The following is a 116,466-nucleotide window of genomic DNA, read 5'->3' as shown; positions in this document are numbered from 1 at the left end:
TTCAAGGATCATCATGCGTATTTTGCTCTGAAGAGATGACTTGAGGTTGCAACAAGCCGTGCTTGAACAGACCATGGTTCAGTCCCATTAAATCAACAGGGGTGATATGAGTGAACCCATTATGTAGATACTGTACGCGTTGGTGTGTGTGCTCGTGAATGATCAACTCTCATGTATATTTATCAGCAATAACATTCTACACGCACACGCAAGTAGTTCTTCTCAGTTATATGTTCAACTATTAAACTAGTCCGAAAAACAAATGGTAGTACAGATCTGCTATTGTCCTGAAAGACGTATTCTGTCCCTCCAGTAAGCACACGCACGGTTCTCCCGATTCCCGTACAATGGACGAGTCCGCTCCTTCCCATATTATGCTCGAGTGCACTCGGCTGTTGGCTCTCGGCGACTACGTGCACTCTGGTCTGTCAACCCTAAATGCGCGAAATCGTGCGAAAGTTTTCCATATGTACTCTTTCTGTTGAATGCAGAGGGACTGTCACTATGTTGATCGGTTCAGACTTTACGAGTGATGAAACCATAGCATTTTATAAGGACATACGTACCTACTTGCTGTAGTGCGAATTCGGATTGAAGTTTAAACGTCACTTAATTAGATTTCGGAGTACTGATAAAGTATATAAAGCGAATACCGAGGTTGGCGTCTTACACCAGCAGCCTCGCTGCAGCCTATTCGGGCAGGGTACTAGTATGTTACGCTGAGGAGTTACTGGTAGACTTCCTGTAGTAACTCCTTTAGTTACACCTGCGAGGTAGAAAACAACGTTCCCATATGCTCCTTGGCGGTATCCACTTGCCTTAATGCGTCTCGCATTTAGTAGATCAACGTGAATTCGGTACCATTTCCCGTGTATACAAGACAAAGATACCAACTGCCAATTCAACTCACCGACGGTTGTGTATCCTGATCAATGAATGGAATCAGTGACAATGATTAGACTTTGTGTTAGAGGAATTGGGCAAAAAACTCTGCTCGTCCTGCTTCGCTTCTCCGCGCTCTCATCTCGCAAATGTGCACTGTACTCTTTTTCTTTAATTGGGGGCACTGTATTGAAGAAAGAAAACACAAAGGGGGTTGGGGTTAGGGTTGTTCCAAATATTTTCCGGGTATGCTGGACACTGAGTGGATAAAGTATGTCAATTATTCTACGAACTTGTTGTGCCACTAGGCCTACATAACACTCTTCTCTGTGCCAAGTACATGTATGTATATGCCTTACATTCAAAACTAGGAGTCCGAGGCTGAATAATGGATAGTATTTTTTTTCTTCTAACGGGTAGGATTGCTCGTGTTTGCACCCGTCTTATCGACCGTGACATATTCCGTGTCTCTGTAGAATGGTACTGTATGGACTCATGGAGGCCTATATCTAACTGATGTACATACACGTATACTGTAGAAAAAAGCAGGGTGTGCATGTGGCCTAGATTTAAAGCCATTTTGGCAGTGAACTTCATAAAGGCTTTGGTCTGTGGTTCCCCCAAGGTAACCAGAGAGGTCGCGTGGCAATGGAAAAGTTCGTAGGCCTTCTTAGTCTATATGTTGTGAACCTTTGTTTTTTGTCATCATCGCAACAGCACGTATAGGGTTAGTCTGGGCTCCGTCCCCTTGGTGCTGGGACCAAGAGACGGCGCAAATTTTCTGATTGCGATAATCGAGAGACTGCGCGCCCAATCGCAATCCTCGGGTGTCACGCCCTCATACGGCTTGTCGCGTACAATCACGGCTACGAGTAAAAAGAGTCCAGAAGCTAGACTAGTATAGGGTAAACTTCTTGAATCAAAACTGTGCAATCGTGCGATCCCGACTTGTCCTTAAAGAATTTATTTTAATAATTGTCCCGCGCCAGCACACGGAGTCGTACATGGATTTTACCTTGCGCCATTATGACAACGAATAACGAAAACAGAAAGAAAGTGAAGACAGTCCCTGGAAATCTAGACTAAGAGACTCTCTGCGACCTGGAGCTAAATAGACATCATAGGTATAATTTTACAGATGACTACCAGCACCCTTGAGCGCAGAGCAGACTTTGTACCCCGACACTCACAGTTATTTGTTATATCTCAGTAGGACAACGATGTAAACAAGCGATTCTGTTTTCTCTGTGAAAAGGTCATTATACCTAAACTTGTTACCGACGTGTTGTATTGCGTGTAAAATTACTCCCCTGCCTTCTAAAAGTGGTAATTAGAAAAAGCCAATTATAGTGCTTCTTCATTGCCTATATGCCAGAAAGATATAAATATGTTGAATTCTCATTTCCTAATATCTTTGTCATATTATGAAAATAAGACTACATTTTTAAATCCTTTGAATGGAACAAAATATAAACCACGACAACTTAGTAAGCCTGCCATTCAGAGTCTTGTTTGACAGCGACAGGGTAAGAGCCTTGTGAATAGATTAGGCAACTAACAAGTGAGAGAATAGCTGTTCGCCAAGTTACCAGGATAAAACGTGCATACATCTGAATGTTATGATCGGAGCGAACACGTACTCACCGGTCCTTGCCAACGCCCTGTCTAGAAGAGTAGTGGGGCTCCGTTCCCGAAGAGCCGCCCTTCTACAGAAGCAGGATTTGCGTCATGCACAGTTAATTGCGACATCGGACTAATCAGTGGTGCTTGTCGTACTGTATTTGCAGCACGTACGGCTGAATGGATGTTGACACAGACGGATGAAGAAGAATGGATCGTTCAAAGTTCCAGACAAACTAAACAAGTTATCATGAGACACGTACTCAACGTCTCGCGATTCTTCATTATTACATTTCATTCTACAGATTTCATTTACATTACATTTCATCATACAGATTCGATTTTGTGCTTTAGGTGGTGGTAATGTGATAAACTTTCGAAAGCAAAAGTTTTCACTGCATGTATATAATAACTAATGTCTATATGTTAGTATATACATGTATATGAATCTTTATTTAATTTCTAATGATATACAGCAGTTAAAGCTCCATTTCCTCAAGTGGTGCTTCTTTTGATGGTTGCGTGGGTATTCATTTCTGCGTTATTTAAATTTTTGTATAGCCGGAATATGAATTTGTGTGTAGCCAATTAAAAGTACTGCAACTCTCTGCTGTTCTTCGTGATATCTCCGTTGTGTAACTTTATTTTGTTAGCAAATGACACGAGCATCTTCTTTTCTCATAAAAACCTACATACAGTGACTACAGCTGTCAATTTAGAATTATTAAACGTTTTAAAGTGCTTTAAGTGAACAAATTATCACTGAATATTGAAAAAAAAACCCGAATTACGTTTTCCTTAGAAATAGCTACACACAAATAGATGATATCATGTTACAATTCCTGAACACTGTCTCTCATCGCCTTTCTTCCCTTCTCCTCTCTTCTCTCTACTCTCCGTTACTCTCCCTTATTCTCGTTTTGCTTTTGTCTTTTTAGATTCCACCTTGTGTTGTCCTTTTTAGTCAAATGACATTTAAAATACTTTAAAGATTTACGTTATTTGTTTTACGTGTGTGTTTTTCCGTTCTTTTAGTTAAAAAAATTGTTACAAGGCATAATGTTCAGAGGCCGTTGTCCAAGTCAAGCGATTTGGTTGTTGATAACGGTCTCCCCCACCTGTGTACTTATAGATCTGTAATGAAATTCATGTATTTTTTTCACATGATTATGATTGCATACTTTTAATGTGAAGTCTTGTTTGTATTTTCATGGTTTGTGAATAATAAATTATGTTCGATATTGTTATACTTATTTTCTGTTATGCACAAGTGGAGAAATGAAAGCTACTGAAACTGAAACTGAAATGTTTTTTTTTATGTTTTTCTTTCTGTTAAGTAAGAGAAATAATTTTTCTTTATCGTTATCTTTGGTCACTTTAGTACGACCAAATTGATTAATAATCATACTACTAATGACAAATAATTGTTTTCATAAGTTGAAACACACACAAGCACACACACACACACACACACACACACACCAAAGAAATCAAACTTCTGTTTGAATTCAAACCACGCAGAGGACACTAACACATAATTATCTCATTACTCTTGCACGCTTGACACATAAATGACCGAACGCATAAAAGTTTATGGCAAGAATCCTGGCATTGAAGCTGATTGAAGCTGATTGACAGCTTATGTGGTTGTATCAATACTACTTGATTTACATCATTTCATTAAACACTTCCATTTTATTTTTATTCAATAATAATCATCTTTTCCAAGCACAATACATTTTATGCTTTGATATTGCAGGGTCAACATAGAATAGAGATATTTTTTCTTGTACCGTTTTTCTCAATACATACAAATTTATTGACTTTTCACACATATTTGATACGAATTTTTATCAAAACACAGAGAATCAATAAATGTTCAAAATGTTTATGAAAGAATTGTGATAATAAAATTCTTGTCTTATGTATAGATTGATCCTCACTCCAACAAAAAGAATATTATGAAATAGAACAGTAACGACATATTATAAATCAATAATAATTCATCATAATGCTGTAGGTCTACATGTTTCTCAAAATCGTAATGCGTAATGTTTGCCAAAGGCACTGAAAGTATGGTTTGATACTCTTGTATGGTGCAATTGCCACGGTATAGGAATCGATAGCGGAAAGTTTACCATCGGAGCGAACCACTTCTCTCATCGCTCTATCTCTCCTTCTCTCTTTCTCTTCGTGGTGTTTCCAAACCCATCTAATTTTATTATCTTCTTCTTCTTCTTTCTCTATCTGCATTTCTTTCTCACCTCTCTGTCTCCTTCTCAAGAAAGTCAGATTCCATGTACAGTTCGACCTCGATTATCTGGCCCCCTTTTATTCGGAAATCTCTATTATCCGGATGCGCTCACGCAGTAAAGGACTTTTTTTCATCCAAAAATTGAGAAAAAACAGTGATTTTGAAACATTTTTTCATGGATCTATTTCACTAATTTCATGAGATGTGCATGATAGGTTTCTCAATATCTAATGAGGTAAAACATGTATGATTTTCACATAAAGATATACTTTATTTTTGTAAAGAAGGGACTACAATTTTGCGCAGCCTAGCGTAGATTACACCACCGTTGCGGGGTACGCTAACTGCCTAGCTGCCAGTGCACTGGGACGGCAGCTTGGACGGCAGCTATATACATTAACATTGTGTCTCCCATATCCGTCCAATTCGCTTTAATATCCGGATGAGCGCCGGTCCCGACATGGCCGGATAATCGAGGTCGAACTGTATGTCAAGCGATGTAGTGTTTCATTGTATTCTTTTTCAGTTGCCAAGCAGTGAAGTATTTGTTATTAGTAACGAATGTGCCCTTTTGGATTCATCTTCAAAATGTTCAATATTTACTCTTAAAATTACACAAAAATACATGAACAAAAATCTACAACATAAAATCATAGTGGCAATGCACTGTAATTTGAGGTTAGGCACACTTCCATCTCTTGTTATTTCCTCTCGCTAATTACAATTTCGTATGGTTTCAGCAGACGCCCAGCGATTGTCTTAGGGATGAGGTTGATAAGGCTCTCGCTCTCTTTGCCTGGTACTTTGGAGAAGGTGTAGTTCTGGAGGAACCAGGAGAAGATGAGGAAGAGGTCGGCCTTAGCAACCGCCTCTCCGAGACAGCTACGGCGACCCGCTCCGAAGGGCATGAAGCTGGGAGGATGCTGGCGGACCGTTCCTCCATCATCTAGAAAGTGTTCTGGGAGCGAGTAGAAGAACACAATAAAATATTTGTTGGCCAGAAAATAATGATAGTTTGGTTTTTGAAGTACACGAATGCTTCAATACATCAAAGTCAGTAAGGAGGTTCCTACGAATCCTAAAGTAGACCCTACCAGTGACAAACGCCAAGTGACACAGTGCCATGACGTAACAAGACACATCAGTCAGCGTGACATGACATGACGTGCCAGGACACGGCCAGGCTTTCTCAACAATTCCTTTAGCTGGTGCCCGGGTTGGTGTTATTCTCTCTCCCGTATGCTACATTGAATACGAGCGTTTTCGTCACGTCCTATTTTAATCACGCTATTTAGTGTGCAATATAGCCTACTTTGCTACCGTTAATACTCTCACACTCGTAGTCACAATGTATATCGCGGCATAATCCCACGTATAGTATACTGTATTAGAGATAATTTGAAACATTACTCTCGAGCCAGCACATATTGGTCATTGTCAGATTCTATTTCATTTTTCTGATTAAGATGTTCCCCTAATATCAGTGCAGAATTAGTAGGCTCATAAATGTCCTGAATACCCTAAAGACCAGGAGGGTGATCTGATGTGGTATACTTATCACAATTTCCATAATTCAGCACAAGAATTGATCACCAGTCGCTCGTAAGTTGTTTGTAACTTTACGAACAGCTTTATGAAACAGGGCCCAGTCCTTAGGATTGCTTACCTGGCTTGAAGGAGTCTGGGTCATCCCATGCCTGGGGGTCAAAATGCATGGAATGAATGTTGATGCCCACCGCCGCTCCTTTTGGGATGATGTAGTCACCTATTTCAAGTAATCAATGAGAACACATCATTGTCCTTACGTCCATAAAGTGGTAACTTCGACAATTTCAAATATACAATTTAACATGATGATATCACTAACGACATGGTCTCAATAGATGGATTCAATTTTGAGAGACTGGATAGAAATGGTCATGGTGGAGGAGTTGGGTGTTATGTCAACAGCAAATTCTCATATGTACGAAGAAATGACCTAGAACGAAGCGAGAGTGAGATATTATGGTTGGAAATAAAGCGTGAAAACAGCAGTTCATTATATATCAGTATTCTTTACAGAAAGCCCGATGCACACAAGTCATTTTTTGCCACTCTCGAAGAGTCAGTTGACAAGGTATTATCCTTGTCAAATAACGTCATGATTTTGGGAGATTTCAATTGTGATATGACCACGAAAAATAATTTATCAAAGAATATTTTAGAGTTTTGTGCCACTACACAAATGAAACAAATCATCGAAGAACCAACCAGAGTAACACCTCGTAGTAAGTCTCTGATAGACTTAATACTTACTTCGCACTCAATGAAAATCGTCAAGTCAGGCGTACAGTGTATTGGCTTCAGTGATCACTCTTTGATTTTTTCAGTTATCCAAGGTAAAAGCCGCCCTTTTTCACCAAAGATCAGCAAAATTAGATCGTTTCGTTTCTTTGATGAAAAAAAAAGACTTAAATGGCCTAGACTGGAGTTCATTTTACTCAGGAGAAAAATCCGTTCAAGAATTATGGGATATGTTCAAATCTATGTTTAGCTCATTGAGCAATAAACACGCTCCGATTATTTCAGTTAGAAGAAAACAAAGAGGAGTCCCTTGGATAACAGAAGAATATATAAAGCTGGCCCGTGAACGTGATTTCTACAGAAAAAAGTTCAGAAAAACTGATTCTGAATCTGACTGGCAAAAATTTAAGTTTTATCGAAATAGAGCTAATAATTTGAATAAACGTTTAAAACAAGGTTATTATAAAGAAGCATTTTCATCGTGTGGCAATGATGTTCATAGAAATTGGAAGATTTTACGGAATCTCTTGCCAAATAAAAGAAGTGAAACAGAGCTCAAGCTCCTTGTAAATGATGAAGTAGTGAATGATGGCAGTACGGTAGTGAATATTCTTAATGAAGCTTTTAATAACGTGTGTGAAAGGTTTAAAAATAACACCAAGTCCTCAGATATAAGTGTCAACACTATGGAAACTTTGGCTCAAGTAAGCACAGAGTTCCAATTCAAAGAAATATCTGTTGAATTTGTAAAAAATGAACTGCTTAACATTAATTGCAAAAAAGCTATGGGTACTGATGGCCTACACCCAAAACTGTTAAAATTGTCAGCTGGTTATATTTGTGAACAGATAACTTTTATATTCAATCGCTCATTACAAACATCTCAAATTCCGGCAGAATTTAAAAAAGCTCGAATTACACCGGTACATAAAGGTGGAACATATGATATTAATAATTTTCGACCAATATCGATACTTCCCATTTTATCAAAAATGTTAGAAAAAGCAGTACATGAACAGTTGTATACTTATCTAAATGAAAATAAATTATTATCTTCACAACAGTCTGGATTTAGGCCATCACATTCGACCGCAACGTGTGTAACTGATATAGTTGATTTTTTGTTAGAAAATATGAACAGGGGACATCTTACAGGGGCAATATTTTTGGATTTGAAAAAAGCGTTTGATGTGATTCCCCATGGTAAGATTCTGGAAAAAATGACCTATTATGGTATTTCAAGTCGAGAGTATAATTGGTTCAAATGTTATTTTCATGAAAGATTGCAGTGTGTATCTGTGAATGAATATACAAGTGATTATGTAGTTATGAAATCGGGGGTACCCCAGGGGTCCATCCTTGGTCCTCTGATCTTTTGATTGTATATCAATGATATTTGCAATTTGAAATGTAATGCTTCTACTAAATTGTCCTTATATGCGGACGATACTGCAGTGTTTACTAATGGACTCAATTTTTTTACAAATTCAAAAAACTCTTCAAAATGATTTTGACTTAATTACACGATGGTTGGAATGTAATGAATTGATACTGCATTCTGAGAAAACTAAAGTAATGTTTTTTGGTCCGAAAAGAAAATTGAGAAATAAAGTACCTGTAATAATGTACAATGATATTGTATTAGAAACCATTGATACTGTTAAATATTTGGGAGTTATATTAGATTCCCAATTATTGTGGAATGATCATATACTGCATGTACGTGGAAAGATATCTCGAGCAATAGGATGCATCCGTCGTATAAAAAATCTTTTACCCCAAAAAATGTTGATCAATTTATATTTTGCTTTTATATTGCCACATATTGATTATTGTTGCACGGCATGGGGTAGTTGTTCTAAGACTAATGTGCAGAAATTACAAAGAATGCAGAATAAATATGCGCGCTTAGTACTTAATGTTGATTGTTATACTCCGCAGTGCTCTCTACTCACCACTTTAAATTGGCTCTCTGTTGAAGAAAGAATCAAGTTACAATATTGCATACTCACCTTCAAAATCCGTCATAATCTGGTACCTATTTATTTAAATCCTCTAATCACTTCTTATTCAGCTAATCATTACAAAACACGATACTCTAAGAATTGCACTCTATCAATACCTTACCCGAAAACCGAATATAAGAAACGTTCCTTTTCGTACACCGGTAGCTCTCTTTTCAACAAACTCCCCATTGAAGTACAACTGTCTTCGTCATTGACTATATTCAAAACAAATTGTTTAAGATTTATCCGCATGCTTTAACTTTTCTCTTCCAATGAATCCAATAAGACCTCTTTTTCTTTTTTTTTTACATTGTCACACCCACTAGACTTTTTTCTTTGTTTTGTTTGTGTTTATATACTATTCCCTTTTCTAAATCGTTAAGGTTTTAGATTTTATGTATACATGTAACAGATGTGTAGTTAAGTTGATTTCTTTTGTTTGTTTATGTCACTGATCGGTAATTGTGTGAATCATGTTACTACAAATGTATTTGTTGTTTTATTTTGTGTATATACAGGGCGCCATTGTAAAGCAGTTAGCAAACTGAATGTGCCTACCCTGTATTGTTTTTAAAAGAAAACATGAATAAATAAAAATAAAAATAAACAATCAGAAAGGTTTACTTTTATAGGACACAACCATTACATTTCCGTAATGAAATTCCGAAATTTAAATGTATCTATTTTAGAGATTTTCTGGAAATTCATTACTTTATTTCACAGTATACGTTTTACTCCATCCACAAAAGAATCATTGTCTTTTATTTTTGGTTTGCCGCTGAGCAAATTCATCTAGAAATTGCGTGACTGACGCAACAACTGACGTATATCTGACGTGCCTATCGATCGATACTCACGTATCTTGGTATCGCACATGGTCGAATGTGGCAGACCTAAAGGACTGATCGTGCTGTACCTCATCACCTCATACAAAGTGGCCTCGGTGTAGGGCAACGTCCCACGGTCCTCGATAGTTGGTACACGTTCACGACCGACCACGGAGTCGATCTCCGCCTGGGCCTTCTTCTGAACCGCAGGGTTCTCTGACATCAAGGCAAATGCCCAGTACAATGTGTCAATGGTAGTCTGTGTTCCAGCTGGTAGCATATAAGAGAGAGAGAGAGAGAAAAAAAAAAGGTGACTGAAATGTCTTGCTGGGTAGAGACGAGATGACAAGCAATTGATCCACTGGTTCTCCAGATTGGGGGTTAGGCACAGGGCTAATAACCCTGTCCTCAATAAAGAAAAATGTTACGGAAAAAGCAAGAACCAAAGATCCAAGAACCTCAGGCGTGATGGGCTTCCAGTTTCATCAATGACAAAGTCAAATCTAGATCAACTCCTGGTTAGAACCAACAAAGTGGATACTTACTGTGAGTTTCATATCTGTTCAGATGAACCAAAGAACACGTCAGATCATCTTTCAGTCAAAGTGTTGTATGACAACTGCCAAGACAGGCCAGGCCCACGCAAACAACAGCACAGCCCCTCCTCATTACCATATGGAAGGAAACTTCCTCGACTCAAGATAAGATGGGAAACTCTTGACCCTGCATCCATAGAAATGCTGTACACACGACCCCTAGAAAAGCTATACAGAGGGACCTTGTCGCACCTCCCTATGGAATCAAAAATTTTACACCCAGAAGTCGCCGAAGAGCTCCTCAATGAGATATCAAACATCATGCTTCAGATTTCAGCCTCCAACCTGCCTCACTCTTTTTCTAGCACCCTAAAGCCAGGAAGCTAGAATGGACTGAAGCAGTGGATCAGACATACAGCCACATGAAGTACGCCTGGAAAATCAGGAAGGAGCAAGGTCGTCCTCCGAACAATGAGTGTAATGTGCGGCAGAGCTACACACAGGCAAAGAAAAGGTACAGACGCCATCTACGTCAGGAAAGGCAGCGTGTGCAAAACAAGATCCTAGAGGAAGTTGAATCTTCAAGGGAAGACGATTCCCGACTGTTCTGCAAGCTAGTCAGGCAGCACAAAGTCTCCTAAAAAAAGGTGCAGAGACAGACTCCATAGTTGTACGTGAAAGAACATACGCAGGTCATCAAATTCTCGCAGGATGGGAGGAGTACTTTTAACACCGAAAGATCTCCCCCCGTGTCTAATAGACCAGGAAGAGAGTATTGCAGCGGAAACCCTTCAGAGAACCCAACTGAGTATCACCACCTCACACTTTAATAAACAATGCAATCTGTAAGTTGAAGGCAGGAAAAGCTGGCGGGCAAGACCAAATCTGCCCGGAACACATCAAATGTGCCGGTCCCATCGTACGTCTCATCCTTGTGCAGGTATTCAACTCGTTTGTATACCACTGCCACGTCCCAGCCAGCTTCAAGATCAGCCTCATCCTACCCGCACACAAAGGAAAGGGAAACCGATGAATGACCCCTCCAATTACAGGGCTATCTCTCTGACATCCGTGTTCTGTAAACTCCTAGAGCTGCTCATAAAACCACACATAGAGGAGACTCTTCGCAGACCGAATATGCCAGATGATCTGCAAAGTGGATTCCAGGAAGATCACTCACGTATGCTACTGGCAAGCACCCTTAACATCGTCATTGAGAGTCACTCACTTAACAAGATGCAAACCTTTGAGGCCTATCTAGATGCAGCAAAGGCCTGTGATACCCTGTGGCACAATGACCTGCTACTAAAGCTATTTAAAGCAGGTGTTCATGGAAACCTCTGGCTACTCATGAAGAATCTGTACAAAGGCCTGACAGCCAAAGTCTGGTGGAACGGCAGAACAAGCGAATCCTTTCATGTGAGGCAGGGTGTCAGACACGGCGGATTCCTCTCCTCCTGCTCTACCTGGTGTACATAAATGGTCTCATCACTAGACTCCGGGACTCAGGGCTCGGGTCTATAGTACACTCTATCTACACTGGTATACTGGTTCTGGCAGATGATGTTGCTCTTGTAGCAACGTCAGCAGATGAGGTGAACAGCATGCTCCAGATAGTGTATGAATACTCCAATAAGTGGAGATACACTATCAATGCTGCCAAGAGTGCCATCGTCGTCACTGGACCAGGACCTCAGACAGCTGAAAAACAGATTCCAGCCTTTGGCAGACCTTGATGACACTGCCTAGGCTACAACGAAAAGGCAAAGCAAGAATGGATATCGGCAGAGACGACATAACAAGATATCCAATGAAGAATTACTCTCTAAATGTAATCAAGAAGACATGTGTGCTATAATATTGTCCCGAGACGAAGATGGAAGTGGATTGGGCATATACTCAGGATGGATGCTCAAAATATCACTCATGTAGCACTTCACTGGACACCTGAAGCAAAGAGCAAGAGGGGACGTGCTAAGACCACCTGGAGAAGAACAGTGTAGAGGAAGAATTAAAGGCGTTAAATCATTCATGGGGATCTATCTAGAGACTCGCCCAGGACCTCGAGAAGTGGAGGATGTGTGTTGCTGCTCCTAATGCCAATGGAGGCATATCGGGCAGTAAGTGTGTATTTACAGGACAGAATTTTGAACAAAATGCTAGTATTTCAAAGGAAGATAGACATAAAACCAGAACAAAAGAGATAAAAAAATGAGTGAAAATGAGTGAACCAGAACAAATGAGATGAATATGAATCACATTGAACGACCAGAGGGAAAACTGTCACTTTCAATGATGATAGAAAAGTAAAACTAGAAATTTCTTTGGTACATGTAATGATTTGTATCATTATAAATATTCATCCATTTTGGTATGTGCATACATGTAGGTATTAAGAAAAAAACTGAAAAAAATGTAACATGCAGCAGGTCAAACTGATTATCAAATTCGAGGCTAGTTGGATTACTTGTGTTTGGCTCCACAAGACCACAACTACTACTAATAATAGTGGTTACTTGTGGAGCGCACATGTCCACCTTTCAGTGCTCATGGTGCTTCAAAAATGAAAAGGCAAATATGGACAATCTTAAACGAATTGTATTTGTATTCTCCGAAGACAAATATCAACACTGATTTTCATCTGATCTCATCAGATATTGATAAATCAACTGCACAGAGAAATTAAGTTATTCAATAGAATTATCATGATGAAATTACTGAAATAACACAAAGCACACTTACAGGAGTCAATAGTGCATAGAGGTCACTACATGTTTGTAATTTTTCGTAGGAATAAAACAAACTGGAAGCGTAAATACTTTGAAAGCGATGACAATATCAAACCACATCGTAAACTGGCTGATTTCTTTACCGTTGAAGATGTCCATTAAAGTCTGTAGAATGTGGTCATCAGTCAGTTTGTCCACGTTCTCCCCTTCTCGCTTTGCGTCTTCTTGGGCCTTCAGCAGCATGCTGTAGAAATCGCTGATGTTGTCTTTAAAACGGACACCGACGGAAAAATGTATTACTTTATTCATCACGTCAATTTGCAATTGATGTTCTCAGTCTAGAACACAGCCATAATGACGTTCTTGATTTCTCGGATTTGAAAGTAGATCAACCAAAACATCAGGTAGCACATGTCAAATGACCGAATACCTTCGACAGGTATTGAGTGACTGCGATTACATTTGAATTCCACACACAAAAAATACTATTTAATGTAATTTACACATTCCTTTCCTTTCGTTACTGACGTAATATGTTGAGGCCAACATTACTTCCCCTTATATCTGAAAGAAGTAAGCCAGATGCTTTTTTCTTATGCTGAAAACATGAAATAATAGTGTGATTCTCTTATAGAAGTGTGTTTTTCTTTTATTGCCAGGTAATCCTACAGTGATACAGTCAAACCTGCCTTAGCGGCCACCTGTCTATAGCGGCCACCTGTCTATAGCGGCCACTGAAAAATCCCCCCGAGAGAATAGCCCTGTTAAAGACCCTGTGTATAGCGGCCACCTGTCTAACGCGGCCAGCGGCCACACATTTTGTTTCCCGCGGAAGATTTTAACCTGTCTATAGCGGCCAAAGAGCTGGTAATTCAGCGTGTTTTCTGATTTGTGGCCGTACCAGCCATTCATGGGCAACGTTAAGTGATCACCACCGCTGCATTCATCACTTATTCAGTCATAATAATGCGCTATTGTTAAGCTTTCTTCACGACTGTACAACATGCTACTGTGCAACAATTTCATAAACACGGGCATTGTTCAATGCATGAAACACACGTGTGCATACGTACGCATGTACATGTATACTAAGTACTTATAGCTGTATACAACGATAATACATGTACGTGTACATGTATAGGCAATTCACACATATAGTTGGATAAACTGTCTATAGCGGCCACCTGTCTATAACGGCCATTTTTTTCGTTTCCCTTGGGTGGCCGCTATAGACAGGTTTGACTGTATCATGAATTGTAGTTCATTGCACTCTTCTTATCCAGCGATGAAAGTACACAGCAATCACAATTCAGACAGTCGTGGAGAAAGGGCTGGACGTGAGACAACACGAGAGGACGGGATTGGCAAAAGGGACAGGTAGTGATAATGCGTTAATGGTAGAACGAAGCTGAATTGACAGCACTTGAAACTTGGGGCTGTCCGTACTGGGACGCGAAATTTCCCGTTATCTCCAACTCCCTTAGTTCTCCTTATACGTACTTAGTTCGTATAACGAAGGAAAACGGAGGACCGTGTTAAATTTTTGCTCTGTGCTTTTGTGCAATAGTAACAGTCGCCTGTATGAAAATAGCTTACCAGGGTCGTAAGTTTTCTGTCTGTGTTGCGTCAATTCGGATTTAATGAACTTCTGCATCTTAGCGGTGATATCTTTGATCATACGGGGCCCGCTGCTAGGGACGTACTTGGCCCAGGAGAAGACGTCGGCTGCGAGACCGAGACCCAATTTGGAATTAGCTTCGTCATTCAACTGCATCCATTCCTTCACGTTGGGATCATGAAGAGCATAGCTGATGATGGAGAGTATGAGTATAGAACCATAAAACTATTTAGTACTGTCAAAAAAGTAAAAACATTGGCGACGATTAGATAGGGGTTAGTATAGAGGGCAATTACCCCCTGATAATATAGTGATAAGGTTAGAGTAAAGATTATAGGGTTAGGGTTAGGTTTTAGGCTTAGAGTTTGGGTTAGGGTTAGGATTAGGTTCAGGATTAGGATCAGGGTTAGGCTTAGGGGAAGGGTCCGGGGTAATTACCCGGGGGTAATTGCACCAGACCCGTACAGAGTATTGGGATTCATATCTTGTTCGAACAGGATGGACTAAGACAAAAAGGTTTTCTCTGTCTTTTTCCCGGAAATGTATCAAAAAATCTCTAGAAGAAAGAAAAGCTTTGCGCCTCGATAATAAAGGAGAAGAATCTCACTTTGTGTATCGTTTTTCTGTCAGCGTGTGCGTCTCTATTTATGGAGCATTATTTCAACTCTGCAATCACTGTGGATATGCTTGGCAAACCTCAAATCATACGACTCGTATACTTATCAAATTTCATTGATTTTCTGTCAACACACACATCATAGGTGTGTACTTGTGTATCATTGTGCTCATTGTATATGTTTTCCTGAAATCACCCGGTGCTTATGCCGTGTGCAATAGCTACCTCTTTCCAAAGCACATCTGTGAGAGGACATTGTACATGATCAGAGTAAGGAGGAGTCGAGGGTCGATCGGCTTCCCGTCATTCTCGGCTAGCTCCTTCTCCACCTTCGGGTACACGCTGGAGATTAGCTTTTGCAGAGGTTTTCCGGTTGCGAAATGCCTTGAAAATAGAAAAAAAAATGAGCAGAATACATATTGACAACTGGCGATACTGGGAAGAGTAATGTCGTAATTATGACGCTGTTACAGTACTATTACCAATAACAATAATATTAGCGATTACGGTAGTAGTGTAGACATTTGCAAATAGAATACAAATTCAAACACACTACACAGTAAACTATAGTAACTGTACTCGTATAACAGGAGTGTAATGATTTGATGTGAAATATACTCATGACCAGTGACCATGTTGTCTTTAATGGGTGCTCACTCGCGCATGACTCAACACAAAATCATAACCATTACCATTTTCACGCAGAAGTTATTCAGCAAGTGCAGTAGAAAAACCCCTGCCAAATCGCTTTGCTCAAAAAGATTTTATTGAAAAGTGACGCTACACGCTATATCATAATGGGTTATATGGGTTGTGTATTGCGAACTAGCTAGACAAAGATTTTTGGGTGTTAAAGGAGAAAGAAGGTTCACCTTAACAATGCCAAAGTACTTATCAGTCTAGATAAAGTACTACTAAACGGGAAGTTGTCTTACATACCTGAGTGCCGTGTGTCCTAGTTTCCGGTGAAGCTTCCACGTCTCAGAGTAAGTTCTGAAGGCGATGTCCTTAAATCCATCCGTGAATAGCTCGGCTGCAATAAAATCATAACAGAAAATAAAAGTTCATGATAGTGGTTAAAAAACAATGGCTAATCATAACCTTCGTTCACCTACCATGACATTTGCTATAATCCGAGCTGCGAGTGTACATCATGTCACAACTGTATTTACATTCCACTTCACATCGTATAATCCAATGTAGCTACAAATCAACTCAGAGACAAATCAACACTAATCCTTCCTGTATATTCATTAACTACTGGTGCCTTCTCTATAACATTATAAAAATGGAAGCAGTAACAAAATGTGATTATTAGAAAGGCGAGGATGACACAAGTTGCACGTAAAAAAGAAAAGTCATGATATGGGTAAAATGATCAGATTAACGATTTTCTTTTTCAAGTCTTTCAGGATAAACAAATATTCATTCCCGACTTCAGAAATTGATAGAACACGTATACTTCTTTCATGAGTATAGTACATAAAAAAAAAACCAAGAGACTAAAGCAGAGGGATGAAGATGTGTTTTGGTGTGCTTTTTTAACAATTTTCTCCCTTTGTACGACTTATTTGTAAGATAGCAAATGGTGATCTATTTTTAACAAACTTGTCGGGGAAATAAAGCCAGCAGCAGATCAGCTGTAGATACGAACTTAAAAATATATTTGTAGAGAGGGAGACATGTGATAAAAATCAAAGCACAAGTAAAACATTATAGGATATCAAAAGAGTTTCAGCCCGGGTTTCCGGTTTGGCAAAATACATTGTAGATTAGGTGGCAATCTAATCTAGCAGCATGGTACTGCACACTCAGCTAACCCATTGTCAACGTCTGGCATTTCTAAAATATATTTTTCAGCAAACAGCAACTGATTCTTACCCGAGTAGAAATCGGGCCGTCCGGCAAACTCCACACCCTGCTTTATCAAAGCCTCCTTTATCAGGTCTTTGCGATTTAAAATCACCATCCACCGCTGTCCAATCTTGAGACCAAAGATGTCACCGTACTTCTTGGCCCATTTACCGAACACTACCTCTGGGCTTTCAGTCATATCTTGAATGATATAAGAGATGAAGAAACTAAAATGTCTCGAACCCAGTAAATAAGACGCACTCACTGATGTCCGGGTAATCATTTATCAGTCATGCAAATCAGAACTGTCACTAAATGGCTTTCGTAAACTGTAATTATGTGGATTGTTGTTTCAAACACTTAACAACAAACAGTGCATAGATATACATCCAGTATTATGCAAGCAGAAAACCGAGTAAGGCAAGTGTAACGGATTAGAACGAAAACACGAGGAGAGAGAGAGAGAGAGAGAGGGACAGGCAGGAGAGAAAAGACAAAATGGGGCTGCTTGAAGAATCACATAGAATAAACAATCAATTACACCAATTGGCATAGCTTATAAGTGCCGCTAAAATTGGACAGTCTCTTATGTCCAATGAGTGAGGGGAGTCACAACCTCACAGTCTCACGGTATGCAAATTAGATGAGGTTACTTCACCATCAATCTCTATCAAACCTGCACAGAAAGGTTCACTACTTCTTTTCCTGATTTCGATGAAATGAAAATGTAACAATCTAAACCAAAACTATATAAAAAACCCTAAAACTTAATCGTAGTGTTGAAATAATTTGCCAAGATATTTTATGGTGGAGGAATTGTCTACGATATTGACCAAAAACGTAACTGTTGTAATATACTGCAGTCGCAACCGAACCAATAATTTATTGGTGCTGCGGGGAGAGGATTCATTCACTTTTCCGACAGTGTCACCCGTTGCTTGAAAAAAAAAGAATCTTTTAATCCGGAAACATTCCTACTCTATTATGGAAATCTGGGATGAAGCATTTGACAATACTATCCATTAGCGATGATTACCAATGATTAAAGTCAACAGAACGTGGATTGGATACATGCAAACTCACCGTAGATGCTACCCAAAATGGGAAGACCCCTTGGTCCGGGCGGAAACTTGCTTGGTCGGCTGACGCTCCATATTGCCATGGAGACGAGAAGGACTCCAAGAGTAGCTGTGATGGTCAACCCATTGACCTGTTCGAGACTGGACTCCGTTAGGGTTACAAGGAAGTCGATCATGGCGGTGACTGCAGCTGATGTATACTTCACTCTGATCTGATCTCTGCAGTATTTTTTTGTGTGCAAGATGTCATATCAATACATAAGGCACTCAAGCATCGTTGTGTAAACATCTGGACTGGTATGAATGAATGATTATCTCTGACGATCAGCCAAAGTCAGGGAGTGAAGGATAATGTGCAAGCTAACAAAATAATGATTGTAAGGTCAAGTGCATGTGTACAAGCCATTTTAGTGAAATAGAATACATGTATTATAATAGGACCATAATAGAACTGACCTTCTCAGAGAGTCCGATTCCCTTCGAGAGGCGCTTGGATGGGAATTATACAATTAACTTTTTTTCACGATGAAGAATCAGGTTTGTGGTGTGCGCGTAGAAGCAGAACTGTTGTTAAACCGCCATCCTTATGAGCAGTGCACGCCACATATCGCAACTGTGTAATGTGTATATTATGTCGGATCAGGAAAGCACAGGCACACAGTACGTCAGTACGATGGCGGCCAGTGTCGCTTCACGGCGTCGGTCGGGTCGGAGTAGTCCGAGCGATGCTGACACACAGGACAACGCGCTGCATACATCAAACCGGGAGGTGGAAGAGACCTCTTCCATCTCCCCCTGATCACACTGAATGAGATAGCTAGCACTCTACTGATATTGTAGATTGTCGCGTGATATGTCGCGTCATTATACATTTTTAGGATTACCCTAGAATTATGTACGTTTATTGCATGCATAGTGTGGTGCAACTGGATCTCTCAAGTTGTTGTTTTTAATCTTTTTTGGGGGGATAATAATTGTATAGCGGACATTTCAATCAGCCTCATGGCAATCACATAACACCATATCACCACGCCGAGTCGACATCATTAATTCACGCAATCACAATCGAAGTGCATGTGAAGGAGAAGATATACAAGACAAGATACAACTGCGATCGTCGCACGAAGGGCCGATACACACAACGTACAATATACCTTACAAATTTTCTCGTACTACCCGAGGGAAGCTGAGCTCGGGTTACCCACGTACGACTCGACGCATGCCCCCCCCCCCCCCCCGCAACCCTTACGGTCATGGTGGAGTCCCAAGGTCATGGGGTCACTGCACACCACCTACGTCCTACTAGACGTACACGGGACACTGGCTTGTTGTGATCTAAACTCATTTCATGACAATTATGCAGCGCATATCAAGAAAAAAATAATCCAATTTTAGAGGGCTACTGTTTCATAAATAAGGAGAGCGCAATGTTGGTAAGAGGAGGGGGGACTCTTTCTCTTTCCATTGATACCTAATTATGTTGGAAAACGACATGCATGACGGCATATTAACTATAAAGACAACAATGACAAGTTGCACTTTTTCCAAGTCATTGTGAAGGAACATTGAACATCCCACTGAAGTGGACGAGGCCTGTCAATGAAAGTAATCCCTCACGACTGCGGGTTTGTGTTTATAGAGTTTCTCTCACTTTTTTATGGTCCATAACCTTTAAACCTGGCGGATAACCTGGCCACTCCCACAAAGGCCAAACCACTCAATTAATTTTCTCTGTTCATTTTCAATTAGACATGGTATGTCGCTGCGAGCTATGTGTGAGACAAAAAGAGTTTGATAATATAGCAGTCAATGTCATCCGTTTCATCCAAGCATCATCACAACTTGATTGACAATATTGATAAGGACAATTAATGATATTTATTACTGAAAGAAACTTACATAAGAAGTCAAACCACATAGTTAACACTAAAACATTATTATGATTGAATTCTTACATTTGACGTGATTTCATACTTTCGCAATAATGACGTACGTAACGTGACGGAAATTTATATAAATTCTGCGTCTATTGTGAAATTGCATTATGTCTGCTCACTTATTGCAGTTTAGATCAACTGTCAATCTCTACATGTAACGCCGTCATTACTTAATAGGCTCGAAAAAAAAAAGAATATTTATTGACAACTGTCCATACCTATAGAGTGTCATTTGCCTGCACGGTATCTTATGATTCTTTGCCTTTTATTAATACATGATTTGATTGACACTGTTATGTCGCTGTGGTGGTGGCCGTGTTATTTGACCACAAAGTTGCATGTCTTACATTATGACAGTGTTATAGAGATTAAATTGATATGTGTAGGCCTATTGCTTTCTCGCTGTTGTTTTGAAGGGCGCTCTCGTGCGACGGATGACGCTTAGAGAGGCATCATCCTATTGCATGTACATACTAAATATCTTATTACATACTGAACATATTGAATCATTTTTTTTTCTTAATCACTATGCAGCTGTATTCAACACCAAGAACCATCGTCCCACCCAAGCATTTCTGTTTCTTTTCAGTCATCTTGCAGTCATTCGAATTTATTCGTTGTTACTCGAATACCTATTCCAGAACATAATTTTTTTTTCACATATCACATGACATTATGTTATATTATGTTATGTTATGTGTATAACCGCGATTTTCTGCATCTTAATGATTGATTCTTTTCTGACAGTAAACTGATTAATCACCACTCAATTGTTTTGCATCTAGAATAGTAAGGAAAAGACAAAGTAATCAACAATAATTCACCTTAACATAAGTGTACAACAAAACAAACATGAAAGCAATGCTATTCTCTTTGTCATGTACAATGTATACTCAAATATCGTCATGATGGTCATGTTTCCTACTTGCGGCAATGAAACTCGTGTTTGAGACTCTCTCTACGCCTTACTACCTTTCTACTTCTCTGTCTTTCCTTTCTTTTTCTTTTCCCGTTTCTCTCTTTTTTTTTTCAAGAAAAGACGGTTTGCAATTTTTTGATTTGATTTTTTAATGTTGTAAAGCCTGTTAATGATTTCATTCTCAAACATTGCAGCAATGAAGTGTTCAATATCGATGATCAGTTTAGCATTGAGGTTCATCTTACACGGAAAACCGGAAACATGAAATGTTGCAGTTTCTTTTGACATTCTTTATTTGTTCTCATTTCGTTAACAAATACGCATTCGCATATTTCTGAAGTGAAAGTACATCAAAATAACAACTTCAATACATTAAACTGAATTCATCAAGCATCATATGCACATGATTAACAATGGTGGTGTCTAGTAAAAGAAGAAATAAGACATGGACTCCTCTAACCCCTTACAAATGATACTTCCATTGCCATCAAATTATTTGAAAATGACAAGAAATAAAGCAAAACTGTAAGATACCATATCGGATTTGTCAATGTATCATTTGTCTTAAAAATGTTCTTCGCCTGTTTATTTCCTCTTGCTGATCACAATTTGGTATGGTGTCAGCAAACGTCCAGCGACTGTTTTAGGAATGGTTTTGCAGAGGTTCTCGCTCTCTTTGCCCGGTACCTTAGAGAAGGTATAGTTCTGGAGGAACCAGGAGAAGATGAGGAAGAGGTCGGCCTTAGCAACCGCCTCTCCGAGACAGCTACGGCGACCCGCTCCGAAGGGCATGAAGCTGGGAGGGTGCTGGCGAACGGTTCTTCCATCATCTAGGAAGTGTTCTGTAATCAAGTATTATTTGGATAGGAATGGAAAATAGCTCGTTCGTAAATTGGAATATAATTATTATGATGACATCATGACATTAGTGGAATTGATCCTGTCTGTTGCCCACTTGTCTTACTCAAGAAATGTCAGGGCATACACTTATCGCGATTTACTGAATGATCAACTCAAAGTACAATGTACAATTATTGTATTCGGGCTGTATTACCGCCCCCCCCCCCCCAAAAAAAAAAAAAAAATCAAAAAATCAACGCATTATACATTGCTTTTAATTGGCAAATCTTATTACTGAATGGATCGTGTCAAACATTGTTCCAGATAATAACTCTTTGTTACGAAACAAGAATAATTACTAAATTTACATAACATTCTCTAAGCAGTCATTGACAGGATAGTATTATGTTAAAATCAATACTTTTCCTTTTGCGAAAGAGAAAAAAACTTTGGAAAAAAGACATCAGACTCTGCAAATTTTCTTACAGTGAACATCGCGTTACTGAATAAGCCGTAGTACTATTTTTTGAACAATTCAAAAGTGTTGTTGTCGGGGGTATTCTTAACAGCAGATATACTTTAACTGAAAGAATCTTTCGTTCAAATTCATCAAAATCATATTTCTTTGTATAGGGTGTTCTTACTCATCACACGTGAGAAATCAAAAGAGTGTTTCATCAAATAAATGCACTTAGACTCATCATGAAAAAATAACAAAAATAATGTCTTTCAGACTAAACTTGTAATCCCAATTCTGTTGGTAATGTTCTCTCTTACGGTAGAGTGTAGGAAGCTAAATTGACATGTCGGATTTTTCTTTGATTATTTTTCACCTCGGGAAACATCAATGAGATCACTGCCTGCACTGACAAGACTTTAAAAAGTGTAACAACAACAAAAATCGAACAATGTCTGCTTATTTGCATTAATCGTCCTACTCAATGAAGTCAAACGATATACAATTCTCTCACGGATTTACCTAAATAATCTCTTTTTTTCCAGCGTAATGGATTTACATGCTGCTATGTCAACGATGCTTTATTGTTGTTGTGTTTGTGTCTTTCTGTGTGTGTGTGTGTGTGTGTGTGTGTGTGTGTGTGTGTGTGTTTGTGTTTTAGGAGGTTCTTTTCACCTGGCTTGAACGATTCCGGATCAATCCATTCGTCAGGGTCAAAGTGCATGGAGTGGATGTTGAGCATGACGGTGGTTCCTTTTGGTATGGAGTAGCCACCTGGAGGGGAAATGGGAAGTGTGTCATTTCAATCATAAATGTGATTCACTGTGAATCAAAGCTGTGCCACAAGAAATGATGACTAAATCACGTTTTTTTTTTTAGTAAGTTCTTCCATCAAGACATCTTCTTTAAACCTACGAATACACAGTGAGCAGCACACACTATTACATGATTGAATCCTTTACATCAATGGATTTGCCATCCTCAACAGTTGTATTTCCACTAAAAGGACAAAATGTGAAATAGAACATACCAGATCTATTTGCTTTTAACTGCCTCAGTAAACTAACACGACTTTCGTTATCGCTGATGTCCTAGCGACTTATATGAACCGGAGAAATACATTCACAAAATAGTTTATGGTCGCAAATACATTTGTATTATTCTGTAGGTAGTCAGCATAGAATGGTGAACGATAAACCTTGTCTTCATCCAAATTTGTAATAGCTTGTCTTTCGGTGTTAACTCTAAATCTTGAATGCGGTAAAGCAGCGAGTGAACTTACGAAGTGTAGTATCGCGAGTGGTAGAATGAGGCAGGGCCATTGGCACAATAGTGCTGTACCGCATCACTTCGTACAGTGTGGCCTCGGTGTACGGCAGCGTCCCGCGGTCCTCTATGGTTGGTACACGATCACGGCCGACCACGGAGTCGATCTCCGACTGGACTTTCTTCTGCACCTCAGGTGTCTCGGCAAGGCAGGCAAAAGCCCAATACAGTGTGTCGATAGTGGTCTGAGTACCAGCTGGATTTGGGGGAATAGATGCGGGAGTGGTGTATCAAAATGGCAGATGTGAAACTATTATTCATGGACGCTCGGTTCAGAAAATTGTGTCAAACGAAAGACATCTTTCAAATATAGTATTGCCACTTGCACTAAAATGACATGTCTCACACAAAACAGAGTTGAAACAACAGTACCTGAGAGTGAGGTGAAAACAAACACATATACACATTAATTATATGTATACACACAAAAACCCAAAGACAACCTGTCATCATCATCACTGTCATCTTCATCATCATCATCACCATCATCATCATCGTTATCTTCGCTGGTGTTGGACAGTTCACTTCCTTCATGGTTTTCTTCCTAACCATGCTAACCCTTTGGTCAATGTGGGTAACATCAACCACTCTTCTTTCTTCTTTGATTGTTTCTTCCTATGCCTTTCTGGGTCTTCCACGTAGGATTCTTCCCAGCAGCTAACGGGAAATTCAGTATCCTCTGCAGCGAGCGAGTATCTTCTCTCTTAGCCATAGCTGTAGTCTCACCTCCTCTGGCATCTAATCCGTCTCCAAGGTAACAGAACTTGTCCACATCTTCAAACTTTCTATTCAGGAGTCCGAGTTCCCCTTTTTTTGTGTGGATGTGTAATAGTTCTCCGTCGATTAATGATGATTATGGTGGGGTTTTTTATATTCTTGAATCAAGTATCTTCTTATATTTTACTTAATTCTCATACTTCACATCGATAATACAGTATAAGATTTGTTGACCAATACCTCCGAAAATCGTCAGTGTTTGACGATAGAATTGTGACGAAATAATTATGCGAAGATAGTTGAGGCGAGCAGGTTCACCCCCTTCCACCCTCACCCCATGGGGGAATCCCCCTCATACTTATCTCAGTAAACGCTTGTCATAAACATCATCATACAAAAATATGAATTGGGCGCAAATTAGGGAGAGGAGTTACAAAAAACAAGATTATGACACAATCGACAGCTACATGCATATTTATTTCATTTTTGTCTAATCAATTACCAGAAAATATATCGATGATTGTCATCAAGATGTGAGCATCGGAAAGCTTGTCCACATTTTCACCTTCCCTTTTGGCGTCCTCCTGGGTCTTTAGCATCATGCTGTAGAAATCATTGATATTTTCTGAAATGAAAATGAAAAAAAGAAGACAGAAAGAGAGAGAAAAAGACAAAAGAAAGAAAGAGCGAGAGAAGAAGACGAAGAAGAAGAAGAAGAAGGATTCATTTTAAGCAGCCTTGAAGATATTTCGCACACACGTGACTAGATGTAGACATCTTTTTTTTACAAAGAAATTTCATTCAATTATTAACGTTCAGGTACAAATAAATGTCACATCATACGACACATAAAGACAAATGATACAATTTGACAGACAGCTACAAACAGTCTAATCATATGAATACGATTCCAGTTAATATTGGATTTTCAGACATATATTCATCTACATTCTCCGCTTGTTTTAAAAATGGACAAAATTGGCGAGAATCTAATGAGATGGACTACATCTAGTTCTAATGCACCAGACGTTTAAATGACATGTGTAAGACACATTTTTCGAGACAAGCATCGACTAGCGGGAAATTGTATTCAATCATTATAACAGTGAATAATGACCATGAAATCAGCAGTAAATTGTACTCATTATTTACAGTATAATGTTTAAAGTTGATGTTTATCATTCTCGACAGTGCACCAGCACAGAAGTGTTAGAAGGGGTATAATCTGCTTCAGTCATATTTCTAGCTAGTTTACTTGCCGCTTGTTATTTTAAAAGCCTTCTGAATATAAACGCGCGATGTGAATCACCGTACCAAAGAGGCTTATGGTACATTGCATTACCGACAGAGCTCTTTGGATAGCACGCAGTGATCCGACAGATCTTTGTACATTATCATTATCATTTTCTTCTTCTTTTTTTACCATGAACCCGCCTGACCAGTGTGGCATCTATTCATAATCTGGGTTCACATTTACATCACCCGTATTTGCAATTAAGTACACAGTACAAAATACACAGGGAGAAAACGAGAAATTGCATGGTTCTCATCGGATATGCAGCAGTTAACTGTTTAATGATTACTAAATCACGTTTTTTTTTTAGTAAGTTCTTCCATCATGACATCTTCATTAAACCTACGAATACACAGTGAATGAAAGAGGAAGAATTAACGTATACCTGGATCGTATTTCTTTTCTCGGTGCTCGGCCAACTCGGCGTTGATCATATCTTTGAAGGCCTCTACTCCTTCCTTGATAAGGCGTGGACCCGAGGTTGGTATATACCTCGCCCACCTAAAGAAGTCAGCCGCCAGACCCAGCCCGACACTTTCGTTCCCCTCATCGTTTATTTCCATCCATGCTTTGACTTTCGGATCGTGCAGCTCATAGCTACAATGGAGTTCAACAGTTGAAATTGTGAGGAAATACTCTCAATTCTTTCAGGAAATAAATCAAATCTAAACTGCAGCGACGTTGATACGCCTTCAAAGAAAAAAAATGTAATTAAAGCGATAAACAGTTATAAGTAGAAAGAGTTTCGTTGCGTCAACACATTTTATTCAGAGCTCTTACTCTGAGTTTTAATTCAACAGACATGCTAACTTACCTAAATGTGTTTTGAGATTGTCTAAAATTTTAGTTCAGATCAATTACTATTGAGTATTCCATTTAGATATTTAGGAGAAGATGTAGTCATAAAAAGCATTTAATTGACAAATTTTAAAATTTTGAAGATCAAAATTGTATTAATCGATATCCAGCTTCCTATTGAAAACTGATGAATGGGAACAAGAGTTAGAATATTTCAATGAATTAAAAACTGAAGGATATATCACAAGATCAAGGGCCAATTGGTAAAATACGGAGAACAAAATGTAGAATAAATTCATGTCTTTGGGGGGAGATCAATGTTGACATCCCACACCAAATTTATCTACTAGGATGATATCATTTTGAATTGCAGAAAAGATATACGTAATGCTGAAAATTATTTCTCAAAAAACTATACAGCTGAAAACCCCCATTAATAATTTTGACTGAATTTTCATCATTAAATCACCCGAAAATTATCTACAGATTTGCAACAAAAATGTGCAGGTGAAATTTCACTTCAAACTACGCCCTATAGTAACACCACTGGTACTAATGGTTTTCACTCTGAATTCTATCAATTTTATTTGATACTTTGGACAAAGTCTGATTTAAAGTCTTCATTATTTTTTTTACACAATAGAGTAACATTTGATAAAAGGAGATGCGTTATGTATCGTATTCCACATTAGGATAAAGATCTATTATACCTATAGAATTGGCGACCGATACTGATTTTAGATACAGATTATAAAATAGTTGCGAATTATCTAGCTTAGCCAAGTTTCAGTTAGGGAGGAAAAAGCAAATTGAAAGAAAATCAGTGAATAACAGTAACGAAATAAAGACGCAACAAGAATATGCAATATCTAATTTGTTCCACATCATCAGAGTATATCGATATTTACACCGAAAACTATGCGACAAGATAAATTATTTCAGTCACTTATATCTGAATAGAAATGAGTAGATGCATGTAATCAAAATTTAGACTAGTTTAAAAAGTACGATGACAAAGTACAACCTAATCTGAATAAAAAACTTCGTTATTTGCCAATACAAAATGTTATATAGAATACAATGTACTAGTAATTAAGGTTGATAAACAATGGGCATATCTGACCATCATCTCTTAGTACATTATTTGTTCGAGCTCCATAGAAACAATTTCTTGGTTTTCTCTGTTTACAATTTAGAACTGTTGTATGTATTCATATATTCAATCTCTATTACCTCTCTGACATTTAGCGCAACATATGTAAGGAAGGAATTCCCATGAGTGAAATAATTGAATAAAAAGAGAGAATATGCTTGTCATTTTTATTTTAAACATAAAGAGGTAATTCGACGGGAGGTTAGGGCTTCTACCAGCCTTCAGTAATTTTTCAATAATTCAATGATCAGAAAACAAGCAGATGTTACGGTATGTCACGGTGTGACTACTTGGCCTGAAGAAGTCCATCACAAGAGTGGATGGAAGCTCGCCAACAAACTTACTGAGGGTTGACCTTTGATCATCCCGACCGATGAAAGTTTTTTTTTGTATCATTAAGAGACAACACGTACAATAAATCACAGTTCTTATATCAAAGTGACTTGACACAAAACGTTTGTGATGTACTAATGACCTAAAACAACAACAAACGAACCCGAACGTGGCTGAGAAGGAGTTCACATACAGCTAAAGGAAACATTTTCACATCAAGATACCTCATCCCAAAGCACATCTGTGTGAGGACATTGTACATCAGAAGGGTTAGGAGAAGTCTTGGATCGATCGGTTTTCCTTCATTCTCGGCCAACTCCTTTTCCAATTTTGGGTAGACATTGGTAATCAGTTTTTGCAAAGGCTTGCCCGTTGCAAAGTGCCTGGAAATGAAGTAAGATGTAACTAATAAGTTAATTTGTTGAAGTTCATGTAATATGAAGTGAATGATTAAACAAGAATAATTTTGAATAAATTCAACTGGACGAAAGACGTACATGTATACATTAGCAATCATCCAATAAAAAAAAACACACACACACACTTCAAACTGCTATCTGCTCTATCTAATTTCATAACAACATTTTCGACTTTTTAATCACTCTGCTGTAGTTCATTCTCTGCACAAAAAGCTCAGGTGTTCCAGTTTGATTAATAATTTGATTAATAATTTTCATTATGAGCTGTGGTTAATAATGGTGGATTTGTCTTCAAAACACAAATCATTTTCAAAGAATGGACACGCTTTCTTTGACATGTAGAGAGACTGCATTTGTTTCGGCATAGCTTCCCAGACGAGGTAATTGAAATAGTGGAATTGTAGTATTTCTTGAAGGAGCTTCGAGTGGAATGTGAGTATCTAGGATCACCCCTTTTTTGGCATACACTTCATAACCAACTGATAACTGTAGTGAAGCAGATTGGGTGGTTAACTTGAATACCAAGCTAATAGACTTGTTTTTAAGCTCTCAACTCGCTCCTATATGGATTGGGATTGTGTAATGCGACAGGATGACGCCACTCTGAAGTTCCGCGCATGTGTATACCTCCCTTCCCTACGAAACAACTGCTATACTGGAATGTCGAGTAAACTTGACTGCGGTCTTTTCCTTTTTTTCTTTCCAAGCCGAAAGCTTACGCTATGTGTGTGGTTGCAATATTATTAATCATAGATAAAACATCCTTCTAGCTTGAAATTCATGCCATGTAATCAAACAATATCGCGTCTCATACCTCCTGCAGTATATCATGAAGAATGTTTTCAGCTTTGAGAAAGATGAACAAGAAGACGGGCTGATAACTTGTGGCAATTTCTATTGTTTGCCTTCTGAATATTATTACTTCACGACTGGTGTTAGAATCATGCTTTACGCAATGATAAACTGATTTCAAGATATGCAGGGGCTATTTATAAATTAAAGCATTTTTTTTTTCAATTAGAATACTTTTGTCGCTATATTCAACTATAATTTAACCATATCTAAATTTCGGGATACTTGCGTGGGAAAGCTCAGCCAAGATCAGTATTGATAAGCTATTGATCACCCAAAAGGGAGCTTTAAGACGTAAATATGGACGTAAATTATGTACGCATACTGATTCACTTTTCTTAGAAAGTAAATTCTGAAAAATGCAGTACATGATTTGTAGTTAATGAATTTAGGAGTTTTGATGCATAATAGTTGTGAATTGCCTGAAGTTTTGGAGCCTTTATTTAAGAAAAATAAAGAAATACATGAATATCCAACAAGACAGAGTGATATGTACCATATACCAAAAATTAGATTACGAATTTTTGCAAGATACTTATATCTCTTATGTTCATTTAAACGTAAGCGTAAAGATTATGTTTTTGTTTTTGTTTTTTGTTTTTTGCAATCTGGTGACAGCATGAATCAACAGATGATTTGAAAAATCATTGACTAAGACTCTTCTCCATGGTTGCTGAACAGGTTCACATGGTCTCATTTCCAGCATTTTTTTCTTTCATATTTTCTTTTTCTTGTATAATATTCTTTTTTTTTTCACAGCTGCAGGCAATGTCATTGTTTTCTACTTGATGCCGTCCCAACGACATTCTTGTTGCTGTTTTCTCTTTCTCCTTCTTTTTCTCTCACTTTTTTTTTTGTGTGCGTGCACACATGCTTGTCCAGGTGCACCTGCGTACGTGCAGTGTGTGTTTGTGTGTGAGTGATTGTGTTTCTGATTTTTTTTTTTTCTGGGGATCTACTCCCACAAGCATTTGCTTCTATGTACGTTCCCCCACATAAAATCTTAATCATCCAATATGAATGTAACGTACTCTAGATTGGTTTTAAATTCATTCTGTGTCATGAAATATAATTTAAAGTCTCGATATACTGAATTTACAAAAATATTATGTTACTTCTCTTTGATATCTGGATGTATGTTACAAATATAACACTGTATGATTTGTGAGGAAACTTAATAAAAGAAATTAAACGAAAATGAGTCTGATCATTATTGTATGCAAAATTTATCCCTGGACATTTCCTGAGATCAATGGTAGTGTTAGCTCACCCAAATGAACTGTGAATGGGACCTGTGAATGCATGTATAGTGATGTCAAGAGCTGATAGGCGTAGACCTACATACCTGAGGGCTGTATGTCCAAGTTTCCGATGGAGTTTCCACGTGTCGGAGTAAGAACTCATTGCGATGTCCTTGAACCCATCACTGAACACCTCGACTGCACGTAAAACACAAAAAACATAACAAAAACATAACAAAACAAAAAAAAATCCATTAACAATAAGCCAAAACAAAAACTCACAACAGGATGTATACGCTTAAAAGTATGTTGACCTCATTACAATACATCTATACATCTTTGATAAGAGACGTGCTAGACTTCCGACAATAAGCCGATAAGCAATGATAAAACTGATTCAACTGCATAAGCTAAATGCGTTTAAACTTATGTTAACATCAAGGAAACAACTATTATACATCAACCCCCTGTACAGCAAACACGAGACCACCTTTCATTCTCGTGTTATTGTGACCAAGTGCTACTACATCCTCTACAACAACTACACCTACGACTGCTCCTGCTATCAGTCAGTATACCGGTATCATACATATGCACACACGTACACGCACACGCACACGCACACCCACACACATACACATATGTATAGTATTGGCATTACCACAGTGAAATCTAAACACAAAGGCAAGGGAAATCAAGTCATTTCCTCCTATTGATACCGCACTGCAAATAGATGATTATATTGAAGATATGCAGTCTTTAAATTCACTTCAACGTTCTTAACGACATAATCTATACATTTGGATGTAATTACTGTTGCACAGCGCCAAACAAAACAATCATCTTTTTCTCGACTTACAAGAGTAAAAGTCTGGGCGACCGGCGAAGTCCACACTTTGTTTCACGACAGCCTCTTTGATAACGTCTTTGCGATTTAAGACCACCATCCATCGCTCCCCAATTTTCAGCCCGAAGATGTCACCGTATTTCTTCGCCCAGTTGCCGAATACGACTTCAGGACTATCGTTCATATCTGAAATCACGAGTGATGGGGAAAAAAAGAGAGAATCAAAGAATATCATGAGGTCCTTTTTGATAGAAAGTATACACCACTAGTAAATGTAACATCCTGCATGCATATCATTGATTTGTACCATATGATTATTTAATGCTTCTGCAAATTGGCTTCATTATATTTTCCTTCTTTAGTTCTTGGTCACAGCATACGTGATGTTTGAAGCGTTTATCATGCCTGCCAACTTTCACATAATAATCATAGTTTAATGTATAATATTAACGTTTAATGATATTATTTTAGTTGTGTTTTTTTTTGTTGCTTTTCTGTCAGTGTCGGTCTCGTGAGCTTTTTTTTTTTTTAATTTGGGGTCATCCCACCAGACCGACACCCACGAGTCATACGGTCCACGAGACCGACATAAAAAATAGGTCCATGAGTCATACAGCCCATGAGTTATACGGCTCACGAGTCATACAGCCCATGAGTTCGACACTACGCACAAAAGGCTCACGAGACCGACACTAGGCAAAGAAAGCCCACGGGACCGACACTAGGCAAGGAAGGCTCACGAGACCGACACTACGCAACGAAAGCCCACGAGACCGACACTAGGAATAGAAGGCTCACGAGACCGACAAAATGAACAGCGCCATCTACATAGTACAATATGTACCTGTACAGGGTGTTCCATGAAGGGGAAAATACATACTGACGGGTGCAATTTCGTCACGCTATAGAGCGAGAGATTGTAACTAATTGAACAACACCATCTACATATCAACGACATCAAGTATGTACTTCTACACATGTGGCTTTGGGGGCACGTCACGAGACCGACACCCACGAGTCATACGGCCCACGAGTCATACAGCTCACAAGTCATACAGCCCATGAGTTATACAGCTCACGAGGCATACAGCCCATTAGTTCGACACTAAGCTTACAAGGTCCACGAGACCGACACATTAAGCCCCGTGTTGTATCTGTCGAAGTCGCGGGCTATTTTTACCTATAGCGTCGAACTCATGGGCTTTATTTGCCTAGTGTCGAACTCATGGGCTGCATTACTCGTGAGCTGTATGACTCATGGACCTGTTTTCAATGTCGAACTCGTGGGCTGTATGACTCGTGGGTGTCGGTCTCGTGACGTGCCCCCAAAGCCACATGTGTAGAAGTACATACTTGATGTCGTTGATATGTAGATGGTGTTGTTCAATTAGTTACAATCTCTCGCTCTATAGCGTGACGAAATTGCACCCGTCAGTATGTATTTTCCCCTTCATGGAACACGCTACGGGGAGCGACATTGTTATCATTGAAAAAAAAATAAATTGTCCTCTTCATGGGATCCCCTCCCCCCAAAAAAGTATGAACGAACAATAGAGGACAAGAACGATGTATATGGTTTAATTCTAGATGCTATCGTGCTATTTTTATTAGGCTTTCCCAATTTATAGCTTGACGGTTGACAGGATGTAAGTTTTCTTTCTCCCTTTTCTCTTTTGCTTCACTAGTTAAGTAGGCCTTATTTGATATCCTATCCGCCTGCTTATACCCGCCTGCTTAGAGCTCAATTTGTATTTTTCTCTGTAACTATAATGTATGACAATCAACGGATAAAACGTTTTATATCGCTACAGCGATTCACCTCGATTTGTGGCTTGTGTAATTATTCTCCTCAAAACGGTACATTTTTCATGAAATAGAATAGATGTAAAATTCATGGATGCATCTTCTTTTATATCATAGACGATTACATTATTTTCTGTGAATTATACTAAATCATTGCAGATGACTACTCCCCTCAATATCATGTAAAGCAGGTGTGCACTGCAACACTGACCATTTTATGAAATATTTTCTTGTAAACTTCATCTCATCAAGTAGGTGTGTACCGGTAGTCTTCAACGGAAAGAGAAAGGAGGGTGTTTTGGCATTTCGAAATTAATGTGGATAGATCTCATGCACACTTTTACTGAATTTTGATAATTTTGTACACAAACACTCACACACGCAAACACAATTAAAGATCTTGAACAGTTCAGGGGGTGAGGGAGGGCAAATAACGGGGTAATACCCTAGCAATTCTTCTTTTCCATCTCTCATTATCGTCCTTATGCTATTATCTGGACACCCTATACAATTAATTGGTCTATAGGTGGCGCTGCTCATCCTGTCGGTCTCGTGGGCCTTCTTTGCGTAGTGTCAGTTTCGTGAGCCTCTTTTGCCTAGTGTCGGTCTCGTGAGCCTTGTATGCGTAGCGTCGGTCTCGTGGACCTTTTAAGTGTAGTGTCGGTCTCGTGGGCTTTGTTTGCTTAGTGACGGTCTCATGAGCCTTCAAAGCGTATTGTCGAACTCATGGGCTGTATGACTCGTGAGGTGTATGACTCGTGGGCTGTATGACTCGTGGGCTGTATGACTTGTGGGCTGTATGACTCGTGGGTGTCGGTCTCATGACGTGCACCAGTATTTCTCCACTTGTGGCTTTTGGGGCAGTTCTGTCACGCTACGCTGAGCGACATTGTTACCGTTTTCTTTTTCAAAATATAATTGTACTCTTCATGGGACCCCTTCCCGAAAAATAAAGAAAAGAGGACAAGAACGATATATATATATATATATAATTTACATATATATAATATATGGTTTAATCGTAGATCTTTGGTAATGGCATCGTGCTATTTTTTTTTAATAGGCTTTCACAATTTCCAGCAAGAAGATGGAGAGGATGTAAGTTTCTTCTTTTCCTTTTCTTTCTCGCTTTTTCACAAACACACTCGCAAACATGAAATAATTTGAACATTGCAGGGGGTGAGGGAGGGCAACTGACAGAGGGCCGGATGCATAAACGCTAGCAATTGCTTGTGCTAGCCTTTTACTCGAATCCGTATGCATAAAAACAAGCAATTGCTTGCGAGCAGAAGCTCTTGCTAGCAAGTACAAGCAATTGCTTGCTGTCCGCAAGCAATTGCTTAGAGACCAAGCATTTGCTTAAAAACGTATGCATAAAACATACCTTTTGCTAGTTATTGCTAGCAATTGCTTACGATTTTCCAAGCTCTGTAAAATGAGCTTGAGCTTTTGCTTATCTGGGACGTTCCCTTTTAAGTATCATTTTCATATTCATGGAAGACAGACAATTGTGAAGGAGTGGTATATATCTACAAGAAATTACTCTTAAGTAGAGTAAGAAATTTTTCATTTCAACAACGGGAATGTCCAGTGGTTAGCACGCAAAATTTGATGAAAAACAGGTAGGATGTCTCACTTCGGTGGAGAGCAAGGAGACGTCTCTCCACGTGCGATCTGGCAGATGCGGGCTATTGTAAGCAGTGGTGGGAATCAGCCAGTAATACGAGTGTGTGTATAGTTGTGTGTGTGTGCGTCTGTGTGTGCATTTATGAGTGTCATTTCATAGCTCTTCTGCTATGTCAGGAAATGTTTCCGCACACACATGCCCTTTCAAATGCATGCTGCCACACTCGCCTTTGTTCTTGTGTTCGCACAGGCGTGACGCTATTGTTCGAACCCTAAGCAATTACTTGCTGAATGCAAGCAAAAGGTATGTGCACAAGCAAAAGATTATGCATATGTATTTAAGCAATTGCTTGAGCTACACCTTTTACTAGACGAGCTTGTGCTTTTGCTTGAAGCAATTGCTTACAAGCAATTGCTTGTTTTATGCATTCGGCCCAGAGTAACACCCAGCAACTCTCCTTTTCCATCTCTCATATCTTCCTTGTGCCATTATCTGGACATCCTGTACAAATAATTGGCCTACAGGTGCGCTGTTCATCCTGTCGGTCTCGTGGGCCTCTTTTGCCTAGTTCGATCTCGTGAGCCTTTTTTGCTTAGTGTGGATCTCGTGAGCCTTTTTTTTTTTTTGGCTTAGTGTCGGTCTCGCGAGCCTTTTTAGCTTAGTGTCGGTCTCATGGGCTTTGTTTGCTCAGTGTCGGTCTTATGAGCCTTTTCTGCGTAATGCCGAACTCATGGGCTGTATAACTCGTGGGCTTATTTACTTAATGTCGAACTCGTGGTGTTTATTTACTTAGTGTCGAACTCGTGGGGTGTATAACTAGCGGGCTGTATGACTTGTGAGGTGTATGACTCGTGGGCTGTATGACGTGTGGGCTGTACGACTCGTGGGCTGTATGAATCATGGGTGTCGGTCTCGTGACGTGTACCCTTTTATTTTGCGTAGTGTCGAACTCGTGGGCTTTAGTGTCTAACTCGTAGGCTGTGGATTTATGACTTGTAGACTGTATAACTCGTGGGCTGTATGGCTTGTGTGGAGTGTGGAGGCTTGGATAAACAACTTTGATTTTACGGACGAGAAAGTGATGGAATTATTTGTCCACTCGAGAAGTTCAAATATGATTTGGAAATGCAGCGAGTTTCAGTTTGTGTTATTACTCGGGGCTAGATACCAAAGAACATCTTAAGAAAGTTTGTTTCGCAGCAGATAACGTACTGCTCCTTTTGTCAACAGGAATCGGAGACGTCTTCAATATTGCATTGCAATAGAGTTTTAAAAATTGATATTTGTTAATGAACACATTGATATAGCTGAATTGATGAATATCGTGTATTGGCAAGAAATATTTCTGGAATCACGGGTAATTTTGATAGATCTAAGTGTGTTAATACCCTGATGTTTTTGTTCATATATGCTATTTTGAAATCTAGGTCAGAAAATTACTTACCAACGAGAGAAAACATAAGTAAAAATAATTTCGGACTTTAGAGAGGATGAACAAACTTAAGCATGAAAAGCAAGTAGGTCGCATTTACATTTTACAAACATGGGAGTACATAGACCATCACGAGTGATTGACTTGGTCCACTTCTATATACCACTATATTTTGCTTTATAAGTTAAGCCATTACGGCATTTGTGGGACAGCTCTAGATTGGTTTAAAGACTACCTTACGAATAGAAAGCAATATGTTTAATTTAAACGGTTATGAGTCTCTCTTGAAAACAACTTCTTGTGGTGTCCCCCAGGGTTCCCTACTTGGCCCGTTATTTATTTTGTACATAAACGACCTCCAAAATTCGTCTCAGATTCTTTCTTTCATATGCTTTGCTGACGACACAAATTTATTTCTTTCACATCGTACACAGTTATGCATATGTTAGATAATGAACTGAAACTTGTTCAGTCCTGGATCCACGTAAATAAGTTGTCACTAAATATTGATAAGACGCATTATATGCTGTTCAGCAAAAACGCGCCATCAGAATTATTAATAACGCCGGATATCTATCTCATACAAATGAATTTTTTTCACAACAATAAAATTTTGAAATTGATTGATTTGTTTGATTACAACCTAGGTATTTTTATGTATAAATACTCCACGAATGATCTTCCTGATGTTTTTCTTCACATGTTCAAAAGAAACTTCCTAGTTCACAATTATCCCACCAGCTAACGGGACGCTTATCACCTTCCACGTACTCGCACAATTTTCGCGATGAAAACAATTATGTATGCGGGACGGAAATAACTGGAACGATCTCCCCTCTGAACTCACGGGTTTTTTATCGCTATTATCCTTTAAATGCAAATTAAGACAGTTTTTATTGAATAATTACATTAATTCAGCTCTTTGAAATTCTGTTTTGTGCTGTCCAGGACTATACTGCTGTACTGTACTCCAGGGTTGTTGTCATGTTAAACCAGATTTTAAGAGCCGAGCTGTTTGCGCCCTCAAATTCTGTCACTGTGTTCATGACCTATTGTATATTCTTCCTTCTTTAAAGACAATTGGGGCGAGGTAACAGCTGGTATCTTAATTCTCACTGCATTCTAACTGGTTGTTGAATGTCTTCTTCTTCTTTTTCTTTTTTTTCTTTTTTTTTGGGGGGGGGGGGGATTTGCAGGTGCCTGTGTTCCCTTCTTAATACACGCAATGTATAAATTTCTAATACTGTCTAAACCGTATCATTGTTACTATATATTGAGTCATATTGTTATTATTGCCAGAACGACAATGGTTCAACCGCATACAGCATGTGGCTTATCCGACCCCAAAACCTGCATTAGAGAAGAATTTGCTATATAACTGTATAATTGTACTTTTTATTTTTTGTTTTTCTCTATGTTTCGGTCATTGTCGTACCCTTTAACTTCAAATTTAACTTTAAATTCATAGATTCCAAACTTCATAGATCGACCACTATATGTTGTATATATTTGCAATATTCTATGTATGTCTCCAGCTGGATATCATGTATTTCATTTAATTTTGTTGTATTTGATGTATTTTTTCATCGAGAAATATGAAAATAAATTGAAATTGAAAATTTACTCCGGCCTATTTCCTATTTCCAACACATTCTGAGTCTTGAATTCTGTATGTTCGTGGCGTTGCTTATATCTCATTCAAATATTCCAGTCAGGAATGTGGGCAGAAGTGGACACCGGATGAGATAGTGATGTGGGATGAATAGGTGGAACAGGATGTGTATTGGGCTCCTTGAATGTATACGTGCCGTGTGTGTGTGTGTGTGTGTGTGTGTGTGTGTGTGTGTGTGAGGGGGGTGTATTGTGTGTGCGTGTGTGTGTGAAGAATATGAGGAACATTGACATTCCATAACGTTCAATTCTTCTTTGATTGAAAGAAACAAACCCAGTACATACACTGTACTGCTTGAGGTTTTTTTTAATGAATCAATCATCATTCATCAACACATTTACTGCAGGGAATATATGGGTAACTATCAAACATGGCTTATGAATATGTACAAGGAAATGGCAAAACCAATGCCTGAAATCTACCAATAAGAGAATAAGTTTCTTATTTCAATGTTTTTGTCAATATCATGAATAATACAGAAAGAATGACTAATTCAAAAGAAAAAAAATACCTAAACGACACCGAAACAAAAGTACAAAGGTCACTAAAGTCAACGTGAAAATAGAAAGAAATTCCACGATTTTTGTACATCATGGAAGATGTATATGTGCTCTTTCCTTATGCTAGAAAAATAAAAATATGCCAAATTTTCGTACACACGTCATTTTTACATAATAACATCACAAAGATTTGTAACTTTTGAAAAGATTTTCGATTTTCATCCAACTTGACAGTTGTTTTCTGATATTTCTGCATTCAGTATATCCACACAAAAATTCTATGCATTTGGGATACATTTCCCTTTAATGCACTGAATATTTGGAGTCAATTTTGTATACACCAAGTAGCAGCTACGTCAGCCAAGTCTCAGGCAACCGCATAGTCATCATAAAGAGATCTATTTGAATACTATGCTGGTCGTGAACCGGGCTACTCTGAGATCCACGTAGGATTATAATAATTGGCAATCAAGAGAAAACTTCCTTTTGGCACAGGCTTGCGAAATGTGCGTGCATCCGTGCATCTGTGCGTACAATCAAAGTCAACAAGGGCAGGGTTATAGACAGTAGTTATACTGCAAAATTAGTGGGGGTGGCTGTCCCAATCTTTCCGCAAGCAGCTCTTCGCAGTGGTTTGCTGCATGAACAATTTTATATGCGTTAGTCCATGACCATGATCTAAATAACGTTCCTAAAATAACTTATAGTGAGCAATGACTCTAGACTCTAACCAACTCGTCGGGTAAACGATATGACAGATTTAAACCACTAGATGTCGTCATATTCAGTAACATCTCGCTATGTATATCTGAGATAGAATCAAACGTATATTTATAAACGTTGCACAGAATATTCCACCAAATGCTGCTTCGTTGATTCATGTATTAATGTAATATTGTTTTGCTTTCAAGCGTTTTACTCCGCCAAAGGTCAACAGCTTCATGGTAGCCTTTCCTCAAGTCTGCACGTAGCTGTATTTTACATTTAGTTCTAGCACACTTGGGTAGGAACTTTCCCATCTAAAAGCGTTTTTTTCCCTTCCAGGACAGCTCATGGATCGGTCTTTAAGAAGAACTCCAAGATCGGTTTACATTATAACTTTTTGTTTATATAGACCTAATGAACCCCCATTGATTCTTACATTATTTTCCCTCTCGAATATGTTTTTTTTTTTATTTTCCTGTTTCTTTTAACAACCTAATCTTCTTAACGCGACACTTTTTGAATCATGCAACTCTGCTGCTGAGATGGAAGCCAATATGGCAGGATTATCATATCAATAACTACCGGTAGGCCTATGTGGGGTATTGATTTGATAGGAACCAAGTGATAGGGGATTGGTTTAGGGATTAAGTCCGAAGAATTTGTGTATTAGCTATACACTCAGCGTGATGGAGAATACATGAAGGTACGTAAGGCTGCGTTCACATAGAAGTATACTATTCGAGTATTCGGGCTCGTTTTTCGAGGGCGCGCGAATAGCTTGAATCGAACGATAGGATTTCCTCACACCGGTTCACATAGGAGGGCACTATTCGAAAGTACCGAATAGCTGCGAAAAGTATAGCAAAGTGGGAATCCAGCTTGTTCGATTTTCTTGCAGCGTATACCGTCTCTCGTTTATGAAATAATGACACTTTTGGTCTGGATTTGCCCTTTAGCAAAAATAAGCATGTAGACTGACATTCTGATGCAGTTTAGAAATTGTTAATAAGATTTGCTGGGATGTAGGAGGAAGAAATCCTCACTGCATGGGATGGTGAGTTGACGGTGCGGGTGATGGTGTACTCGGTGCCCGAATACCGAATACCGAATACCAAATACCAAATACCGAATACCGAATACCGAATACCGAATACCGAATACTTCTATGTGAACGCAGCCTAATGCACTCTTCGTAAGCTTGTTCCCATAGGAAAACTAGTCTAACATGTCCAAGCGCAGTGGCTGTGCATGTAGAGAGAGCCGCTTACCAAAGATGCTTCCTACGAGCGGAAGACCCCGCGGCCCGGGAGGGAATCCACTCGGCCGCATGACGCTCCAGATCGCCATCGAAGTCAGGATGACTCCAAGAGCGGCAGTGATGGTCAAGGCATTGACCTGTCCGAAACTGGACTCCGAAATCACTCCGAACATATCGATCATGATGGCGTATATAGATACCTGCTGAAACATGTGAAATGTCAATGCAGTATTTGGCTTTACCACATTGTGAGCACAAGAGAGGGGCTGTTTATGTACCACTGCGATAAGCACAGTTCCATGCACTAATGCTCCCTCACTATTTCTAATGTGCATACGTCACATGTGGGATCTGCGCCCGGTAGAAATCCCTATTCCACACTTCGTGCATGACAATCAAAGCGCTCTTGCGTATACATGTAAATTGTCCTATTCAGAAGCAGATATTGGTACATGTATGAAATCAATTGAATCCAGTTCTGTCGGTTTTTACATTGTTCGTACTTCCATTGACGGTTGAAGCATTGTGATTGAAATATTGCATGGGTCGTGAAATCAGGGAAGGTGGGGTTGAGGCGGCTGCAGGCCCTCCCTTGGCCGCCGCTACAGAACATGGGAAATATGATTTGCTACACGAAATCAAGAAAATGTCTTTCATTTCTGAAAGTTTTTAAACGACTTGCTGCTGGCCAAGATTGTCAAAGTGTAAGATCTATGTTGGTTAGTAGGCCTACGCTATAAAAATATAAATTCATCAAATACTGCCTTCTTCAGTTCAGTTGTCTGTTGCGCGCATATCCAGACGTAATGTTTATGATTACTCTTGAACTTTCACTGTCGTTTGCATGTTTATTTGTGCATACGTGTGTGTGTGTGTTTGTACTTGCCCCTCCCTTTTCTAAGTCTCTGATGTTATCCTCGCTGTTTTAAAACTGTTAAACCTATTATATTCAACCTCCATTTTTTACTTGGCAAGGCCATGTAACATCCGTGTCCTTAGAGTTCCTACCGGAAAGAACGCAGGGCTCTGTGTGTACGTCACATGTGCGCTATTAGAAACGAGGTTCAAATGACGTCATCAAGCCATATACACACTGTACTGAGATAGGGGGCAAAAACTGATGTAAGAATTGAGTAAGCGTCACGTAAGCTGGTATGCGGCTCGCGTGTCGCGTGCCAGAGGTGTGCGCACACAGTCATGTGATTTGTTTCTGCCCCATAGCCAGCGCGTCATTAAACGTCACGGAATCTCGTCTCGCTTACCTCTACGGTCGTGGAGGTCAGTGCCACGTCTATAGGGAAGAGAAGAATCCTCACCAAGGGCAGATCTGGATCGGCTCTGGACCAGTTAAACGCTTTTTTTTTTTGTACCTTATTGGTCTTTCGGGCCTGATGTTACCATCATACTACATGTATGATGAAAAGTGGCCCTAAATTACCCCCCCCCCCCCGTTTGAAAAAAAAAAGAAATGAAAGGGGGCTTGAAGCGGAAGTGGCACGAGAAACGAAAAATATGCACGCGGGATTTTTGTTTTGTTTTTGTTTTGTTTTGTTTTTGCTTGTCAGCTGATTTAACCCGGAAGTGGTCCACTTTGTCGAATTCTGAACACCCATAAAAATCCTACTTACGGGCCTGTGATGTGGTGACCGAGTACTTAATAGGTTGACAACAAAGTTATAGTCTGACATTATAAATAGCTGTAAACATGAAACGTGTTTCGCTTTCATGTCAGGACAGCACTATGAGTACAAGGACATTACAAAAATAACGTTATTTTGAAAGGCGTCCTCATGCGACTGATAACGCTGAGGAATGCAGACAATTTCACGACATCATGCTGTACTAGTGTTGAATCATTGATTTTTTTTTTCTTCAATAACAATACAATTATATTTTTTTTTACTAAGCAGGAGTCATCATCCCACCCAGACATTTTTGTCACTTAAAATCTAAATGCATTATTCGACCCTATTCGTTCTTACACGAATATTAAGAACACAAAATGGCGCTTATGTCTTCACTATTATCAATGTGTATATTTGCTTCATTGCACTGATTGGTTTCTTTCATGCAGTATACGGCACCAGCCAATTCTTTTGCAAAAGAGAACAATAAGGAAATAGAAAAAACAATCAGCAATTATTAACTATGTATGTGTACAATAACAGAGATATTAACCCAATAAGGATTTTGTCATGTGTTGCATAAAATACATTAAAATCGTTATATTCGTCACGTTTGCTGCAATTTATGGCTTGCAGCAATGAAGATATTGCCCGAGATCCCCTCTTCATGGTGTAGGTCCTACTTTCCTTCTATCTATTGCGTTGAGGTTTTTAACCGTATTTTTCAGTTTTTATTTCATTTATCTAATCTACCGCAAAAAAATGCAATTGAAACAAGATATTTGACTACACAACATCAGTACAACACTATCATCAAGAAGATTACTGTGAACTGAAATACAATAGATATTGTCTTACATGTTACAGCATCACTGTCGAGCACAGTATTAAAACAATTCAGCGATCAATATCAGTGACCAGTCTTGAATTGAGACTCACGTAAAGATCCCGACACACAGCGTGTTATGATTTCATTTCGTTTCCTCCATTTACTTTTCACATTGACTACAAACATGTATTTGATATTACTTGTAATAAGTTGAAGGTACATCAAAATAACTTCCAAGACATTTGAACAAACTTTCCATGCGTTGATAGAAGTGGGTAATAATGGGGTATTGAAGGAAAGGAAAGTAGAGATGGTAACCCCTACTTTGAGCATTTACAAACATCACTTCAATTTTGAACAGTTTCGGACTGAATATGGTGTTTGTTGTATTTTTTTTTGGTATTTTTCGATTAGTCATGCAATCCCTTAGAGTGAAAAAAATATTGAAAAGAAATCAGTGAATAATAACAAAATAAAGGCGCAACAAGAAGACACAATATCTAATTTATCTAAAAGAACCAAAATAAGTCGAAATATACACCGAGAATTATGCGACAAAATATTTCAACCACCTAATTCTGACTGGATCAATATATACAAAGTTCCTTACAGATCTACCCTGAATCAAAGACTTCGTTATTTTCAATAAAGAATTCTGCACAGAAATATCGGTGTTATATATTACTTTTTGCAATGGGAATCTCCAACACAGACCTTTATATGTTTTGTTCGAGCTCCACAGAAACAATTGCACATATGTCTTGGGAATGTGATGTTACATAAAGATTTATTTCTCAATACTGGAAATTATGTTATAGAATCAAACTCAAATTACTATACTTTTATACTCAGTTCTACAGAAAATCTCTAGTGTTACAATGTGGTTTTTTGTATGCAAAGTACTTTACAATTTCTGCTAGAAATAAAATGTAAAAAGAAATTATTAGATTTTCTCCAATTTTGTCAATATCTAAAGCAAGCGAAGAAAGTAGATGAATAACAAGTTGTAAAACTAAAGGTATTCCATGCGATCGTATTCATATTATTTAGAATGATGTAGCAGCCTGCCAAATTGATTTGATATAATGTTACAATTATTTGTACCTGAATGTTGAGAAGTGAATAATATTTCGTTATGAAAAAATCGATTCAATTGTCAATAAGATATTTGAAAATATGACAATGAATCTAGTCATTGACATCATATGACATTAGTTGGTCGAAATGTTCTTTTTCTAACGTTTTTCGTCACGGAATATGATTATGCTCCTCGCTTGTTCATTTCCTCTTGCTGATCACAATCTCGTATGGTGTCAGCAGACGTCCAGCGACTGTTTTAGGGATGGTTTTGCAGAGGTTTTTGTTCTCTTTGCCCGGTACCTTGGAGAAGGTGTAGTTCTGGAGGAACCAGGAGAAGATGAGGAAGAGGTCGGCCTTAGCAACCGCCTCCCCGAGACAGCTACGGCGACCCGCTCCGAAGGGCATGAAGCTCGGAGGGTGCTGACGAACGGTTCCTCCATCATCTAGAAAGTGTTCTGTATTAGCAAGTATCATTCGGATAGGAATGGAAATAGCTCTTTCGTAAGTTGGAGTATATGCTAACATCATGGCATTAGCGGAATTGGTCCTATCTTTTGCCAACTTGTCTTCCTCAAGAAATGTCGCAGCGTACGGTTATCGTTATTTGCTGAATTATCAACTCAAAATACTATGTGCAATTATATTTGGGCTCCATTACCATCCCAAAAGAATCAACGCATTACACATTGATTTTTATTTGGCAAAGTCTTATTACCGAATAGATCGATCGTTTCAAATATTGTTCCAGATAATGACTCTTGTTACGAAACAAGAATAATGACTAGATTTACAAGCAGTCATTGACAGGATATGTTAAAATCAAAATGTCTATTCTTGCGAAAGAGAAGAAACTTTGGAAAAGAAAACATTAGATTCTGCAAATTTTCTCATGGTGAACATCGCGTTCCTGAATAAGCCGTAGTACTATCTCATTAACAAAAGTGTTGTTGTTTTTTGTTTTGTTTAATAACATAATACTTTAGATGAAAGAATCTTCATCAAATCATCAAATCATCAAATTCATATTTCTATGTATAGGGTACCCACGCGAGAAATCAAAAGAGTGTTTCATCAAATAAATGCACTTAGACTGATCATAAAAGAATAACAACAATAGTTTCTTTTACACCAAATTTGTAATTCCAATTCTGTTGGTAATGGTGTCTCCTACGATAAAATCTAGGAAACTAAATCAACATTTTGTATTTTTTAGGTGATACGCTTTTAGCGTATCACCTATTGTGTTTGTCAAAATCTTCCTTTCTTTCTTTTTATTCTTCTTTCTTTCTGGCACATTTTGTGTCGTGAATATCTCAACATTGACATGACGGAATAACATGACATTTTCAGTCAACATGTCTCATGACAATATCTAGCCACAATAAGGTTTTCATGACAGTAACATATCTATGACGTCATCTAGGCGCCATTTTGTGATTTTCGGACCGTGTTACATGATCGATCATAACTTCATAACTAAAGGTCATTTCTGTATCATTTTCGTTGGACATAAAGTTCAGGTCACGCTCTATCTTACTTTTTAATGCTAATTACCTAGGTCATCATTACGCGCGCATTAGCGCGCGTCAAAGTTTTTAAATGCTTAAAACAACTTCCCAATGGGAAATCTCGAAGTTTCAGACAATTTTAAGCGTTTCGCGCGTTCGCGTCCGTCCGCGCATTTCCGCGCGCAGTGCGCGTAAGCAACATGAAAATGCACATTTTTTGACAGATTTGGATTCCTGATACATTAAGTAACAATATCCATTGATTTCCGATCAATTTCGACCTATAACAAAGGAATGCGCTGGCGTCAAAGTTGAAATTTCGTGTGCGCGTCTATGTGGAAATACAGCGAAAAACATGTCTTTGTTTATTTCGCCATAGCTCTTTAAAACGTCAGGTGACCCAATGTTTTTATTGCATATTACAAAAGCATATGAATTGAAAATAACGTTTCAGGTATCAATATTTCCCTAAATACATTATGACGTCATCATATCATCATCTGAAATCAAAAAAGTGGAATTAATTTTTTTGAGGTATTGTTTCTGACATTCATTTGCTCGTATCTCTGTTGTTCAAGCTAACTATTATCCCAAATTCAGATATGTTGTACTTTGAACATTTGCCTTTTAAGTCCAAGTCATGGTTTTGAAATTTGATGACGTCATCATACCTTAAATTGTGATTAAAGGTAAAGATGCAAAATCGGACAAGTTTACGTGTTATGTCTATGGGAGGTGATTTTTTTTCTAACCATGCATTGACTTGACAACGTTTAAGCACCTTTATCTCAGCTGATTTTGCTTCATTTCCTCTGAAACTTAAGTATGTTGTAGCTGAGACAATAAGCTTCAGTAATCATGCATTTTATTTTTTGAAATCTCATCATCAGGTTGACAATTTTGCAGTTTAAAACTGAAAATGAGAATGGTATGTGGACAAAACGATTCTCGATTCATCTTTCACATACATAAGTTTACGTTCCTCATATTTTCTCGCCGAGACGTATGGCCGAGTGGATAAAGGCGACGTCTCAGAGACGTGAGGTTGCGGGTTCGAACCCCACAAGATCACGAAACAAAATACTTAGCTATTTTACTTTTTTTCTTCAATTTTGTATTACATATTCGTCCATGTAGAAATCACGTAAGTATATAAACGCACCTATACACACACACAGACACACAGACACACACCATATCCCTCTTTTTTGTGTTGGAGATCACATTGCTTCGACTGCTGCAAAATTTTGCAGGCTGACTTTGTCAAACCGATCATAGTATGTAATGACGACGACGGAGGTGTTGTACTTTGAACAATTGTCTTTCAAGACCATGTCATTGTTTTGTACTTTGATGACGTCATCACACTGAAAATTGTGATTAAAGGCAAGGTATCAAAACAAGCCGATTATAGGCTTTATGTCTACGGCACGTATTTTTTCCAAGTTGCCAGAAATGGCATAGCGACATCAGTCGTTACAAGGCCGCATTTCCGTCTAGCAATGCAATATATGTTCACGCGGCCACGATTGTTGAGTGGGCATTGCCTATTTCCCCCTGTAATATCTATACATTTCTTTTTTGCCTTACCATTTCCGGGGATGTCCCGTGGCCGAGTGGTTAGAAAAACGGTTTTGCATGCACGCTCAATATAACTTCAAGGTGCCTATATCACATTCTTTTCTTTGTCGATCACAGATGACCGACACCTGATGACCCCAAGCGTATCACCTAACTCGTCAGCGTGACGAGTTTCATATCTCGTTTTTTATTCTTCTTTCTTTCTGCCACATTTTGTGTCGTCAATATCTCAACAATGACATTACGGAATAACATAACATTTTCAGTCAACATGTCTCATAACAATATCTAGCCACAATAAGGTTTTCATGACAGTAACATATCTATGACGTCATCTAGGCGCCATTTTGTGATTTTCGGACCTTGTCACATGATCGATCATAACTTCATAACTAGATATCATTTCTGTATCATTTTTGGTGGACATAAAGTTCAGGTCAGGCTCTATCTTACGTTTTAACGCTAGTTACCAAGGTCATCATTACGCGCGCGTTTGCGCGCGTCAAAATTTTAAAAGGCTCAAAACGACTTCCCAATGGGAAATCTCGAAGTTTCAGACAATTCTAAGCGTTTCAAACATTTTCTCGCGTGCGCGTCCGTCCGCGCAATTTCGCGCGCAGAGGGCGTAACCAACATGAAAATGCAATTTTTTTGACTGATTTGGATTTCTGATACTTTGAGTAACAATATCCATTGATTTTCGATCGATTTTGACCTATAACAAAGGAATGCACTGGCGTCAAAGTTGAAATTCCGCGCGCGCGTCTTTCTGCAAATATAGTGAAAAAACATGTTTTTGTTTATGTCGCCATAGCTCTTTAAATCGTCCATTGACCCTATATTTCTATTGCATATTACAAAAGCATATGCATTAGAAATAACGTTTCAAGTACCAATATTGCCAGGAAAACTCATGACGTCATCATATCATCATCTGAAATCAAAAAAGTGGAATTAATTTTTTTGAGGTACTCTTTCTGACATTCATTTACTCGTATCTCTATTGTTTAAGCTTAATATCACCCCAAATTCAGATATGTTTTACTTTGAACATTTGCCTTTCAAGTCCATGTCATGGTTTTGAAATTTGATGACGTCATCATACTTTAAATTGTGATTAAAGGTAAAGACGCAAAATCGGACAAGTTTACGTGTTATGTCTATGGGAGGTGATTTTTTTAAAAACCATACATTGACTTGACAACGTTTAAGCACCTTTATCTCAGATGATTTTGCTTCATTTCCTCTGAAAATTAAGTATGTTGTAGCTGTGACAATAAGCTGCAGTAATCATGCATTTTATTCTTTGAAATCTCCTCATAAGGTTGACAATTTTGCAATTTAAAACTGAAAATGAGAATGGAATGCGGACGAAACGATTCCTGATTCATCTTTCACGTACATAAGTTTACGTTCCTCTAATTTTCTCGTCGAGACGTATGGCCGAGTGGTTAGAGGTGTCGTCACCGAAACGTGAGGTTGCACACGTACGGGTGCGAACCTCACAAGAGCACGAAAGAAAATAATAATTTTTTTTTTTACTTTTTTTCTTCAATGGAGTACTACACCTTCGTCCATGTAGAAGTCACGTTCGCATGTAAACACACCTATACGCACACACTCACACAGTATCCCTTTGTTTATCGTTGGAGACTGCATTGCTTCGACTGCTGCAAAATATTACAGGCTGGGCTTTTCAAGCTGATCATGATATATTGTTACAAAATGAAATTTGTTCATATCAATTCAGTAACACAATGTAGTCGTGGTTACTTTGTGCTGATTTTATACATGTAAGAAGCTATACATTGTAAAAAAGGTATTTGAATTGTTCCTTTAAGTCAGTCTTCTGTATTGATGATTATTTGTCAATTAGTGGTTTTTGTGGAGTTTCAGATAATGATAAAAAGTATGTATGATAAGTGCAGCGATACTTTCTACAGTTAGTTCAAAGTTGTGTTACAGAGGTTTGATACATACATTTAGCATTGTGTTTGTGTGTCCACGTGTGTATACAGGTTGGCCATATGGCACATTCTAGACAATAAATCTTAATTAATTAGCAAACGCGATCAGCTATGGAACTGAATATGGTACTAATGTATGATGTTCATGATTCTCATTAAACTGTGACGAGTTTAAAGAGATAGCTTAACTGTGTGTAAAAATAAAGCAATAATAAGGAAATTTTAAGGGAATTTGATAACCATGCCTATAATAATTTCATACAGGTACTAATAGCTGCCTCATATTCGTGTGATTGATCGTCATGTCAATAGCAAACTGACAACGTACGATTAATATATTATACATTAAACAACTGTCTTTCAAATCCATATCGATGTTTTCTAGTTTGATGACGTTATCATACTTTAAATTGTGATAAAAGTAAAGACACAAAATCGGACAAGTTTACGTGTTATGTCTATGGGAGGTGATTTTTTTTAAAACCATGCATTGACTTGACAACGTTTAAGCACCTCTATCTCAGCTGATTTTGCTTCATTTCCTCTGAAACTTTAGTATGTTGTAGCTGAGACAATAAGCTGCAGTAATCATGCATTTTATTCTTTGAAATCTCCTCATCAGATTGACAATTTTGCAGTTTAAAACTGAAAATGAAAATGGAATGTGGACAAAACGATTCCTCATGTATCTTTCACATACATAAGTTTACGTTCCCCATATTTTCTCGTCGAGACGTATGGCCGAGTGGCTAAAGGCGACGTCTCAGAGACGTAAGGTTGCGGGTTGGAACCCCACAAGATCACGAAACAAAATACTTAGCTATTTTACTTTTTTTTCTTCAATTTTGTATTACATATTCGTCCATGTAGAAATCACGTACGTATATAAACGCACCTATACACACACACAGACACACACACACACGCCATATCCCTCTTTTTTGTGTGTTGGAGACCACATTGCTTCGACTGCAGCACAATTTTGCAGGTTGACTTTGTCAAACCGATCATAGTATGTAATGACGACGACTGAGGTGTTGTACTTTGAACAATTGTCTTTCAAGACGATGTCATTGTTTTGTAATTTGATGACGTCATTACACTGAAAATTGTGATTAAAGGCAAGGTATCAAAACCAGCCGATTTATATAGGTTTTATGTCTGCGGGACGTATTTTTCCCAAGTTGCCAGAAATGGCATAGCGACCTCAGTCGTTACAAGGCCGCTTTTCCGTCTAGCAATGCAATAGATGTTCACACGGCCACGTTGGTTGAGTGGGCATTGATTTTCCCCCTGTTATATCTATACATTGTTTTGTTTTTGTCTTACCATTTCCGTGGATGACCCGTGGCCGAGTGGTTACAGAAACGGTTTCGCATGTACGCTCAATATAACTTCAAGGTGCCTATATCACATTCTTTTCTTTGTCGATCACAGATGACTGTCATCTGATGACCACAGGCGTATCACCTAACTCGTCCTCAATGTGACGAGTTTTCATGTCTCGTCTTTGATTATATTTTACCTCGAGAAGCATCAATGAGATCACTGCTTGCAATGACAGGACATTAATAAACGCAACAAAATACGACAAATCTAACAATGTTTGCTTGTTTGCATTAATCGTCTTACTCAATAAAGTCAAACGACGTACAAATCTCTCTTGGTTTAACCTAAATAATTTTTTTCTTTCAGCTTGGTAGATTTGCATGCTGTTGTGTCAACGATGGTTTGTTGTTGTTTTGTTTATGTCTTTGTGTGTGTGTGTGTGTGTGTGTGTGTGTTTGTTTGTTTGTTTGTTTTTAGGGGGCTCTTTTCACCTGGCTTGAACGATTCCGGATCACTCCATTCGTTGGGGTCAAAGTGCATGGAGTGGATGTTGAGCATGACGGTGGTTCCTTTTGGTATGGAGTAGCCACCTGCAGGGGAAATGGGGAGTGTGTCATTTCAATCATAAATGTGATTCACTGTTAAGCGAAGCTGGGCTTCAAGAAAGACCCGATGGGAGCAGCACACATAATTACATGATTGAACTCTTTACATCAATAGATTTGCCATCCTCAACAGCTGTATATCCAGTAAAACGGCAAAGAGTAAAATAGAACATGTCAGATTTTTCAGTAAACTCAGTAAAGACTTTCGTAATCGTTGATGTTTTAACAAGTCATATGAGCTATATAGAGAAATACATTCACAAATATCATGTTCATGGATATGAATTAAGGTCATTCGTAAATGCATTTGCACTATTCTATAAGCAATCAGCATAGCTTGCTGAATAATGAACTTTGTCTTCATCCAAGTCCTAATCGCTTGTCTTTCGTTGATAACTCGAAATCTTTCTTGAGGTTCTGCGTGATTGTGAGTGAACTTACGGAGTGTAGTATCGCGAGTGGTAGAATGAGGCAGGGCCGTTGGCACAATAGTGCTGTACCGCATCACTTCGTACAGTGTGGCCTCGGTGTACGGCAGCGTCCCGCGGTCCTCTATGGTTGGCACACGATCACGGCCGACCACGGAGTCGATCTCCGACTGGATTTTCTTCTGCACTTCCGGTGTCTCGGCAAGGCAGGCAAAAGCCCAATACAGTGTGTCGATAGTGGTCTGAGTACCAGCTGGATTTGAGGGAATAGATGCGGGAGTGGTGTATCGAAATGGCCAATGTGAAACTATTATTCATAACGCTCGGTTCAGAAAATCGTGTCAAATGAAAGACATCTTTCATCATAGTATTACCACTTACACTAAACTCTATATCTCACACAAAGTAGAGCTGAAACAACAGTAGCAGATGAGTGAGGGGAAAACAAACACTTGCATATTAATTATATGTATACACACAAAAACCCAAAGACAACCTGTCATCATCATCACCGTCATCGCCATCATTATCGTCGTCGTTATCCTCGGTGGTGTTGGGCAGTCAATTCCCTTCATGGTTTTCGTCCTAACCGTCAATGTGAGTGATATTAAACACTCTTGTCTTTTTGCATTGTTTCTTTCAATGCCTCGCGGGGTCTCACACGCGGATTCTTCCCAGCAGCTAATAGGAAATTCAGTATCCTCTACAGCGAGCGGGTCTCTTCTCTCTTAGCTACAGCTGTAGTCTCACCTCCTCTGGCAGCTAGCCCGTTTCCGAGGTAAGAACTTGTCCATCTTCAAACTTCCTTATTTGGAGTCTGAGTTGGTGGATGTCGAATAGTTCTTCGTCAATCGATGACGACTATGGTGTTGTTTTTTAATTCTTGAATCAAATATCTTGTTATACTTATACTTCTTATACTTCATATCAATCATACAGTTGTTTTGTATAAGTCTTGTTTACCAATGCCTCCTGAAATTTTCTCCATTTGATGATAGTGTAATAATTGCTAAAATGTTGCAATGGAACTTGGGTATGAAAAGAAAGACAGCTGAGTGAGCAGGTTCACACCCCCCCCCCCCCCCTCCACCCTCACCCCTTGGAGGATTCTCCGTCGTCCTTATCTATAAGAAAACCTGTCACAAACATGTCACACAGAAATATGGATTGGGTACAAAATAGTGTGAGAAGTCAGAAAACAAGTGTCCATATTGAAACATTCGACAACTTTATGCATGCTTATTTCATTCCAGGAAGAATTGAGTTTAATTAATTACCAGAAAATATATCGATGATTGTCATCAAGATGTGAGCATCGGAAAGCTTGTCCACATTTTCACCTTCCCTTTTAGCATCCTCCTGGGTCTTTAGCATCATGCTGTAGAAATCATTGATGTTTTCTGAAAGGAAATAAGAGGAGAGAGAGAGGGAGAGAAATTGACAAACAGAAAACCGGATGCAGTTTATCCAGTTTTTAAACGATTCAAAGGAAATTTCGCACACATTTGACTCGATGTAGAATTATGGCCCTGAAATCAGCAATAAATTGTACTCATTATTTTACAGTACAAGAATAAAGTTATTGTTTATCATTCTCGGCAATGTACAAGCACAGAAGAGTTAGGAGGGGGTACTAATCCCCCTCAGTGATATTTTCTGGTTCATTTTGTTCTTGCTGATGATTATCTTGAAGCCTTCTAAACATAGATGCGCGTTGTGAACCATAGAACCAAACAGGTTTAATGGTACTATTTTTCTCTTTGGACAGTAGGCCTACGCCATGGTTAGAAAGATCCTTTTGTCATTATCTATTTTTTTTTTTTTTAACCATGAACCCGCCTGAGCAGCGTAACATTTATTCATTATCTGAATTCACAGTTACACCACCCGTATTCACAAGTAAACACAGAGTGCTAAATACACAGGAAGAAGACGATCGATTGCATGGTTCTCATCCGATACGCAGTATCTGTTCAATGATTATTCAATCATGTTTGTCGTAAAGACTTTACATTCTTTTATATTAAGACGTCTTCTGTCAATCTACGAGTACACAGTGAATGAAAGAGGCAGGATTAGCACGTATACCTGGATCGTATTTCTTTTCCCGGTGCTCGGCCAACTCGGAGTTGATCATATCCTTGAAGGCTTCAGTGACTTTTTTGATAAGGCGTGGACCCGAGGTTGGTATATACCTCGCCCACCTGAAGAAGTCAGCAGCAAGACCCAGCCCGACACTCGCATTCGCCTCGTCGTTCATTTTCAGCCACGCCTTGACTTTCGGCTCGTGAAGCTCATAGCTACCATGAAGTTCAACAGTTGAAAGTGTAAGTAAATACGGTGTACGCTCATGTCTTTCAAGAGATGAATCAATTCTAAACTATAACGATGTTAATATGCCTTCAAAGAGAGAACGCGTAATTTTAGCAATGGATAGCTATACAAGTAGAAAGAGTTTCATTGCATCAACATATCGAATTCAGAGTTCTTATATACTTAATTTAATATTCATACTGAATTGAATGATATTATGATTTGCGATTATCTTAAATGCCAGTTGGGATCAATTACGAGTAATTATTCTATCTAAATATTTAGGGAAAGACGTAGTCATAAAAACATTTAGGTCCAATTCACAGACTTCAAAATTTCGAGGATTAAAATCTTCGTAATCAAGATCAAGCTATCCTGATACAAATTGATTAATGGGAACAAGAGTCGGAATATCCAAATAAATCCAAAACTGTGGAATATATCATGAGATCAACTGCCTGTATCGAGAACGGAATTGAAAATGTTTCTCTAATTTGGAAAAAATAAATAAATCAAAGTTTACAAACCATATATATATATATATATATATGCCAAGAACAGGTCTGAAGAAAATTGTTCCCGTATGGAGAAAAGCAGAAGATTGGTGAACTTTTATGTACAAACCAAGTTTAAAGCTTCTCAAGACCTACTTCACGTATATAAAACAATGCATTTTTATATGGAAATTTTTACAATTCAGAAATTTTTAATGTATTCATTTTCTTCAGATATCACTGTAGTTTTTAACTCAAAGCAACCCAGTAGTAGCAACGCAGTATCAATATTGAATTTAATTGAATTGAATTACTTTGTGTGAATTAATTGCCTAAAATACGTTTCTATGTGCTAAGAGATATATAACATACTTCAGATCTTTTACCTCTGCGGGAAAGAACGCAATGTCTTACAGTGTGTTCACAATGTGTTCACATAGTCAACTATGCAAAGAACTAGTCACACTGTGGTGGGTTTTTTTTTTTTTTTTTTTTTTTTTTTTTTACAGAGTTCACGTCGTAATGTCCTGTTTCACACTGTGAACTGATGATTCACAATGTGTTCACAATGTTAAAGCGCTCGAATCCGACAGTGTGAAGAAATTCCACAATGTGTTAAAATGTGTCACACTTTGTTTCACACTGTGTTCTTTCTAGCAGGGACGGCAAGAGATAATGGAAATCGGAGCTCTTATGTAATAAGGCAAATTTTCAACTGATATGATTTGACACTAAAGTTTGTGATTAGTAAATAAACGAACTTGAACGCGGCTGCGGAGCTCAGCCATGTAGGGAAACAAAAATACTTTCACTGTAAGTCAATACCTCTTCCCAAAGCACATCTGTGTGAGGACATTGTACATCAGAAGGGTTAAGAGAAGTCTTGGGTCGATCGGTTTTCCCTCATTCTCAGCTAACTCCTTCTCCAGTTTTGGGTAGACACTGGTTATTAGTTTTTGCAAAGGCTTGCCCGTTGCAAAGTGCCTGGAAATGAAGAAAGATGTATACGAATCAGTCCTTCTGTTTAAGGTTACAGTCAAAATGAGTGAATGATTACAAAAGAATTATAAATAAATTCAAACGGACGACAGAAACCAGCAATTATTTCAGGAATTTAACACAATTCATACTGTCGTCTTCTTTGGAGTTTCGCTACAACATTTTCGGTTGTTTAATCACTTTGCGGTAATTGATTCTCTGCACATCTCAGTAAAATTCCAGCTTTGTTAATATATCTGCTGTGTTTTATGTTGTTTAACTGTATACAAATCGCACCTTATTTCAAAAGAATGGGAAAGGTTTCTTTAACATTTAGAAGGACTGCATTTTGATTCATCATAGATTCAGAGAACGAGGGGAAAGAAATGAAGGATAGTTGAACTGTAGTCTTTCCTGAAGGAGTTTCGAGCAGAATATGGGCAGAATCCCCCCTCTCTTCTTGCACATATCACAACTGTAGTGAAAGAGATTGCGTGGTTTCCTTACATTCAAAACAGGATGATATCAATGTACCTACTTTAATAAACTCTCAACACGGGTCTCTATGAATAGAACTGAATTATTTCAAAGACAGATTACATAATTCTTGTGAAGTGTGACGGAATGACGCCAACATCTCCCTTCCCTATTACCTGCTAAAGTCCGTGAACATTACTCTTGTCTTGTTCTTCTCCTACCAAGTCGTAACTTTACGTTCTCTGTTTTTGTGGTTATAATAATCGTCTGATGTAAAGCAGTTCCGTTATAAAATTGAAGTCTAAGAATAGCTTAAACTTCTTGTGCCATATATTATGGTGGTTTTTATTTCCTGGAGAATATGAAAATTGTTTTCAGCTTCGAGAAAGATGAACAAGAAGACAGGCTGATAATCCGTGGCAATTTCCATTGGTTGCCGGCTGCAGATGATTACTTCAGATGTTAGGTTAATGCTATAACATGATGTGTGTGATCATGATTGTATACCAAACTTATTCCAAAATATTTCCCATGATCAATGGACCTTGGTAGTGGCGGCTCACCAAGATCAAGGTCTACAAAAGGGACATGGGAATGACTGTGATAGTGATGTAGAAAGCCAATAGGCGTACTTACCTGAGAGCTGAATGACCAAGCTTCCGATGGAGTTTCCACGTGTCGGAGTAAGGACTTATTGCGATATCCTTAAACCCATCGCTGAACACCTCGGCTGCCCATAGAAAGGATACGAAGTACGTTAAACTCATTATGATACATTCATGGTTTAAACAATTGATTAAGATGTAAAGACGCGTGATCTTCCAACCGTAGGCTATAAGTAGTGATGATTGTGATTCTTAACTACCTATAACATGTATAAGTTATAATATTATGCGTTCAAATTTAGGACACAACTACAACACAACAACCCTCTGTACAACAAACATTAAACCACCATAGAATTCTCTTGTTTTTATGTTAAAATGTTATTGTGATTCTGACATCAAAGGACTTAACCACAACATGGCGGGGCGGTGCAAGTATTAAGGTACACCGGACCATAACTTTCACACAGACAACACTACAAGACCACACTTAGCACCAACACAGTAAGTTCTGTTTTGAGATTGTATTTAGTAATAGCATGCTGATTTGTTTTTTGTTATAAAATGAATTGAGGTATGTCTTATGTTGAGTATATTTTGAAATGTATAGTATATGAGGCTAGTTAAGTTTAGTATGATTTTATACCTAGATTGATTGTATTTATACGTTGTTGTCATTGACTGTGTAGATCCTGAAGAAGGGCTTTTCGCCCGAAAGCTCGATGATTAAAGGGGTGCTACCCAACCATGCCAACACCAGCCACGTCTATATGTGCAAGATTTGCTGTCAATATATATATATATATATATATATATATATGGTAAACATATCCCCTCCACACACACACACACACACACACACACACACACATACACACATTACTCATGGGCGTCACCAGGGGGGGGTGCGTTGGGTGCGAACGCACCCCCCTTCAGACCCTTAAAAAAAAAAAAAAAAAAAAAAAAAAAAAACGTCAGTCTGCGAGCGACCTCAACGCCGGACACTAAATGATTATTATTTTTTATTTATTTATCTTTTTTTTTTGATATTTTGCATCGGGGACAAAAACAAAAACAAAAAAAGAAAAAATCGTGGGCAAAAGCAATTCGCACCCCTGGTTCTGGCAGCGCTGATTTTATACATAATTATCTAATAGTGCAAGTGTATTCTATACAGTGTTGACTATATACATAGATTTTGGACATCCTTCCCATACTTGGTCACTTCGACGCCACCTCGCTGGTCATACCTCCCCCAGTCATGAACATAAACCGACACCCTTGACTACCAGTGGCGGATCCAGGGGAGGGGCGCACCGGGCGTCCCCCCCCCCCCCCCGCCCCCTCTTAATTTCCAAAGCGAAAAAGTATAGCTACAAACGGCAGTTTTTGGACTGTAAAATGTCAAAAATTTTCAAGCTCGCTCGCTGGCATTTAGTCGTAATGCCATTCTCCTGAAGTTGCTGCCAGTAATTGCCGGCAGTTCCACCCGGTGCGCCCCCCCCCCCTTACTGCAAAAAATATAGCTACAAACGGCAGTTTTGGGACTGTAAAATGTCACATTATTTTCAAGGTCACTCGCTCCGCTCGCTCGCATTTAAATTCTCCTAATATTGCTGCCAGTAATTGCCAGCAGTTGCGCCCGGTGCGCCCCTCAATTTCGAAAGCAAAAAAAGATATAGCATCAAACGGCAGTTTTGGGACTGTAAAATGTCAAAATTTTCAAGCTCGCTCGCATTTAATCTTTATGCAATTTCCCTGATGTTACTGCCAGTAATCGTCCAGTTGCGCCCGGTGCGCCCCCTCCCCCCCCCTTAATTTCCAAAGCGAAAAAATATGGCTGAGAACGGCAGTTTTTGGACTGTAAAATGTAAATTTTTCAAGCTCGCTCTCTTCGCTCGCTCGCATTTAATCTTTATGCAATTCCCCTGATGTTACTGCCAGTAAATGTCTGCAGTTGCGCCCGGTGCGGCCCCCTTAATTTCCGAAGCGAAAAAATATAGCTACAAACGGCAGTTTTTCTACTGTAAAATGTCAAAATTTTTAAGCTCGCTCTCTTCGCTCGCTCGCATTGAATCGTTATGCAATTCACCTGATGTTGCTGCCAGCAGGCGCGCCGGAAGCAGTTTTGGATTGGGGGGGCAAACATTGGAGGGGGCTCAAGATTAGACCATGCATATGTTACACAATATACACATACACACACACACACACACACACACACGCACACACATCTATTATATATATATATATATGTAAAGTGGCGTACGGTGGGTCGACTCATGGGGGAACCATAAAGTAATTTTGACGGTCTGTATGCTTGTGCGTGTGTGCGTGAGCAATAATGGGACTACAATACATGACGGAATGTGATACATTCAACAACGCAGTCATTGAGGAACATTGTAAGTTTTCCTTACATGGATTATGGAATGACGGTGTGAAACGATCGACAAATTATATACTGTCAGCAACATAAGGTGAATGGCATAACAATAAAATGCGAGCGAGCGAAGCGAGAGAGCTTGAAAATTTTGATATCCTATTTACAGTTCCAAAACTGGAGTTTTAATTGTAGCTACATATTTCGCTTTGAAATAAATGGGGGGCGCATCGGGCGCAACTGCTGGCAATTATTGGCAGCAACATTAGGAGAATGGCATAACGATTCAATGCGAGCGAGCAAAGCGAGCGAGCTTGAGAATTTTGACATTTTACAGTCCCAAAACTCCCGTTGTAGCTATATCTTTCGCTTTGGAAATTAAGGGGGGGGGGGGGGGGCATCGGACGCAACTGCTGGCAATTACTGGCAGCAACATTAGGAGAGTGGCATAACGATTCAATGCGAGTGAGCGAAGCGAGCGAGCTTGAAAATTTTGACATTACCAGTCCCAAAACTCCCGTTTCTAGCCATATTTATCTTTCGCTTTGGAAATTAAGGGGTGGGGGCATCGGGCGCAACTACTGGCAATTACTGTCAGCAACATTAGGAGAATGGCATAACGATCAATGCGAGCGAGCGAAGCGAGCGAGCTTGAAAATTTTGACATTCTAGAGTCCAACAACTGCCGTCGTAGTTTTTCGCTTTAGAAATTAAGGGGGAGGCGCACCGGGCTCAACTGCTGGATGCGAGCGAGCGAAGCGAGCGAGCTTGAAAATTTTGACATTTTACAGTCCAAAAGCTGCCGTTTGTAGCCATATTTTTTCCCTTTTATTCATATATATACATATTTATTTTATTTTCTTTGTTTATTCATTTATTTTTATTATCATTATTATTATTTTTTTTTTTGGGGGGGGGGCTTTTTGGTGGGGCAAAATGCGTTTTGCCCCCCCACTTTTTGGATTGGGGGGCGGCCCGCCCCCCCCTGCCCCCCCCCCCCCCCCCACTTCCGGCGCCTATGGCTGCCAGTAATTGCCAGCAGTTGCGCCCGGTGGCATGCGCTTCCCCCCCCTTAATTTCCAAAGCGGAAAAATAAGGCTAAGAACGGCAGTTTTTGGACTGTAAAATGTAAAATTTTCAAGCTCGCTCGCATTTAATCGTTATGCAATTCACTTGATGTTGCTGCCAGTAATTGTCTGCAGTTGCGCCCGGTGCGCCAACCCCTTAATTTCCAAAGCGAAATATAGCTACAAACGGCAGTTTTTCTACTGTAAAATATCAAAATTTTCAAGCTCGCTCTCTTCCCTCGCTCGCATTTAATCTTTATGCAATTCCCTGATGTTACTGTCAGTAATGTCTGCAGTTGCGCCCGTCGACCCCTCCCTTAATTTCCAAAGCGAAAAAATGTAGCTACAAACGGCAGTTTTTCTACTGTAAAATGTCAAAATTTTCAAGCTCGCTCTCTTCGCTCGCTCGCATTGAATCGATATGCAATTCACCTGATGTTGCTGCCAGTAATTGCCAGCAGTTGCGCCCGGTGCATGCGCTCCACCCCCCCTTAATTTCCAAGCGAAAAAATGTGGCTAAGAACGGCAGTTTTTGGACTGTAAAATGTAAAATTTTCAAGCTCGCTCGCATTTAATCGTTATGCAATTCCCCTGATGTTGCTGCCAGTAATTGCCAGCAGTTCCGCCCGGTGCGCCCCCTCCCTTAATTTCCAAGGCGAAAAAATATGGCTAAGACGGCAGTTTTTGAACTGTAAAATGTAAATTTTCAAGCTCGCTCTCTTCGCCTGCTCGCATTTAATCTTTATGCAATTCCCCCTGTGTTGCTGCCAGTAATTGTCTGCAGTTGCGCCCGTGAGCTCCCCCCCACCCCCTTAATTTCCAAGCGAAAAAAATATAGCTACAAACGGCAGTTTTTCTACTGTAAAATGTCAAAATTTTCAAGCTCGCTCTCTTCGCTCGCTCGCATTGAATCGTCATGCAATTCACCTGATGTTGCTGCCAGTAATTGCAGCAGTTGCGCCCGGTGGCATGCGCTCCACCCCCCCCTTAATTCCAAAGCGAAAAAATATGGCTAAGAACGGCAGTTTTTGGACTGTAAAATGTAAAATTTTCAAGCTCGCTCGCATTTAATCGTTATGCAATTCACCTGATGTTGCTGCCAGTAATTGTCAGCAGTTCCTTCCGGTTGCGCCCCCCCCCCTAATTTCCAAAGCGAAAAAATATGGCTAAGAACGGCAGTTTTTGGAATGCAAAATGTAAATTTTCAAGCTTGCTCTCTTCGCTCGCTCGCATTTAATCGTTATGCAATTCACCTGATGTTACTGCCAGTAATTGCCGGCAATTCCGCCCGGTGCGCCCCCCTCCCTTGATTTCCAAAGCGAAAAATATGGCTAAGAACGGCAGCTTTTGGACTGTAAAATGTCAAATTTTCAAGCTCGCTCGCATTGAATCGTTATGCAATTCACCTGATGTTGCTGCCAGTAATTGCCAGCAGTTCCGCCGGTGCCCCCCCCCCCCCTCCCTTTATTTCCAAAGCGAAAAAAATATAGCAACAATAGACAGGGTTTTTTTTTTACTGTAAAATGTCAAAATATTCAAGCTCGCTCGCTCCGCTCGCTCGCATTTAATTGTTATGCTTTCTCCTGATGTTGCTGCCAGTAATTGCCGGCAGCTGCGCCCGGTGCGCCCTCCCCCCCCCCCCTATTCCAAAGCGAAAAAAATATAGCTCCAAATTGTAGTTTGTTTTTTTTTACTGTAAAAGATGAAATCCTAGCGACGCCGGTGCCCTTTCCCCGCTTGGTTTCCCTCAACAACAGTAAAAGTCTAGGATTGAGAGCTTCCTATATTCCAAATGTCTGTCCAAAAAAAAAAAAAATGTCGTTACATTAGGGTCAAAACGCACCCCCCTCGAAAAAAAGCTGGTGACAGCCCCTGTTACTATAGTGACAATGGAAACACAATGGCAAGGAAAATCAAGCCCATTTCCCCCAACTGCACAACCAAATATTTCATGTATATTAATTGCCGTCGTCAAATTCACTTCAGCGTTGTAAACCGACAAAGAATCTTTCCTTCATCATAGTTTCATAATCCTAAACAAATATATTCTTACATGTCTTGTAACAATCATCTTTTTTCTCGACGTACATGAGTAAAAGTCTGGCCGTCCAGCGAACTCCACACTTTGTTTTTACGACAGCCTCTTTGATAACGTCTTTGCGATTTAAGACCACCATCCATCTCTCCCCAATTTTCAGCCCGAAGATGTCGCCGTACTTCTTCGCCCAGTTGCCGAAAACCATTTCAGGACTGTCGTTCATATCTGAAGTAAAAAAAAAAAAAAATGCAGAAAACACATCAATGACTAGGTCCTTTTGTGTCTCTAGGCAGGAAAAAATACTGTCGAAATAGTATCATATCACTCCAGCGTAACACTGTTTAGTGTGTGCGTGTGTGATTGATGATGTTTTTTTTCCAGATTTATATGATACCAGCATAGTTTTATGTCAACCATCAGATGTTTATGATACTGATGAGTGAAGCTGACAACATACGAAGCCTTCGTATGAAATGAGACTGTTTAATGCTTATCACAGATGAACGATATCACTTTAATGTTATACGAATGGATTAGAAGACCACGGAGGCACAGACAGATTTCAGCAAATTTTACTCTGGGTCTAGTACTATTTTCGAATTAAATGAAAACTGTAATTTCCTCTGCATGAAATCTACGAGTCAAATAGTTGAAAGACACCTATACGAATGTAACCACGGTAATATATAAGGCACAGTGTGCAAGTATACTCTCAGGAGGTTCTGTACAGTACAGGAAGAAGAAGAAGTAAAAAGCTCGACTTATAAGCTTTGGTTAGGGCCATGCACCATTATATAGATGATGACTGGCGGGGGAGGGAACATACCGAATGTTCCACCCGAAGGGTTTGAAATGCTATTGAGGGACTTATAGCCTCCCGAAATAGCATTTCAAACCCTGAGGGTGGAACGTTTGGTACACGTTCCCGACAACAAAAGTCATCATCTGTTATATTATATGGGTTAGTCAAATACGTCAACGTCAACCACAAAGATCGTAGAGATTCAGTGTACAGTACGAACTTTGCAGCCATGGCCACCATGTACCAGCATAGCATGCATGTGCAGCTAGCACTACGCCCTACATAGCTCGCTCGCGCAGAGCCGAATCCACTGTGCGCGCGCGGTCCTATCGGCCTTCTGTCATTTGTGACGTGGAAATGTTTTCCCATGGGAGAACATTACCAAGAATGTTCGCCCATGGGAGAACATAACGAATGTACCTCCATCACGTGACTCTGTTTAGCCAATCACTAACCGGTATTTGACTAACCCATTTAATATAAATGTATGTCGGACCACCATCATTCAAAAAAAAAAAGATAAGAAAAGATAAGATAAAATAAGAAAGAAATATATTATCAAAAATATTGTCACGATTGTAAGTGCGAATACCGCTTTCATGTGTTTTTTTTTTCATCTATAGAAAAGATAGATACAATTGTTACGTGGTGGGGATAAATCCAAATTCAATCTGAATATTATTTGGAATCAATTACGTAAACATAAGTAGCAACTACGTCAGCCAAGCCTCAGACAACCCAGGAGACATTCATATAGTTGTCATGAAGAGATTTATTTGCATATTTGGCTGGCCGTTACCAAGGTTACTCTGAGATGTAAGTATAGGATTATTATAATTACATAACATAAGTGAAAGCTTCCTTTTGGGGACAGCTTGCGAGATGTGCGTGCATGCGTTCATCCGTGTGTGTATGCTAACAAGGGTTGGGTAAAGTGTAGAGTGGTAAAGTAAAGTTAGTGAGGAAAATAAAGCGGAAAAGGGAAAGACCGAAGGTAAAAAGGTAGCAGAACCTACGCCATGAAGAGGAAATCTTGGACAATAACTTCATCGCTGCGAGCCATTAACTATATATAAGCAAACTTGACGAACTATTTTGGTATATTGGTTTCATGGCCATCTTAGTGTACTATTATGTTGTGGTGAGTTGTTGATTACGATGTCGTTACCTCACTATTCTCTATGTAAAATAGTTGAGTGATGCTTAACCCATTTTTACCGCCAGAAAGGAATCAATCGTTGTCATGTTACAAATAACAATTATACTCATGTGATAATAGTGAGAGAAATAAGAGCCATTTATATTCTTCAATAGATATTCGTGTAAGAATGAATAGGATCGAGTACCTGCATTTAGATTTTAAGGAAACAAAATATCTTAATGGGATGTTGAAAAAAAATTGTGTGTCAGTTCATGACCTTGGCCTACGTAGCTGTTATAACTTTGTAAGCAATGACTCGATACTCCATCCATCTCCATCCATCGCTAAAATCCACTAAAATGCCGCCATAATTATTATCAAGTATAATCTCGCCATGTAAGTTTGAGATAGAATTCAACGGTATTTTTAGAAGTCGCACAGAACATTCCACCTTTGCTTCGATCTTTGATCCGTATAATAACTGCGTACTTTTTGCAAGTGGGATTGTAATGGAATTAATACACTGCTATATTTCTGAAATATGTGAGGCTCCTATGTCATCAGTACTGTTCAGTGTAATTTGTTTTAAGATTTTAAGATTTTTTTTCTCTGCTCAAAGACCACAATAAATTCCACAAATCTATGCATGAAGCTGTCGATTTATGTACTACATGATGTGAAATTATGAAAATCGTCTGGAATGCCTCTTTAAGCCCTGTAGCAGTGTTTTAACCTTGTACAAGTACTTGGGTAGGAACTTTCCTCTCTAAATGCTTTCAAATGAAGATACTGGTTTTTTTTCAGAATATCACGAGGATCCTTAAACCCCGAAGAGGATAAACGTCATATCTAATTACATTCTAATATATTCGCAATTTAGGCATACTTAGGCATAACGAACTAGCATTGATTCTTACATCATATCTAGTTTTTGCCCTCCTGATTTCCAACTACCATATTTTTATATCCCCTTCAATAACCTTCTTAACGTAAGAATGTTTTTTATTATGCAATTCTAGCTGTTGCTGAGATGAAAGTTACTATGGCAGGATTGTGGTTTAATCATGTAAATTGTGTTCGACAATGGTTAAGCAGAACCTAGAAGTAGGGTTTGGTTGATGGATTTAATGATAGAATTTGTGTATGTTGAATACTCAGTGTAAGACAAGATTGTAAGAGAAGCATGTTCCTATAGGAAAAGTGTCCAAACACAGTGGCTGGGCATGTAAGGAAAGCTTACCAAAGATGCTTCCTACGAACGGCAGACCCCGCGGCCCGGGAGGGAATCCGCTCGGCCTTAAGACGCTCCAGATTGCCATCGAAGTCAGGATGACTACAAGAGCGGCAGTGATGGTCAACGCATTGACCTGTCCGAAACTGGACTCCGAGATCGCTCCGAACATATCGATCATGATGGCTTAGATCAGGAAGGTGTAGCTGCAACTGGAGAATCAAATGCAGGATTTGGCTCCACCAAAAATCGCTACCGTAATACGAGTCCAAGTGAGGCGCCACTAGACTTGAGGGGCTGTTACCACTGCAGTAAGCACAGTTCCACGCAGTAAACGGAGACGTGGATAAGTAGAGCGCGCTGTCTTCTATCTTGTGTTTATCCGATGTGCATACACAGGCCGAACTCGTAACCTGTGGGATCTACATACTTGTATTCCATAGACATCATGACAAAGCAAATTACTCTTGCGTAACAAGTGTTCTATTCAAAGGCAGCCAGCTCTATCTGTATGTTACGATGTTCGCACTTGCCTGGTTCCTAGTCATTATGTGGGTCGTGAAACTAGAGAATGATGGGGGGGGGGGGGTGGGTGGGGGTTAGGGAGCACAGAACTAGATTTCGGGAGTTGGTGCAGACCTTTCCGACGGCTGTTTGCTACAAAACATGGGAAATAAAATATTTTTGCTACAAGAAATCAAGAAATTGTCCATTATTTCTGAGAGTCTTAAACAACTTGGTATGGACCAAGAGAGGCAGCACATTTTACCAGTAACGGTTTAGTTGTCTGTGGCGCGCATTTATGTTTTGTGTTTATGATTACTCTGAAACATTCACTATCGTAAAGCTCTAATGTTATTCATTCAACCTCCGTTAAACTTGGCAAGCATAACATCCATGTCCCGGCACTTTAACTACCGGGAAGAGGGAGACGGCCTTTGTGTTTATGACATGTGCAAATAGACAAAATATTGGGTATTATGATATCATTTTGCTATTTTTACCAAACATGCAGTTCTGTAACATTTGATATGACTATGTAATGAATGATCTAGCTGATGATAATCAATATCTCACTATTTTCCTCTGATATTGGACAAAATGCTGACGAAACGCTTTTTTTTGCGCTATAAAAGTGTAAAGCATGATGTTACTCCTATATAGAAATTGATAACTTCAAAATAATTATGAGTAGGATGTATTCAGATTTGAGACGGGGGCATAAAGACCGGAAATTCCAACAAAGTATTTTCAAACTACACTTTTAGGGCAAACTATACGGTGCACTTGAGTGAAACATAAAGAACTTGATACACTGCTTATCTTCAGGCAGCCACGGTCATCTTTAATCACATGAACAATGATTGATAATGACAGAGTAAAGAAAACTTATATTTAAAGGGACATTCCAGACGAGTTTCATAAATTCACATCATGTAGTACATAAATCGACAACTCCTTGCATAGATTTGTGGCATTTATTGTGGTTCTTGAGCAGAGAAACAATACTTTGAAAAACGTTAAATAAATTACACCGAACAAGGATGATGACATAGAGGCTCACATATTTCAGAAATGTATCAGTGTAATTCAATTGCAATACCGCCTGCTTGGGAGTTCACCTGTGTATAATCTATGCATGCCTTCCTCTTTTGTTCTGCTTCCTTGAGCTCCAACTCCTGCATTCTTATGGTGACTCTGCCATGTCATCATCCTTGTTCATTGCAATTTGTTCTAAATTTTGAAAACATTCTTATTCTTCATCCCAATTGTCACAAATTCTGAAACTCTGTCCTCAGTATAACTAATTTATAGTTGTTCAAATGTAAAAATCTGAAAATCATCCGGAGGTCTCCTTTAAACGTAAACTACACAGATAACACTGGATGCAGCGTGATGTGACTTCGAACTTTGTGAATTACAGTATAACACGACAGTAATATATAACATTTCTATGTCTATTGTAACATCTTATGCTATGCAGCTAAGATCAGCAAGCTATTCATTCATTCATTCATTCATTCATTCATTCATGTTTCTATTTTCATTTCCAATCAATAGTAGGTAATACAAACGTCAAATGACAACATATCTTGTAACATAATACATCTTGTTTCATAAAGGACTTGGTGGAAATGAAAACTGAGGGGCTGCTAAAAAGCGAACGTGTATAGTGCAGTCCCCTCACTTACTCACGTTACATTACTACAATACATTAATACATAGCTGACAAAACTACAATACATGTACCGTACAAGTTAATCATTGGAAGTATACACTTTTCATTACATCGATGGTAACATGACGCATACAGCTGTGAAGCTGTACAAAATGTCGTTATTACTATCTATGCGCGTTTTTAAATACGGAAATCAGTATTCATCAATATTCGCTCGAAGCCCACCATGTATAGTGTAATCTCCATGTACTAAGCACTATGATTCGTTAGCTTTTACTAAAACGTGATTCAATTGCAACGGATTATGCCACGGCAAAGGTGACCGAGTGTGATTTGACAACAAAGTTGTATGTCATACATCATAAATAGTTGCAAACTTGAACGTGATTTGCTTTCACACCAGGGTAGTACTTCATACGAGTACAAAAATTATATTGTTTTGAAAGGTGTCCCCATGCATGCGACTGACGTTGTTGAGAAATGCAGACAATATTACCTATCGTGATATCAATCTGAAGAATCAATTATTTTCTTTTTCAACAACAATATAAACAACTATTTTATGATTGCAAGAGTCATCATTCCATTAACATATTTTCCCCTTACAATCGAAATGCAGGTACTCGATCCTATTCATTCTTACCCGAATATCTATTCAAGAATATAAAATAGCTCTTATTTCTCTCACTATCATCACACGAGTATATCTTTTATTTGTAACATCATAACCGATAACGAGTGATTCCTTTCTGACGGTAAAAAAAACAACTATATTACATAGAGAATAGTGAGGTAACCACGTCGTAATCAACAACTCACCACAAAATAATAGTACACTAAGATGGACACGAAACCAATAATGATTTTGTCATGACTGGTGTTGTATAAAATATACCAAGATAGTTCGTCACTTTTGCTTACAGTTAATGGCTCGCAGGGATGAAGTTATTGTCCAAGATTTCCTCTTCATGGCGTGGATCCTACTATCTTTCTACCTATCGGTCTTTCTCTTTTCTTGTTTATTTTCCTCCTATCTCCTTACCCATTTTACAGTTTCCTTTCTCAAGAAAGTCGTGTTGCGGTTTTGCACCTTATTTTTTTTTCAGCTTTTATCTCTTTTATCTAGTTTCCAACAAAAGTTCAATTTCCATAAGACATTTGAATACACATAATCAGTACAACACTGTCACCAGGAAAAATGAAAAACTGAAGAACAATATATATATTGCCATACATTACAGCATTCACTGTCGACCACAGTACTTAAACAATAAGCGATCAATATCAGTGACCAGTTTTGAACTGAGATTCACGTAAAAATCCCGACACACGACGTGTAATAATTCCACTTCATTTCTTCCATTTCCTTTTAACATTGATTACAAACATGTATTATTTCTAATAAATTGGAGGTACATCAAAATAACTACAAGACATTTGAATAAACATTCCAAGCGTAAATATAAGCAGGTAATTAATGGGATACTAAATGAAAAGAAAAAAGATTTAAGCGCCTACTTTGAGCGTTTATAAACATCCCTTCAATTGTTAATAAAATCTTTGAAAGTGCTAAAAAAATGAATCTAGACATTGAATCACATTGGTTTGCCGATGTGTTCATTTTTGATATGTTCCTCGCCAGCTGTTTATTTCCTCTTGCTAATCACGATTTGGTATGGGGTCAGCAGACGTCCAGAGACTGTTTTCGGGATGGTTTTGCAGAGGTTCTCGCTCTCCTTGCCCGGTACCTTGGAGAAGGTGTAGTTCTGGAGGAACCAGGAGAAGATGAGGAAGAGGTCGGCCTTAGCAACCGCCTCACCGAGACAGCTACGGCGACCTGCTCCGAACGGCATGAAGCTGGGAGGGTGCTGACGAACAGTGCTTCCATCATCCAAAAAGTGCTCTGTCGTGAAGGTGAGTATTATTCGGATATGAGTAGAAATAATTCTTTCGTAATTAAGAGTACATTATTATGATGACATCATCGGATTAGAAGCTACCTCAACGGCATTTGACTGATTGTTCCTGTCTTCGTCAAGAAGTGTTAACGAGTAACACTATAGTTTCGCGATTTATCAAATTATCAACTCACTTGTTATTCTCGCAGTACTACCAGCCCAAAGAATTTATGGGTTATGCAGGGCTTTTATTTGCAAAAATCTCCTTGTGGACTGCATTGTTTGAAACACCATTCCAGCCATATTTCACATATTTATTCTTTTCAAACCAAAGCCGGATTTTTTGTGTGTGTGTGTTTCTTAAGGTTAATGCGTAAGAAGTCAATCAAAGCGATGTATTTAAGCAAATGTTTTCATTTATTCTGATCATGAAAGATTAACAAACCTACGTTCTTTTACTCTAAATTCATCATCACATTTTTGTTCGCAGTATTCTCGTATTCGGCAGAACTAACAGGATAAATTGATGTATTCATTTTCTATAACTTTCGCAAATGAAACCATCAGCTTCACTCTATGCATTTAAAAGCACAACAAAAATAGCGAAAAATATAATATTTTGTAGTCATATGAACATAATATGTCTTTTTATTCCATGAATTTAAACGACATTCGTTGTCCTCATTGTTTCACGTAAATAATTTTTGAGCTTGATAGATTCACATGATGTTGTGTCAATGTTGTTTTGTTTACTTGGTTTCACTTATTTGTAAATGCGTGCATGCGTATTTGCGTGAGGACATTATTATTATTATTATTATTATTATTATTATTATTATTATTATTATTATTTTGTTGTTGTTGTTGAAGAGTTTTTTTCACCTGGCTTGAACGATTCCGGATCACTCCATTCGTCGGGGTCAAAGTGCATAGAGTGGATGTTGATCATGACGGTGGTTCCTTTTGGTATGGAGTAGCCACCTGTAGGGGGAAAAAATAAGAAGAGTGCCATTACATTCATGACTGTGATTAACAGTGAAGCGAAGCTATGCCACAAGAAAGATCCGATAGGACGTTTACATATCATTTTAAAACATTCATTTTAAAAATGCACCATCAATTGCTGCATTTTCCAATAAACCGGATAAAAAGGGGAACAAACAAATGTCAGATCTATTAATTTGTTTAAGACTGGCTCTGTAAACTATTTAGTAGTCACTATAAATGTCACAACAACTCATATGAACTGGAAAAACACATTAAAATATTATGTTTATGGCAACAATATGGCAACAAATGCATATGCACCATTCTGTAAGTACTTAGCATAGCCTGGTGAATAATAAACTTTATCTTCATCCTAGTTCGTAGTCGCCTGTCTTTCGGTGATAACTAGAAATTTTATTTGAGGTTCTGCAGCGAGTGAACTTACGAAGTGTAGTGTCGCGAGTGGTAGAATGAGGCAGAGCCGTTGGCAAAATAGTGCTATACCGCATCACTTCGTACAACGTGGCCTCGGTATACGGCAGCGTCCCTCGGTCCTCTATGGTTGGCACACGATCACGGCCGACCACGGAGTCGATCTCCGACTGGACTTTCTTCTGCACTTCCGGTGTCTCGGCAAGGCAGGCAAAAGCCCAATACAGTGTGTCGATAGTGGTCTGAGTACCAGCTGGATTTTAGCGAATAGATAAAGGAGTGGCATATCCAAATTGGTAAAATGTTTAACTATTCACGGGCACTCTGTTCAGAAAATTGTATCAAAGGCAAGATACCTTTCAAATAAATAGAATTAATTACCTCTTACACAAAACGTTAATAATAATATTTATATCTCATACTAAACGGACTTGATACAATTGTAGTTCAAGAGTGTACATGTAGTGAAAATACATACTCACACTCACACTTACATACACACACACACACATACACCAAATATCCGTCGTCATCATCATCATCATCATCGTCGTCGTCATCATTATCACCATCGTTATACTCTATACTGTCTGATAGGTCACTGTTTATTACAAGCTGTCTTTTGTCCTCTTTGATTCATTCTTTCTCTCGCGGGTTCTCCAACATGGATTCCTCCATTCAGCTACTGGGGAGATCTAGAGCTACAGTGGGTCTCTTCTACCCTATGTATAGCCACAGCTGCCGTCTTACCCCTCTGGTAGTTAACCCATCTCCATGGTAACATAACTTATCCATAGCTTCAAACTTCCTGACCTTGAGTCCGAGTTATGTTACCCATTTCTTTTCTATTTATTCATTCATCCATTTATTTTTGTTTAATTTTGCTGGTATGTGCGATAGTTCTTCGTCGATTGATGATGAGGATGGCGATTTTGCATGAAATCAGATATTTTCATTCTTATATTACGCCACTAATTGTTTTGTATCAGACGTGTTTACCTATGCATCTGGAAAAAAAAGTGTTATGTGTTTTAGGATGGGATGCAATGACTGCGGAAATGCAGGTTCACCTCCTTCCACCCCAACCTTAAGGGGAATTCCCCATCATCCTTATCTAAAAACAAAAACAAACACAAAAACACCTGTTACCAACGTCATCATACAGAAATATGAATTGGCTGTAAAATAGTGACTGTGATGAGTAAGAAGGAGCTTATTTGAATCATTAAAAAACTATTATTACTACTATTACTACAACTATTAGTTCATTACCAGAAAATATATCGATGATTGTCATCAAGATGTGAGCATCAGAAAGCTTGTCCACATTTTCACCTTCCCTTTTAGCGTCCTCTTGAGTCTTTAGCATCATGCTGTAGAAATCATTGATGTTTTCTGAAAGGAAATATACAAGAAAGTGAGGGAGAGAGAAGGAACAGACAGACGGACGAAAAGTTCATAGTCTGATTAACATGTATGTCCATTTTGCCATATTAACCTCAGTGTTTGACTTGCAAAATGATATGCTGCGATTAAAATAAGACATGCACGCACATACCTGTACATACAGGAATTACAATGTTCCCAGGTAGTTCGTACAATTACACGTACCTCGGCCAAAAGAAGGGAGAGTTTAGGAGGCCATAAAGGAATCAGGACGTGGTAGGGTAGACGGGCGGTCGATACATTAGAAATGTTGTGGATCAACTACCTCTCCAGTTTTAAAGCAATTAAAAGGAAATTGGCAAACGTGTTGAGCTCGTGTAAAGTTGTGCAGGGCACATTTTTCAATGGGAGCGGATGATGCGTTCTCATGGTAACTTCAGCGACATTTCCAATTCCTTTTGTTTTTGCTGCTGGATGAGGAGTGTTCTGGACATGCTTTGAACCTCAATACCAAAAAGGTCCATTAGTACCTATGAAGGTCTTTGGAAAGTATGCACTGGTCAGAGAGATCCTTGTTTGTTTGTTTTCTTTTTCACATTTATCTATCTGTAACAATGAACCCGCCTGAAAAGTGCTTAATTTATTCATAAACTGATTTCACATTTACACCAGCCGTACTTGCAAGGAAGCACACTGTATAGGCCTATACAAAATAGAGGCTACCAGTAAACGAGTCATTGCATAATGCCCATCAGATGGGCAACATCTATTCAATGATTATCAAACTGTGGTTGAACTATTGGTTAAGGACTTTGATCAAGCAAGTTCTTCAAAGACGTCTTCTGCAAATGTAAGATCGCAAAGTTGATGGCAGAGGGAGAATTAATGTATACCTGGATCGTATTTCTTTTCCCGGTGCTCGGCCAACTCGGCGTTGATCATATCTTTGAATGCTTCTGTTACGTTCTTGATGAGGCGTGGACCCGAGGTTGGTATATACCTCGCCAACTTGAAGAAGTCAGCCGCAAGACCCAGCCCGAAACTCGCGTTCGCATCGTCGTTCAGTTGCATCCATCCGTTGACTTTCGGGTCGTGAAGCTCATAGCTACCGTGGAGTTCAACAATTGAAATTGTGAGGAAATGTATTCTCATTTCTTTCCAAGAATGAATGAAATTTAAACTGTAACGGCGTTAATACGCCTCCAAAGAGAAAAAGTTTAATTTCAGCAAGAAACAGCTCTAAGTAGAAAGTGTTTCGTTCCATCAGTACATTATTCGTAACTCCTACTCTGAGTTTATCTTAACAGACAAGTTAAACTATGGAACAAGTTATCAAGTTTTGGATTATTGAGGACGCCAATACGCCAGCCAATCGCTATTAAGCATCCTTTTCAGCAATTTTAGTAGCTACAGACATAGTCATGAAGAGCATTATGATTGATAAACAAATTGGTACTTGGAAAATCAAACTCATATTTATCCAGATCCAGCTTTCCTCAAACAAATTTAGTGTACATGAGTAAAATCTGTAAACCAAAAAAATCAATTCTAAGATCAAGGGACAATTTGATATGAATAAAGATGGTATCATTTTGATTTGTAGAAAGGATATACTCAAAGTTAAATATATTTTTTTCTTGAAAACTACAAACAACATCTACAGATAATCTGCAATATTAATATATTAAATATAAAATGAGAGTCGAATTTCTTTACTGAAGTACAGGACCGATGGTAATTCCTAAATTTGATATTCCAAATTGGCCGTACTGCGGAGAAGCAAATAAATTCTGTAGACCTAAATCGAGTTGTATATGTGAAATTCTTGAGGTTTGGTGTGAATATACTTTCTTTACTATAGAACAACGGAAAAGAAATTACGAGATTTGATTCAATTCATTCAATATATAATACACTGAGATTATTCTTGACATAACGATGATTGAAAAGGCATTTTAAAGTTAAATCATCCACTCAATGATGAAAGATCACCATTTTAAAGTTAAGAACAATTTCGGTGCCAAATATGATGCCTATCTTATGCAGACTGTTTTATATTTTTTTCTGTCATTAATGCCATCCCCTTAGGGTGGAAAAAGTGGATTAAAAGAAAATCAGTAAATGATAACGAAAAAAGATTCAACAAGAAGATGAAATATATAAATTGTTGAAAAAAACCCCGAAAGTATGACGATATTTACACCAAAAACTATGCGATATTAAAGATATTTCAATCACATAAACCTGAAAAGAAAAATGTAGACAATAAAAATTTAGACTTGTTCAAAATATTTGATATATTCCGTAAATCTACACTCTACATCAAGACATTACTTGTATTTCAATGTAAAACCTCACATGCAATTATTAGGTTTTTGCTTTGGGTGTCTACGACATAGGCCGCTCTACATTTCGTTCGACCTCCATAGAAACGATTTCACATTTGCTTTTAGAATGTAGATTTTTTTATGTATGTGATAATCTTTTTAAATTATTATTATCACTCCATTACCTTTCTCATTTCTTTCCTGTTCTCATCCAAAGCAAAGCCATATTATTAGCATGGAATTCGCCTTACATGAATCAGGTGAATTCAAATGCGTGTTTTTAACTTTATTTTGACTTACTGAAACTGCACTGGTCTTACACTCGAAGAACAGTGAACAATTCTAGCGCTTTTTTTTCATATTTCACTTATTATGTGTTAACAGAAGTAAAGGTTTGAATTTTTCACATAAAGATATAACAATTAGAATAAATCACAGTTTCTATCAAGAAAAAAATTTGTTCCGTATTGATTAAATACTGAAGGTTGTGATTCTATTGTTGGCAGAAGAAGAAGAAGAAAAAAAGAAACATGAACTCGAACGTGGCTAAGAAGGATTTCAATAGTGTAAGCAAACAAAATATTTTCACTTTAGATTATTACCTCTTCCCAAAGCACATCTGTGTGAGGACATTGTACATCAGAAGGGTTAAGAGAAGTCTTGGGTCGATCGGTTTTCCCTCATTCTCGGCTAGCTCCTTCTCCAGTTTTGGGTAGACACCAGTAATCAATTTTTCCAAAGGCTTGCCCATTGCAAAGTGCCTGGAAATGAAAAAAGATGTGATTAATCAACCAATTGGTTTAAATCCCAAAACAAAATGAATTTTATAGCAAGAATAATTATGAATAAATTCAAACGGACGAGAGAAAGTACCAACTATTTTAAGAAATAAAACAAATTTCTCGCTGTCATCTGCTTCATCTGATTTTGTGACACTGTTTTCGGTTGTTTGAATACTTTACTACAGTTGATTCTCTGTACAAGAAGCTTAGTTATTCCAGTGTGATTAAAATATGAGCTGTGGTTCATGTTTGTGGAATTTTGTACAGTCTACATGTCTACTAATCGTACCCCTAACCATAACCCTCATTTCCAAAGAATGGACACGAGTTCTTTGACATATGATAGGACTGTTTATTTCAGGGTAAATTCATAGGAGAAGGAAAAACAATAAAAGGAGTTATATTGTAGTCTTTCTTCAAGGAGCGTCCGGCGGAATATGGGAAGACCCGTCTCCTTCTTGCACATTTCACAGTTGTATAGTGAAAGAGAAACCCGGGGGTTTCACGTGAATACAAGAAAAGAAACATGACTCTCAAAACTATCAAAACGCGTCTTTATGCGTGGGATTGAATCATTTCCAAGTGCTAGACAGGAAACAGCTTCTTTCTCAAGCTCTTAAAGGAGACCTCCGGATGATTTTCAGATTTTTACATTTGAACAACCACAAATTAGTTATACTGAGAACAGACTTTCAGAATTTACGATAACTGGGATGAAGAATAAGGATATTTTCGAAATGTATAGCAAATTGCAATGAACAAGGATGATGATGACATGGCAGAGTCACCATTAGAATGCAGGAGTTGCGGCTCAATTAGGAAGCAGCACAAAAGAAGAAGGCATGCATAGATTATACACAGGTGAACTCCCAAGCAGGCGGTATTGCAATTGAATTACACTGATACATTTCTGAAATATGTGAGCCTCTATGTCATCATCCTTGTTCAGTGTAATTTGTTTAAGGTTTTTCAAACTATTGTGTCTCTGCTCAAGAACCACAATAAATTCCACAAATCTATACATGGAGTTGCCGATCTAGTACTACATGATGTGAAATAATGAAAATCGTTTGGAATGTCCCTTTCATCTTTCTCTCTGTGGTTGTCATAATCATAGGATATAAAGCAATTCTCTTCCTGAATTTGACGCCCATAGCTTCAAATTCATACCACGTAAAAAACAACAAACAAAATCAAAAACGAAAACATGGTGGTTTAACCTCCTGGGGTATTGTGGAGAATGTTTCCGCTTTAACAAAGATGAACTAGAAGACAGGCTGATAATCCGCGGCAACTTTAATTTGCCTTGCTAAAGATGATTACTTTGGCCGTTAGAGTCATACTGTAACGTGCAGAGGCAGATCATGATTGTGTGACCATTATGCAGAACTTATTCCCCGACATTCCCTTAGATCAACGGTTATGGCACCTCGTCGACATGAGGGTCTACAAATAAGACCTGTGAATGATTGTAGTGATGTCAGAGGCTGACAGGCGTAGGTCTACATTACCTGAGAGCTGTATGGCCAAGCTTTCGGTGGAGTCTCCACGTGTCGGAGTAAGGACTTAGTACGATATCCCTAAACCCATCACTGAACACCTCGGCTGCCCATCACAAAAGAGGATACATTTAAACAATACGTTAGATAAATTCAATTCAAGACATCCATGGTTTAAACAACGTGAGACGTGTAGATCTTCCGAAAACATAGGCAATTGTTATATTGATTTTACTCAAGAAGTTACGTGCGTTGAAACTCACATTACTATCTGCACAGCAAACATGTTACCATCTTCATACCATCTTATTATTCTCTTCTTATTTGTGAACAAGCGTTACTTCATCATCCAACTACAACTTCTTACTGCTATGATGACGACGGACATACGAACAAAGGCAAGATGAACAAGTCATTTCCTTACAACACAGAAAAATACAGGTCTATTATGTAGATTATGCAGTCGTTCAATTCACTTCAAGCCTAGACGACAAAATATTAGTTAATTACAGTTGCACAATGACTAACAGAAATACTGTCTCTCAATCTTAGTTTGTTTGTTTTTTCTTGACCTACATGTGTAAAAGTCTGGCCGTCCAGCGAAATCCACACTTTGTTTTACAACAGCCTCTTTGATAACGTCTTTGCGATTTAAGACCACCATCCATCGCTCTCCAATTTTAAGCCCAAAGATGTCACCGTACTTCCTCGCCCAGTTGCCGAACACCACTTCAGGACTATCGTTCATATCTGAAGTAGAAAATAAAGGAACAACAGAAAACAAAGCCATGACTTCATATAGGTCCTTGTATGTCTCTAATAAGCAGGAAAAACTACAGTCGAAATATTCGGCACTCGGTGTAACACTCTATAGGACATTATAGTGTATGTGTGTGTGTGTGTGTGTGTGTGTGTGCGCGCGCGCGTTAGAGAGATATTTTATATTATTATTTCTTTTTTTTTCTCTTAAAGATTTACATGATTCTGTACCGGCATTGTTAATGTCAACTAGAAGATATTTACGATAACGGACGTATAATGCCGATGACATTTTTAAAGCCTTTTTAATTGGTATTGAAGAAGACTGTTTAACGAGAATTATGAATGCTGTAATGGATAAGAGGAATGCTGAAGGCATGAACAGATTAAAGCAAGCTGATCAAACAAATTTGATATTGACATAAAACTGAATACAGAAGAATAACTTCCACCGTATAAACCTTCTATGAGAATCTATCAATGTCATGTCAAAGACTTGTAAGACACCTAGTTAAGAGATAAGGCACGGCCTGACATTAGCGGGTTTTTCCCTTTTTCTTCGTTTCATGAAGTTTTATACGTTTTTCTTGACTGTTCAGGGCGCAAACTTTGATTGTCAGGCCACAAGAAAATGAAACGATATGAAACGACCAAGAAGTTCAACACTGATTTGAAATAGTACAGAGTTAGTATAATAAGCTTGTGTTGAGCATTTGTTTTCGGTTTCTGTTATTACACGGTCTTTCTTGATACACTGTACAAAGAACAACTTTATGAGAGTTGGTTGCGCAACAGATAATCTACAGCTGAAAGGGCGGATCCAGCGGTGGCGAAAGAGGGGGGGGGGGATGGTTGACCCAATATCGATGGGTCATTAACCCAGCAAGCCCCCCCCCCCTCCTCAAAAAAAAAAATATCATTCACGTCTTTTACTATATCATGACATAACTCGGACATTACAAGCTAGCTGTTGAAGCCTTCATATCTTACGGTGACGACACAGGGATTTCACTAAATCTTTATAAATGTTTGCAACTTTTAAACTTTGGAACTTTTATCCCTCAAGCGTACTAATGTCGTGTTCTAATGTTTCTGCATTCCCTGAATTCACGTAAAATGCATTTTGTATTCGGGATATATAAATTTCCGTCTGAAATGCACTAAAGTATTTGGACTCAAACATTATATTTATGTCAGACGAACATTGGGCAACCCTATGCTATGTATAGTAGTTGTCATGAATATATTTATTTGAATATTGTGACGGTGGTAAATCATAAGGCTATATTCTGAGATCCAATTACGATTATAACTGACAACCGAGTCTTCGCAGCAGATTGGTGTATGAACAATGTGTCAGTCTGTGACCATGATCTAGATAGTGTTCCTGAAAAAAAAAACAACTTTGCAAGCAATGTACCGCAACAGTCCAATAATGTCACGAGGACTGGTCTGACATAGGAAAGATAAACCACAAATGTCCTCAGAATCAGCACCAACTCGTTATGTACATGATGTATATTGAGATAGAATTAAACGTTGTTCTTTAATCGTTGGGGAGAAACATTCCATCTCTGCTTCTTTAACCCATGTACACCGTTTTCCTTTCAAGCCTTACAGCATGGTATTTACTATTCCAAGTGTCAATAGTTTCGTGGTAGTCTTGCCTAGTTAAGCCTCGTAGCAGTGTTTCAAATTGTTACAAGTAGTCTTCGGTCGGAACTTTCCTCTCTCTTAACTGTCTGTTTGTTTGTTTGTTTGTTTGTTTGTGTTTTTAAAGATAACTTGAGGATCCATAAATATCTTAAGGATACAACGCCATGATTACTCACTAACATTTAGCCATAATTAACTCCTTTTGATCCTTACATATTATTATTAGCTAGATAACTATTTGTTTGACTCAACAGGTAGATGCTCATCCCTGGTTCGTGTCTGATAATGCATAGCTACCTACAGTGGTAAAGGATTTATCCAACGGATTCAACGGTGTACAATTTTATTGTCTACAGTCAGTTGAGAGGAGTAAGTAAGTAGTTCTACTGTTCCATGAGGAACATGTAGTCCATGCCAGTGGATGGTTATGGAGGTTTAATAGCTGCTTACCAAAGATGCTTCCTACGAACGGCAGACCCCGCGGCCCGGGAGGGAATCCGCTCGGCCGCAAGACGCTCCAGAACGCCATCGAAGTCAGGATGACTACAAGAGCGGCAGTGATGGTCAACGCATTGACCTGTCCGAAACTGGACTCCGAGATCGCTCCGAATATATCGAACATGATGGCGAAGAAAGCTGTTGAAATGTGGATGTACGATTTGGCTTTAATTGCAACCAAGAGTGTGAGTCCCAGTAATGCGCCACTTAACTTGACGGGCTCCAGGTTACCAGTGCGCTAAGCTCAGTTCCACTCAGTAATTGAAACATGCAGAACCTATCTCGTATTTATTCAGTGTACTTAGACAGGGCTATTCAAGGTCGTACTTTTGTGGGATCTACGCAGGAATCCCTCTTCCACAGACTTCCGTTATAATCAAAGCGCTCTTGCGTAGAGACGAGGGTCCTATTCAAAAGCAGATAGCGGTACATTACGGTGTTGACACTTGGTTTTATATAGAGAGACAAAGTGTAAGACCACCATTGCTTGTTACTGTTTGTGAACGTGCTTCGTTAATAGAGGAGTGTGTATTGTCCATTTTCTTTAGCCGCACATAGTGTAATGTATAAGCATTATAGCCATACATACACCAGATCAGAACTGCCAAATATTACGACCATACATCCTGTGGTGGACTGTATTACTCTCCAAGAAGAGAAGATAGAAGAAGAAGAAGAAGAAGAAGAAGAAGAAGAAGAAAGACATTTGTACATGATATTCGCACGTGTTGATGACTATGCTTTTGAACTTTCATTGTAGTTTGCGTGTATATTTTTTTTCTTGTTTTCTGCATTAGAAATTATAGGTACACACTTTTTTTATAACTTGCGTAGCAGTTCTCGAACAGATTATATGAAAATGCGAATGAGTCATTTGATGATGATAATTACCTCAAAATTTTCTATTTCTCGTTCACAAAAAATAACGGTTTTTCTTTTGGCTATAAAAGTGTAAAAATTGTTAATCCTGTAGCGAAATAACGTCCAATATAGTGATCAGTCAGATATAAGAAGATTTCAGTCTGGGGCATAACAAACAAACTGGAAATTCCAAGATCTTGTGTTCAAACCACATCGAAGTTGTGAGCGATGACATCATCAACTCACGTATTTTGCATTTTCACAACGACTACTTCAAAAATATAAACAGAAAATAACAAAACTTCCCAACTTCACGACTTCCCATTTTTCCCGATTTTGATCAATTTCTTCCTGATATGCTCATTCATGTTTACTCTTTCTTTTTTAAACAACTGCTCCGGAATTGGTCTAGTCCAGAATTGCCCTTGTAGGCAACTTGATTTATGTGGCGTTAATGGGTACCGTTTCATCAAAGTTGTCAGCGCTGAAAAGTTGTCAGTCTCTGACAATTACCATAGTAACAGTCACTGACCAAAGCTTCTCAGCCAATCAAAACCAAGGATTTTACTGAAATAGTCACTCATGTCAGGGTTGACTATATTGATGAAACACCCCCTGGAGACATCAGTCATTGTCACCTTTATCACCTTAACATTATCACAACTTCAATAACCATGATGACGATGCTGATAATGACAAAGTAATGAAATTCAGATTTAAACTTAAACCGCATAGATTCCACATCATCCAACAGTAATCAGATTATCATGATATAATTCTTACATTTGACGTGACTCCGTATTTGTGGGGTACACAGGCTACAACATTACAGCAATATATATATATATATATATATATATATATATATATATATATACATATCTACGTCCATTGTGATGTTGTATACTTCGCCTGTTCATTGTCTGCAAGCAAAGTCAACAGTTAATTTTTGCATTATGTCGTCATTGTGGTCATAAATGTTTATCAACACTGAGGAAAAATTAATGTTCATTAATGTTCATTTCACAAGCCCACAGTGTTATCTGCCTGTGTAAGTCATATTCGATTCTGTACCTTTCACGAGCACATGGTTCATTTGCCACTGGTTATGTCATTCTGATGGTGACTGGCTGGGTTGACGACAATAATTTAAATCCTCAGAGATTACACAAATGAATAGAAGCGTGGTATGACAATTCATTTCTGCTGTAATAGATACAATGAACACATATGTATGACAAGTGATGATACTTTGATAATGGCGTAAAACACGCAAAACACGGGCGAATGGCCCTACTCCTCAAGGTAAACTTGAAACGTACACATCATGGTAGCATTACGAGTACAGGGGAATTAAGAAATAATAATGCTATTTGGAAGGGCGTCCTCATGCGTCTGATACCGCTCAGAAAGGCACATTTTTACCACATCATGCTGTACTAAACTTGTTGAATCAACAGTTTTTCTTCTAATCATATTTTTTAAACGTATAGAATATAATTACGTAAAACTACGCAATAAAAGAGACATGAATGCAATTCTGATTTCACAATGTATTGTTATAATGTAACATAGCGTATATTACACCACACACACACACACACACACACACACACACACATATATCTATATTTTTTTATATATACGGTATAATGATACATATAACGAACATGAAATAAGCATATTATGTTTACTATATATTTAGACATATAACATATTGTATTGAATAAATATCCTCATGTTTGCCAAGTGTCCTAGCTGTATATATTTTGTGCTTAGTTTGCGACAATGAGATAGTTGATTGAGATTCTCTCTCCTGCGTACAATCTTTCCATACTTGTCATTCTTATTTTTTTTTCCATTTTCCTCCGTTATCTGTTTCTCTTTGACACATTTCTTTTGTCAAGAAAATTCAATTGCTGTTTCTTTAGTTTTTACTTGTATTCTATGACAGCATTCTCTCTTCAAGCAGTGAAGCAGTGAAGTGTTCAATATCAGTGACACGTTTTGAACTGAGACTCATATACATGTAAAGACCCCGATACATGAAATAGAATAATTCCTTCTCATTTCCTACTATTATTTGTACCTTGATTACAATTATGTATGGTTCGTATTTCTAAATTGAAGGTGCAACAAAATAACTACAAGACAGTTTGAATAGTATTTCTGAGCGTAAAAACAAATGGGTTAAGAAATGTGGTTATAGGGCCTATATACCTAGAGCTCTCACAAGTATCACTTTGATAGTCATTAAAATACTTTTAAATGACAAAAAAAACCACGGTAAATCTAGGCTACGATATCATTAGTTACTTGATTGTGTTCATTTCTTTCTACGTCAAATATTTTTCTTCTAATGGGCAAAGGATATGTTCCTCGCCTGTCTATTTCCTTTTGCTTATCACAATTTGGTATGGTGTCAGCAGACGCCCAGTGACTGTTTTCGGAATGGTTTTGCAGAGATTCACGCTCTCTTTGCCCGGTACCTTGGAGAAGGTGTAGTTCTGGAGGAACCAGGAGAAGATGAGGAAGAGGTCAGCCTTAGCAACCGCCTCCCCGAGACAGCTACGGCGACCCGCTCCGAAGGGCATGAAGCTGGGAGGGTGCTGACGAACAGTGCTTCCATCATCCAAAAAGTGTTCTGTAATCAAGGATAGAGTATTAGGATATAAACAGAAATAATTCGTTCGTCAGTTGGAGGATATTATGATGACATCATGGCATTAGTACTACCTCTGTGGCTTAAGAGAAATTGGTCCTGTCTTTTGAATATCATATTTCTAAAGAAATGTCAATAAATACATGTTTATTTTTGCGCGATATAGCCTTTATACTGAATTATAACCCAGCTCAGTAATTCCGGGTTGTATGCTACCAATAAATAGAATCTACGGATCATACATTCCTTTCATGTTACAAAAATTCCTTATGAATTCGATTAGTTAAGACATTGTGCCAGCATCTTCTTTTAAACATTGTAATTCCTTTTCATCAGAGTTAACATAATAAACGATAATTGAATAAGATTAAATTTAAACACTCTTCTAGCATCCATCGAGAGGATATGTACAAACCAATATTTTTGTTGCCGACAAGACAGTAATGGATGGCTCTGTTAAAATAAACAAGAAACTTTGGAAAAGATATTCTAAATGTGCTTGAGGTGAGCATGGCTTTTATGAACAACCACATATGCTTTTGGACAAGTTAAGTCCATCTTTTTTTCTTTTTTCTTTCTTTTTTTTTTTACAATAGACGTGCTTTGAAAGAGAGAATCTTTCGGACAAACTCATCAAATACCTTGTTTCTTTCGGTGCATCTGTGAGAAATCAAAGCGGTGTATAAGCAAAGGAATATTCTGATCATGAAAGATTAACAACCACTCTTTCTTTTACAACAATAACAGTTCTTTGCCGTTTTTGTTAGTACAGAATTCTCTCTTTGGTAGCATTAAGAGGACAACTGGTATTTTTATTTTTCTAAATCTCACCAACGAAAGCACTTCCAGAACTCATTGGGCATTAAAAAGAACGACCCAAAAAAAAAATCGAATTATGTAGGTCCTATGTTTATTTCATATTTCTTTTTTAATCCATGGAAGTGAAAAGACATACAAATTCCTCGTTTCACCTGGACATTTGTTTGAGCTTGGCAGATTTACATATCACTTGTCAAGTCAATATTGGTTTCTTTATTTGTTTGCTGTTGTATTTGTGTCTTTTATGTTTTTGAGGGGGGTTCTTTTCACCTGGCTTGAACGATGTCGGATCACTCCATTCGTTGGGGTCAAAGTGCATGGAGTGGATGTTGAGCATAACGGTAGTTCCCTTTGGTATGGAGTAGCCACCTGTAGGGGAAAATGACATTCCAATTACAATCATATGTGAATTAATGTGAAGCGAAGGTACGCCCCCCCCCCCCAAAAAAAAGAGAAAGATTTGATACACATTATTGTATGAGTAAACTGTTGACATCAATGGATTCATCCTAAGAATTTGTTACAACATGTAGGCCTACTATATTATATCAAACAAAACAAAAAATGAAATGATAAGTAACAATGATTTTATACACAGGAATAACTGTTCAGCTCACCAGTAGTACAAGGTCACATGTCGGATCTATCAATTCGCTCTTTCAGACTAACGAACCTTCGGAATAATGTGTATATTTTCTGAAAAGCGAACTGCTGAGGTAAACTATCGAGTAAATCTCTAATGTTGTGGCAACGGTTACAGTTCACTTTTCCGAAGCTACCTTATTCCGAAGGTTTGTTATTCCGAAAATGAAATAAGGTTTGCTGTTCCGAAGATTCGATGACCCCAAAATACAAAACAGTTTTATCATTTTCCGAAGGAGGGTTAGTACGCACCATCTTTTCATTTCCGAACGAACGAAGTTTATTTCATTTTCGAATTATCGAACCTTCGGAATAACGAAGTTTATCTCATTTCCGAATCAACAAACCTTTGAAACACCAAACCTTGTTTCATTTTCGGATTCGTGAACCATCCGATGAACGAATGCCATTTTATTTTCGCATTTACAGATATCTAGATATATGGAGTTTGTGTGTTTCAGGAAGGCGCGAACCTTCGGATTGACAAAACCTCAGAATAACAACATTATCCGTAGCAACTCATACAAGGTCACTGGAACTGGAAAAATGCATACACCAAACATCATGTTCATGATGTACATTATGGTGTTTAGTCGACGCATTTGCATGACAATGTTGTCTTTGACCCATACTTTGTAACTCGCTGGTCTTACGATGAGGTATACTAAATCTGAAGGTACTAAAACAGTGAGAGAAACTTACGGAGTGTAGTATCACGTGTGGTGGAATGAGGCACGGCAGTTGGCACAATAGAGCTGTACCGCATTACTTCGTACAGTGTGGCCTCGGTGTACGGCAGCGTCCCTCGGTCCTCTATGGTTGGCACACGATCACGGCCGACCACGGAGTCGATCTCCGACTGGATTTTCTTCTGCACTTCCGGTGTCTCGGCAAGGCAGGCAAAAGCCCAATATAGTGTGTCGATAGTGGTCTGAGTACCAGCTGGATTTGAGCGAATAGATACGGGAGTGGTGTATCAAAAATGGCAACAGAAATGTTCAGAACACATCAATTTACTTTAGACGCAAGGTATCTGTCAAGTATCCAGGTCAAATGCAGTATCACTACACTTACGGAAAGAATTATCTCACCCAAAGTGTATAGTTGCCACATGAGAGGAACAAACATTTATCCTTAATTACTAGTAGACAGTAACTAAGTCCACAATAACCTGTATATCTTACACCATATTTCATCTGTCGTGTGTCATGTATGTTCATGTTTGATTGTAGGCCCAATCGGTCTTTCGTTTCATGATATTTTTCATTTCATTTTCTTTCATTTCCAACAAGACAAAACATTTATATGGTAACACAAAGTCAGTACAATATCGTAACAAAGGACTAACTGTGAACTAGCAATAAAATATTACATCTTTGGTGGATTGACGATGACGATATAGTGTTTTAATGTTGAAATCAAACATTTTATATTTTTACTGTAAACCCATTATACCCTTGTGTTTTTTTAACAATATCATGTTTACCAATGGGTCAGTAAGTTCATGTTTTCGGAAGTGATGTTGATCGCTAAAGTGCTAAGATGAATCAAGGTATGAAAAGAGTCAAAGAGAGCAGGTTCATCCCATAGTAAACGGCTATCATAAACGTTCTCATGCACACACACTAAAAGAAAAAAATACGAATCGGGCGGAAGAGGGTGAAGAGGGTGCATGATGAGGAGTTTAGAAGAAAAATCACTTTGAAAGTTGGACAACTTAATAAACATTTCTTACACTTTTGTCTACTTCATACCAAAAAATACATCGAGAATCGTCATCAAGATGTGAGCATCGGAAAGCTTGTCCACATTTTCACCTTCCCTTTTGGCGTCCTCTTGAGTCTTTAGCATCATGCTGTAGAAATCATTGATATTTTCTGAAAGGAAATGAAAGAGAAAGAAAGACTGACATGAATGTCCATTAAAATAATGTGTTTGATGATTGCAAGAAAGATGCTACTGCTTGAAAATACGTGATAACACACATGCACACAACAAATAAATCACCTGTTCTGAAGCTCCGAGAAAGGCTTGCCTTTCAGAGCAGAAAAGCTCGAGTTGCTCACGTCAAACACAGGGACATTTCATGAGGCGTTTGGTCGGATTTTTTTTTTTTTTTTGGGGGGGGGCAAATTGTTATAAATCAGTGAAACCCTTGCATTTGATTGATTACGGGAGCGACAAAAACGCTTCATGAAATGCCCTCTCCCCGATCTTCGTGGACCTTTGGATATTAAATGCTGGAAAGAGAAGGAGAGGGTACCTGCAGGGATGGCCGCATGAGGCTGTGAAAAGTATGAAACATTTCAGTTCCTATATTGCGAGGCAGAGTTGATAGGTAATTAGGTAATACTAATGGCATCCATCGACTGGATAGACACGGACTAGGTGAGCCTTGTATACCTTCCTGACAAAACTAGTACGGGCTTTCTCCAAGTTTCACATTTGTGACTTTGAATCACACTTTCTTCTTCTGTCAACCTACCACTACACAGTGACTGGAAGTAGGAGAATCCCTGTCCAAAAGAACACAGTCTTCCACAGTGTGTTCACAGTGTGTCCACATTGTGGACTATGTGAAAACGCTCGAAGATGATTTCACATTGTAGTGCGTGTTTTTTTTTCACAGAATGTTCACATTGCAATGTTCTATCTGTGAATGATGATTCACAATGAGTTCACACTTCGAATCATGATTCACAAAGATTTCACTATACCGTATGTTGAAACACTCGAATTTAACAATGTGAAGAGATTTCACACTGTGTTCACAGTGTGTTCACACTGTGGGACACTGCGCATTTTCCAGCAGGGATATAAGCACGTACCTGGATCGTATTTCTTTTCCCGGTGCTCGGCCACCTCGGCTCTGATCATATCCTTGAAGGCATCCGACACTCTCTTGATGAGACGTGGACCTGAGGTAGGTAGAATTCTCGCCCACTTGAAGAAGTCTGCAGCGAGACCTAGCCCAAAAGTCGCGTTCGCTTCGTCATTCAGATCCATCCACGTTTTAACTTTTGGGTCGTGCAACCCATAGCTACCACGAAATTCAATTAACATGGTTGAAATTGTGATAAATACTCTCAATTACAGGAACGAATTAAATCTTTAAACTATGAGAAGTGTATGATGAATTTATGCCGTTAAAGAGTAACAAATGTACCTCTGAGTTTATTCTTAACAGATACGTTGCTCCTGCTATGATCCGTAGTCTATTTGCAAGTATGCAGGTTCATTGTAGCCTAGAGTTTAAGGAGACAAATTACGTTTGTCTGCTTATTTTTTTTTAATGTTTATCCATGTCATGTGCAAAGGAAATACGATCCTTAATTTTCTTTTGCTTATAGTTGGTGGGAATGATGAGGAAAATGTTATTTGAAATATAAGACAAAACTTTCAATAGAATTGATTTGACGCTAAATACTGTGACTCTATAAATGACCTTATTTTTAACAAAAAAAAAAACCTCGAATCTAAACGAAAAAAAAAAGTACAACTCGGTCGACAAAAGCATTATTTTACTTCGAGATACCTCTTCCCAAAGCACATCTGTGTGAGGACATTGTACATCAGAAGGGTTAAGAGAAGTCTTGGGTCGATCGGTTCTCCCTCATTCTCGGCTAACTCCTTTTCCAGTTTTGGGTAGACACTGGTTATTAGTTTTTGCAAAGGCTTGCCCGTTGCAAAGTGCCTGGAAATCAAGAAAGATGTAACGATTCAGTCAGTCACATTAGGTTCATCTTAAACATTAAATGAATAATGAAAACAAAATAAAATATCACCGATTTTAACTTACAGGGGAAATCATCGTCTATTCCCTGATAAACCAGGACGCTGGAGCGAAAATCGTCAAGGAATGTGGCCATTGAAGTGCACACGAGAAGACCCTATCTGATATTTTATGTATAGCATTCTATGTGAAGCTAAAGGAATTAACTAGGGCGCCACCGCCGGAAGACAATTAAAAGCGACCATGTATTTTTATTGATACACCTCCATACCGAATTTGGATAAAATCCGTCCAGATGTGACGCGCGGTGGCCTGATGCCTGATACGTTTATAGTATATCCTCTGTATATACGTCTTGCTGTTTAATGTACATAATGTTCATCAATATTATTCAGAGCTCCATGGAAGACCACTATTTATTGGTGAATGGGCTACCCTGACAAAAGATTAGAAATAAATGAATAAATAAAATAAACAGAAAGCATCCTCTGTCACACACAGCTCGTGGCAGCTCATTGATAAATTATTGTTGGACTACAAAATGGGACAGAACGTGGTTCCTATGATGTCAGAAGCTGATAGGCTACATACCTGAGGGCTGTATGACCAAGCTTTCGGTGGAGTTTCCACGTGTCGGTGTAAGTACTTGAAGCAATATTCTTAAACCCGTCGGTAAACAACTCGGCTGCGGGTCACAAAACAGAATAGTTTAGAATATGATACATTCTAATATGGATCAAATAATAGAGAGACACGAGTTTCTGACGATACAAGAAATGATGTTTATTCTACGAATATGTATATCACGTTTAAACTGGAAGCACATCGTAGGACAAACAAACACACACACACACACTCACACGCGCATACTATATACTGTATATATATATATACTATATATATATATATATACATATATATATATATATGTATATATATTTAGAAGTATTGGAACAAGTTCACTCGGTTGACAGCAGGTTCATCCGTATTTATTGCTACTAAGTCGGAGTTTCATGCCACCTCCATGAGGCGCAATCATCAGGCACTCTTCATAGAAGGATAGAATCACCAAGTGTATATTATACATATTTATATAATATAAGAAGAGTTTGTTCGCAAAAACCGATAAGTCCATATTTGCCAAGTGGAGATATTTGCGATTAAAGGTCAAGAAAATTAAAGAGAATAATAAGAAAATTTTTGCTTCTTTTGACCATAACTTCAAAAATATGCCTTTATAATATGTAGTGACCAATATATCATTTAAAAGGTATTATTTTGTACTTTATGACAGAGACCGTACTTCAAAATCTTCAAAGATGGACTTACCGGTTTTTTGCGAACAAACTCTTCACTGTGTACAATATATATATATATATACATATATATATATATATATATATATATACACTGTAAAAACATCGGTGTTAGATTTAACACCACGGGTGTTAAATCTAACACCGATCAAACTTCAATAAAGGACCACACCCACAGGTGTTGAAAATGCACTGTGATGGTGTTGAAAAGTGTTCACCTGACACTTCGTGGTGTTAATTTGACACTGTACCTGGTGTTATTTTGACACTGTACTGGTGTTAAATATAAAATGACACCACATGGTATTGATTTGATATTTGTTGGTGTTAATATCAATGGTTTAACACCCGTCCAGCTTCAATAAGAGACCACACCAGCTGGTGTTACTTTGGTGTAAATACATTTTCACATTTTTTTTCAAAAATCTAGTATTTTAATGTAAAATGCTTGATCGTCTTGTTTAAATCAAAAATCAATAAGAAGTGCAGTTACTAAGAAACTCTTCAAAAAACAGTTTAAAATTTGGAAATGACACCCGCAGGTGTTAATTTAACACCATAAATGAGCACCGAAAATTTAACACCAGCTCGGTGTTCACTATTTAACACCGGACTTTTTGCAGTATATATATATATATATATATATATATATATATGTGTGTGTGTGTGTGTGTGTGTGTGCGTGTGTGTGGGTGTGTATTTGTATATACAATTTGTATATATACAATTATATAAACATACAAAGCATATTAGTGTTACCACCAAGACAGTGACAATGATACAGACGTAATATCGTTATTTTCCAGATAAAGACATTTTCCTCACCAGACAACAGAATATCATAGATTTGAGTTGGTTCACGTTGAGGGTCCTTTTCTCGACTCACCTGAGTAAAAGTCTGGGCGTCCGGCGAACTCCACACTTTGCTTCACGACTGCCTCCTTGATTACGTCTTTGCGATTTAAGACCACCACCCATCGCTGCCCAAATTTCAGCCCGAAGATGTCGCCGTACTTCTTCGCCAGGTTGCCGAACACCACTTCAGGACTATCGGTCATATCTAAATTCGTGAGTCGTGCGTGGCAAAAAAAGAGAATTAATGAATAAGGTTCTTTCTGATACTTAGTATACAGTATACACCACGAGTTAACGTAACACTCTGCATATCATTAAGGCATAATAGCGTGTGTATGTGTGTGTGTATGTGTGTGTGTGTGTGTGTGTGTGTGTGTGCAGAGGGTCACGTGATTTTACAATCTTCGCACACTGAGCAGGTGGAAAGTATATTATGTACTCTCCATTTTCAAAGTGAACCAGACACCGAGTCCCTTAACTTCTTTAACAAATGTTTAAAACAAAGATTAGCCAGATTTGATTTTATTTGTGTATTGCTTTTTAATACATAGATTAGATACAAACTCAATTGAACAAACTAAGTATATTATACATTTCATACAAGATACTATTAGTAATCCCTGAAATTAAGAATAAGCCATTTTAACTTCTTAAAATCTAATCAAGAGTGGTTCGGGGTTAAAGGACAAGTTCACCTTCATAGACATGTGGGTTGAGTGAATGCAGCAATATTAGTAAAACACATCAGTGAGAGTTTGAGGAAAATCAGACAATCTGTTCAAAAGTTATGAATTTTTGAAGTTTCTGCTCAGTCACGGCTGGATAAATAGACTAAGTAAGCTTGTGATGTCACATGAGTACAACGATATAAAGAAAGAATGAAGAAAATTCAACATATTTCCATTTTTCTCGCATAGCAAAAGAACACTCGACTTCTCTCTTTCAGAAGGCAGGGGAATAATATCAATAATAAGAATAATACACGTAAGTAACAAGTCGAAGAAATGTGCACTCTATTCAAACAGTAAAGTTTTGTAAAATTCTCTTTTTTTGTCCTTATATAGTTGTACGCATGTGACATCATACACTGTAGTAGTCTTCTCATCGAGCAGTGACTGCGCATAGAAACTTAAAATATTCATAACTTGTGAACGGATTGTCCGATTTTCCTCAAACTTTCACTGATGTGTTCTACTAATATTGCTGCATTCTCTCAATCCTAATGTATATGAAGGTGGACTTGTCCTTTAAATCCCTTTACAAATTTTACCTTGGTATAACAACAAGATTGTCTCTGTGTGATGGGGGTCAGAGACCATCAGTGATGGGTAAGATAATGATAACATTATTATATGACAACTCGAAAAGAAGAGAATGTGTCCAGTGCTTTCTTATACACCTGATGAATTCCTATCTCTTACGTCATAATATTTTTCAATTTGAATCGCTGAATCTCATCTTCTTGAAGTAACACTTTTTCAAACATGCAACTCGAAAAATTTCTATATGGCATGATGGTTCGTGACGTTGTGTATTGTTGAAATATAGTGGTATGGTTTCTTGTAAACGTTAATATGAAATTCTACTCAAGCACCAACGATGACGATTGGAAACCAAAGTTTGCTCACCAAAGATACTTCCGACGAACGGCAGACCCCGCGGCCCGGGAGGGAATCCGCTCGGCCGCAAGACGCTCCAGATCGCCATCGAAGTCAGGATGACTACAAGAGCGGCAGTGATGGTCAACGCATTGACCTGTCCGAAACTGGATTCCGAAATCACTCCGAATATGTCGATCATGGTTGAGTGGATAACTGCTGAAACATCGAACGCACTATTTGGATCTATTAAAGGTGCTATGTCGTGTAAGTTCAAGTGAGACGTCACTTAAGTGCAAATACCTCTGCAATAAGCACGGTTTCATGAAGTACAACAAAATGAAGACGTGAAGAATGTAGTATGTGTTTATCTGGTGTGTATCCACAAGACGAACTTGTAGCCGGTGGAGTTTGCGCAGGACTTCCTATGCCATATATACTTCCTTAATAATTAAAACGATCTTACGTAACGATCATGGCCTGCCCTATGTCATAGCAAATACACGTATAATAAATCAAGTCTGCTATATCATGGGGTGGCAACATGGTTGTATATAAATAGGTCAAAATGGCAGCACCCCTTGTTGCTCAAACATTGTGACATAATGATTACATTGGTTATGAACCCATCAAAGAAGTTTGCTGCATTTCCCTCCATGGCTTTTTAATTTTGAAAAATGGGTGATACATTTTTTTTTTTGTAACATGCAGAGACTACAAATAATCCAAATCAACTTTTAACCCTATTAAGAGGAATAACCATTCCTAGCAACCCCAAACATGATCTTCCTCCTGAACACCACCACAAACTCAAGTCGATCAGCGTTCATACTGAAATAATTAAATACTTAATTGGATCCAGTCCTGTGGATCTTTAATGTTACATATGAACTGTGAACAATAGCTTTGGGATGAGAGAAAGAAAGTGTCGTTTTTGGTTTTCTGATAATTTGAAAACAACCTAGGCACCAAGAGAGATCATGTTATCGTTAGACCATCATTGTTTGCCACACTTCTTTACATTAAACTGCTTCTTTCACAGTACCATTCTAGTTAGATTCTCTATTGCGTAACCAGACGTAACGCTGACTTCATAGTCTGAGGCGATAAAGTTAACCTTTTTTATTGGTCAATTCACATGCGCTTGACAGTCCCTAGTCAAGGGTGAGACCATGAACGTACGATAGCTCCGTGGTGAGACGACCTTCTGTGCCACAGAAATTTCTGTTCATTCATTAGAATGGTGGCGCTATTCTTTAAGTGTGGTACTCCCACATCGGTCAACAGATCCAAGAATCCTGCTATGTATTGATGACTTGCAACCAAAGAATGTTGTAATGATATGGCAAACAATACGTCCATGAAAATCTAGACGGTCCCTTTCTTGAGGCTCACTTTACCTCCTCTTACTCTTCCACTCCCTCTCTCCCTCTACATCTCTCTGTGACCCTCTTTGCATTTTATTATTTTCTACAATCTCTCCGGTTATTTATACATATATCAACAAATCCATAACGTATAACATTATTTTTATCAAAATCGCGCAGCAAATCATTCTATAAGAATTGCCATAGCTTTTTAACACTAACGTTGCAAATTTGTAGCTGAATTCTTGGTCAAAATTTTAGGTTTCGTTTGTCATAATGTTGCAAACAATTACGAAAGTTGTAAGGCGACATAATTATCACAGGCCAGTAAGGGGGGGGGGGGGGGGTGCGTAGGGTGATCTTAAAGATTCATCTTTTCAAATACACGCGACCCTGTTGATGTTCTTACCCCATCTCCGCACACACATATTAATGTATACATTGGACAATACCAGAATGTTGTGCCTCGCCCAAGCTCATGCACCATGTCTGTATAGGCAGGATCATGATGGGGCGAATCCCTCTGGAACTTCCTGGGATTTCCATGGGGAACGTACCGCTCCCTGATTTCATTTTTCCATTTCATCTAGCATTTTGATTCCTTTTGTATCAGCGAACCTACTAAAAAGTATTTTTAAAAAAATGACTGAAAATGTCTTAATACTCCGCTACAAGTGTGTTCTAGATTGATGATTGTTAATATAAAAAATGTATGATCGGTGTGAGAGGAGGGATACACCCTCCCTCTTCTGCCTCACCTGCTCCGATCGGTTAGGAGGGACGCAGTGAAGATGCACATGCGGATCAAGCGATGCCATATTCCATGATTACACCTAGATATTTAGTTTTCTTACTTTCTTAAACTTAAAAGGAATTGTAAACATTCCGCCAAAGCGTAAACCAGATCGCTGACATACTCTAAATATGCGTTGGAGTACAAAGTGTGCACGATATCGTTCAATTTAAATTCTATGAAAACAAAAGCTCATTTTCTCCTCCTGTCCACCTCCATTTTAAGATGCATACGCGGATCAAGAGGTGAAAAATAATGTTATAATAAACGTCTACGGAGTGTATATACTTTCAAGTTTGTAATGGCATATCCAGGTATGACGGGCCCAGTCTTAATTTTTTGACTTTTTTTTTTTGAAAATGCATGAACAAATTTTCCACAAACTAGGCGGGTATTTATTATCGTCGCTGTACAAGACTATTTGAAAGGACAACATGCCAACGAGGCCCCGGTCGAATCCCCTTCAAGTTTCCTATGTTCGTCTTAAGTAATAGTCTGAATGAATGCGTAAAAGGGAAACTTGCGATGCTCAAGTGAGCACTAGATCCACTGAGATGATCATTGTAGGCAGTTTTTTTTTTTTCTCTCCAGGCCGTATCTGCAGGATTTGTATGTTTATTTCTAGACTAACAATGATCAGGTGAGGAGCAATAAACGGGTTAAGGGCTTATTCTATACATTTTCTATTTACTTTCAGCCACAATGTGCAAATAATTTGGTTATTCTTTTATATTACGCGGAGTCTTACAGCACTGATTCATGATAATTATCTTTCATACCTCTGATAATCACTAATATATAACACACGCAAACACGCAGACACCCATACACACATGAACATACACAAACAACTGAATATGCATATATATATATATATATATATATATATATATATATAAACATATATGAATGCATATATAAGTTAATCCTAAATATATTATGACGAGACATCACGCGACAATGCGTGCCGAGAAATGTCTCGCCCAGTTCGACACACTGTTTGATGTGGACTTTGATCCACCTGTTTTCTCTGTCAACACCGCTATGCGTAGCCCGACCAAACCCCGTGAAGCGACAGGGCGGTATATCATTACTTTCGGGTGTGCTAGCTGATAAAGAATATAATGGTACACAAATTCACAATTGCGATATCTGTTGCGTGCATTACTCATATTTTCATTACTGGATGGCGGTGTAACAACAGTTCTACACTCACACCACATAGCTGTTTCTTCATCGTGAAAAAATTAATCGAAAGAAATTCGTACTCTCGAATTGTCTCAGGTCAGTCCGATTATGCTAGAATTATTTTATTGTACTTGATTAAAGCGGCTTGCAAACCGTTGGCCTGACGTTACGAATTATCATTTATTGTCTTTGTTAGCTTACACATTATTTAGTATCCTTTACTTTCTGATTTTGGCTAATCGTAAAAGATGATTATTCATTCATACCAGTCCAGATGATTACACACGGTGCTTGAGTGCCTTGTATTAATTATGACATCTCGCACACAAATTAATTCTATATCGACTGAATACTGCAGAGATCAGATCAGAGTGAAGTACGTCAGCTGCAGTGATCACCACCATGGTCGACTTCCTTGGAACCCTGACGGAGTCCAGTTTCGGACAGGTCAATGGGTTGACCATCACAGCTACTCTTGGAGTCCTTCTGGTCTCCATGGCAATATGGAGCGTCAGCCGACCAAACAAGTTCCCGCCTGGACCAAGGGGTCTTCCCATTGTGGGCAGCATTTTTGGTGAGTAGATTTGCTTGTACAGTCAATTCAAGTTCAATTGACTGTACTGAATATCATCAAACAGGGTGAGTGATAAAAAAATGCTTCACCCCAATTTCCATAATACAGAGTAGGAAAATTATCGGATTAAAAAAATCACTTTTCTTGCACCAATGTGTGCATTTTCAGAAGAGTAAAACCATCATCCAACTCACAACTCACCCGTTGGTTTTCACACCCCATCACGTTTTTGGGTCAATTTTAGACTGTACAATCCCTTGCGCCAAATTAACATTACGTTTAATTTGTTATTTGTTTGTTTGTGTGTTTGTGTGTGTGTGTGTGTGTGTGTGTGTGCGCGCGCGCGTGTAAATTCAGTTTGGTTCGTTTTCATTTCATCGAAATCAAGAAAATAATGTTATAGGCCTAGCGAACCTTTCTCACTGCAGGTTAATAGAGACTTATGAGATCATAATACCAAAACCTCATCAAAGTGGCATACTGTGAAATTGTGAGGTTGTGACTAACCTCACTGAAACAAACTCATGCAAAATTTATGAAACAAACTAGCCTATTCATATCTCTCCTATGCCATTCGGTGTGACTGATTTTATTCTATTTGATAAACCCAAGCTTCCGCTCTCTGTGCCTCTGAGATTGAAAGATAGATTTCTGCCCCAGGTGCCCTATTTTTCTTCTCTCTGTTACTTTTTCTTTCTATTACGGTACTTGCATTCTATAGCCTTATTTGGAATTCTGTTTGTATTATGTACATGTATGTCTATTCATTTAATTCGATTTGTTTTATTTATTGATTATCCATAAAACTGATAATGTTCATGGATCAAGTGGCGTACATAGTTACACAGACAAGACACACATATCAATATTATATACAGGCGGTAATAAAATGAACAAGTAATAATAAGCGCGATTAACTATGTATTTTTTAACGCTATAACAACAATCTGCATATTCATATATAACAAGGGCAGTTTAAGAAAACTGTTCGTGAAGGCTTGTTTTTGTTTTGTTTCGTTTTGTTTGTTTGCCTGTCTGTTTCTGACTGATCAGTGATTATATTGCCGAGCACCATTGAATGTGCATTATTCACTGGGTTCATAACACCTTAGTTTTTCCATCTCTCCTATTTCTTAGACATGACCGACAGCCCAGAGGTAGTGTTCGGTAAATTGGCCAAGAAGTACGGTGACGTCTTTGGCCTCAAGATTGGACAGCGATGGATGGTGGTCTTAAATCGAAAAGACCTGATAAAGGAGGCTGTGCTAAAGCAAGGTGTGGAGTTCGCCGGACGCCCTGATTTCTACTCGGGTAAGAAATTGTTGCTGTTTGCTGAAAGATCTTAAAATTGTCAGGCGCTTACAGTAGGTCTGCTGATTGTGCGCTACATGTAGGCCCTATAATCAGATCGTGCCGCAAAATTAGATTACCACCTAATCTATCTTGTCAAACTGGAAACCCTATTTATGTCCTACAATGTGTACTACTTGTGACAGAGAAAAATGATTATGTGTTCTATCAAACTCTGAAGACGGGAATGATTATTGGATTTTGTTTATGTAAAGACTTTTGAACAAAAAGAAAGAAAGAAATCAATCATTATCAATTTGATCGCAGTCCCTATTTTGTCATTTTTTGGGCAACTAGTGTTATCGTCGCTGTTGTTATAATCGTATTTTGTTCCCGTTTCCGAGTGTCTATAACCATACAAGAGAAAACACAAGTGGTAGATGAGTATATATGAAAAATGATTAGTGTTTATTTGTTCTCAGGTCATATTTGTAGTTTATATTGGATTATGCTTTGTGACGTGTAATATAAATGCAGTTGTTACCGTGACGTGATGTCCTTTACTTCAAGAGATGTGCCCAGACTTGAGCATGCTCAAATTGATCGCATTGTTAGCTGTACTTAAGTGTAACAACCAAAATCACGCTGAGAATGATCGCACACATAAAAAGAAATAAATATTAATGTTTAGGCGGTTTATAAGCAGTAACATCTTCAGCACAGACAATGACCAATCGGTAAAACAATTACTACAATCATTTCACATATATTACAGTCGAATGTAATGATCACCAGTTCCATGTAATCCCCTGGAAATGTTCAAAGCTGATGTTCGATGCACCGATGAATGATTCCTCTGACGTAAATCAATGGGCTTAGGTTACTGTAATTCGAAGTATAAATCCACAGCGGTATGTGTAGAATCTGGACAACCATTTCCATGCAATATGTGAATGATCTTCCAGAAAATGACATTCTGCTATAAGAATCATGGGCGTCACCGCTTCGATGTAGCAATGTCCATGGACGTGAGAATGGATTCGGTCACCAATGTAGCCGAATCAATTCTCCGAAGGCAATATGTCTCCCAGGCTCAATGTCTCCCAGGCCCTATCTCCACAAAATATAGCAGATCAGCAGGTAACATAGGACTGACTGATGTAACGAGTCGCTTCAGAACCAGAAATGACGTACATGTAACTCCCAGAGCAAGGGATTTGGGTACTCTGCCTACTAAATTTCTGTAGCTTATAGGTCCATTCACCCCTTTCTTGAATGTTCTGAAATTATCTCAAGCCTAGGACTACCTACTTGTGATTTCAAGATCATTCCAGGCACCCTGACTCACTGTCTAGTTATGTGCATGACATCATACCTAAAAATAGCTACACACTGTACCACAAAACATTAGGCTACTAGTAAACATGTACTTTACAGTATTTTGTATTGCATCGCTTAGCCAAATATGTAGGCACTTCCTAGAACATTCTGGATTGGGTGAGTTCTTTCCTTTCACATGCATGTATGTTTGCTGAAAATACAACTAAGCTGCAGAACTGAACAGGATTACATCAAATGCAGTGGTATAGATGAAGAATGAAAACCACATGGGTTATGATGAGCCTTCCGTTTTAATTTCCTTTTTTTCAATGATAACATACGTTTTCTGTGTGTTTGTTTTTGTGTGTGTTTACGTTTCATGGCAGCTGAGCTCTTTACTGATGGATTTAAGGACATTGTCTTCAGTACTTACTCTGACACGTGGAAGCTTCATCGGAAACTAGGACACACGGCACTCAGGTATGTAGGACGATTGACCGTTTATTATAGTACTCTGTCCAGGCTGAAAAGCATTTTGAGGTGAACCTACAAAAACAAACAAAAAAACTAAACACCAAAAAAAAAATATTCCTACGAGTATATATCTGAAGCTATGAATACACAACCAAACATAATTCCCCTAAGTGAAAATGGCGTAGATTTATGACAAAAACGTTTTGAGCGAAATGATTTGGCATGGGCTCATCTTCACTTTCGACTAACTTCTCGTATGAGTGAGCACACATCTGAGACAAAGTGGTCACTTTCCATGTGTTAACGTGTATTTGACACCAAATTATTTTACTAGCTAACTAGTTTACTAGCAACAATGTGTTTGCATATACTTGAATTAAAATGCCTACATTTCTACGGTTACCCTTGATAATTTGCTATTACATGAGTTTTCACTTCAAAAGTAGAAGCAGTTCTACCATTTTCATGATTGTTAAGTCCTCACACCATTATTGCTTTCTGTCACAACTTTGTTCATTTTTTTCTGTTCTATTATGAAGGCACTTTGCGACCGGCAAGCCCCTGCAAAAGCTGATCTCCAGCGTGTACCCGAAGGTGGAGAAGGAGCTAGCCGAGAATGACGGGAAGCCGATCGACCCTCGACTCCTCCTTACTCTGATTATGTACAATGTCCTCTCACAGTTGTGCTTTGGAAAGAGGTAACTATTACACATGGCATAAGCACCGGGTGATGTCAGGAAAACATACAAAATGAGCACATAAACACACACCAATGATGTGTGTGTTGACACAAATCAATGAAATTTGATAAGTATGGATATTATGATTCGATGTCTTTTTTTTTGTGTGTTTTATTTTTGCAATGAATATCCACAGTGAATACACAGTTGAGTAAATTTCATGTTCGATAAAAAGAGACGCACATAGGGACAAACAAAGGATAAACAAGATAAGATTCTTCTACTTTGTTATCTGGGCGTTAACCCCCCTTGCTCCTGAATATTTCTGGAGATATGTCCATTTAAGAGGAGAAATACATCCTATTCGCGCAAGATTTAAATCCCTATACCCTTGCCCATCCGTATCTAAACGTCGTCGGGATGTGAACCAATTTACCGCACAATATTTTGATGTTTCAATAATCAAATTGAATATTTTTCGTTCTTTCAATCTTCAGCTATGCTCTTCATGATCCCAATGTGAAGGAATGGATGCAGTTGAATGACGAGGCCAATACCAAATTTGGTCTCGGGCTTGCCGCCGACTTCTTCTCCTGGGCCAAGTACGTCCCTACCAGCGGGCCCCGTATGATCAAAGATATCACCGCTAAGATGCAGAAGTTCATTAAATCCGAACTGGCGCAACACAGACAGAAAACCTACGACCCTGGTAAGCTATGTTCATACAGGCGATTGTTACTATCACACAAAACAACGTGCGTACTACATTGAACACAGTCCCCTATTCTTTTTCATTATACCAAAGAGGTAGGCCCTACATAACAAGGAGGTCGGCCCATGTAGTACCTCCTTGGTCATACCGTGCAGTCTCGTTTGTCCGCAAGGTATAGTGATGCGGGATGCGGGTTTGCTTTTTTTTTTCGTATTCAAGTTTGTTAGGTCTTGCTCTCTATCACGGATGCCAGTAAGTTCCCTCACGTACTGTGCCCATCATGTCCTGATAGGATTTCACAAGTTTTTCACGTGTGATCAGGATCTGACACGTTTTGTCAAGGTTTCTATTGATATCACGCGGACACCGGGCAGCTTTGGATTAAGATAGTGCCCACAGCATAGAAGAACACTCGGCCTGTATTTATGCAAAAGCAATCACTGTATCCCGAGACTTCGAACACTGAACATTGAACGAGACGGCAACCAAACACAATAGTTTGTTGTGGGAACCTTGACAAAGCGTAGCAGAACGTGACAAAATTCCACTGGAAAGGAGGCGGGAGTTTCCGGGAAACATTAATTGCAAATTTACGTGATGAATGAGTAAGATCCATTCCATCGGTGTCTATTTACAGACAACATCAGCGATTTCTACAGCATGCTGCTGAAGGCCCAAGAAGACGCCAAGCGAGAAGGGGAGAACGTGGACAAACTGACCGATGACCACATTCTACAGACTATATCGGACATCTTTGGCGGTAAGCATACTCGACATATCTCTAAATGATGTTCGATTTTGTTATCGCTTTCAAAGTATTTACTTTTCCATTTCTTTAAATCGTATGAAAAATTACCAACATATCTGTCCTCTATTCACTCATGGAAATATGTTTCGTGTTATGTCAGTACTTTGAATATGCAAATATTTTTGAATACCTAAGTGTTCTCTATACAGAAAATTATCAATATCTGATGAGATCTGTTTGACGCCATTCGCATTCCATACCGAAATGAAAATCATAATACATATTAGTCTTCCGTAATGTATATGTTACAGGGTTTTTTCAGATTTTTTTTTAACAGCATCTACACCCACTGCATGAGGTTATCCGAATAGATGAATATATGATACCCATTACCATTCATTACTTGTATTTGTATTGTCCGAGAAACCTTAGATAACTAGCGCCTGACACTAATTAGTCCATGTTATGGGTGATAAGACGAGTGCTTACCTGCAGAGGTTTCCAGTTTTACTTGTCTTTGTCATTATGGCAATTACAGCTTTTTCTCTGATCGTTGGATATGACACCAACATTTGATATATTCACACTCACTTATTTTTTTATCTCGTTTATTTTGTATGGATTGGCACCCGCCACTGAAAGACTAGCATATTCTTCAAAATTCTGTCCTGGAAATACAAACACCTAGTAGGGTTTTATACGTCCCATTGTCAAAAGGCAACAGTTCAGGCAAGCTAACTAAGAACGATTTCCAAACTTGAGGCTGTTCACTTTTTATGCGCAACTCAAACAAAACCAAAAAGATTTTTTTTTTTTTTTTTTGGGGGGGGGGGGGGGGAGCAAGACATTTAAGTCTCCCTCTGTCTCTCTGCCTCATGCTACCAGCTGGAACACAGACTACCATCGACACACTGTACTGGGCATTTGCCTTGATGTCCGAGAACCCCGAGATTCAGAAGAAGGCCCAGGCGGAGATCGACTCCGTGGTCGGCCGTGATCGAGTGCCAACCATCGAGGACCGCGGGACCCTGCCGTACACCGAGGCCACTTTGTACGAGGTGATGCGGTACAGCACGATCGGTCCTATCGCTCTACCACATTCGACCATGTGCGATACCAAGATACGTGAGTATCGATTGATAGGCACGTCAAATGCACATTATAGTTGTTACGTCAGTCACGCAATTATTGAATAAATCTTCTCAGCGGCAAAACCAATGATCAAATGCGATTGTTTTGTGGATTGAGTATAATGTATGGCGTAATGCACTTCTATAACATCCGTGACATCTCTGAAATGGAATCATTTAAATTTCGGAATTTCGTCACGGGATGTAACGGTCGTGTCCTATGAAATTGAAACTTCGTAATTGTTCAATTTTATTCTTTAAATAGTCGAGGTTACGACTTTATCGATCTAAGGACAGCAATGTATTTCCATTGATTACTTGAAATAGGTGACTACATCATCCCTAAAGGAGCGGCGGTAGTCATCAACCTTCATTCAATGCACTTTGACCCCCAGGAATGGGATGACCCAGACTCCTTCAAGCCAGGTAGGCAATCCTTTTAAAAACTTGGGGTCCTTGACATGGAAGTCTTATGACAAAACTTTTGCTCATAAGGCACACTTATGACGAAACTTCATGAAATGGATTTAACTTATTTTTGGAAGTCTCTCATAGCTACATGAGGGACTGTGGCCATTCTGAGATTTATGTAAAGACTTTTATGTGATGACCTCATAAAACGTACCATTCAGGACATTTTTTAGCATAACTGCGCAGAAATTAGGGGAGAAATCCGACAACAACCGATAATATGCTCGCACAGGATTGATGTTTCTCATTATCGCCAATACAGAATATTATATCAGTAGAGACGATGCTCCAGTACAGTATTATACCAATAGATAAGGTGCGCCTAGTCGTACCGAGGTGTCCTACGAGTCTAGAATTACTATATACATGGTCTAGAATTACTATATACATGCGAGAATAGCATGAATTAAAGGAATAGCCCCCGGGGATAGTGGAGAAAGTCTGGCCGTGTCATGGCTCGTCACGTATAAACTGATGTCATCTCTTGTGACGTCATGGTACTGCGTCACTTGGCCCAACTCATGGATAGGGTCTACTTTAGGATTCGTAGGAATATGCTGACTGGATATTATGTATTGAAACATTCATTTAGTCTGATCAAAAAGTAAGACTGTCATTATTTTCTGGACAACGAATATTCTAGTGTGTTCTTCTACTCGCTACCAGAGCATTTCTTAGACGAGGCCGGCACAGTCCGCCAGCACCCTCCCAGCTTCATGCCCTTCGGAGCGGGTCGCCGTAGCTGTCTCGGAGAGGCGGTTGCTAAGGCCGACCTCTTCCTCATCTTCTCCTGGTTCCTCCAGAACTACACCTTCTCCAAGGTTCCGGGCAAGGAGAGTGAGAGTCTTATCAACCTCATCCCGAAGACGGCCGCCGGGCGTCTGCTGACACCATACGAAATCGTGATCAGCGAGAGGATGAAATAAACATCATAATGTCAATTGTCTTGAGAAAAACAGATTGATTTTGAGCACATTGAAAAATGTAGCCATGAACGCGATTTTTTTTTTTTTGTATCTTTGCTTGTCACTTTCAAAGACTCGAATGACGTTTAACTTGTTTAATAATATCATGTCTGCGTAATAGCGTTATCATAAAACTTCATGTGCGCGGGTCCCAAAAGCGGTCTCGATGACAAATAAAAAGAGAGAAAATAGTCGCATACAACGCTAACAATTAAAAGTTCATGGTATAGAACCAATGCATTATAAGTTGCAATCTGATACCCATCAGAGTGGAAATACTGAGGAAGGTACTGGATAGGGAAGACAATGAAAAAGGAAGGGAGAAAGAATGTGGCTAGAGAAAGTTGAGGATGATGAATTAGAGAGAAGAGAAGATGACAAGTTGTCTTTATAGCATGGTGGTACAGCTTTGTATTCCAGCTTGCCCTATTACTGACACTTTCAAAGGAGCGCTAGCGTAATTATGTATAATCTTGATTTTCATTCAAATTCATTGTCGTTACTTACTAAATATGTAGCAAACATGATTAACATGACAATTTGGTAGGTGTTCAATGCATGCTGAAAATTTCATTTTCTTGTCAATATCATCAAAGTATATCACTGCGTTGTCATAAGTAGTAAGTTGTTTACATGAATCTTATGAGTTTCTGATGTATGAAAAAAAAAATGATTTTTACCAAGTGCTGCAGGTATGATATTGAGCACAATACGCTCTTAATACATTCAATATCTATAGAAATTCAGAGGTGGTATAAAAAGAGATTGGCGACACTCTTTTTCTAGCATGCCGAGTGAAGATACTAGCACAAGCACATTTAATCCAAATTAAGATTGTGCGAATGAAATCACCATATTAACCGTCATCAATCGTCCATATGATTATGAACGTTTCGAGTAATAGAAACCTCCAGCACTTGTAATATTACAGTGAAAATCGTAACTTTGTTGGATACATTGTATAGCAATCAAAATGATCTGTTGCATAGTCATGATAGTGGCAAAATATGACACACGGGCTCAAGAACAGAATCAAATTCCTGAGATCTGATGTCAAAATTTGAACAGTAAGAGATAGTATAGTATTGGTTGATGTGACGATTCAGCTTTTAACTTTTGCGAGATACTTAGAAACCACTCTACAAAATGTTAAAGAGCATACAATTCTAGAGGAATTAAAAATTTATTTGATAAAGATCAGTTTTGAAATAGCTGAGATATCAAAAAACAAATAAAATCAAGAGATCGGAATGAAAGATGGGTCCCACCTTTTATTAGGATCGCTTTGTTTTGGACATTTCAAAACCGATTTTCATCAAATAAACTTTGAATTCCTCTTGGAACTATGTTCTTTCATATTTCATAAGAGGTTTCTCATTATCAAAAAAAAAAATCATCATCAATAAGCGTTTAAAATCAGACGCCCCATTTAACCGAAGTTAAATGTTCGCTCACTGTATTCTTTTTTTTTCAAGGTGAAACTTTTTTCTTTGAGTGGTAATGGGGTAGTGTGTCTAACCCATCCATAACAAATTCCCATGTCATCATTCCCATAGATGATAAATGTATACTTTATTTCATCAGCACAGCTGTACAGCTGCGCTGAATCATTACTTATTTTGAACCCACTTCCTTGATCAGCTTTGTTCTTCATTCACGTGTCATTAGCAGCTTGTATTTCATATATTTGCATTTTTATACATTAACAATTACAGTCATGTAATGTTGCTGTTCTTTGTTGTTTGTTTATTTGTTTGTTTGCTTCCTGTATTGTCTGTCCTGTAATGTTTGCCCTGTTTTGAATTACTTAATATATATTTTATAAGAAAGTCAAAGTTTTTGCATCGATTGTATGAGTTGCCCACAGTCGACAAATAATACTCTTTAGTTAAACCTCTCATTTTGTATTACTTTACAGTTCATATATGATGCAGTAAATTTGGTTTGTTTATGTATATGCTTTCATTGCCTTTATAATATTTGATTTTCACTTGTATGCAGTCAACTAATATGTACTATAGATAATTTTGTAATTCTCGTATGTTATGTTTCATGGAAGAAAAATGGAAATAAACTGAATTGCTTTGATTTGATCACGTCTATAACGTAACAAGGTGGAGTCATGTAAAAACTTGTTTGAGTCATTTGAGTTGCTTAAACTTAGATATTTGACGATGTAAATGTGATAAAGATGACAATGGCTGCTTCCAGATATTAAATTCTTCTCATGTCACCGTAGCTTGCCTAGCCAAGGAGGTACCAGGCGAGCTGACCTACATTATTTCTTTGGCCTGGCCAGCGTTCGTATTCTTTCTCTGCACACAATTGGCGCATACAGAATTCTTCAAAACTTATACCATATTAATAAACAGGGGTCATTCCACGAGACCGACACCCACGAGTCATGCGGTCCACGAGACCGACATCAAAAACAGGTCCATGAGTCATACAGCCCATTCAATTCAATTCAATACAATTTTTACTTTCCACTCATGGGTCGGAACACCCTCGTCAGCCAAAGACTGGTTTTCAGAGGGGTCCACACATACAGACACTATACATAAACACTATACATACAGTATGACAAGGATATACATCACATAATATGCAAAGAACAAGAAACAACGTACAAGCACCATGATAGCTTGTTTCAGACACAAACGAAGAAAAAAATATATATATCTACAAGGCCTTAGATTACGACATAAAAAACAAAAAATAAGGGCATGTGACACTGAATTTCAAATACAGAAGAGAATCGGTATTGCTGAGATATTTTGACTGTGAATTGATGAGTGAAAAAAAAAGAATGGTTTAAACTCCATCCGGTTACGCATCCTATATTCATAATTATTTCATAAATTCATGTAGTTGTTTTTTGAATGCATCAAGGGAAATATCAGAAGAAATATGTCGAACTACATCATTCCATAAAGAAGCACCTTTATATACAAAACATCTTTTACCATAATCTGTTTTAGGGCGTGTAATGTTCAATTGCATGTCGCCCGACCTTGTGGCATAATGTGATTGACGTACTGTAAAAAGTTCATTCAGATACGGAGGGGCAGTATGATGAACACATCGATACATAACTTGAGCTAAATGCTTTGATCTGCGAATTTGCAATCGATCTAATTTCAATGAGGAATACAATAATCTACTTGGAAATAACTGGTTCACCTTCAACACTGCCCTCAAGGATCGGTTTTGCAGAGATTGCAACTTATCTAAATTTGTTTTGTTGGTGTTTCCCTACACCACAGAACAATAATCAAAATGAGCTTGAATAACAGATTTGTAAAATAATGCAGCTGTGTTATAATAATGCAGCTTTGATATCCATGAGTTATACGGCTCACGAGTCATACAGCCCATGAGTTCGACACTAGGCACAAAAGGCTCACGAGACCGACACTAAGCAAAGAAAGCCCACGAGACCGACACTACACAATTAAAGGCATAATTTATCATTTGCAGATGAAACTAAAACCCAACATTAGTGCATTAAAATAGTTCTAAAATGTTAGTCAGGGATAGAAACAACCACTGTCAAAATTTGAATCCATATAATCGATGTTAAGTATTGTTAAATACGCAAAATGAGAACAATAGTTATAATAAGAATGCTTCCAGACTAAACCGTATACAGTTATGGTTTATTGAGAAAAATCCTGATATCTCCTTATATTTTAGGCTTTATTGTGAAAATTTTATATGGTGGGATGTTTTGTGCTATAACAGACCTACACATATGCATCAAATGTGATATCTTTAAAACTTTTGAAATCACTGCTCCCAAAGGTAAATTGGACCTTTAAGGCTCACGAGACCGACAGTAGGCCTACGTAAAAGAGGCTCACGAGACCGACACTAGGCAAAGAAAGCCCACGAGACCGACACTAGGCAAAGAAGGCTCACGAGACCGACCTGTACAGGGTGTTCCATTGAGGGGAAAATTACATACTGGCGGGTGCAATGTCGTTACGCTGTCGAGCGAGAGATTGTAACTAAGTAATAACAGCACCATTTACATATCGACGATATTAAGTATGTATTTGTACACGTGTGGCTTTTAGGGGCAGTTCTGTCACGCTACGGGGAGCGACATAGTTACCATTTTTTCTTTTTTTTTAACATAAATTGTCCTCTTCATGGGACCCCCCCCCCCCAAAAAAAAAAAAAGATATGACAAGAACGATGAATGGTTTAATTTTAGATGCCATCGTGCGATATCTCATAGGCTTTCCTAATTTTTGATTAGACGGTGGACAGGATCTAAGTTTTTTTTTCGCCCTTTTCTTTGCTCGCTTCACGAGTAAAGTAGGCCTTATTTGATATCCTAACTGCCTTCTTATACCAGCCTGCTTAGAGTTTAATATGTAATTTTCTCTGTAACTATGATGTATGAAATTCAACGGATGAAAAGTTTTTTTTTTCCTTATCGCAGCGATTCACCTCGATTTCAGTGGCTTGTGTTTGTAAAACTATTCTTCTCAAAACGGTACATTTTTCATGAAATAGAAAAGTTGTTTCCATGGATGCATCTTCTTTTCCCGAATTTTTAACGCTGCCTTAATTGACGATAATATTATTTTCTGTGAATGTATACCATTTCAGGTGACTACCCCCCTCCCCCATATCATGGAAAGCAGGTGTGCACTACAACACTGACCATTTTGTGAATAATTTTCTTTTGGTAAACTTCATTTCATACCTGGGTATTTTTCTAGTTGGTTGATCTGAATGTACACATCATTTTATTATCTTTTTTTTTCTAAGTAGGTGTATACCGGCATGGGCTTTTCAGATAGGGAAACGAGGGTGATTGGCATTTTCGAAAGTAATGTTGAAACATCTCATGCTCGTTTACTGAATTTTGTTTATTTTTTCACAAACACTCACATACGCAAACACAATCAAAGGCCGTGTCACACCTTTCCGGGCAAGCTACGCGGGCTTGTGGCGAGGAGGTAGTTTCCAGCACGTAGAAGATTTTATACGGGCGAACAAGAATGTTTGCAATTTTCGCACATGTTTCTTACCTGCTAGACGCGTGCTACTTAGCTTCTACTTGTGTGCATTCCGTGTGACCTGCGTGAGAGCTTTGAAACCGATCCGTTTTCTGTTACGAGCGACTTATGGGTACTTAGAAGTACCTGCGTTGGAGTTGCCTGCGAGGTGCTGCCGGTAAGGGTCTCCTACTGGTGTTCTGCGTGTACCTCTGCGAGCGAACCCCCACGACTCACTCGGAACAAGTTTTGAGCATGCTCAAGGCCTTGTCATACCGTATCTGGGGAAGTTTTGCGGCTTGACTTGCGGGGAAACAAATTTGCTACCCGGAGTTCTCCGCAGTTGGTCCGCACCTGACAGTACCTAGCGTGTATCTCGCCTGTAGTTGCCCGGAGGTGCTCACGCAAGTCCGATTTAACCGCAGCCAAGTTTTGAGCATGACCAAAACTTTTTCCGGGTGAGTCGCGGGGATGCCCGGAGAGGTCCACGCAGAACGCCAGTAGGAGGCCCTTAGCGGCAGCACTTCGCAGGCAACTCCCACGCAGGTACTTCGCAGTCCCCGTATGCAGCCAAGATAATGACATTCCGTTGGACTTCTGCCATTCCTTCAGAGGAATTCCTTCACTGAGTTGTCAGCCCCCACGCGACTGGTACAAAGGTCACACAGTATACCCGCAAGTAGAATTTAAGTGGAACGCGTCCAGCAAGTAAGACACATGCACTGACTCGCCCAAATCCTTGTTCGCCCTCAGAAATTTCCGGTATGCTGGAAAATTCCTACAGTCAACAAGCCTGCATAGCTTGCCCGGAAAGGTGTGACAGGGCCTAAACATGGTAAAAAGATTTGCGTGCACACCTCCGGGTGACTACGGGTGAGATACGTGCTAGGTACTGTCATGTGCGGCTCATTCCGGGGACCTCCGGGTAGTAAAAATTGTTCTTCATAAGTCGCACGCAAGGCTTGCCCGGAAAGGTGTGACACCACTGACACGGCCTTAAAGACCTTTAACATTTCAGGGAGTGAGGGAGGGCAGCTGACGCGGTAATACCCTAGCAACTCCCTTTTCCATCTCTTATAGACCTATTCGGGTTCGTTGAGGGCAGCAGACAATTTGTGGCACTGGGCGCAGCCATGAGCTCATTTTGAGGTGTCTTAGCCGACCCCCCCCCCCTCCTGTCCCCCACCCCCAGGCAACATGTCTATCGCGCACTTGTAACAAAGGTTCGCGCACTAAGCAAGCATTCGCGCACTCAGTACGACACGCCCATTGGCTAAAACAACCATGCATCAGTTTTTCATTCCGCGCGCGGAAGGGGGTGGGGGAGAGAGGAGGGGGGGGGGGGGGTCGGCTAAGACACCGCGTTAATGGCGCTGCCCATGCCACAAATACACATAGCGCGTCACAGAATCGGTCTATTGACCGATTCGGGTTCGTTGAGGGCAGCAGACATTTTACGGCACAGGGCGCAGCCATGGTGTGTATCAGCCGACCCCCCCTGCTCTCCCCCACCCCGGGGCAACATGTTTATCACGCACTTGTAACAAAGGTTCGCGCACTAAGCAAGCATTCGCGCACTCAGTATACGAGACGCCTACTGGCTAAAGCAGTTTTTCATTCTGCGCGCGTGCTAATGTAGGGAGAGGGGTGGGGGAGTGTGGAGGGGGGGTCGGATGATACACCCAGTATGGCTGCGCGCATGCCAAAAATACACATAGCGCGTCACAGAATCGGTCAATACCTTTATGCCATTATCTGGACACCCTACACAATGAATTGGTCTATAGGTGGCGTTGTTCATCCTGTCGGTCTCGTAGGCCTTCTTCGCTTAGTGTCGGTCTCGTAAGCCTTTTGTGCGTATTGTCGAACTCATGGGCTGTATAACTCGTGGGCTTATTCTACATGATGTCGAACTCATGGGCTTTATTTACTCAGTGTCGAACTCGTGGGCTGTATAAATAGTGGGCTGTATGACTTGTGAGCTGTATGACTCGTGGGTTGTATGATTTGTGAGCTGTATGACTTGTGGGTGTCGGTCTCGTGACGTGCACCCGAATAAACATACTACTAGTATTAGAGAAAAAATGTTGCCTAGTAGACAAAGCATGTCGAACTTCTTATTTGTATTATATTTCAGAGCCTGTTCGCTTCATTACTTACGGAATTCAAACGTAAACATTATCACATATTTACCTTTATTTTATGGAACTTGAAGCCATAAAATCGGTAGGACTACAGTAAACTATGTCAAACATCGTGTATTGCATGGGGTAGGTGTTTGTAAAATTCATTGCAAAGGGTTCCTAATTTGCGAACGTTGAATTTCACAGTCTGTTCTTTCATGAGGTTATAGAGGTCATTCAAACATGAATGAGAACAACACAAACGAAACAGAAATCATCTTTATATATCATTATTATAGGCCTACTTATCAGCTATATTCATTTTGATAAAAAGAGAATTTCCGAGGCATCAGGAGCCCTATTAGCTTGTTGGGAACTTTCTTAATTACGTCATTTAGCCCGCTGATGCTAGTGTTCCGAATTTGTCTCTGAATATTAATTTTTCTTACTTTTTATTGAAAAATGGCAATATTCCTCCAAAATGTGCACCAGTTCGTTCAATTTCAATTCTAAAAAAGCAGCCCCTTCGTGTGTGGGAGGGGGACAACCCTACCCCCTCCCTCCTTCGGTCTGTGGATTACATAAACTTTAATACATTACACGTGAGGACGCACACGCTGATCAAGAGGTGACAGATAACATGAATTAGCCAAGCACTTTGTCCCTGAATATTCTTTTCCATATCTTTTTGGCTCTAAATAAAGTGAAAGGGTACCATTGACACTTTACACACCCCTTTCCTTCCCCTCTCCCCATGACAGGTCCGATTTCGTGGGTAGGGGCAGGAAAAGTCAAAAGTATAATCGCGATATGGATTTTTTTTTCTGTTTTCAGAATATTCATGGCGATTTGTTACTTTTCGTTAAGTCATTTTATAAGACAGATAACCGGGCATCATCATTACTAGTAATTGATAAATTTTGTAAACATCATAAAACCGGGAGACGGGAAATAAGGTATGTCACTATCTATCTACCATACTGACAGCTCACTGAATCATATTATCCATGTAGTGTGCCAGTGTGGATGTGGTATACGTCTTTTTATTGTGTGTGAACTGCAATAAGATAACACAGGCAAAGAGGTTAAGGGTTAAACCTGTTTTAACAACATACCCCAAACCTTATGAATGTTCTGCTGCTGACTTGATCTTGCCAAATTTTTCATCAGCACTCAACAATCCATCCGACATAATCCGAAAGTAATCTATTTGTAAAGTAGCTAAGCAATAGTCCACTCAAGTGCAGCAATTGTGTGCCTCAGTCTGACTGGAAGGCCACGCTGACAGAATATAGGGATCAGGGGGAGAAGGTCAGTATATTTGGGAAAAATATTTTACAGTTTATGTGCCAATCGTTGGAGAATTAAAACAACACTCCAGCATGCGTGAAAATGGGGACAATCCACAAAATATCCAATGAATTACAAATCTTGAAATTAAATTTGTTGTCCTCGTTTGGTCTTCACGTCACTGAATGTTCAAATTCTGGTTTAGTCTTCGACACACAAAGATGGTGTAGCTTGATCATAAACTGGTACATAGTTGTGTGTACATTGCATTTTCACGTCTGTGGCTTTGCGTTACTAATTGTTTGAAACAAATTCGAAGTTTTAAAATTGCTTTTGGAATTACCGACAGGCGATGCAGAAAGATCCTAAAAAATTAGGCAACTTTTTACATTTCTTTTCTTTTCTTCTATAAGTAGGTCTAATCAAGGTTTCTTCGGTAGTGAAAGGGGGTTCACAGTTTTGAAATCTTTGCTATTTGTTGGTAGGTTTCTTCAGTGTTGTTGCTGTTTTTTCAGATAATGATTTTTTATAGAGTTTAAAGCTGCATTGATGTCTTTCAGATTGCGTTGTCAGCAAATTATTGTATTCATAATGTCTAACCATTATCATTCAGTTGATAAGTGAAAAAATATCATTTCTTTTTCATTAAGATTTCTCCAGTTTCCAGTTTCCTTAATGTCACTGAGTGTTTATATTACTTTCGTTACTTTGAAATCAATGTGAATGTCAATAACACAATGGATTTGAACTGTAGGCCTAAAACCTCGACATTATTATTGAATGATTCATTCCTTGTGTATACTTTACTCATGTGTACATATTAACACGTCAATAGGAATCCAAATTCACTTGATTTTCATATTTACGTTGATGAAAGTCGTCGAAATAAACAGAATGTGAAATATTTCCCAAAGTGGACATTGTAGGTTTTGTGTTACATCTGTATTTATCCGATAACCGCAACAATTGGATACAAAGTATACAAGCACTATTAAGGAAGATCAGATCTTATAAATGAATCGAAAAGTATCAAAAATGTTTGATCCACAAGCAAAGTGAACTGCTGACGACGGTAAACTATGGAGTAACCACTGTCGTAGCAACGGTTACATCGCTTTCCCGAAGATACATCATTAAAAAGGTTCGTTATTCCGAAGATTGGTAGTTCTGAAGATTGTTACTTTCCGAAAATGAAATGTGATTCGCTATTTTGAAGGCACGTTAACCCAAATTATATTAAAGGAGCGTAAATAGCTACGCACCATTTTTTCAATAATTTCGGACTATCGAACCTTCGGATCAACAAACCTTATCTAATTCTGAATTAACGAACCTTTGAAATAACAAACCTGATTTCATTTTCGGATTCACTAACCTTCCAAAGAAAGAACCCTATTAATTTTTGCACTAACGAACATCTAAATATACGGAATTTGTATGTTTCCGAATAACGAACCTTCGGACTAACGAACCTTCAGGATAACGAACATATCCGCAGCAACTCATACATTGACATATTACCTGGAAAATACGCTCACAAATATTATATTCAGAGTAAATATTGTATTTCGTTGGTGTTATGTCGGTGTAAATATGTGTTATTATACCTTGCGGAGAGAAATTGTGTTTGTTTCTTTGTTTGTTTGGGGTTTTTTTGCGATGCTTACCCACGTTAGGAGCTTGAATTAATTGAATAAAACTGTGTCTCTATGTGCAAAAGAAGTACGATCCTTGATTTTCTTTTGCTTATTACCTAAAAGAGAATCAAAAGAGAATCGTGACAAAAAGTTATATGAAACAAATAGGACAAAATTTTCGATGGAAATGATTTGACACTAAATGCTTTGACTCTACAAATGCCCTTTTTTTTAAACAATAAAATCAAACTCGAATCAAACTAAAAGTACAGCTCCGTAGACAAAATAATTATTTGACTTCAAGATACCTCTTCCAAAAGTACATCTGTGTGAGGACATTGTACATCAGAAGGGTAAGGAGAAGTCTTGGGTCGATCGGTTCTCCCTCATTCTCAGCTAACTGCTTTTTCAGTTTTGGGTAGACACTGGTAATCAGTTTTTGCAAAGGCTTGCCCGTTGCAAAGTGCCTGGGGTATAAATGCGACAAATCAGACAGTCAGATTAAATTCACCTTGAAAATGAAATGAATAATGAAATGAAAGATTTCCAATTTAGATTTACAAGGGAAATTAGCATATATTCCATAATACACCTCCATACGAAGCTGGAACGAAAATCGTCAAGAAATTTGGCCAGTGAAGCGCGCGCAACAAAACCCTAAAGATTTGCCACTTCATGTATAAAGCCAAGGGAACAAGCGAGGGCGCCACTGACCAGAATACGATTTAAAGAGGCTAGGCCTTTTTAGGGATACACTTCCATACCGAATTTGAATAAAATCCACCAAGATGTGAAGCGGCAGTGGAGTAGTGCTGAACCCAAAGTATCCTCTGTCAAACCAAGGAGGTTCAAGAGAATGGAGTCACAACTGTCTTATTTCCTTTGCTACATGTTCGATGCCGCCGTTCAAAAATATTTGAAGCATGTGGCAAACTGGATCTGCCACGCAGATAGGAAGACAATTGACTCGTGTCTCATTGCATAATCACCAGCCACTTTCTAAGGAAGATACGTCTTTGTGATGGTAATTACTTTTCGCTATCCCTTCTTATACAAGGTAGGTGGTACAGACACGAGGATGTGCGAATAGAAATTGCGCACAAAATGCTGAAATAAAGATGAAAATTACTCGACTGGGCATACCCGGGCACTAATCTGATATATCTACCAATAAAGAATTATATTTGAAGCTTATTCCAGGTCAGTTTTATTTGTCGGAATTAAGCGGAAAAGTGATAAAACCGGCTTTCCAGGATGGTACAGTTTTAAACATTTTCACATGATACAGCTCTGATTTACACTTTTGCACAAATTTCTGCACGGGATTGGTTTTTGTTTTTCATTTCATTTAATAAACAAATAAGCAAAATATGGCAAATATTATATTATCGTTCAAAATGAATCTTCAGATTGTTCAGCAAGACGGCAGCTTCGAACATCGATCATCAAAGGCACAAATGCACCCGTGAAATTCTTATGTACATCAATAGAAATCTGACAACTGTTTGAATAATTACAGCCAGTTGGAACTCCAACTCTTAAACCTCCTTGGTCAAACGCAACGCGCTCAATGTTGTGGCAGCTCTTTGATACGTATGTTCGGAGTACAAAATGGGACATAACGTGTTCCTGTGATGTCAGAAGCTGATAAGTATACATACCTGAGGGCTGCATGGCCAAGCTTTCGATGGAGTCTCCACGTGTCGGTGTAAGTACTTGAAGCAATATTCTTAAACCCGTCGGTAAACGCCTCGGCTGCGGGTCGCAAAACAGAATAGGTTTAGGATATGATACATTCATGCATGATTCAAACAATAGAGAGACATGACTTTTCTGACAATACAAGCAATGGTGATCTATTACTTGGTCAGTTCTCACTTCGTCTAATAACCAATAAGTCTCAGTTAACCCACATGGTCTAATTCCGTTTCGTCTGCAACCAATTCGTCTAATGACCATTTAGACCAATTTCAACTTAGCCTCATTACCAATTGGTCTACTTCCAGATGGGCTATGCCCATTTCGTCTAATACCCACAGTTTATTAGACAAAATGAAAAAATGCAACGAGTCATAATTGCATTTAAACCATCTGGTCATTAGACGAAATGATGATTAGCAAAACTGGACATTAGACCAAATGAGGATTAGACCAAACGGGCAGTAGACGAAATTGATGGTAGACCAAATGAGTTTAGCTGAAGTGGTGTTAGACAAACTGGGAAGTAGACCATTTGATATTAGACGAAGTAGTAATAAATCCAAGCAATGATGTTGACTAGACTAGGAATACGTTAATCGCGTTTAATCTAGTGGTACTTCTTAGGCCTACACAAACACACACATGAGTATAATCATATATATTATATAAACGTAATACATAGCATATCAAATTTACCACCAAGACGATGAAAATAATACAGATGTATTATCGGCATTTTTTTTTTTCAGATAAAGACATTTCCCTAAAAGTCTTCGAGTGATCCTTGAGGTCACTCCAAAATGAGTGAAAATGAACATTTTTCACTCTAAATTCACTCTTTTTTGTATTCACTCCTTTAAGAGTGAATATTTTCACTCGATTGTTTTTAGAGAGTAAACCTCCTTGATTTGACACTGTTTAATCAACTGATGCAGCTTTCTTCTGTGTCAGCACCAGTAGACCTAGACTCGTGTATGATTAATATGACTAATGTATGATTTCTTTTTTAAAATTTGTGATACATGTATATTCATGTTGTATTCTATCCGCACGGACCTGCGGAAGAGCAGTCTCTGGCAATCCGGACTGAAGTATGTTGCCGTGATGAAATGAAATGAAATGAAATGAAATGAAATGAAATGAAATGAAATGAAATGAAATGAAATGAAATGAAATGAAATGAAATG

The 116,466-nt window shown here is 38.6% G+C and overlaps 5 protein-coding genes and 1 pseudogene across 5 annotated transcripts; 1 reads left to right on the top strand and 5 right to left on the bottom strand.

The window, feature by feature from the left end:
- Positions 1–5,457: 5,457 nt before the first annotated feature.
- LOC139738369 (steroid 17-alpha-hydroxylase/17,20 lyase-like) lies at positions 5,458–18,480 on the bottom strand. Its single transcript, XM_071649005.1, has 9 exons — positions 18,309–18,480; positions 17,253–17,426; positions 16,311–16,404; positions 15,597–15,755; positions 14,734–14,945; positions 13,281–13,403; positions 9,903–10,142; positions 6,423–6,521; positions 5,458–5,714 (listed from the first exon to the last, which is right to left on the bottom strand). Exons 1-9 carry the CDS (start codon positions 18,478–18,480, stop codon positions 5,458–5,460), a joined length of 1,530 nt encoding a protein of 509 aa, XP_071505106.1.
- A 2,983-nt stretch (positions 18,481–21,463) lies between these two features.
- LOC139738368 (steroid 17-alpha-hydroxylase/17,20 lyase-like) lies at positions 21,464–40,616 on the bottom strand. The gene is made up of 9 exons (XM_071649004.1): positions 40,445–40,616; positions 31,450–31,623; positions 30,695–30,788; positions 28,303–28,461; positions 26,180–26,391; positions 25,003–25,125; positions 23,740–23,979; positions 23,133–23,231; positions 21,464–22,002 (listed from the first exon to the last, which is right to left on the bottom strand). Exons 1-9 carry the CDS (start codon positions 40,614–40,616, stop codon positions 21,746–21,748), a joined length of 1,530 nt encoding a protein of 509 aa, XP_071505105.1. The 3' UTR covers positions 21,464–21,745.
- A 3,550-nt stretch (positions 40,617–44,166) lies between these two features.
- Positions 44,167–65,096, bottom strand: LOC139738366 (steroid 17-alpha-hydroxylase/17,20 lyase-like; annotated as a pseudogene).
- Positions 65,097–68,734: 3,638 nt separating this feature from the next.
- On the bottom strand, positions 68,735–79,667 carry LOC139738365 (cytochrome P450 2J4-like). The gene is made up of 9 exons (XM_071649003.1): positions 79,271–79,667; positions 76,982–77,155; positions 76,418–76,511; positions 74,727–74,885; positions 72,691–72,902; positions 71,684–71,806; positions 70,425–70,664; positions 69,875–69,973; positions 68,735–68,997 (listed from the first exon to the last, which is right to left on the bottom strand). Exons 1-9 carry the CDS (start codon positions 79,440–79,442, stop codon positions 68,741–68,743), a joined length of 1,530 nt encoding a protein of 509 aa, XP_071505104.1. The 5' UTR covers positions 79,443–79,667; the 3' UTR covers positions 68,735–68,740.
- Positions 79,668–82,566: 2,899 nt separating this feature from the next.
- LOC139738364 (cytochrome P450 2F3-like) lies at positions 82,567–92,006 on the bottom strand. The gene is made up of 9 exons (XM_071649002.1): positions 91,835–92,006; positions 90,238–90,411; positions 88,627–88,720; positions 87,838–87,996; positions 87,131–87,342; positions 86,057–86,179; positions 85,005–85,244; positions 83,931–84,029; positions 82,567–82,823 (listed from the first exon to the last, which is right to left on the bottom strand). Exons 1-9 carry the CDS (start codon positions 92,004–92,006, stop codon positions 82,567–82,569), a joined length of 1,530 nt encoding a protein of 509 aa, XP_071505103.1.
- A 3,108-nt stretch (positions 92,007–95,114) lies between these two features.
- Positions 95,115–104,370, top strand: LOC139738362 (steroid 17-alpha-hydroxylase/17,20 lyase-like). Its single transcript, XM_071649000.1, has 10 exons — positions 95,115–95,248; positions 95,511–95,726; positions 96,864–97,037; positions 98,723–98,816; positions 99,350–99,508; positions 99,988–100,199; positions 100,840–100,962; positions 101,836–102,075; positions 102,408–102,506; positions 103,218–104,370. The coding sequence occupies exons 2-10, from the start codon at positions 95,555–95,557 to the stop codon at positions 103,475–103,477; spliced, it is 1,533 nt and encodes a 510-aa protein (XP_071505101.1). The 5' UTR covers positions 95,115–95,248; positions 95,511–95,554; the 3' UTR covers positions 103,478–104,370.
- The last annotated feature ends 12,096 nt before the right edge of the window (positions 104,371–116,466 follow it).

Source organism: Diadema antillarum, unplaced genomic scaffold, assembly GCF_040938485.1.
Source record: "Diadema antillarum isolate AM-2024a unplaced genomic scaffold, OU_Dant_1.0 seq00000738_RagTag, whole genome shotgun sequence".
In the NCBI taxonomy this organism is placed as follows: Eukaryota; Metazoa; Echinodermata; class Echinoidea; order Diadematoida; family Diadematidae; genus Diadema; species Diadema antillarum.
This window is presented reverse-complemented; position numbering and strand designations above follow the sequence as displayed.

What these genes read in the sequence shown, in the direction of transcription:
- LOC139738369 (XM_071649005.1), bottom strand. Translation starts at nt 18,480, where the DNA reads ATGATCGACTTCCTTGTAACCCTAACGGAGTCCAGTCTCGAACAGGTC. An exon ending in TTTAATGGACATCTTCAACG is followed by an intron (nt 10,143 to 13,280) that starts GTAAAGAAATCA and finishes ATATGCTACCAG; the next exon opens with CTGGAACACAGACTACCATT. An exon ending in CATGTGCGATACCAAGATAC is followed by an intron (nt 6,522 to 9,902) that starts GTGAGTATCGAT and finishes TACTTGAAATAG; the next exon opens with GTGACTACATCATCCCAAAA.
- LOC139738368 (XM_071649004.1), bottom strand. Translation starts at nt 40,616, where the DNA reads ATGATCGATATGTTCGGAGTGATTTCGGAGTCCAGTTTCGGACAGGTC. An exon ending in GCTCGTAGGAAGCATCTTTG is followed by an intron (nt 31,624 to 40,444) that starts GTAAGCGGCTCT and finishes TCGTGATTTCAG; the next exon opens with ATATGAACGATAGTCCTGAA. An exon ending in CTTGGACATACAGCCCTCAG is followed by an intron (nt 28,462 to 30,694) that starts GTATGTAGGTCT and finishes CTTCATTTCCAG; the next exon opens with GCACTTTGCAACGGGCAAGC.
- LOC139738365 (XM_071649003.1), bottom strand. Translation starts at nt 79,442, where the DNA reads ATGTTCGATATATTCGGAGCGATCTCGGAGTCCAGTTTCGGACAGGTC. An exon ending in CTTGGCCATACAGCTCTCAG is followed by an intron (nt 74,886 to 76,417) that starts GTAATGTAGACC and finishes TTTCATTTCCAG; the next exon opens with GCACTTTGCAATGGGCAAGC. An exon ending in CACTCGCGACACTACACTTC is followed by an intron (nt 69,974 to 70,424) that starts GTAAGTTCACTC and finishes TTCCCCCTACAG; the next exon opens with GTGGCTACTCCATACCAAAA.
- LOC139738364 (XM_071649002.1), bottom strand. Translation starts at nt 92,006, where the DNA reads ATGATCGACATATTCGGAGTGATTTCGGAATCCAGTTTCGGACAGGTC. An exon ending in GGAAAAGAAATACGATCCAG is followed by an intron (nt 86,180 to 87,130) that starts GTACGTGCTTAT and finishes ATTTCCTTTCAG; the next exon opens with AAAATATCAATGATTTCTAC. An exon ending in GATTCTCGATGTATTTTTTG is followed by an intron (nt 85,245 to 86,056) that starts GTATGAAGTAGA and finishes GCTCAAATCCAG; the next exon opens with CTGGTACTCAGACCACTATC.
- LOC139738362 (XM_071649000.1), top strand. Translation starts at nt 95,555, where the DNA reads ATGGTCGACTTCCTTGGAACCCTGACGGAGTCCAGTTTCGGACAGGTC. An exon ending in CAGTTGTGCTTTGGAAAGAG is followed by an intron (nt 99,509 to 99,987) that starts GTAACTATTACA and finishes TTCAATCTTCAG; the next exon opens with CTATGCTCTTCATGATCCCA. An exon ending in TATATCGGACATCTTTGGCG is followed by an intron (nt 100,963 to 101,835) that starts GTAAGCATACTC and finishes TCATGCTACCAG; the next exon opens with CTGGAACACAGACTACCATC.